The sequence below is a fragment of the Gobius niger genome (assembly GCF_951799975.1).
Source record: "Gobius niger genome assembly, chromosome: 7".
NCBI classification, from domain to species: Eukaryota; Metazoa; Chordata; class Actinopteri; order Gobiiformes; family Gobiidae; genus Gobius; species Gobius niger.
The window spans coordinates 35121405-35265583 of record NC_136858.1 but is presented as its reverse complement, the minus strand read 5'-3'; the positions used below and the strand labels follow the sequence as shown (position 1 = coordinate 35265583).

The following is a 144179-nucleotide window of genomic DNA, read 5'->3' as shown; positions in this document are numbered from 1 at the left end:
GGTGTCCAAAGAGCGTGCAATAGCTCATAGGGACAGACTGTGTGGATTAACGCCTGAAGATAACCACAGTAAAATTGCTCTATTATTTACATTTTTACAGATAAACAGAAAATCTTTGAAATATAAATGGCCAGGATGTTGTTCTGTTGGTAAATGGTGTCAAACAGCCCATACCTAACCCACAGGAGCTATATTTGCCACTATTATCATAAAAAAAATTAGGCGAGAAAGGAAAATTTCAAACATTCTGGGTGTTTCTAATGATAATTTTTTTCCCCTGTGATATCAAAAGCAACACTTTCTATTTTAGGACAAGCTACAGGATGCTGTGTGTACAAAAAAGCAATCACTTTAGCTATACTCCTAATTATTGAAGAGTAGCTGCGATTTTAATTCGGATAGGTGCTTTTCCAGGCGTTCTTAACAAAATCGCCTGGTGCTTTAAGAGGTTAACCGGTAGTACTACATTGTTGATTTGCTGGTCCCCTGTGGATAGAGTTGAGTATCTTTCCATTGATTCATCCAGACTTCTAAAAGAAACGAAGCATCGGTATAAATAATGATCAAAAATACATACACTATGCCCATCTTTTTTTTTATCTCGAAATCATCCAATTTGTGCAGGCGCTCATGTTACGTGGGCGCAGTTCGCACCGGTGTAAGTGGGGTGAAGCTCTCCAACCAGCGGCAGAGCAGAGGCAGGAGCAGCAGCAGGATTAACTCCCGCGGAATGGGCATATTGCACATTACTCCCAAATGACACAGTCGCCCACTCACCAGAGCCCTCCATTTCAGATGTCAAATACTGCAGCGAGTTGACAGAGTGCTTAAAAGGCTACATGTATTTGTGACACCGGAAAATTAACTCCATTCAGGCGAGATGGAAGAATAAAACCTATGGCAAATTATGAAAAGGGAGCCGTGTTAGTCACTGTTTGGCGTCTTTATAAAACTTTGTGATGATTTTAAAAGGAAAGAATGAATTGCTCGCTTCATCCCTCACTTCGTCTTGGATTAACCTCTTAACACCCGCCTGAACCGAGAGGATCTTTTTCCTCACGTCATCAGATTTGTTTTCCATCATTTTTTTGTTGGGTATTCAACTCATTTTTGTAACTTTTTTGTTATTTTTTGTCACATTTTGGTCATTTTTTCGTCAATTTTTTGATCACATTTTTGTCATTTTTTTGTCAATTTTTTTGTCGATTTTTTTGTCAATTTTTTATCACATTTTTGTCCTTTTTTTGTCATTTTGTATCATATTTTTGTCATTTTTTTATCACATTTTTGTCATTTTTTTGTCATTTTTTTGTCAATTTTTTTGTCAATTTTTTTTTTCAAATTTTTTTGTCAATTTTTTTTGTCAATTTTTTTGTCAAATTTTTATCACATTTTTGTCATTTTTTTGTCATTTTTTATCACATTTTTGTCACATTTTTGTCATTTTTTTGTCATTTTTTTGTCATATTTTTTTATCAAATTTCTGTCATTTTTATGTCCATTTTTAGTCATTTTTTGTCACATTTTTGTCAATTTTTTGTCAATTTTTTTATCACATTTTTGACACATTTTTGTAATTTGTTTTTCACATTTTTGTCATTTTTTTGTCAAATTTTTGGTCATTTTTTCGACCATTTTTTGTCAATTTCTTGTGACATTTTTGAGACATTTTTGCCACTTTTTCATCAATTTTTCGTCACTTTTTTGTCAATGTTTCCTCACTTTTTTGTCACATTTCCATCCTTGTTTTCGTCTCAGTTTTGTTGCTATTTTCACAGCTTTTTTTCCAGAAGCTTTTGGACTGGGGTAAAGCCAAACTGGAGAAAATGTAATCGGTTCAGGTGAGAGTTAAGGGGTTAACACCAAGACTCCATAAACTCTGAGTTTCTCTCTCATAAATGTTCAGATTAAAAGTTAGAGTACATTTCCCCTTTCAAATAAGCCATTGTCTGTAGTTTTGGTTCACAGAATCGGTTGGAAATATAGTACTTCTGTATAGTAGTGTAGGGTGCGGGAGCCTGTTAGCAGCGCTCTTCACACTGAGGCAGGTGGTCTATTGTCAGCTGTGAACTTGTGAACAAAAGCTCAATTATAACTTCCTCACGTCACCTGCTTCAGTCTAGCTCAATCCCACAGAAAAGTCCCTCGCGTTCAGCTGCTGCCCGGGACACAGATGAGGTAGAAACTGACTTTATGCAAGGAAAGGAGAAAAGGCTGTTTATAATATTGCAATCTCTTTGAGACTGTTGTGATTAGGAACATTGACATTGTGCCACAAATACAGTGGTCCAATATAGTGGTCCCTCACAATAGGCGAAATCCGCGAAGTAGCCTGCTTTATTTTTTACAATTATTATACGTGTTTAAAGGCAGTAAAATCCCTCATCACACACTGCATACACTTGTAGTGTAGGTTAGTCTGTCCTGTTTGTTGATGCTGTGGGCGTGGCATTGGCTTCTTCACTGATGGGTGTGGCTGCTCTTGCTCCCTGGCTGGCTTATTGGCACACCTGAATCCACTCAACTCAACACATGCAGTATGAAAGCACGGGCTCTCCTTCACTTCTCTGCCAGATCGTCAGTCTACTTCAGTGAGAAGACTTCTCAGGCCTATTCTGAACTACAGCCTCCCCCCAGCCCTTACCTACCTGCTCCACTCCAGCCTCCCCCAGCCCCAGCCCTTACCTGCTCCACTCCAGCCTCCCCCAGCCCCAGCCCACTCCAGCCTCCCCCAGCCCCAGCCCTTGCCTACCTGCTCCACTCCAGCCTCCGCCAGCCCTTACCTACCTGCTCCACTCCAGCCTCCCCCAGCCCTTACCTACCTGCTCCACTCCAGCCTCCCCCAGCCCTTACCTACCTGCTCCACTCCAGCCTCCCCCAGCCCTTACCTACCTGCTCCACTCCAGCCTCCCCCAGCCCTTACCTACCTGCTCCACTCCAGCCTGCCCCAGCCCTTACCTACCTGCTCCACTCCAGCCTCCCCCCAGCCCTTACCTACCTGCTCCACTCCAGCCTCCCCCAGCCCTTACCTACCTGCTCCACTCCAGCCTCCCCCAGCCCTTACCTACCTGCTCCACTCCAGCCTCCCCCAGCCCTTACCTACCTGCTCCACTCCAGCCTCCCCCAGCCCTTACCTACCTGCTCCACTCCAGCCTGCCCCAGCCCTTACCTACCTGCTCCACTCCAGCCTCCCCCCAGCCCTTACCTACCTGCTCCACTCCAGCCTCCCCCAGCCCTTACCTACCTGCTCCACTCCAGCCTGCCCCAGCCCTTACCTACCTGCTCCACTCCAGCCTCCCCCCAGCCCCAGCCCTTACCTACCTGCTCCACTCCAGCCTCCCCCCAGCCCCAGCCCTTACCTACCTGCTCCACTCCAGCCTCCCCCCAGCCCCAGCCCTTACCTACCTGCTTCACTCCAGCCTCCACCATCTTGTCTGCTCCGAACAACCACTATCTCAGTTCCGCCCAACCAGCCATCTACCAGCTTTGTAATAATACATCTTGTACTCACCTTCTCTCCGTCTATTGTTTGGGTCTGCCAAGCTTAGATTGTAACAACACTTTTCTCACCAGTTCACACGGGTTCTCCCTTATGCCTGGTGTCACTGTGCGATTTTTTTTTTTTGTCTAATAAGATTTCTAGATGTCACATTACAGATGTGGGGATGGAAACATCGTGGGCTGCTCTAGTCTCAGCTGTGCAATTATTCGAACTAGAAACAATCGGAGCTATGACCAAAGTTTTATCCCAGCAGTTTCAGGCTTCAGAAGGCGAGTGCTTAGCTGAGGCGAGCGCCACATGCTAGCGTTGTTTATTTTCGCGGGAAAAGAGCAGAGAAAGTCCCGTAAAATGCGGAGTCTGACCCGCTCATGCCCGGCCTGTGTTGCTGTGACTCTTGGGTGTGCTGTGATGTGTTGAAGGACACTGACAGAGATCCTTTCTGCAGCCAGAGGAGGCTCACTCTGCGACAAGCCAATCAGGACGCAGAAAACAATGTGCGTATGGCATTCATACGCTGTAAAAAAAAAAAAGTATGCTAAGAAGAACACCGAAAAGCCAATATCACTTCAAGATACAAGCCCACAGCACTTCTGATTGATGTATTACACACACAAACACACACAGAATCTTGTTCTGCTATCTTAGTGAGGACAGTCTTAGACATCATGCATTACCCAGACCCTAACCCTGAAACCTAAGCCCCTAACCTTAATCCTAACCCTAATCTAAAACCAAATCTAACCTTACCCTTCAAATAAGTGAGGACCACCCAAAATGTCCTCTCTTTACAAAAATGTCCTCACTCTTTTGGTTAAAAACTCAAACGGGTCCTCACAATGTCATAAGTACAAGAACACGCACAAATTATTTTACTTCTGCTGCCATTAACCTGCTATTTCCCAATAGAAGGTTTACAGGCCACACTCATATACTTCATTTTATTATTTTAGTGAAAGTACAGATACTTCTGGTCAAATATTACTCTGTTACGAAAGGTCCCTCTATAGTATTATTGCTTATGTTAATGTAGTAGCTGTAGAAAACTCTGCAGTTTTGAAAGTAGAAAGTACAAATTATTTTAAGTAAGTGTTTGTATAAGAGCCCGACCTGTACGGCAACAGGACTGGGACAACCCCTCTTACTTGAGGCATGTCAGGGGCATTGAAAGCACATCTGCACACCGCCCCCTACTGCCCTGGAGTGTTACTCATAAGACTTTCACAATGTAATGTAATGTAGATGGGTAGAAAGTTTAATATTTACAGTATATTTCAAAGATAGTGGAGCGGTTCCCAACAAAAAATCCCCTCAAAAACAACAATATTTGAATTTACTTTGATACTGACCAACTCTGGCCATGCGTGATATGTCCACTTAAACTTCTGCAGACTCTCGGTGTTATAGAATGAGGCAGGCTAAGTTATTCAGTCCGGTATCATCTTCGGCTCTGTGTTCCCGTCCTCTGCAGTGACAGCGTAATGCATGTCTCACGGCTCGCGGGTCGGCCCCCGGAGCCCGGAGCACGACTGGGCCTTTCACAGAATAATCACCGCGTTTGAATCATCGCGGCCGGGTCAACGAGCGGCAGAGGGAGAGGCCAGCGCTCTGTCACCCACATACAAGGACTGCTGGCTCGCTTCCCAAGAGCGCAGGACAGCTTCAAACGCCGTGTAAATACACTAACGTCGGATTGGTGGAGAAAGTTGGAAATGAAAAGAACAATCGCCCTTTTTTTTTTTGGGAGAAAAGTGTGTTAGCGGCCAAATGTACTGACCATCTTCAGTGAGAGGACATTGAAACGTGCAAAGCATTACAAAGAAGAGACGTTTGTCCAGATGGCAGAATAGCTAATGGAATAATACAAGTCACACTAGTTGTCCAGCAGAATGCCCTTTTTGGCTCATCGTTGTGCATGTGTCATGATAACAATATTCACAATAGATTCACAATAGATATGGTCATGATCCGGTGGCATCTTTCTGCACTTGTCCAGACCATGGCCTTCTTCTTTTTTATGTTTAATTTGCATTACTTAAAATCACCTTGAGAGCCAGAGGTTCTATTTTTGAGCGCCAGTTTTGGCCCCTGGGCCTGATGTTGCCTACCCCTGAGTAAAGGTCACCAAGGAGAAAGCAAGCATGCAGCAGGGGGAAGATAGGATTACTTCAGATTCAAAATTTGCAGTACATTTTATGGCTTTAACATTGTTCAACCAAGTACGTACAATAATAGTTGGGCGCCATGAATTGCCATGAAGACTGTGTAAAGTGATTTTAGTTGCCAATGCTAATTTTGTTTGATTGTGTTTCACCATTATTTATCCAGAAAGTTTAACAACTTAACTCGCACCTGAACCGAGCACATTTTCTCCAGTTTGGCTTTACCCCATCCAAAAGCTTCTGGAAAAAAGGTGTGAAAATAGTGACAAAACTGAGACAAAAAAGTGAGAAAAGTTTGACAAAAAAGTGAGAAAAGTTTGACAAAAAAGTGATGAAAAATTTATGAAAATGTGGCAAAAATGTGACAAAAACGACAAAAGAAATGACCAAAAAAATGACAAAAAAGTGACAAAAAAATGTGACAAAAATTTGATAAAAATCTGACCAAAAAAATGACAAAAATTAGACAAAAAAAAAAGACAAAAAAATGACAAAAATGTGATAGAAAATTGACAAAAAAAATGAGTTACAAAAATGAGTTCAATACCCAACAAAAAAATGATGGAAAAAAAATCTGACGTGAGGAAAAAGATCCTCTCGGTTCAGGCGGGAGTTAAGAGGTTAAACATTGTTTGCTAGCATGTCCTAGCAAGGATGAAAAGCAGTACATTTCTCAAGTGAGTGGCTTCTTGGAATATGACACAGAACATAGGAGGAAAACGAGGGAAAAAACAAAAAAAAGTAATAACTTGGAAACTACTGGTTTATAGGAGAAAAGGCCGTGATGCATTTCGAACGATGTCAAGCAGTGATCGCAGGTGGCCAGTCTTTTACATTAAAATAATGTATATGCTGTACAATGCAGAACCGTACAGTACAGTACAGTACAGGCCAAAAGTTTAGAAACACTTTTTTTATGTATTCGTTTTTCCTATCATTTCAAAACTGTTCCTATGGTAGATTCTCCAAAGCAGATTCTCGACTCACGCTGCCAATGATTGTCGGCATTTGTTATGTTTTAAGATGTTGTTTAAGATGTTCTTTTCCTTTGAGTAAGTATTTTCTACAGCCAATGCTTCGATACATTCACTTAAGTAACAATAGCTTTTACTTTTGTTGGAGTAGTATCTTCTACTACTCCCTGATTGTAGGGCAAAGACTCAACCCTCTGCACCATTTTTGTCTTTCATAATGCCAAGTTTGTCTCAAAAATGTGCCTTTTTGCTCAGTTATTGCTTGTGTTTTAATTGCCAGTGCCTTAAAAGTGTTTACAGCTTTACTGACTGGATTAACGACTGGGATCTTTATTGCTCCATGTTCCCATAACCTCTCATGTAATATTGATGAAAAATGCTTGCAAACATTTAATCACGTCGAGGCAGTCATTCTTTAATTATAGATGAACTACAGTATATGAGGAAAACATTCATATGCTTGTGTTCTGCCTGTCATCGAGCTTTAAAAATTATTTGGGTGATTTTAACGGACTAATATTCTTGTCAACAAACTAATTGAAAATCTCACATCGTTCCGGTTTTAATGAGAGGGCTTTGCTGGTCCCAAGCCCTTAAATAAACATGAAGCATATGCCACATTTGCCAGTGTTTGGAGAGACTCTCACTGCCAAAAGCAATGGAACAGTCAATTATATTTAATTTCTTTGGAAAATATCTGGACATGTTTGAAATGAGGATTTTTTACAAATGCGTGCCGGGAATTCCTCTTCCAAACCAGAGTAGTTTGAATCGGAGCTAAAGGCTGATGTGTTGAGACACATTCAGATCTTTAAAGATGCATTGGCCTGGGAATAGTTGAGACACAAGTCAAGAAAAGAAACGGAATAATGTGGTTCACAGGTTAAGCGGCAGGTAACATTCTCGCCTCACAGCAAGGAGGCCCAGGGTTTAATTCCCAGGTCAGGGGGAGCATTTCTGTGTGGTGTTTGCATGTTCTCCCTGTGCCTACGTAGGATTCCTCCAGTTGCCAATACCTGCACAATGTTTTTTTCAATACCTATACATGCTTTTCAGTCATGTGACTTTTGTCGTTATGGTGGCCATTTTGAATACCGAAGTAGAATGATGCAGTACTACAACATATAACCTTCTCAAACCCATCACCAAATCAAAGCACCGAACCTTGGGGGACCGAGCCTTCGCCATCGCCGCCCCCACCCTCTGGAACTCACTCCCCATCCACATTAAACTCACTGGACACCTACAAAAAACTGCTCAAAACACACATGTTTCAGCTCACCTACAACCAACAATAGCTCTGCCATTTTTGTTTGTTCGTCTCATCTGTAAAGCATCTTTGTGTCCCCTGAAAAGCGCTATATAAGACTTATGCATTATTAACAATATCTCTACTCAGGATATAAATGAAAGACAACTGATTGATTGTGGAATTTTTATGTACTCGTAATCATTGCTCAAGAAGAAAACAGTAAAAACACGGCCCCGGAGAGCGCACATTTATGTGACGAGACCAGTGAGTCAGTGTTTAAGATGTTAGCATGCTAACGGTTAGCATTTTGCTTCAACAGCTCAGCTCTCACCTCTCCAAGAGAAAGCCCTGAACCGCTCTCAAAACCTTGGATACAACAGAGGTCAGAGCTGAGCTGTTCCTGTCGTATTTCCTCAGTGTTCATAGATATGAGCCACACATGTGTTGACAGTTGGTTGATGACAGTTGCTAACCTGTAGCCTGCTAACATCTTGAGCAGCTTAAACACTGACTCAGACTGAGACTCTGTTGACATGAATAACTGTAAAAATCACAAAGGTTTTCTGTTTCCTCTTTGTAAGTAAGTAAGTAAGTAATCTTTATTTATATAGCACCTTTCACAGGCAAAGGCCACAAAGTGCTTCACAACACAGTTAAAAGCAGAAATTACATACAATATAAAAAGGGGTCAAAACAACACAGAAATCATAGCAGCCCAAAAGTAGCTAAATAAAAGCTTGAACAAATTAATTTGTCTTAAGGTTGCTTTTGAAAGAATCAACAGAGTCAATAGAGCAAAGAGGGTGGAAGATCATTCCAGAGCCTGGGAGCAACAGCCTGGAAGGATCGGTCACTTCTACTACAAAAACTCGTACGTGGAACCTTTAGCAGATTCTGATGCACAGACCTCAGAGCCCGCGCAGGGGTGTAAGGCTGGACCAGAGCACTGATATAAGAAGGAGCCTGACCATGCACGGCTCTGAAGGCTAAAACCAGAACTTTAAACTTGATCCTAAAGGACACTGGCAGCCAATGAAGCTGTTTTAAAATAGGGGATATGTGGGTCCTCCTGTTTGTGCTTTGATGTGTTTAGTCTTCAGAGTGAAGCTGATCTTTAGTAAATCCTACTGTAGCTCGACAGACAGAGGTGCTACGTCTGTGCCACATTTGCTGCTTATATGACATATACGTGCACTCTATGGGGCAGTGTTTTAACTGTTATCTTCTTGAGCAATGATTACATAAAAAATTCCACTATCAATCAGTTGTCTTTCTTTTCCATCCTGAGTAGAGATGGCCACCGGAACTATGCGTGATGTCATTGGAAATGCATGTATACTAAAATATTTGTAATCTAAAACCATAAAACAGAACAATACTGTTGACAATAATGACACAATCAAGTAACTTCCTTTAATGCTGTGCCTGGACTCAACAGGTAGAAAAACTTGGCCTTTAAATATATTTGTTTTCCGATCCTGCTTATAATACTTTTATTTTTCGATATCAGTACCTAAACTCCTTTTTTTGATACTATACTGGTATTATTTAACGGTACCCAGCCCTAGTAGCCCTAGTAGAGCCCCGACTCCCCTGAAAGCACGAGTCGGATCATCTCAGTGGGTCTTTCTGGTTAAAGCGGTTTAGCAGGTGTTTGGTAACAATGTCAAACACATACTTATTACTATCCTACACTTTGTTTGTTTGAAAATGCTATATTGATCTAAAACAGCTGAAACAAAATATCCAGTAAATTCCTAATCCTAAGTGAGTTAGCCCCTCCCACCCTGTCCCCTTGCTCCCCTTTGCTGTGGGGCTGTGCACTTGTGTGGCTGTTGTGAAGCTCGAATGTTTTCACTTTATGATAAAAGGACTCGAGATCGAGAGGTGTGGAAAGCATTTCCTGGAAACATAGGATCTCAGGCTGGTAAAATCATGGGGATGTCCACTCCTCCACCTCCCTGTGGGACATTTTTGATCAGTCCACACTGGCTCCTAAAATCAGAGCCGATCGTTCTCATGTGCTCAACTGTCAGTACGAGCTGCTGCCGTCTGGCAGGAGGTTTTGGATCCCCGTCTGTGCACACAATCGCTACAAAAGCTCCTTTGTACCACACTCCATCAACTTAATTAACAAGAACAACTAATGTGACTGTGTTAAGCCAGGCCACTGTGGGGGTCTTTTGTCTTTTTGTTATGTGTTTGTGTCGTTGTATTTGTATTTATGTTTGCAACTGACTCCTCGAAGTCAAAATTCTCCCCTGGGAGACAACATAATAAAGGAATCTAAATCTGAGGAGCGTTTGGGAGCTGCTGCCGCGCTGCTAAGACAAGGCTAGTGAAGATCCAAGGATTACTCAAAGATGTGGCTTGAAACACAACTCCAGATATGTTTTTGATGAGAGAACAACATTGAAACATGGTAATAAACTTCTCAAAAGTCAATTTTGCATGATTACCCTTCTTAACAAAAATGGAGAATGAATAAAAGTGTGTATAGCATCACTGTATCTAATAACCTAATTCATGTACATTCCCCAAAAGTACTGCCATTCTATTCTAGTTAGTGTATGTGCAAGCTCTCAATTGTCCAGGTGCAGACTAATGTAGAAAGTAATTAGCAAAGAGTGTTGTATTGGACATGCATGTTTATTTGATTGACGAATAACTGAACACTGTTGCTTTAACATCCCATAAAGTAGCACACAAGCCATTAACAGCACAGCCACAGCACAGCATTTCCCCAAAAAGTCCCCGTGAGTTTGATAGTTCACTGCTGTCACCCCAGGCAAAGGAGTAAATATGATCTAATAAAAGCCGTTCAAACTCCTTTATCTATCACTTCAGTCGGCGGTCGATCGTCGTTTGTCGATCCCGTTCTGCGTTTTGTCCCATCAAACACGCAACACGCATCGTATCGACAGGTGAGGCCGGCGGAATCTCCAAAGGGAAACCCGACTCTCGCGGTAAAGACAGCATCGTTCAAAGCCTTGACAGAGCGGGCCTTCATCCGTAATGTTTCCTCAGCCATCACAGGGTCTCATCGGCGGCTAATGCCTCTTGATATCACTACAAGCTGATGCAAGTCCGCGGGGAATCGTGAAACTAGTGCTCAGTGAACTGTCATCAGCCGAACGGGACAAGTCTGAGCAACGACGGTGCATCTCCCGTATCCGGTTGCAAAACACAATAACGTCAGCGCAGGATTCTGTATCAGAGACGCACGGCGCGGCGCAGTGGGCTCCAAGAAGACTGGCACCCATTGACTAACACTTGAAAAACATCGCAAACGTTAATATTTCTGTGGACATATGCAGTGGCTGAATGTGATTTTGCGTATAAACATTGTAAGTGGGAGTGTGATTGGAAAGGCGGTAATCAAGGTCGTCCGTTAAACGCATTCAGCTGCATTCGAGAAGGCAATAATCATACAGGCCAAGAATCACATGCCCTTCACAGCACCATTATAGAGGTCTGAACTGCATCTGTCAGATATTTCACATGGTTCTTAGGCTGAGGAGCGAGTTTAGAGCGATTTTATTTCTGCACAGACAGACTATTTAGCTGTTGCATTCAGGGTTTAGTTTGACTCCTTTTAGCTTTGATTAGAGCTGGCATTCACTGTGAATAAGCTTCTGCGATGTCAAAAGATCCAGTGTTGCATTCATTTTTCATCAAGATCTTGAAGTGCTGATGATGGGGGGAGTGTGAGCACTGCATAAAGCCTTCTCCAGCACATCCCAAAGATTCTCAATGGGGTTGAAGGAACAGGCCACCGTTTTACCATTCTGAGATATGTTCTTACCTGAGCTTGGACGAGTTGATGCGTACCTGTCTGGTCTTTGTGCCCGTGGAAGAGCGTGGTCGCTTCTAGCTTTACCACATTTGGAGCTATAAGAATATACTGGGAGAGGTGTTAGGATCTGGTTCTTTTGTATCACGCGAGAACAGTTATTTGGATATAGCCAAAGCATACACTGGAGATAGAAGTCGTCTCCTCCGTTGACAGTCCCCTTTTATCCTAGTCTTGCACTCCTCTGCACAGAGAGGGTGACTGCCTATCAGTGAGTCAGTTGTTTGTGTCTATGTGTTTGTATATTATCTGTACTTCTCGTTATGTTCAGAATGATTATGGTGTGGACCATTGTCTATCAGCTCATCTCACTGACATGGTCTTCTTGTTCTGTAGCGTGTAAGCAAAGCATGAGTCAGAGGCTTGTTCAGATTTCATTATAATCCTTACAGAGGCCAAATGCTAACAACATCTTTGGTTGTTTTGCGTGACTGAGGGCGCGCACAAAGACCAGACAGGTACGCATCAACTCGTCTAAGCTCAGGTAAGCACATATCTCGGTATGAAAAAAACGGGGGCCTGTTCCTTTAAAGGGACTATAAGGAGTTTAAAAATGTTAAAATTAAGTATTTTCCTCCCCCTACATGTTCCAGCCATGTCCTAATGTGTAGAATGAGCTCAGACCTGTTCGCCACAACTGCCTCTAAAATCCTGTACAGTCACTCAAAAATGTGTCACTTCGGCCCGAATTGCCGTCATGCACGAGCTTAATATAGAAGGTGCAGTTACACATATGGCCTGAGGTGGCAGTAGTGAGTATAAAATGGCGAACTTGCTTCCAGCCCCTTTAAGATCTGGACTCTGTGGAGGCCAATCCATCTCACGCTCCTTGATCCACTCTTTCAATATGTGAGCCCGATGAATCCTGGCATTGTCATCCTGGAATATGCCCGTGCCATCAGGGAAGAAGAAATCTGTTGATAGGAATAACCTGGTCTTTGAGGATGTTGCTGAAACTAGACCTGACCGACTGCAGCAAACAGTTGGATGAATCCAGGTGGTGACTTTGTAAGTGTAAGTAAACCATTTTCTGAAGTACCGTTAATGCTGTAATATAGGCCGGGACCTTTATTTACTCAAGGGTATCTAGGACCAGGCCTTTATTGGAACCAGGCCACAATTAGAGACAGGCCTTTATTTCTATTTGAGCAAAACGGACGACCAGGAAAATGAAGAAAAACGAGATTTGTGTCCATTTGCACCTAAAATATTAGCTTTATTTATTCATTAACATTGCAAACATTCTCCCAGCGGCTGGAACATTGACGCCTTTTATTTTGTCGGGACAATAGGAAGTGTTTCGATGCTGTTAGCGGAGCATTGACATCAATGTCACTGCAGGTTTCTGTTACGTTTTTACCAGACCGGATTATTTGTTGTTATCTCGTGTAAAAGGCGAGTTTAGACGGAGCGTTTGTGTTTGTGATCGATCATGAGACCGACCCGAGAGAAGACGAGACTCTCGCGCTGATGGGAGGAGTTATTTTGAAGTGTGGGACTGACCTGCACATGGAGCAGCTGGACGAGCTTTGAAGACGCGATAGAGACTTTATTAAAACCCTGGAGGGTCACAGAACATTTGTTCCTTACCCTGTTTCCAAATACAGTCACAGGAGGTTTGAAAAGTGGCTAAATCTGTGTCAAAGTTACGCTCGGATCAGCTCCTCCGCAGCGTCCCCCATCGGCCCGGGTTCCCGTTTGTTTACTTCCTGCACATGAGTTATCATTTACACGAGTATGAGACAAATTCCTATTCCTCCCATGGGTAATATATCTACCGCTATAGTTTCTAATAATAGCCCCGGCCTGTTTTAGAGACCGGCTTTAATTTGCCTCCGCTAGCCGCAAACCCGGCCACTGTTAGAGACCCGGCCGCTAATGGAATACAGGCCAGCATTAGAGAATTTACGGTATATTTGCTCTTAATTTGAGTAGGTAAGTAAATTGAAAATAAAATAAATAAATAAATACTTGCACATGAAATTTGATACATGCCAATTTGTCCTTCAGACAAGCCAATTCCACTTCCTGTTTTAAAATCTTTGCTGAAAACTCACCTTTTCTCTCTGGTGTTCAAATCTAGCTGAGCTGAGCTGAACTGCACTGTTTCTTTTAAATGATTGAATTTGGGCACTTTGGTCGACTGTTGTTTTATAATAAAGTTGGATTGGAAGTGTAGTTACACTAATTCCACTGGTGGATTGTTTTACTTGCCAAGTAAGAATTGCTCAAATGAAGACAAACTATTGCAAATCTAAGGCCCATTTAGAAAACTTTAAACTCCTCATAACAAGTCGAGTGCTTTATTTGCCATTCAAATTTATACAACCTTCTGATGCACTGGAACCAGCAGAACATTACTGCTGTGAGACAGGAGCTTTAACACATCGTAAGTCTCGGTGTCGTGTCTACACTGTAAACCCCTATGCTCTCATCAGGAGCTCCATGTTTATTGTATCTGACAATGTTTTGAGGAGGAAGCCTCAAACTGTCAATCACGTTCTGTCCAAGGAAGTCTGACACCTATAGTTTGGCACATTTGACTGGAGTGAGTTCTGCTAATAGAGTCTATGCACAGCGGGTTTCCAGCTTTGCACAGCTGGAGGTGTTGGGAGGGGAAGAGCAGAAAGAATAGATATACAATGTTTTCCATCTTCTACTGCCCGAACTGGTTATTAGAGAGTGTGACGGTTATTATAGAATGATGGACCCCCCTCAGTATTATAGTAAAAATGTCCAAATGACCAACCTGATTATCAGTATTAGAGACGTGGTTTATTGTCGTCTGAAAGTCAGTGTTTCTACTGGTGGTAAATCCGACTTAGAGATGTGAACTGAGCTTAGTGCATACAGAATGAACAGAATATACTGTGGAAAATAGAATTGACCGATATTCTTTGTTGACTGGGCAAGTGCCATTCCTCTATTATGAACATAGTCAATGTCAGCAACCATTTGCCCTTTTCACCTGGGGTCCACTGAGCTGAAACTCAAATGTAGCACAGCATAAAGGCAAGTGGTGCCATGTTGTGAAGCCATGTAGGTACAATAGAGATAAAGGCCATATGGGTCTAAGAGGTTGAAAGGCATTCACTGGAAAACCTGTCCATTTGACCCATCTTTCAAAGCAATGAATGATACCTCGGTCTTCTGAACCACTATCCAAACAAAACAAATTTCTCGATTTCTCATAGACATGGTTAGAAAATATTTATTTGTGGCAAGCCTTCTGATTGGCTCAGGACATAGTCAGAGATGCCTAAAGGTGCAGGGTCTCATAGTGGCTGCACATATGGCAGAACACCATTCTGTCCTCAGCGTCGTAGATAAGGCTGGGTACCGTTAAACAATATCACTATGGTACCGAGTAAGGCTGCAAGGTTGATCGATATGGAATCGCACTCGAGGTTTTGGCTACTGCTATGACCTAACCTCTAGAATCTGAGTTTTTTTTTTTAGTTTTTTTTCTTCTTCTTCTGTCTCCTGCATTTGACTGATAGATGTCATCAATCAGAATTGTGGAGCCTCTGATCTCAGGTTCAGCTGCAACGGATACAAGTGAGTTTCCCTAAAGCGGAAGTGTTTAGATAGACACTCAATGATCCCAGACTTATTTTAGTCACATGGCTGTCCCCCGGAGGTACTCAATGTCGAGGAAATGCCTCAAGAAGAGGGCGTTGTCCACACAAAAAGTAGATTATTGTTTATTGTTCTAATGTGGGGCAATGATAGCAAGAATATGTTGTTTGACTTAAGTCTAAAAGTAACATGACTTCCTTCACTCATCATTTTAGCAGTTCCAAATGTAAACATCAAAAATCAAATTGCAATTGCAATTTTTGTCTGGAAAATGGCAGTTTTTATTAAAATTGTGCAGCCCTAGTATTGAGGGACAAAAAGGTACTAGTATCAAAACAATAAAGATACTTAAAGCAGGTATTTTTAGAGACCACGTTTTGAACTAGGAAGTATCGAGGAAGTATCAAATTATTGATACAAATTTAGATTTTATTTTCCTGAGTAAAAAAACATGAGTTTTTAATTTATTCTCCGAGTACCCTCAACCTCGAGGACCTTGCAAATATTATTACAAAGTGACCAACTGAACTAAAATGATTCAGTATTTACTAGTGTGTTGTGTTCAAAATGAAGCTAAAATATTCTCAGAATCAAACCTTTGATTGAAAAACATAATCAAAACTGACTTTCTTTTTAATCTGAAATAGTTCCAAGTACCTCCTGCTAAGTGCTCAAGTACCGCCTGATCCCCATACCCCTGGCTGGGAAACACTGTTCTAGATGACAGATAGCATTGGTATCTTAAACCAAGTATTGTTTAAAGCAGAGGTATCGGGACCTCGCCCTAGTCGTGGAGTCCTGGCTCTGACAATTTGCTCAATGTCTCTAACCGCACTTCACCCTGCTGTTCTATATAGAATAAAGCCTGCAGATAAAAATATGTCGTGTCCGGGGAGTGGAATGAAGCATACATTTTGCAATAGGAGCCTTATGTGTGAGCACTGCAGACCTGGTGACCCGGGACAGGCAAGAACCTAAAACTAAAAGGAAAAAAAAGGAAATAGAAAAAACAAACATGTGGACAGCACAGCCGCCAGGGACATTTTAGAGCAACCACACTCCTCTCCTGAACCGTATCCTGTGTTTGGCAGAATGATAAGATCTAGTCCTTTATAAATTATCAAACACTACACACTACTGTCTGCTGCTCTCTCCGCCTCCCCCCCTCTCCCTCCAGTCTAAGCGGGGTCACACACCCACGGGTCCCTCCTCTATATCTAGCACAGTATATTTTATTAAGCGCTGATTTTGGAGAGCCCCTCTCCCCAAACAGTTCACGCGCCACTTGAAAGTTCTCATTTGCGCTCAATTAAACTTTCTTTCCCCTAGATTTCGGATTCCCATGTCACGCTGCCTGCCGCTGATTAGACTTTGACTCATCCGTGTGTCCCCATTTTCCAGCGTCGAAACATTCAGTCGCCATTTCCCCCCCCCCCAACCCCTCCATCCCTTGCCTCCCCTCCCTCCTTCCCTTCCACAAACACCATGCATTTTTAAGCATTCAAATACGATCGCTGTCTTGCTGCTACCTCTAAAGGTGCCTCTGAAAAATGCATGCGCTCGTCTATGCTCGGTCTTTTTTTTTTTTCTTTTTTTTTTTCCAGGCGCGAGGCTAAAACCAGGGTGCATTTTTGAGACCGTATCCTTCAGGAAGAAATGCGCCGTGCAGGACGAAAGTCAATGGAGAGGCAGAAGAAGACACACTTGTATGAATGAATGTGGGGGATTTGCGATGCACAAGTTGCCCCGGGGCGAGATCTGACCTGGAGTGTGGAGAAAGAGCTTTGGTGTTTTTTTTTGAGAGACACTGAAACCGGCCTGTGACGTAATGAGTCGGTGTGGAGAGACTCGGGGGGGGGGGGATATTGTAGCAGAGGTCACTTGGACAATAGTGAAAAGTAATATATCGAGATGGGAGAGCAGATAAGAACTTGGATAATGTCACTGCCCTCAAAGTCACAGCTTATAGTTTTTTCAACCCCCGCACACAGCAGATTGCTCTATCAATTTTCATTCACAGCTCTCGTTTTTGAGAGTGACAGCGGTTCAGTGGTTAGAGCAGGGGTGCCCAAACTTTTTGTCTCCGAGGGCCAAAATGAAAAAGTGCCGGTGAGTCGCGGGCCAAACACAGCGATGTCAAGCACCAAACACATATAACTGCAAATAATAATAGTATTTCTTCAATAGCCTACATTTGCATTTGATCTATCTATGCAAATAACATGCTATATTAAAACAAATGGTAACTATGGCAAAAGCCTAGTTTTAGTAGAACAAAATCAACAATTGTAGCAATAGAGTGCAAAATGTAAAAAAAAAAAAAAAAACAAACATCTGTATCTACATCACCAACAGTGACTTTACCTCATTCGTTAACTCAAAGAAAATGCCACATTACATTATTTTGAAAGTGTCAGTTCAGCATCAATTATTTTATAAGTCAATTTTAACATATATTTTTGATGTCGACAACCTTTGCAATACAAGTTGGAACTGTGAAAGTTGATGCTACAACGCTCTGTGATTGATACCAAGACACCACAACCGTGTTTCCTTAACTTTGTGAAAGGAGTGAAACAGCGCCCCCAATTTGACGCTGGTGGTCAAAAAGTGTACTGCATCCATATTTACTATTGAGAATGAATGGAAGCGAGTTAATATTAACCACACGCAGAGCTAAAGTAGCTCACTCTCTGGCGGGCCAAGAGAATTGTTTCGGCGGGCCAAATTTGGCCCGCGGGCCCCACTTTGGGCACCCCTGGGTTAGAGCTTTAGTTCACAGATCCAATGGTCAATGGTTCCAATCCAGACCTAAACCGAAGCGTGTTGTTGTTCTGTTGCTCTGAAAGACTCTGAACCCACCTCAACTTATACATGCGTTTCCAATGACATCACGCATAGTTCCAGCGGCCATTTTGAATACCGAAGTAGCATTATGCAGTACTACAACATGTAACAACATCTCTACTCAGGGGCGGACTGGCCATATGTCCATTGTGGAAGAGCACAGAAGGGCCACTGGCTCTAGGGCCACCAGTCCCGCCTCAACCGAGCTTTACCCAAATCTAAAAGCTAAAAAGAAAAGCGTCAGAATAGCGAGAAAAAGAGGATGAAAAGTCAACAAAAACATGAGAAAAACACGGACAAAAAAACCTACAAAAACATGAGAAAAACACAACAAAAAATGATAGAAAAAATAGTTAAAAGAACAACAAAAATATGACAAAAATGTGGCGACGTGACGAAAAGTTTCCATCACTTTTGTAGGTCTTAGCTTTCAAATGAGGCGTTGCATTGTTGCTCTCCAGTCGAGAAGCTTTCAGATTTGGGTAAAGCCCAGTATAAAAAAACATGAATCTAAAAGGAATTCCGTGGAGTATGGTGTGCCACAAGGATCAATTTTGGGACCATTATTATGTATTATTTATATGAATGATTTTGCTTCTGTTTCTACGACCACCTTTCCCGTTCTTTTTGCTGATGATACCAATCAAAAAAATAATAATAAAAAGCCGAACTGGGGAAAATGCACTCGTTATTGTTAGGGCGGGTGGTAAGAGGTTAAAATATGTATTTGTGGAAGTCACAATTACGCTAATTTGGGCCAGGCTGGTCAGAGTCCAGGGCTGTTTTTCAGTCCCAGTCCGCCCCTGTCTCTACTGAAGGTGAAAATAAAAGACAACTGATTGACACTGGCATTTTTATGTGCTCGTAATCATTGGTCAAGAAGTTAAAACATGGCCTCAGAGACGCACGTTTATGTGAAGAATCCAGCAACGGTTACAGACGTAGTAGCGCTGTCTGTCGAGCTACAGCCGGATTTACTAAAGAGAACACTTCAAAGAGGAAACGGAAAACCTTTCTCCTTGATTTTTACAGTTTGTCATGTCAACAGAGTCTCAGTCTGAGTCTGTGTTTAAGCTGCTCAAGGCTTTAGCATGCTACCGGTTAGCAACTGTCATCAACCAACTGTCAATGGCTTCAACACGATAAACACATGTGCGGCTCACATCTATGACACTGAGGAAATACTACAGTAACAGCTCAGCTCTGACCTCTGTCACATGTTGTATCCAAGGCTAGATGTTTGGCTCAAGGCTTTCTCTTGGAGAGGTCAGAGCTGAGCTGTTGAAGCTAAATGCTAACTGGTTGCAGGCTAACGTCTTGAGCAGCTTAAACACTGACTCACTGGTTTCTTCACATTAACGTGTGTCTCTAAGGCCGTGTTTTTACTCTTTTCTTCATGAGCAATGATTAACAGTATGAAGAATGTTGATGAACAAACGTGCAGTTGGTGCGGTTGATATACAATGATCAGAGAATGAAGAGAGCTGCTGATATAGGGGGAAAAAAACTCTATCCAAAATTATGACATTTGTCTGTTAAAAGTTTGATACAACCTCTCAACCTTGATCCCAATTCTACTTATCGCCTTAAATGAATTTGTTGAAATACTAATGCTTAATAATGACTATAAAAGATAAAAACCTGACTAGAACCTTTGAGTTTTCATTGACTAAAGCTCAAATGTCAAATGTGTAAAGGTACACACCTAACCAGACAAATCGTGCTGCCGCTTCTATTTGGACGTGTGAAACAGTTGCAATCACTTCGTGAGGAGCCACTGCTGCTGTGCGATTCTGAAAAATAAAAACTCTGTGCTGTTTTAAGATCTAACATTGTTTCCCAATTCTTTGCCTGTGCTTTGGTGACAATGGAATAGTTGTACTAACTTTTCCCGTTTTTCTCCCTCCTGCCTCTATTCTATTTCAATATGTGTGGTTTGGAGTTTGCTGCTGCTGTTGGACTCCTGGACTCCACTTAACATCTTTACCCCCCGCATTAACGGAGCGCATTTTCTCCAGTTCGACTTTACCCGAATCTAAAAAGCTTAAAAAAAAAACCTGTCAAAATAGCGACACAAGCCAGACGTAAATGAGGCTGAAAAAGCAGTGACAAAAACGCGACAGAAACTTGACAGAAATACAATGAAAGAGCGACGACAACGCTGTACGCTCCAGTCGAGAAGCTTTTTAGATTTGGGTGAAGCCAAACTGGAGAAAATGTGCTTGGTTAAAGGGACTAGATGAAAGTTGGCTATTTTATACTCACTACTGCCACCTCAGGTCATACGTGTAACTGCAGCTTCTATATTAAGCTCGTGCATGACGGCACTTCGGACCCGAATCAACACCTTTTTTAGTGACAGTGCACACATCAGGATATTGCTGCAACATGTAAGGGGAGGAAAATACTTAATTAGAATGAGCCCAGACCTGTTCACCACAACTGCCTCTAAAATCCTGCTCTGTCATTAAAAAAAGGTGTTAATTTGGGTCCAAAGTGCTGTAATGCACAAGCTTAATATAGAAGCTGCAGTTACGCATAAGACCTGAAGTGGCAGTAGTGAGCATAAAATGACCAACTTGTATCCAGTCTCCTTAACCTCTTAACTCCCACCTGAACATGTTTTCTCCAAATTCTCCAAATCTAAAAGCTTCTACAAAACCGCAATAAAAAACGAGAAGAAAATGAGGATGAAAAAAACACTTAAAAGTGACCAAAAAAAGCAACAAAAATGATAAAAACTCAACAAAAAAGTGACAAAAATCCAGCAAAAAAATGACAAAAATCCAGCAAAAAAATGACAAAAATCCAGCAAAAAAAAAGACAAAAATCCAGCAGAAAAAAGACAAAAATCCAGCAAAAAAGTGACAAAAATCTAGCAAAAAAAGACAAAAATCCAGCAGAAAAAAGACAAAAATCCAGCAGAAAAAAGACAAAAATCCAGCAGAAAAAAGACAAAAATCCAGCAGAAAAAAGACAAAAATCCAGCAGAAAAAAAGACAAAAATCCAGCAAAAAAGTGACAAAAATCCAGCAAAAAAAACAAAAATCCAGCAAAAAAGTGACAAAAATCCAGCAAAAAAAGTGACAAAAATCTAGCAAAAAAAGACAAAAATCCAGCAGAAAAAAGACCAAAATCCAGCAAAAAAATGACAAAAATCCAGCAAAAAAGTGACAAAAATACAGCAAAAAAAGACAAAAATCCAGCAGAAAAAAGACCAAAATCCAGCAAAAAAATGACAAAAATCCAGCAAAAAAGTGACAAAAATCCAGCAGAAAAAAAAGACAAAAATCCAGCAGAAAAAAAGACAAAAATCCAACAAAAAAGTGACAAAAGAGCAGCAAAAAAGTAATAAAGTGACAAAGCACAATAAGTGACAAAAACACAAGAGGGGAATAAAAAGTGACGACAATGGCAAAGAGGAGAGACCACGTTCACCACGTTCACCCGCTGTTATCAGCTGACACACAAGGTGATTTGTCGACACCACCCCTGCCACGACACGCAGTCATCACCTGCACATGTGCATTTCACGTTGACAACACACTGTAAAGACGAAAAATAATTAGCATCCAAAAGACTAAGAGTACAACTAAGAGGGTTGCAAAAAACAACACTGTATCCTACCATGTTAAATATGCATCATCCGACTCATGTTTAAAACCATCTCAAATTACATGTCAAGGTTAATTATATTTTTATTGTTGAGGAATATTTGCTCATTTGACCAATCCTTGAAGCGTTGTTTTAAAGAGGGGGTATTATGCAAAATCGACTTTTTCAAGCTTTACATCTCCAAGTTCTCCAAATCTAAACGCTTCTACAAAACCGCAATAAAAAACGAGAAGAAAATGAGGATGTAAACACAACAAAAAACACTTAAAAGTGACAAAAATCCAGCAAAAAAAGACAAAAATCCAGCAAAAAAGTGACAAAAATCCAGCAAAAAAAAAGACAAAAATCCAGCAAAAAAATGACAAAAATCCAGCAAAAAAAAGACAAAAATCCAGCAAAAAAGTGACAAAAATCCAGCAAAAAAAGACAAAAATCCAGCAGAAAAAAGACAAAAATCCAGCAAAAAAAGTGACAAAAATCCAGCAGAAAAAAGACAAAAATCCAGCAGAAAAAAGGCAAAAATCCAGCAAAAAAGTGACAAAAATCCAGCAAAAAAGTGACAAAAATCCAGCAAAAAAAGACAAAAATCCAGCATAAAAAAAGACAAAAATCCAGCAAAAAAGTGACAAAAATCCAGCAAAAAAAGACAAAAATCCAGCAGAAAAAAGGCAAAAATCCAGCAAAAAAAGTGACAAAAATCCAGCAAAAAATTGACTATAATCCAGCAGAAAAAAAGACAAAAATCCAGCAAAAAAGTGACAAAAATCCAGCAAAAAAAGACAAAAATCCAGCAGAAAAAAGACAAAAATCCAGCAAAAAAGTGACAAAAATCCAGCAGAAAAAAGACAAAAATCCATCAAAAAAGTGACAAAAATCCAGCAAAAAAAGACAAAAATCCAGCAGAAAAAAAAAAAAAATCCAGCAAAAAAAGTGACAAAAATCCAGCAAAAAAAGACCAAAATCCAGCAAAAAAAGACAAAAATCAAATCCAGCAGAAAAAAGACCAAAATCCAGCAAAAAAGTGACAAAAATCCAGCAAAAAAATAACTAAAATCCAGCAGAAAAAAAGACAAAAATCCAGCAAAAAAAGTGACAAAAATCCAGCAAAAAAAGACAAAAATCCAGCAAAAAAGGTGACAAAAATCCAGCAAAAAAAGACAAAAATCCAGCAGAAAAAGACAAAAATCCAGCAAAAAAAGACAAAAATCCAGCAAAAAAAGTGACAAAAATCCAGCAAAAAAAGACAAAAATCCAGCAAAAAAGGTGACAAAAATCCAGCAAAAAAAGACAAAAATCCAGCAAAAAAAGACAAAAATCCAGCAGAAAAAGACAAAAATCCAGCAAAAAAAGACAAAAATCCAGCAAAAAAAGTGACAAAAATCCAGCAAAAAAAGTGACAAAAATCCAGCAAAAAAAGACCAAAATCCAGCAAAAAAAGACAAAAATCAAATCCAGCAGAAAAAAGACCAAAATCCAGCAAAAAAGTGACAAAAATCCAGCAAAAAAATAACTAAAATCCAGCAGAAAAAAAGACAAAAATCCAGCAAAAAAAGTGACAAAAATCCAGCAAAAAAAGACAAAAATCCAGCAAAAAAGGTGACAAAAATCCAGCAAAAAAAGACAAAAATCCAGCAGAAAAAGACAAAAATCCAGCAAAAAAAGACAAAAATCCAGCAAAAAAAGTGACAAAAATCCAGCAAAAAAAGACAAAAATCCAGCAAAAAAGGTGACAAAAATCCAGCAAAAAAAGACAAAAATCCAGCAAAAAAAGACAAAAATCCAGCAGAAAAAGACAAAAATCCAGCAAAAAAAGACAAAAATCCAGCAAAAAAGTGACAAAAATCCAGCAAAAAAAGTGACAAAAATCCAGCAAAAAAAGACAAAAATCCAGCAGAAAAAGACAAAAATCCAGCAAAAAAAGACAAAAATCCAGCAAAAAAAGTGACAAAAATCCAGCAAAAAAAGTGACAAAAATCCAGCAAAAGAAGACAAAAATCCAGCAGAAAAAGACAAAAATCCAGCAAAAAAAGACAAAAATCCAGCAAAAAAAGTGACAAAAATCCAGCAAAAAAAGACAAAAATCCAGCAAAAAAAGTGACAAAAATCCAGCAAAAAAAGACAAAAATCCAGCAAAAAAAGACAAAAATCCAGCAAAAAAAGACAAAAATCCAGCAAAAAAAGTGACAAAAATCCAGCAAAAAAAGTGACAAAAATCCAGCAAAAAAAGACAAAAATCCAGCAGAAAAAGACAAAAATCCAGCAAAAAAAGACAAAAATCCAGCAAAAAAAGTGACAAAAATCCAGCAAAAAAAGTGACAAAAATCCAGCAAAAAAAGACAAAAATCCAGCAGAAAAAGACAAAAATCCAGCAAAAAAAGACAAAAATCCAGCAAAAAAAGTGACAAAAATCCAGCAAAAAAAGACAAAAATCCAGCAAAAAAAGTGACAAAAATCCAGCAAAAAAAGACAAAAATCCAGCAAAAAAAGACAAAAATCCAGCAAAAAAAGACAAAAATCCAACAGAAAAAGACAAAAATCCAGCAAAAAAAGACAAAAATCCAGCAAAAAAAGACAAAAATCCAGCAAAAAAAGACAAAAATCCAGCAGAAAAAAGACAAAAATCCAACAAAAAAGTGACAAAACCGAAGCAAAAAAGTAATAAAATGACAAAGCACAATAAGTGACAAAAACACAGGAGGGGAATAAAAAACATTAAAAACATGCCTGAAGTGTTGCCTTGGCACATTCACATATTTTTGAGTAATCTGTAAAAACTCTGATGGCGGCCATTTTAGGGATAGGTTTGCCTGAGTCCTCCTAGGAACGCCCCCACCTCCTGGAGACGCCTCCGAGCTTTCGTCACCAGCCCAGTAACCGACCACTGCCCCTCAGCAGAACCCCCTCCCCACTGATGCCACAGACAGCGTGTGGAGGGGGCGTGTCTGAAAGGGTCAGAGGTTCTTAAAGAGACAGAGGCCTATTTCAAGACATTCACTACAGCCATTTTGAGAGAGCAATTTTATACAAGGCAGTTATTCTAATTTACTGCATTTACAGACCAACAGAAGGTTTCGTCATCATTGTAGTGTGATATAGACTGGTGCTATGTGATTGACAAAAGCATAATACCCCCTCTTTAAATCCCTTTGCCGCCTTTTCAGACTGCAGGGCTGACGGGTTGCCTTTCTCCTTGGAATAGTGAAAGCACAATAATGTAGAAAAGGTAAGGCAATTGCCGGTCTGAACAAATTTTAGGGGTGGTGTTCCGTCGAGACATGCAGACCTTGTCGACTCGAGATGCGCACCCCCCCCCCTGTGCAAATCAACAGCTTTGAGACATGCGGCCCCTCCCCGTCGAGAAGAGCTCCCTTTTCTTTCTCACAATCCACATAAAGGAACTTCTTTCAGAGTCCTCGTTGTCATTGTTGTTCAGTATTGTCGATGTCAAAAGGCTTCATTAGACATACATTTACAGCCGGAGCGTTTGCCTTTTAGGAATTACCAACAATATTCAAGTTTTTGCATAAGTAAATAAGCTGGAACACATTGACGACCAGGCTGCCAGAAAAGGGAGCGCTTCCTGGTGGGGGGGTGCATGTCTCCAAGCAGTTGTTTTTTGCAACGTCTCGACAGAACAGCGGCAGCGTCTCAGAGGTGGATCGTCAAAAAAATTCCGACGTTTTTTTTATGCGAGACACCTCACCCACTCATGCGTGACTATGACCGTGATAGGTGTTTTGTCATTCTGCTCCGGGGCACTTATGTTTATGAGCAAAGTGCGACTAAGAAGTGACAGTAATTTCGTGTTTTTAAAAGACTCCAAATAAGACTATGCAAAAATATTTCCCTTTTCGTTAAATGGCCGCGGTTAGACCTTGGGCAATTCATTAACCGAAACCCACAAGATTTTGATGTTTTACTCTGGAAACAAAACCATATCCATAAATTAATAAAAAAACGCAGATTTTTAAATCAACCACAAAGGATTCCGGCGCCTGCTGCAGCAATCCAAAGACCCTTTTAGTCGCTTTCCGTTTCACTCATGCCCCATTTGTGCCCTTGAGCCACGTATTTTTGCGCACCTGCTCTTAGGCACAAAGCCTTCGGAAAAACTGCCAGACCACGGGCCATTGAAGTGCGCAGACACAGAGGCAACAATGGCATGTAAATTCAGTCAAGTGAAGGGAGCGCCGGGAACATGCAAATATGAACTTTGGATGCAGCCATGCGCCACAGCTCCGGGCGTTATAAGTCTCTAGGTTGGTGGGGGAATATCTATTGAGCCCGGATTGTTTCGTGGCGATTTGATTACAGTGTATGAAATGAATAATGCATTTGTATAGTGATGTATGAGGTGCTTATCCATAGGTGATGTATTATCCGCGGCAGACAGCGGTAACGGCACATATTTTAAAGTTGAGTGCTGCTTTGAGATGGTCGCTTTGCCTTTCGCTTGGAGAAAAAGTAGGAGATTGCTTGACGAGTTTAGCTCTGTCAAGAAGTGCAGAAGGGTTTGACTTATTGTTCTGTCTTTAACGAAGATAGTGATAGTGTCTTCATTTCTGTTGCAGGTTTGTAGTAATTCTGTGTCTTGATATTCTGTTGTAAAGTCTAAATAGGATTAACGCATTGGTGTTAGTTATTTTACAATAATTAGGCCTGGCACGATCTGAAGTTCGATGTATTGAGGAAAATATCGCGGTAAACGATATTATTGAAGAGCTTTTGAGCTTTTTTAACTTTGAAGCTTTGAAAATGTCACAAAAGGCTTTGATCAGTGCTTGACCTCTTAACTCCCGCCTGAACTGAGAGCATTTTCTCCAGCTCAGCTTTACCCAAATCCTGTAGGCCAGTGTAACGCCTCATTTGAAAGCTAAGATCTACAAAAGTCATCTAAACGGATCTTTTTCCTCACGTCATCAGATTTTTTGTAACTTTTTGTATTTTTTTTTTCTTTATTTTTTTTTCAGTTTTTGTCATTTTTTCGTCATTTTTTTGGTCAATTTTTTGTCATTTTTTTGTCATTTTTTCGTCATTTTTCCGTCAATTTTTCGTCACTTTTTTTTCAAAGTTTTCTCACTTCTTTGTCACATTTTCATCATTGTTTTCGTCTCAGTTCTGTCGCTATTTTCACAGCTTTTTTCCAGAAGCTTTTGGATTGGGGTAAAGCCAAACTGGAGAAAATGTGCTCGGTTCAGCTGGGAGTTAAGGGGTTAAAGGAACAGGCCACTGGTTTTCCATGTTGAGATATGTTCTTACCTGAGCTTAGACGAGTTGATGTGTACCACTCTGGTCTTTGTGCCTGTGGAAGAGTGTGGTAGCTTCTAACTTCACCCCCGTTTGGAGCTATAGGAATATACTGGGAGAGGCCAAATACTAACAACATCTTTGGTCGTTTTGCATTACTGAGGGCACGCACAAAGACCAGACAGTTACGCATCTCATCTAAGCTCAGGTAAGAACATATCTCATCGAAAACAGTGGCCTGTTCCTTTAACCTCTTAACTCCCGCCTGAACCGAGAGGATCTTTTTCCTCACGTCATCAGATTTTTTTTCCATCATTTTTTTGTTGGGTATTCAACTCATTTTTGTAACTTTTTTTGTAATTTTTTTGTAATTTTTTGTAATTTTTTGTCAATTTTTCATCATTTTTTTTTGTTACATTTTGGTCATTTTTTTTGTCAAATTTTTATCACATTTTTGTCATATTTTTGTAATTTTTTTGTCACATTTTGTCACATTTTTCTCATTTTTTGGGTCATTTTTTATTAATTTCTTGTGACATTTTTGTAACATTTTTGCCTCTTTTTCATCAATTTTTCGTCACTTTTTTGTCAATATTTTCTCACTTTTTTGTCACATTTCCATCATTGTTTTCATCTCAGTTTTGTTGCTATTTCCACAGCTTTTTTCCAGAAGCTTTTGGACTGGGGTAAAGCCAAACTGGAGAAAAAGGTGCTCGGTTCAGGTGGGAGTTAAGAGGTTAATTGTAAAATATTTCATTATAAACATGAATACAATGAAATACAACTTGTGGTAAAGAGAAATTACTGTATGAGACAAAAGGGAGCCGAATGCAAGTTAATACAGACACATATTGAGTGCCCAAAAATATAGTTTTGTGTCATTTATTGAACGATTAGCCAATATAGTAATCATTGTGACATCCTTAATAATAATGTTTATGAAAAACCTCGTCTCATAACTTTTTTTAAATTGTTAATGGTTCAAATCCCTGTGTGAGTCGTCAAGGGCGCAGATTAACAACCTCGCTTCTGTCAGTTCACCCCAGGTCAGCTGTGGCTACAATAGAAGCTCACTACCATCGAATACAAATAAATATAGTTTGCCTGTTCTCCCCGTGTCTGCATAGGCTTCCTCTACTCCGGATACTCTGGTTTCCCCACTAAAAACATGTATAATCATCCCATACCGTATACTTATAGTGATTACAGTGTAGCGCTTTGAGAACATTGTACTGTGGAGGACAAGTATAAGCCATTCTTTAATTATTGTTCATTTCGGAAAAACCATGCAACGATTACCGATATATTGTATGTGTTTTATTGTACACATGAACCAGTTTCAGATTTGGCCACCCGGAGATTGATATGTACATTTCCTGATCAGTTCTGGTTTGTTGAGGAAGAGAAAAACATACATGAGTTACAGTACATTTCCCATGTTGTCTAAAGCACTGCAGTGGTGCAGTTTGTCTTTGAGCTCAGGTCAAGGTCGGTTCAAACCCGGCTCCTCCCCATCACGCCGCTGCGTCCTTGGGCAACGCCGAGAAAAGCACAAAGACATTTTTTGAAAACAGAACTTCACGTGAAGTGTTTTTGTGTATAAGGAATTGTCTATCTCTGTAAATTGCTTTGTAAACCAATGTCAGAGTGATTTTGCGCTCGTTTCCCGTGTCATTGTCAGTGACCTGTTCCTTTTTAAGTCCAGTTTCATGCCAATTACATCTTGTACAATGAATTTTACTCCGTCCTTTGTGAGCGTGATTTGTTGTGGGTACATTTTAACAAAGCGTTCGTGTTCTTTCTTCTTCTGCTGTTGTAAAGTGCAACGAGATTAACATTTGATTGATTGTTAGCACTAGCTATATATATTGTTCACTTTATCCCTTCTGAACCTCTTAACTCCCACCTGAACGGATCCCATTTTCTCCAGTTTGGCTTTACCCTAATCAAAAAGCTTTTTGGGGAAAAAGCACCAAAACAGCCATTAATGAGAAGAAAACAAGGATGTAAATGCAACAAAAAAGTGACAAAATTCAACAAAAATGTGACAAAAATTCAACCAAAAAGTGAAAAAAATTAAAGAAAAAAGTGAAAAAAAAACAAAAATGTGACAAAAAAATGAAAAAAATGTGGCAAAAAAATACAAAAATGTGACAAAAATGTGATAAAAATTGGACAAAAAAATGACAAAAATGTGATAAAAAATGACAAAAATGTTATTAAAAAATCTACGAAAAAATGACAAAAATGTGACAAAAATGTGACAAAAATTCAACCAAAAAGTGAAAAAAATGAAACAAAAAAGTGAAAAATATAAATTAAACATAAATGTGATAAAATTCAACCAAAAAGTGAAAAAAATTCAACCAAAAAGTGAAAAAAAAATTAAACAAAAATGTGACAAAAACTCAACCAAAAAGTGACCAAAAAAATGTGACAAAAATTCAACAAAAAACAAAAAACAAATACTCGACAAAAATTTGACCAAAAAGAAAAAAAAAACTTAAAAAAGGTTACACAACACAGCAAAAACGTCAGGGAAAAAGATCCGTTTTGTGTGGTCTTTGTGTGTGCTCTCAGTCACGCAAAACGACCAAAGATGTTGTTAGCATTTGGTCTCTCCCAATGCATTCCTATAGCTCCAAACGGGGGTGAAGTTGGAAGCTACCACACTCTTCCACAGGCACGCAATAACACCAGACAGGTACGCATCAACTCGTCTAAGCTCAGGTAAGAACATATCTCAGTATGGAAAAACGGTGGCCTGTTCCTTTAACCGCTGCTGTGAAAAGCTTCATCAGCAATCAGGACATGAACAGATCAATGCTGCGTGTTTTTATAAAGTTCTTATTGTGTCGTGTATGCCAAGGCTATAACTAAATACATTATTGTGATGAATAAGCCAGATAAATGTTTCACAAACAGGCTATCAGTGTATCAGACTTGGGCTTCTTGGTGCTCAGGGCCATCTGCAATTATGGACTTTATTCACTTCATTCATTTCAATTATAAAGAGTTAAGTAATGCATTTAACTTACTTGTTTCTCTGGTTTTCACATGGTTTACGGCCAGTTCAGGCATAATAGAGCCGGTCTAGTCTTGATTCAGGCCTTTAGGTTCTCTGGAGTCATGTTAAAGGTTTGAGAAGCTAGAACAATGCCACATTACAGGTATTCTTTTTTAGCTTTTTCATCGTCTGGTCGTCTTTTCGGCGACGAAATCTGAATAATGGATAGAGCTACATTCAAATTTATGGTTTTATTTTATTGATAAATGAGTTGCCAAGATGTTTTCAGAGGGGATTTTGGATTTCTTGTTTAATTTTAAAATAAGCTGTTTTTTAGTGGAAAATGTCGTAAAAATTTAATTTTCGTCTTGTTTTTTGACATTCAAAACTCAATAAATGGGGCTTAGGGGTTAAATAATAAAAAATCTCTCTGAAAAAATCTTCCGAATATTGTTCAGTCCAAGGCTGGAAAATGTGAAGTCTTTAGGTCCGACTGACCTGAACATAGTGTCGCCACAATGACAGAAAAATGTGTTTTGAGAAAAAGCCCTTGAAATTGCGTTCTCCCATATAAGTCTATGGGGGAACATTGAATCAGCGCAATATTTAAACATGTTATTGTGAAGATTAGGCATATTTTCTGTTTCCGGGTGAAAGCTTATATCTTCAGAGACCAATTTGGCCCAAAACCTGAAAACTGAAAAAATTGAGTTTTGCCTGTAGTGTCTCCCCTTAATCTGCTCAGATCCATAGGAAACTGGTTTATGTCATTTTCAGGGCACAGACTCGAGCCTCCCTTTTTTTTTTTTTCTTTTTTTTTTTTTTAAAGTGAACTGCATCTGTTCCGAGGCTGGGGGATTCAGCGCATCAGCGGGAGAGCACCTTCGCTGTTCATCTCGCGGCGCGCGGCTGCTCCTCCTCCCTGCTCCCTCTCTCTCCTCTCCTCTCTCTCTCCTCTCCTCCACATCCTTCTCAACTACAGCGCACTCTCTTCTCCTCTCCTCTCCTCTCTCCCCCCCCACCTTTCCAATCCACAACAACACACGCGGCACGGGCTCCTCGATCGCGAAACGAGACCGGGAGTTTCCATCGCGCGCGGTGTCTGCTGCGTTCCCGCCCCGACGCGTCAGTGATGAGAGAAGAAGCTCCTCCGCCACCAAGGCACGGGCGCTGGATTTGGCTCAACGTGGACCCGCTTGTGCAGCAGCAGCAGCAGCAGCAGCAGCAGCAGTACTGAAAGTGCATCGTCTCCGTCCGATCCCGAGGAATCCTGAGCCGCTCGCCGCGCAAGGTAACGCCACATCCACTTCGACTTTGCCGCGTGAACTCAAGGCTCCTCAAACCCCCCCCCAGCAAACTTGACATCTCCACTCGTGCGCTTTTTTACGTAACGCTCGTGCCTCTCGCTGTTAAGACAAAGCCCCTATTTTTTTTTTGGGAGAGAGAGAGGGGGGATCGTCTCGTTGTATCAATTATTAAGAGCAGACCGAGAGTCGCTGTAGCACAAAGCGGCGAGACTCTCTCTCATCCCGCCTCGTCTTCCCCCCCCCCCAGGCGCTGCACGTCTAAATCCTCTCTAATCGAGTATTGATCACACTAATTAAAACGCTACACACAATAAATTAGGTTTATGCGCTCCGGAGGGAATCCGGTCCACTCATACGGGGCAAGACCGCGCGCGCTCTCTTGGAAAGTTAAAGACGATTGCGCAAGTAAGAAGACGTTTTTATTCGGTGGGCGTGGAAGTTGAAGGGAATCGATTTGTTCTTTTTTTTTGGACAAAGATAGGCTACAGCCCAAATGATGTTGCAGTTTCTCTCTAGCAAAAAGACTGCACTTTGTCTTTGTCCACTAAGGTGAGTGTAGTGAAATTGCTACGCCCTCTAAAAAAAAAAAAGGTAACTTTATTCTCACAGATTTACCGAATAGCGGATTCGGCGTAAAGCGATGAGCCGCCGCATTATTCAGAGCAGCAACACTTTGATGGGAACAAACGTTATCCCGGGAAAATGATTGTGCTGATTATTATACATTGTCAAAATGCATTTTTTTTTTCTTTTTGGATGAGTAACTGTGTAAAACGCTATTGTTATGCATGCTTCAGTTCTCGAGCCATATTCGGTGTATCGTGACTGAGCTGCGAGCCAAAGAACTTCAAGCTTAATGTCAATGGATGTATAGTTTGGTCAGTGGAGCGAAAGAACTGGAGATCTTTAGAGAGTGAACGAGCTGGAGGGAAAGAATATAAACATGAGATATTAGAATACAGCAAGTCTTGACCCGCAGGTGAGAACGCCCGCTTTGAAAACCGGCACCACAGTTGTTTGTTTCTGAATCCCTATACTGTGCGGAGAGTTTCCGATGCGTACGTTTCGTTTAACCCGGTGTCAGCTCTCGCTTGAACAGTTTTCGTGTGTCAGAATCCACGCTGCTCCTTTTGAATGTGAATGTATATGAGCGCAAAGAAAATCAGACCGCGTGGGAGCCCCGGAAATGGACCGGCGGTTCACTTCTCGGTCGACGTGGCGAGAGGTTGCCGGCAGCGGTCAGATCCTGCAAAACAGCGGTTTTATGTTGGAGATGGAAATTTGCTCTCTGACCTAAAAAAGTTGGCGTTTGCTCCCGTTTGCGTTGGCTGAAACATTTCTCAAGTGTGTTTTTTTTTTCCCCATCTGTAAAACGTATAAAGGGCAAGAACTGAAAGCAACCGCGCTACTGAACGTGCCAGCTTTGAACTTTCCAACCAAATAACTTTCACATACTGATGAAACGGTTATAACCTGTCATCATTGTGTCGCTCCTGGACACATACGTGACGCCCTTAGGATTAAAACCTTGACAAATCGGAACAGGAGAGCTCACAATGAATGAGTTGTCCGATTGTGAACCATCACGAGAACGGAGGACACGTGGAAATCTGATGATATTTGGAGAAGATGTGGCAGGTTGAATTTAGGAACTGGTAATATGTCAAAGGGAGGAATCGGCCTCTAAACTTTTGGGCTGTTCTCACCTCTCTCGGAGTGACAATAGGGCTCATTTACATCTCATTTTGGAAAAGCCGTACAGATGCAAAGCTCCCTTTGTGTGTGGGGTTTCAGAGTTCACTCACTCAAACATGAACTGATCCACAGTAGGCGTATGTATTAACCCCTTAACTCCCACCTGAACCGAGCACATTTTCTCCAGTTTGGCTTTACCCCAGTCCAAAAGCTTCTGGAAAAAAGGTGAGAAAATAGCAACAAAACTGAGACGAAAACAATGATGGAAATGTGACAAAAAGGTGAGAAAACATTGACAAAAAAGTGACGAAAAATGGATGAAAAAGTGGCAAAAATGTCACAAGAAATTGACAAAAAATTGAGAAAAAAACATGTGACAAAATGTGACAAAAAATGACAAAAAATTCATGAAAAAATTACGAAAAAACGAAGAAAAAAAGTGACAAAAAAAGACAAAAATGTGATAAAAAATGGACGAAAAAATCACAAAAAATGTGTCAAAAAAAAAAAAATGTGACAAAAATGTGACAAAAAATGTGACAAAAATGAGTGGAATACCCCCCCAAAAAATGGTGAAAAAAAAATCTGATGACGTGAGGAAAAAGATCCTCTCGGTTCAAGCGGGAGTTAAGAGGTTAAACTGCCTTTTTTGCGTGGCATTTGTTCACTAAAGGATGTGTCAACAACGTAAACCAAAGCAGCCCCAAAACAACAGGCTTTTTGAAACGCTGAAGCTGGTGTGGCCAAAGTGTTTTTGTGTCCTGTCTGGGGAGCAAAGCAGCGTCTCTGTCCCGCTGTCGCTGATTTGCTATCAAGGCTCTTCATGAGGAAGCGGCGCCGCAAAATCCATCCATCCATCCATTTTCTTCCACTTGTCCGTTGCCGGGTCGTGGGGGCAGCTGTTGGAGTTGCCCAAATCACATTGCACCAGCCCCTTATGGCGCCTCCTGCAGGTGGTGGGTCCACAGAAGTACGGCCTTACGATTCTAACCGGGCCTGTTGGTCTCTCATAAGGGGAACCGTTCTTGGTCTGACCTGTCACCTAGGACCTGTTTACCCTGGGAGAACCGACCAGGGGAACGAAGCCCCCGACAACGGAGCTCCAGGATCAACCTTGCCTTGATTAACCCCTTAACTCCCACCTGAACCAACATCATTTTCCCCAGTTTGGCTTTACCCCAATCCAAAAGCTTCTGGAAAAAAGGTGTGAAAATAGTGACAAAACTGAGATGAAAACAATTATGAAAATGTGACAAAAAAGTGAGAAAAGTTTGACAAAAAAGTGACGAAAAATTGATGAAAAAGTGGCAAAAATGTCACAAAAATGACAAAAGAAATGACAAAAAAAATGACGGAAAAGTGACAAAAAATAACGAAAAAGTGACGAAAAAATGACAAAAAAGTGACAAAAAAACTACAGAAATATGACAAAAATTTGATACAAAATTGACAAAAAAATGACAAAAATTAGACTAAAAATTACCCCAAAAATGTGACAAAAAATTAAAAAAAAATGAGTTACAAAAATGAGTTGAATACCCAACAAAAAAATGATGGAAAAAAAATCTGATGACGTGAGGAAAAAGGTCCTCTTGGTTCAGACGGGAGTTAAGAGGTTAATAAATCCACTTCCAAACATGTTCGGTTCACAATCTTTGTGGCGTCCATCCAACACAACCGGTGTTTACCCAGTATGTAAATACACACAGACAAAGTCACGCCCCCTACTGGACGCTCCAAAATCTCCCCAAACAGCCGGTTTTAACCTAAAAGTTAACGCTTTTAATTCGTACCAATACTGCCAGCTTAAACATGGAGAGGCTTCTTCGTGCCTTCAACTGAACGATTCTGCAAAAGAGTAAAAATCGCCCCTTTTTTTTTTCTCGAAACTTGTGCTGCCTGGTTGTGTCCCTGGTTCTAGTGACTGGGCACAACTGCGAAAATGGAGACAAAATGTAAATGAGCCACAAACTAGCAATGGAGCTGGAAGAGAGTCCATTAAATGATTAAAAATGATGTTAAATAGCCGTCTCTAACTTGCCCCAGAGCCACCGCGTTGCACATGGGCGATAAGGACGAGACAACTTAAACTGATGGTAATTACTGCTTCATTTAAAAAGCTTCTTGATGATGCTGCTTTGTGCCGGTGCCATGGTAAAAATCCCACACGTCACTGGATGCAAATCGCTTCACTCGCCTTCCCCGTGCATTTGAATACGGCTCTGTGGCTGAGGGCTCTATGTAAAAACGGCGGCTTGTCTTGTGTAACTGCTGGAGTTTTCAAAAGTTTGTCAAAGCAGTCGAAGATTCGGTTTTACCTCTGCTTTTTCTGGCTGGGGACCGTGTTATAATGTTATAATTGTGCTTTGTTTCACTCCTGGACATATGGTGCGTAATTGTGGCTCATACTGTAAAAAAAAACCTGCTTTTGGTCACCTCAGCACGGATGTTCTATGACTTATAATGATTTCTATGCAAGGGAAGGAAACGTACAGCTGGGGGAAGCGTCGATTTGCATATTGTTGTTTGGTTTGTGCGGCGTCTGTCAGTGGAGCTGTGGTAAATGCAGTTTGAGTGCAGAGCGACTCAGAAGGGGTCCGGTGATGGCTTGTAGGCTTGAAGTAGTCCCGCACTGTCAGTCTCCTTCTCGAGAGCTCAAAACGTTTGCCGCCTTTGTTTATGCCAGAGCAGAACTCGCTCTGATTGTTTAGGTGCTGCAAAGCTTTTCCTGATTAGAGCTTTATGTCTTTTTGTATAGCTTTAACCCCTTTACTCCCACCTGAACCAAGCACATTTTCTTTAGTTTGGCATTACCCCAGTCCAAAAGCTTCTGGAAAAAAGCTGTGAAAATAGCAACAAAACTGAGACGAAAACAATGATGGAAATGTGACAAAAAAGTGACGAAAAATTGATGAAAAAGTGGCAAAAATGTCACAAGAAATTGACAAAAAATGTGTGAAAAAATGACAAAAATGTGACAAAATGTGACAAAAAAAATAACAAAAATGTGATAAAAATTAGACAAAAAAAACTAAAAAAAATGTGACAAAAAATGACCAACATTTGATAAAAAATTGACGAAAAAATGACAAAATGTGACAAAAAATTACAAAAATGTGATAAAATGTGACAAAAAAAATTACAAAAATGTGATAAAAATTTGACAAAAAAATGACAAAAAATGGACAAAAAAATGACAAAAAAAATGTGACAAAAATGTGATAAAAAATAGACGAAAAAAAACGACAAAAATGTGACAAAAAATGACCAAAAAGTTACAAAAATGTGATAAAAATTTGACCAAAAAATTACAAAAATTTGATAAAAATTTGACAAAAAAAATACAAAAATGTGATAAAAATTTGACAAAAACATTACAAAAAAATTACAAAAAAATGACAAAAAATGTGACAAAAATGTGAAAAAAAAATGACGAAAAAATGACAAAAATGTGACTTAAAATGACAAAAAAGTTACAAAAATGAGTCGAATACCCAACAAAAAAATGATGGAAAAAAAATTTGGTGACGTGAGGAAAAAGATCCTCTCGGTTCAGGCGGGAGCTAAGAGGTTAATGAGAAGGATGAGGGATGTTCTTCGAGTGTGCATTGCCGATTTGCTCATGCAGTTTTTAGCTCTTCCATCTTGAGCTCGTCACTGCATTAAGAACTTGCAGAGTTTAGTACTTTAACTACTGAATGTTGGAGAGGCTGAGGAAGCACGTGGTTCTCCTGCTGCGGCGGCGATGGGCCAGAGGGAGGTTGTTGCTGAAGGAGCAGAATAAAGGAGAGGAGAGAAAGTGCTTCATTAGACATTTATGGTTAAGCAAAAAAATCCGTAAAGATTCACCTTTCTGACTTCAAAACTTTTCCAAAAAAAAGTCATGTTTTGACAGAAGTTTTTCTTTTTTAAAAAGATGATTAACGTGAATAATAAAAGCTAATGTGTTTTTCATTGCACATTAAAGACCCATTAGTGAAACATCTTATGGCAGTTTAGAGGCATTAGACAACACTGAGATGTTAAATATCTTCCTGCACGAGGCAATAATTATGAAAACTGTTTGTTATTTATTACATCGAATACCATTTCATGCACCATAATAGTGAAGTTTTCTTATTTGGCATTTAATGTACAAACCAGTATCTTAAAATACATTTTCCCCAAAGGTCAGACACTTGTTGTAGCATACGCTGAGGCCAGAACGATTATTCTTCCATATTTGCAGCAGAACTATTGCTGGGTTGCAGCTTCTAGAATATGATGATGTCACCGGACCCAGCGGGGGGCGGAGCCAGTTTTTTCCTATTAACAGCATTACACTTCTACAAGTCGTAGCTAAAAAGAAAACGTATGGATTAGAAAAATGATCATTAATATCTATCTATCTATATATGAGCCAGTTTCAAAGTGGGAACGTGGGAAGAACATGCAAATTGAACACTTTCTTGCCATAACTTAGAAGTGCCCAAAGTGTGGCCTGGGGGCAAAATGTGGCCCTCAGACCAATTTTTTGTGGCCCTCAGGCTTCCTGTTGAATTGCACAGATTGTCAGAGATGTCGCTTTTTATGTTAAGTTTCATAATTCCACATGACTAAACCTTTTAATGTGAGACAGAGCTAACAATGTGGTTCCAAGCCTAAATAAAGGTGTCAGGAACGGTTTAAACCTCTCCTAAATGCCCCCAGTTGAATGTTTGACTGCACAGACCAGTGATCTGTGGCCCTCCATGCTTTATACACCACAATACGTGGCCCTCGAGGAAACAGTTTGGACACGCCAGCTGTCGCCTCACTGTTGTTCTTATTTTATTGTTCCCATGGGGAAATGTAACCAGATCTTTAGACGCTCCCCAATTAGGCCAGACAAAACTGACTTTGTTAAACTCAATTTCCGAACTGAAAAGATTCTCATTTACTCACACAAGCGCGTAAATGCACATCAGTGCCCGGGCTTTGAGAACCACTTTCTTTTCTTATAAGTTGAAAGTCACAGCCACAGTAACATTCATTCATTTTTAAAAAGTAATTTTGCCCGAACATGGAGCTTCTTTATTAAAACAATAAACGGGTGAAAGTTCAATTTGGACACGAGCGTAGTATCTCATTATTTTCATACTTCACTGATCAACCCAAACGAGCGTGTGTGTCCAATCTGCAATATGTGCCCTGGAACTAAACCATTATGTCACAGACAGTGTTCTGAGTCAGTACTGAGGCCAAAGAAGCATCGACCACTTTTGGATCTGAAAAAGCACCTTTTAATTTTAAACTATAATGACATATGCAATTGATTTCCTTTTACATTTCACGGTATATATCAACAAACATCAACAAAGTATTAACCCTCAGATATTTGGAAATTAGACGCAGCCGACTATTTTACTTTACAAGTCGTTATTTCTTTCATCTGTTCATCGTGACAGATTTCAGCACCGTGTCACTGTTACTTTGCGCATATTTATCCAGACCCTTGATCAATACAAGTTCAGGTAAGGAAAAAACAGGGATGTCGCCTGTCGTCGGTGATCCAGGCTCGCGTGCTCGATGTTTGAAGAATAATTTCTACTCGTCGGTTCTGTCACCCAGCAACAGCTAATTTTGGCTTTGCTTTGAACCCTGACTTTTCGAACATGCTTTGATTTCTCTCAACGTGGCAAAGATTTGACTGAAAACAAGTCACGTGGTCTGTGTTATGAGTCGATTCAACAAGCTACAATTAGCGATGACTGGTTTTAGAGGAACAGGTTTTTCCACGCTGAGATATGTTCTTACCTGTCTGGTCTTTGTGCGTTGCCCTCAGTCAAAACGACCAAAGAAACGACCAAAGATGTGATGTTGTTAGCGTTTGGTCTCTCCCAGTATATTCCTATAGCTCCAAACGGGGGTGAAGTTGAAAGATACCGCGCTCTTCCACGGGCACGCACAAAGACCAGACAGGTACGTATCAACTCGTCTCAGCTCAGGTAAGAACATATCTCAGTATGGAAAAACGGTGGCTTGTTCCTTTAAAGTGACTATACAGTTTAAAAATGTTAAAATCATGTATTTTCCTCCCCCTACATGTTCCAGCCATGTCCTAATGTGTAGAATTAGCTCAGACCTGTTCACCGCAACTGCCACTAAAATCATTAACTGTCACTCAAAAAGGTTTTAATTCGGGTCCGAAGTGCCGTCATGCACGAGCTTAATATAGAAGGTGCAGTAACATGAATGACCTGAGATGGCAGTAGTGAGTATAAAATGGCAAACTTGCATCTAGTCCCTTTAAGTGTTTATACAAAGATAGTGTTGAAAAATAAAGATTTACATTTACACATTGTGTTGTGAAATGCGCGGTATGAATAAAGTTGCCTTGCCCTGGCTTTCTTGTCTTTTATTCAATCAATTGATTAAACTTTATTTATAAAGCGCTTTTCATACTGATAGGTATCACAAAGTGCTTTACAGATTACAACATTTAAAACAATGCGCCTGGGACAACCTCCCATATATATACATTTTATATATTAGGACTAAATAAATAGATTAGTCAGTTAAAGGCTAAGCTAAAAAGGCGGGTCCTGAGCCTGCTCTTAAAAACATGAACGTTCTCTGCAGCCCTGAGCTCCTCCTCAGGTCTGAGCTCCTCCTCAGGTCTGAGCTCCGCGTCAGCCCTCAGCTCCTCCTCAGGTATGAGCTCCTCCTCAGCCCTGAGCTCCTCCTCAGGTCTGAGCTCCTCCTCAGCCCTGAGCTCCTCCTCAGGTCTGAGCTCCTCCTCAGCCCTGAGCTCCTCCTCAGCCCTGAGCTCCTCCTCAGCCCTGAGCTCCTCCTCAGCCCTGAGCTCCTCCTCAGCCCTGAGCTCCTCCTCAGGTCTGAGCTCCTCCTCAGCCCTGAGCTCCTCCTCAGGTCTGAGCTCCTCCTCAGCCCTGAGCTCCTCCTCAGGTCTGAGCTCCTCCTCAGCCCTGAGCTCCTCCTCAGGTGGTTCCAGAGGCGAGGGCCGTAATATTGGAAAGACGCCTCACCATGAGTCTTTTTGTTGACTTTAGGAATAACTAGGAGACCCCTGTAAGGTAAAGCAGTTCTGAAAGACAAGAAGGACCAAGACCATGAAGACATTTAAAAACCATTAAAAGAACTTTAAAATCGATCCTGAAACACACGGGGAGCCAATGCAGCGATTCTCAAACCGGTGTAATGTGGCCCCGCCTCCTGGTCTTCGTCGTGTGGTTCTTGACTGACAAAGTTATTCTCTTCCTTTGACCATTTCCAAACTGGCAACACGCATTATAAGTGTATTTCCCAAACTAAAAAGGTCATTAGGGTGTGTGATCTTGGGAACAGAGCTCTGGATGAATGAGGAAGGGAAGCTACGGGAGATTGTGCACGTCGTTTTAGATCAATATTACATTTTCTAACCAACAAAGTAAGATAATGATCGAGATGTGTGAGATTATTTCCCAATACCTGCAAAAAGCATAATCCTAGCTGGATGTGGCACATGGACAACTTCTTGTGGTACATATAGTGCTAATTTCGATTATGATTTAGTTCTAATTAAAGCCTGATTCACTTGATTTGCCCATAGTTTTGACCTGGTTTGTTTCGGTTTAACGCCTGCTTTAGATTTGGTCGTGCTTTTTTTGTCTCCTTCACTGTGGATACTTTCATGAATGGTTCACTTTTAAATGCAGTGTTTTTGAATGGGCCTGGTCTTTTGTATTGCCAACATTAGTATAATTTTTTTCTTGAGAAGAGTGATTATTAGGAAAAGTAGTGGATTAATTCTTTGTGTGGACTTTCCTGGTATTATTTTGGTCGACTCTATCCACTCGAGCGCACTTCAGGGGGTGTAGGAGGGAGGCAACGGGAACAACAACAGTGCTTTTTCTGGTTCGGAGAGTCTAATCAGCGGCAATAGGAAATAACAAGGCTGGGATTAATTTTTGATGAGATTGTGTTTGGCAAATTAAAGGGTGAAGGCTGTTAGTGCGGGCGTGGAGTGCTGTTTGTTAAAAATGCTAATCAATTTCAATGATTTTATCCCCCCCCCCCCCCCCCACACGCTCTTTAATTTATTTTTCCGCTTAAAAGATATCCCTCCAGACACAAAAGCTGAATCAGTGTAGATAAGGCGAAGGCGACTTACCAAATATCGCCTTGCGCTGTATTCTGATAGTCTTCATCGAAAGCAGCTTTAATCTGAATGGCATGAATAGAGAAATCCATCTGTTGAGCATCACCTGTCCTCGGTCCACCACCTTTTTCCTCCAAAAGTGTGCACCTTTTTACAGGGGATTCGTTATCATCTCTTTATCGCTGGTTTGAAAAATGCAATATTGATCTAAAACGGCAAAATCGAGTTGTAGTTTCACTTCCTGAAATTAACTCAAAAATCCTCCTCTTGCTCCCCTTTCGCTGTTTCAATCAGGAGTAAGAAACGGCTGTAGTGAGGCAGTGGCGAGTGTGTTTTCACATTGCGAGGAGGGGATTAAGCTTAGCAAGAGAATCGAAGAGTGAGGAAAACATTTCCTGGATATGATAGGACCTCAGGAGGAGCTTTTTTAGGAGCTGTAGCCACTGGAGAAGATCCAAAGATTACTCGAAGGTGCGCTATTCATCCAGAACACAACGCCAGGTTTGTTTTTAATGAGAAAACCACCTTGTGACATGTGAAGAAACTCTATGTTCTTTGAGTATAACCATATGGAAAAAGGTGGTGGACACCTTTTTCCTCCAAAAGTGTGCGCCTTTTTACAGTGGATTTGTTATAATCTCTTTATCGCTGGTTTGAAAAATGCAATATTGATCTAAAACGGCAAAATCGAGTTGTAGTTTCACTTCCTGAAATTAACTCAAAAACCTCCTCTTGCTCCCCTTTCGCTGTTTCAATCAGGAGTAAGAAACGGCTGTAGTGAGGCAGTGGCGAGTGTTTTTTCACATTGCGAGGAGGGGATTAAGCTTAGCAAGAGAATCGAAGAGTGAGGAAAACATTTCCTGGATATGATAGGACCTCAGGAGGAGCTTTTTTAGGAGCTGTAGCCACTGGAGAAGATCCAAAGATTACTCAAAGATGCGCTATTCACCCAGAACACAGCGCCAGGTTTGTTTTTAATGAGAAAACGACCTTGTGACATGTCAAGAAACTCTATGTTCTTTGAGTATAATGTAAATGTATGGGCTGCTGGTGTTCCCTCGTGTTTGATTGGGGGATTGGTCCTGGTGGTCTGCTGCCTTCTGCCCCCGATGGGTGTGGCAGCTGAGTGACTGACCAACCCTGTGTCTCCACCAGGAATGGCCACGCCTATTTTGGACACACCTGTCTTTCATGTGACTCGGAATTGAGTGACACTCGTACGTCTAGTCATGAGTTTGTTTGTATTTGTTTGGCCCAAGTTTGTATTTACTTAGATTTTGTCTATTGGTTGTGTAAAGAGCCTTTGTTCACCGTTCTACTCCACTTTGTTTGAGATGATCTTTTACACACCTTTTATGTAAATTACAACTCTATTTAACCTTTTAACATCTCAGTTTCTGTTGCAGCTTTAACACCTATCTGAGCCGGGTTGTAATAGCTTTCAAACCACGATTGAAAATACTTTTGCTTAAAGGGGGGGTATTATGCAAAATCGACTTTTTCAAGCTTTACATCAGGTTATTATGTCATTCCCTCATTAAAAACATGCCTGAAGTGTTGCCTTGGCACATTCACGTATTTTTGAGTAATCTGTAAAAACTCTGATGGCGGCCATTTTAGGGATAGGTTTGCCTGAGTCCTCCTAGGAACGCCCCCACCTCCTGGAGACGCCTCCGAGCTTTCGTCACCAGCCGAGTAACCAACCACTGCCCCTCAGCAGAACCCCCTCCCCACTGATGCCACAGACAGCGTGTGGAGGGGGCGTGTCGGAAAGGGTCAGAGGTTCTTAAAGAGACAGAGGCCTATTTCAAGACATTTGCTGCAGCCATTTTGAGAGAGCAATTTTATACAAGGCAGTTATTTTAATTTACTGCATTTACAGACCAACAGAAGGTTTCGTCATCATTGTAGTGTGATATAGACTGGTGCTGTGTGATTGAAAAAAGCATAAAACCCCCTCTTTAACACACTGAGTGCCAAAAACGGAAGAAAAAAAAAAAATTAAACTCAACAACTTGTTAAAAGTCACAATCTGGACATTTCATCTGGGCATTTAATTACAACGTGGCAGAAGTGAACATGCCCTTTGTTAGTTAGTCGTGTGTTTTCAATGCCCAGCGGTCCTGCAACAACGATCCCAACACCTTGTGCTTCAGATCGCTCTTTATTTCTTATCAGTCGGCCTCATAATCACGGACCACTGAGGTCAACAAGCCGACAGTTTGGGTTGATCTAAAAATAAACCCAGACATTCTCAATAGTCACTTTTCTGAAGCCCCTGTTTTCAGCCAAAGCACATTGAAGAGAGTGAAACGAGGGAGACAGTTGTGTTTCATAAAACACGCTATATCTCAGTTTCTAGGAAAAAAATCTGTTATTTTGATCAAAACTAGCCTCTTTTTAGCTTAGATTTCTCAGGAATTAATCTGTTTTCACCTTCAGAGAGCTTACCTGTGTCCATAACATGTGTCCATAGGTATAACATAGAATACGCTGTGGTGCTACAAATGCCATGAAAAATAGTCTGGATTGTTGGCACTCAACAGCTAAATCCCCAAAACAGCGCGGCACTCAATGTGTTAAAATATCAAAATGTGGTGGCATTGAAAGTAAATTGACTACAGTTTGGTAAAAGTCACTAAAATGTGTCCTTCTTGCTTTGGTACTCGAAGTGCCACCGAAGAATAAGATGTGGCTTAACCAGCACCAACAGATCAGGATAATCTGGGCGGTTCACCGGTCAGTGGTCCCAAAGTTACACCTTTTTAGCCTGTTGTGAATATACGCACTTCTCCCATAGCAATAGCCTGGTCTTGTTTTAGTGTGTGAGGTATTATCATTTCAGTGCGGGGCTAATAAACAGGCGCTGTCAGCTGTCATGTGTTTTGTGACAGACTTTGATCCGAGTTAATGACGCTGATGTTCCCGCTGCAGCCCGGGGACTGGCTTCATTATGTTCGGGATTTGTGTGTTATCTCCAAGCCCTCTTCACGCACTAGTGCTAAAAAACTGAATATTTCTCTTGATGTACATAAGCAGCTTTTCCACTGTCTGCTTGTACACTATACAGCACATCTACCTGACTCATTAGAGCATTTTCCTTTTGGACGGACATTTGGTTGCTGTTTGATAAGTGGTCTATACCATCAAAGCTAGTTGTGCTTTGATGGTATAGACCACAGTTTTCAGTATCAAGAAATTAAAAAAAACAAGCTTGTTGTCATGAAGAAATAAAAAAACAAGCTTGTTGTCATGACGTAGATATGGAGACTGTGGGGCTTTGCCTTAAAGGAACAGGTCACCATTTTTCCATACTGAGATATGTTCTTGCCTGAGCTTAGACGAGTTGATGCGTACCTGTCTGGTCTTTGTGCGCGCCCTCAGTCACCCAAAACGACCAAAGATGTTGTTAGCATTTGGCCTCTCCCAATGTATTCCTATAGCTCCAAACGGGTGTGAACTTGGAAGCTACCACGCTCTTCCACAGGCACACACAAAGACCAGACAGGTACGCATCAACTCGTCTAAGCTCAAACAAGAACATATCTCAGTATGTCAAAATGGTGGCCTGTTCCTTTAAGGCAAAGCCCCACAGTCTCCATATCTACATCATGACAACAAGCTAAGCTCAGGTAATAACATATCTCAGTATGTATAAACATCCTTTAAGATTGATTCTTTTATCAATATCAACAATACGATTGTGATTGCAGTATTTTGATGTTTAAGGAGACACAAACCTGCCATCATTGTCACTTCAGGAGTCACCTCCCACTGCAGTTGTAAATAGGGATAGTTCTCTGCACTGTTTCCTGCACCGTTAATGCTAATTAAAGAGGGGGTATTATGCTTTTTTCAATCACATAGCACCAGTCTATAGCACACTACAATGATAATGAAACCTTCTGTTGGTCTGTAAATGCAGTAAATTAGAATAACTGCCTTGTATAAAATTGCTCTCTCAAAATGGCTGTAGTGAATGTCTTGAAATAGGCCTCTGTCTCTTTAAGAACCTCTGAGCCTTTCCGACACGCCCCCTCCACACGCTGTCTGTGGCATCAGTGGGGAGGGGGCTCTTCTGAGGAACAGTGGTTGGTTACTGGGCTGGTGACGAAAGCTCGGAGGCGTGTCCGGGAGGTGGGGGCGTTCCTAGGAGGACTCAGGCAAACCTATCCCTAAAATGGCCGCCATCAGAGTTTTTACAGATTACTCAATATTACGTGAATGTGCCAAGGCAACACTTCAGGCATGTTTTTAATGAGGGAATGACATAATAACATGATGTAAAGCTTGAAAAGGTCAATCTTGCATAATACCTTTAAGATGTTTTGGTTATTTTGGTGATATATTTTTGCTTTCTCCTTAAAGTTATACCCACTGAGATATATCGTTATTTCTGTCTATTCTTTGACTGCCGATTTGCTTGTTTTTTTTTTTATTGCACATCTTTTCTAACGATCGGCACCAAAGAGTAGGGCTGGTATAGCATTATTTTTTACTGATGTTTCAAACAGGTGAATGACAAACGGTATCGGCCTAATAAAGTTGCATTTGTAATGAAGTTGCGTGCCATTAGATTGGCAGACAGCCACTGTTATTAGCCCATTGCACACAGCTGAACTGGAAATTGAATTGCAGTTTGACCTCCAAATTGGATTCCCGCTGCCTGTTTGTATATTTACACTGCTGAGACCGGGTCAGAACAATCCCCGTCCCACATTGTGATGGTAATGCCCGAGCCGTGTTTGGATTTGGTGCCTTGGCGGGGATTCGGCGCCTCCCCCGTGGACTGATCAGTGATCGCGCTGGTGTTTCGCCTCTGCCTTGTGGGGGGAAATTAGAGGATTAGCAACAACTTCATGCTTTTTTTCCCCCCCGTATCTCGCGGCGCTTCTAAATCCTGCACAAGCCATTGTTATTTTAAGGAGCTTGGCAATTGAGTGTGGAGGCAAACTCTCTCCTCTCCCCTCAGTGTGGAGATGTGCGGCACTCGGAGGCATTCGCTCTGTGCTTTCAGTCCTGATCAGGAGCTTGTTCTCTCCCGGCACAGCGGACGTGGCACAGACCCACCGTCAATACATGTGCTGCCAGGCAGGGTCAAGTAAGGTAAGAATTACAATCCCAAAATAGTGCAATCACAGCTCAGTTTATCATGACAATTGAAAAGATGTTGAATCAATCTATTTAAGCTTCACTTTGCATTACATACTGAAAGTACATAACACTAAAACATGGTTAACATAGAAATTTAAGATTTTGCTAAAAAAAAACTGACACTGACAGGAAGTGACACTGATAGAGGCAAACTATTTTATAAGTGTTGCCGTGCCAACCATGTTATGTCAATGGGAAATGAAACTGCCATGTCACTTTGCCTCCATCTATGTCACTTCCTGTCAGTAGCTTTAAAACTCAAAGATACGTTTTCTGCAGTTCTTCATAAAATTAATGCTTCACTGAAATAAAATGATAATTATTTGCGACAGATGTTTTCTGCTTCGACCCGGCTCTGCTAGGATTAAAAGTTGTTACAAAAATCCAGATGTAAAAAGGTTAAATAAAGTTGTAATTTAATAGGAAGGAATGTAAAGGGTAAATTTAACAAAAGTAAAACCAAAAATAACTAAACAAAGGCTGTTTGAAATACACAGAAATGTACAAGTTAACAGAACTTTATTAACTCTGAGTGATCTTCTTGAACGCCGACTGTAACAAGTGAATTTCTCCTTTGTGAGATCAATAAAGGTTTATCTTATCTTATCTTATCTTATCTTATCTTATCTTATCTTATCTTATCTTATATTATCTTAGAAGTTACCTGAACCTAAGGAAACCAACGTGTGCACGAACATAGGTAACTGAAACAAGTGTCTCAAAAACACGTGTCACATAGAGGCCTAAACAAAGCCAAGTGACACAGATCACACAAACAAGAGACACAACTTAACCTAAACTGAGGGTCTCTGAACACAAAGGAAATGCCCAGATGGCTCCAAAGTGTGGTCCTTTCATAGGAGTGGCTTTAACAAGGCGACCAGGTGTAGAGCTGCCCCACCAATCAGGCAGCGTCAGAGAAATGGAACCAATCACCAGCCAGGACTCCAAACACAATCCACCAACCACAGCCAAGGACCACAGCAGCAAAGTCACATATCGGGAAAAACAGAGTTAAGCCACACAACTGCACACAATAACAAGGAGGGAGACGGAAGGCCTGGGGCTGTAACATTATCCATCCAAAGAAGTCATTATGTTTCCACCCAGTCAATTGATTGTAATAAACTGTAGTTTCAGTAAAAGTGCTTTCACCTTAAAACATCTGCCTCAAAGGCCTATACCTATTGTGTCCAAACTCCCCCCTGGCTTTTCCTCACACATATCTAACGTGCCAATTCCTCATATGGATGTTTTTTGAGCACGTTTCACAAATCACACATTTCAGGGTCATTTTAAAGTCACAGGCACTGCTTTGCTACCGAGAATGCAAAGCTTATACAATCATTAAAAATCCACACTGCATAACATTTTGGATTGAACTGTTGCCAGCTCCTAAAGACCAGCTTGATACAGAACATGCTCTTTTGGGTAATGGATTTGGACGACGACCTAAATCTCATATTTAGCTGCCTTTAGCAAACATAAATGCTCGTAGTTATTCTATTTATTAGGTGAAATGTAGCGCAGCATGGCTTCAACATTGACAATCTTTCATCATATCATTGCATATTTCATGCACTGAATGAAGACAAAACCGATTTTATTTTACTAGTGAGAAAAGATTATCCAGTACAGGGCCTTTAAAGTGAAAAATCTTGGACGAATGAGCCAAACATGATTTATATGGGCTTTTTTACACAGAGTAACACGGGGCAACAGCAAAGTTAGATGATTTTATGAAAATTATGGCCGTCCTGCGATGTTCCTTCAGGACTTTTCTGCCCTTTCTTCTCTTTCTTCCCTCGCACACTTGGCACGTAAACTGCACATCAATGATCCGACCCGTTTGAAACAAATCACTGACAAAACATCCAGAACTCCGGCGCGGCCCTGAAATCCGCTGTGCGCTTCATAAATATTAAACACCGCCGCGCATCTGCATTCAGTATCGGGAGTTCTCCATTTAAAATACTTTCATCCGATCAGGAAAAGCGGTATCGTAGCGTCCCCGGTCAAAATCAGCATCAAAGGGAACAAGACTGACCAAATGCGGCCTAATGATACGCGGGGATTTCAAACGCGCTCGCTATTCATACCGTCATGATTAGAATAAAAATGATAAGGCGGTGAATTTGGCCGCGAGGACCTCTTCTCCACTACCCTTGTGTTCATACATAATAGATAAACCGTTGCAAGTTACAGTAGTAGGGGGAGAAGTAGGCTAATGCCCACATTTGCATATCGCTGCCAAATTCCATAATTCATGAAGGTGCAGAAGGCAGCCATCCATGATGCAAGAGCCACCCTGGTCCATATGCCACCTACCATGAGCGGAGACCAGAGTGCGTTAAAACAGCATTCAGCCGGCGCACAAGCTGTCCGCGGCAATACGCAGCGCACCTATGTCTTCATCATCAAAGCCCGCGGAGGAAGGCCTTTGGGGAGGCGGCATTACAGCTGCAAAGAAGCTGATGACACGACCAGATAACAGGATTTCCAACGCCTAATGTGCTCAGCCCGTGCTTCCGTTTTTGCACACACACAAACGTAATCCCCCAAATGTCTGTGATTAATGTTTTCCCTTCCATTCGACAATATTAATTTAATCTGATCCAATTTGAGATATTCAAAACAGGGGACAGAATATTACAAATGCCACCTTTCAAACATGTTTCTGAATCCTCTTTTGAGAAGTTATCTGATGAGTTGGGGACTTTTGCCTTGAGCTACAGGCTCAGCGTTAATTTGATGAATTCTGAATAGTGAAAGGGAGGGTTGTAGTTGTGTGAGGTTGATGTCTGGTAGTTGTGAAACTGTCTGACTCTGACGGTGTAAGTGGGGTTATGTGCTGGTGGAAGAGCAGAGCATTGTGCCATTGTTAATTAATTTTGCATCCAGGGACTACAGTTAACTAGCTATTATTAAGCTTCTGGTGCAGCACATCTCTGTCTCGATGAGCTTAAAGGAACAGGCCACCATTTTTACATACTGAGATATGCTTAGACGAGTTGATTTGTACCTGTCTGGTTTTTGTGCGTGCCCTCAGTCACGCAAAACGACCAAAGATGTTGTTAGCATTTGGCCTCTACCCAATGTATTCCTATAGCTCCAAACGGGGGTGAAGTTAGAAGCGACCAAGCTCTTCCACGGGGACACAATGACCAGACAGGTACGTATCAACTCGTCTAAGCTCAGGTAAGAACATGTCTCAGAATGGAAAAACCGTGTGCCCTCATTCACGCAAATAGACCAAAGATGTTGTTAGCATTTGGACTCTCCCAGTATATTCCTATAGACTCAAATGGGGTGAAGTTAGAAGCGACCACGGTCTTCCACGGGGACAAAGACCAGACAGCAGGGGCGGACTGGCCATATGTCCATTCTGGAAGAGCACAGAAGGGCCACTGGCTCTAGGGCCACCGGTCCCGCCTCAACCGAGCTTTACCCAAATCTAAAAGCTAAAAAGAAAAGCGTCAAAATAGCGAGAAAAAGAGGATGAAAAGTCAACAAAAACATGAGAAAAACACGGACAAAAAAACCCCCTGCAAAACGTGAGAAAAACACAACAAAAAATGATGGAAAAAATAATTTAAAAAAAACAACAAAAATATGACAAAAATGTGGCGACGTGACGAAAAGTTTCACTTTTGTAGGTCTTAGCTTTCAAATGAGGCGTTACATTGTTGCTCTCCAATCGAGAAGCTTTTAGATTTGGGTAAAGCCCAGTATAAAAAAAAAACATGAATCTAAAAGGAATTCCGTGGAGTATGGTGTGCCACAAGGTTCAATTTTGGGACCATTATTATTTATCATTTATATTAATGATTTTGCTTCTGTTTCTACGACCACCTTTCCCGTTCTTTTTGCTGATGATGCCAGTCAAAAAAATAATGTAAAAAAGCCGAACTGGGGAAAATTCACTCGTTCATGTTAAGGCGGGTGGTAAAAGGTTAAAATATGTATTTGTGGAAGTGCACAATAACTCTAATTTGGGCCAGGCTGGTCAGAGTCCAGGGCTGTTTTTCAGTCCCAGTCCGCCTCTGCCAGACAGGTACGTATCAACTCGTCTAAGCTCAGGTAAGAACATGTCTCAGAATGGAAAAACGGTGACCTGTTCCTTTAATGTCTCTGTGCCAGCTGTCAGCTGATGACCTGAACATCCTGAGGTCATTCTATCCTTGGATTTCTTATTCCCTGATGGACATATTCCAAGATGGCAACGCCAGGATTCAGCGGGCTCACATTGTGAAAGATCGGCCCCGGCAGAGTCCAGATCTTAACCCCTTTGAGAGTCTTTGGGATGTGCTGGAGAAGGCTCGGCGCAGTGGTCAAACTCTCCCATTATCAGTGCAATGATGCAAACCTGGATCTTTTGACATTGCAGAAGCTTTTTGAAATCATTAGGAAATATGATTATTCAAACTGATCTACGATAATCTTCTTCAGTCAAAGCCATTCTTACAAAGCACGCGCGGGTCATTCATATTTCATTCCATTTGTGTAAATAATTCACTGATTAACATCACACATGGAGGAGGCTTCAGCCCGCTCCCACTGTTACAGGAAGCATAGGCAACAATGAGTGGCTAATCACTTACAATCAGTCTCTGAACCTTTCCATTCGAATGTTTCCCTCGCACATGCTTGGATGTGGGAGGAAGAGGAGAGAGCACATACAGTAATTGCATGGATTGTTGAACATTGCTTAATGAGACACTTGTTCAATGGAATCAAACCAATGACAGTGCAGCTTGGTCGAAGCACTAACGTTCTGTGTTTGTGACAGACTGAGGCTTCTCGGTGTAATCTCTTCTTCTTTGCACGGGAGGTTAAATATCATGTTTTTTTAATGACTTTTTTTCATTTTCTACAAACGACGCTTTTCGTCACGACTTTCCCATAAATACGTTTAAAGAGTCAATTTACATTCTCCTTAATTACATGCAATCTTCGAACACATTAGGCAAAAACAAATGCAGTATGTTCGTTGTAAGCGAGTAAGCTGTGCTTTAAAGGACCCTGGTTACTTGGGGAGACCTTTCTTTTACTGCTTTAGGGCGATGAGTGGGTCCACGTTCAGGTACATAGAATAAAATAGAATAGAATAGAATAGAATAGAATAGAATAGAAAAAAACTTTATTGTGTCTACCATGCACAATGATGGCAGAAATTTGCCTTTGGCTTGCTCATAATGGCTTGCACATGTCCTGCACATGTATAAAGCACATTTTCCATAACTGTTCTAAACATTCCTGCACTGCTGGAGTTTTTCTTCAATTTGCCTGTTAAGTAAGTAAAACCGAAAGCTTGTACTCTACGTCATCCTCACTGCTGCCTGCAGAGGGTGCTCCAGGCATAATCCAAATGAGCTGTGTCTCAGTCTTGCTGCATTATTCTTGCATATCCATTATATATTCATACACTGCCTAATCAAAAAAATATATATATACATTTTGTCGGACCACCTTTAGCTTTGGGTACAGCAGACACTAGTCAATAAACGTCTGCTATGTCAAAAGATCCAGTGTTCATTTCTCACCCAGATCTTTTATTGATGATGGGAGAGTGTGACCGCTGATGATGAAGATTCTCAAAGGGGTGAAGATGTGGATTATGTGCACTGGAAAAATAATAATAAAGATTTTAAGGAAGAAATGACATGCATATCCTTGGCAAACCCTCTTATTGCCAATGAAACAAGCAAAGTCATTTTTTTTTTTTTCTTGAGTCAGATTATTTTTTATCAAGTGAAAAATAAATCATTTCAAAAGTAAAAGGCAATTTGTCTGATTTCAAGCGTGATTTCTGCTGGTTCCATTGGCATTTTTTATCTTATATTAGTTCAAACCGACTCACATTCAACATAAATTGCCTTTCTTCAAGCATTTTGAAGTAGTTTATCTCATTTAAAGGAACCGTTTTTCCGTACTGAGACATGTTCTTACCTGAGCTTAGACAAGTCTGGTCTTTGTGCCCGTGGAAGAACTTGGTCACTTCCAACTTCACCCTCGTTTGGAGCTATAGGAATACACTGGGAGAGGCCAAATGCTAACAACATATTTTGTCGTTGTGCGTGACTTAGGGCACACACAAAGACCAGACAGGAACGCATCAACTCGTCTAAGCTCAGGTAAGAACATATCTCAGTATGGAAAAACAGTTGGCCTGTTCCTTTAAGATGGTCATTTTTCCAGCCTTGTGGTCAATCCATGTGTGAACCACTCTTTCACAATGTGACCCTGATGAATCCTGGCTTTGTCATCTTGAAATATGCCTGTGCCATCAGGAAAGAAGAAATCCGTTGATGATCCACAACAACAATAGAAAAGTCCAGGTGGTGTATTTTGAAGAGGGGGTATTATGCTTTTTTCAGTCACATAGCACCAGTCTATATCACACTACAATGATGACCAAACCTTCTGTTGGTCTGTAAATGCAGTAAATTAGAATAACTGCCTTGTATAAAATTGCTCTCTCAAAATGGCTGTAGCGAATGTCTTGAAATAGGCCTCTGTCTCTTTAAGAACCTCTGACCCTTTCCGACACGCCCCCTCCACACGCTGTCTGTGGCATCAGTGGGGAGGGGGTTCTACTGAGTAGCAGTGGTTGGTTACTCGGCTGGTGACGAAAGCTCGGAGGCGTCTCCAGGAGGTGGGGGCGTTCCTAGGAGGACTCAGGCAAACCTATCCCTAAAATGGCTGCCATCAGAGTTTTTACAGATTACTCAAAAATACGTGAATGTGCCAAGGCAACACTTCAGGCATGTTTTTTAATGAGGGAATGACATAATAACATGATGTAAAGATTGAAAAAGTCCATTTTGAATAATACCCCCCTTTAAAATGTCAATGCTGATGTGCCCTAAAGAACGGTTTTAGGTCAGAAGAACCGTCTGAACCAGCTCCCCTTCCATCACCGGTCTAGACATCTGAAGTACCAGGACGCAGATTTATCTTCCGTCTAATTCTTATTTAACCGTTCGACGTCTTCCTTCCGCCTTCCTCCGGTGAGTGGGCACATAACTCATCACGGCTGATTGCGTGTCGTACATTGTCTGCCTTTGCGGGGGTCGGATCTCCCGTCTCCCCGTCAGATAAATGGTGTCTCTGTGTTGACGGGGATCGCGCCCTTGTCGCGTGGACTCGGATTCGCTTTGATTTAGACGTCCCCGCTCTGTCATATGTTCCCGTTAAAGTGCGCGCGGGCGTTTTTTTTGCACCTCTCAGGGATAAGGAGGAGGTAAAAAAAAAAAAAAAAAAAAGGATTTCCACAGATGTCGCTTACTGAAATGCAATACGTGGCTCATCTGTTCCGGGGTCTGGGTGCAAATGGGGGGAGCGTCGGCTTCGAGGGCGGAGGCAGTTGTTGGAGAGCGATTCATACTGTACAAACACGATGGGGAATCTTGTGTCTTCAAGAGATTAGCGATTGTGTTGTCGTGGTTTAAAGCGTTTTTAAGCGTCTGGTGGTGACTTTGAGGTGTGTGAATTTACTCATAAGCTCAATATAGTTGTAATTTATGTGAAGTATTGACACCGGCTGAAACAAGAAATGTAAATTATTTCAGCCGAACTTTAAAAGTGCCAGACCCATATGGATTTTGGGGTCAGATACCGATATGGCTGGTATTTTAGTAATTTAATTAGATGTATTTTTTTTATTCTCAGTTAAACATTTATATAAAGGTTATTGTAAAGGTTTCGATGCTGATTATTGGGAATATTCATAATGTCTGTATGAGGCTGATTTATTCAGGACATTCATGTTTAGTCGGTACTTCAGAGGGGCCTTGTTTGACAAAAAACAGCAGGTCCCCCCAAAAAATGTGTCTCTATCTCTTATGGTTTTGAATATATTATAAGCAGAAATCTTTAATATAACCTATATTTAAATAGGTGACTTGTGATGTTTCTCTGCTCCCCTGAGGCTTCGGATGTCGTGGGAGGACTCATTTTAAATCTGGCTGAGCTCCTTCCAAAAACAAAACAGAAAGTTTCGGTTAAACACATTTATAGCGCCTTTCTTTGTTTGTATACTTTATTGTCCCCGTAGGGAAATTTGTCCTCTGCATTTAACCCATCCTTCGATGCCGCTGGGGCGACCCGTGAGGAGCAGTGGTCGACCCGGGGACCCATCTCCATGATGTGGAGCCAGGCTGGTGGTCAGAATCACCTGGCTGGAGGATTCACCTATTGCACATGTTTTTAGTGGTAGGGGAAACCGGAGTACCCGGAGGAAACCTACGCAGACACGGGGAGAACATGCAAGCTCCACACAGAAAGGCCCCGTCCTGGTGGGAAAACGAACCCGGGACCTTCTAGCTGTGAAGCGGAGGCGCTAACCGTTGCGCTACCGTGCCGCCTTCTACCTGCTTTAGGCACTCAAAGTGCTTTACATCAAGGTACCAGTCACCCATTCACACTCTCATTCATACACCAGTGTACACAGAGACTGGAGGCAAGGTGGGTGAAGTGTCTTGCCCAAGGACACAACTAGAGTGTGCACCTGCGGGATTCGAACCACTGATCCTCTGATCCCAAGACGGCCCGGTCTACTCTCTGTTTAGAATATATTATGCAGGTGAATAGGGATTTTTAAATTTATTTAAAGATATCAATTTGAATCTTCTGTAGATTTCTGGCATAAATATGAAGAATAAATAAGATAAGATAAGATAAACCTTTATTGATCTCACAAAGGAGAAATTCACTTGTTACAGTCGGCGTTACTTCACAGTCTTATTGTACAGTCTGACAGCAGTGGGGATGAAGGCTTTGCGGTAGCGCTCCGTCCTGCACTGAGGGTGTCTCAGTCTGCCACTGAGAGAGCTGCTCAGTAAATGCAAATACAAATGTATTGCAAGTTTTCCGTCATTTTATGTGTTCGTAGAAAAATGTTGCATTTTTCCGGTGACGAAAACTGAATATTGGACTGAGCCAGATTCAAATTTATGGTTTTATTTATTGATGTATTAGTTACAAAGATGGGGATTTTGGATATCTTGATTAGTTTTAAAATAAATATTTTTGTGAAAAAATCAGTAAAAATTAAAATTTCACCTAGTTTTTTAATATTCAAAACTCAATAAATCAGGCTAGGAAAAAGAAATTAACAAATCCCTCTGAAAAATCCTCCAAATATTGTTCAGTCCAAGGCAGGAAAATTTGAAGTCTGTAGGAGCTTCTGACATCGAGATGTTGTTGCCCCAATGAGTGAAAAATGCCTTTTGAGAAAATGGCCCTTGGAATTACGATTTCCCACATAAATCTATGGAGAAACATTCAATCAGTGCATTATTTAAACATGTTATTGTGAACATTAGGTATAATTGTTTTGTTCAGAGACCAATTTGGCCCAAAAGCTGAAAACTGAACAAAATGTAGTTTTGCCTGTAGCGTCTCCCCTTAAAGCTGGCTGAGCGCTTTCCAATGCAACAAAACAGAAAGTCTCTATGACTTCCAGCATTTTTATCAGACGATGTTGGCCCCGTCCAGTGCCAATTTGATGTTTTAAATAAGTGATAATAGTTCTATGATAGGCAAAAACAATATTCACAATAATGTTCCCTTCCGCTTTAAGAAATTGGTAAGTTTATACGGTAAAAGTCCTGGATCACCTGTTGCCAAACCATTCACCAAAACATCATAATCAATAAACAACAACAGCGATCGCTCGTGTTATGCAAAATCCCCTCGTGCTTCTCTTCCTCATTATCGCATTTGATTGCTCCATAAAAGTGAAGTTCAACTAGATCCCAGTGACATGTCTTCAGGCCACTTCTATGTAAGCCAACCAAGAGACGTTATATGGAAACCGAGCATTTGTTTTAAATCCCCTTTCAAGGCATAACACATGACTGGTTGTAATTTGACCGGAGCGCATGAATCCTCAGAAGAGCAAAATGTCAGGCCGCGGCTGCTGCTCGGCTTGTTCCGCGACGCTCCCACCACCACCAGCAACATTTGACATTTCTTTCAAAGGCGGAGATGTGGGTTTGTGCTGATATGAAACAGGATCTTTTGAAGATATTGATTGAGTTTTATTGCGTGGGGGGGTCACTTAGTCACTGAGAAGCGAACGTAACCTCGTAATGTCCTTGGGAAGAGTGGAGTTCAAAATGTCCGACAGGGTTTTGAGGGAAAGTTACAGGTAGTGCTAATGTCGGGGACCCCCTTGTGGTTCGAAGGCTGGAGACATAGAAAATCTGAAGGGAAATGATCGGGGTAATGGTACAGGTTTTTCTGTACTTGTATGGAGGAGCTGTCCATGGTACTAGAGTGAAACGATCAGACTCTTGGCAAGGGAATGTGAGTTTGAATCCGTCCTTACACAATGTCAGATAGTGGAGAGCAGGATTCCACTTTCCCTGGTACGATGTGTATTCCTGTTAATGACCATTTATGTTGCTTTTAATTGAATGTGGGGATGAACAATGTATTACTAGCAATTAGGCCCCGACCGATATGTTTTGTTTTTTGACAATATTGGCTGATATCGGTCAATGAAGAGGCCAATATCTCCGGAAACCGAAGGCGACAGCATCGTTTGTACGCCTATTTTATATATTTTATGTTGTAGAATATGCGTATAATTTTAATTTTGCCCTTTTCTCCCCTTTACTTCGCACGTCTCTTTGTTTTAAACAGGTGCGTAAGAGAAGGCATAGAGGCCAAATGTAGGAAAGGAAAAATCTCTCGCACACTGTATACTTGCAACACCAGTGTTCTTTTATTAATGCAACGTTTCGGCCAGTGGCCTTCGTCAGGCAAAATGTTTTTTTGTGAATGAGAAGCCATCCTTAAATAGGGCGTGGCCGGCTGCATCACAGGAAGCTGTCATAACGGCCTATGGCTAAACATAGGCAGCATATGTAAAACATACAGTACATCCAATCACAGAAAAAACAAAGCCAGGATATAGTGAATAAAGCAGTCAAAAATATACATATATACATATATACAGTAAAAATATATATACAGTAAAAACTTTTTAGTGGCACATGCAATACATATGGGAAATGGATATATAAGACAGGGCGAAGATAGAGAAGATCTGCCTAAATATATGCAAATCATTATGTACACCAAGGAAGTAGACGCAGCCTATCTTATATATCCATTTCCCATATGTATTGCATGTGCCACTAAAAAGTTTTTACTGTATATATATTTTTACTGTATATATGTATATTTTTGACTGCTTTATTCACTATATCCTGGCTTGGTTTTTTCTGTGATTGGATGTATGTTGTATACATATGCTGCCTATGTTTAGCCATGGGCCGTTATAACAGCTTTTTTGTTTTGGAATCTGCTGATGTTTGACGAGCTCCCTCTAAAGTACCAACTAAACATGAATGTCCTGAATAAATCAGCCCTTAACCCCTCATACAGCGCCCCCTACTGTCGCAGTTCGATCAGCGGTGCATGTCAGCATCGGCCTTAGAAAAACCCGTCTCAGTCTATTAGATTATGGGCAAAAAAAACGGGTGCTCTGAAGCAGCGTCAAAACACTGTGTTGGAGCCTGTTTTGGTAACAGCTGGTCACATGACTGAAGTGTCGATTGTCTAACAGTGCTTCATTCGGATCATTGTCTCGAAAGCGGGTCATCGGCGTTTCACTGTGCTGCCTTGAGTGGCGGGCAGTAAACCACAGATGTTTTCCGGTCTGTTTAACAATGGTAGTCATTAGTGATGTATAAATGTGCTGCATGTTCATGTGGAGAACGAGTCTGCGCCAGGCTGTGGGCAACTTAGAATAGACGCTTTTCCTATTCTTTACTACGTCCTGCGCTTGAAGAGATACAAAAGAACACATCACCCCTGTCCTTCAGAACCTCCACTGGCTCCCCGTCCCTCAACGCATCCAGTTCAAGGTCCTCCTCATCACTTTCAAAGCCCTCCATAGTGCCCTCCATACCTCACTGACCTCCTCCACCACCCCACTCCCTCTCGCTCCCTCCGCTCCTCCAACGCCAACCTCCTCTCCCTCCCCTTTAAGACCAGGCGCCGAACCTGGGGAGACAGAGCCTTCGCCATCGCCGCCCCCACACTCTGGAACTCACTGCCCCAACCGCTCCGTGCCTGCTCCGACCTCCCCACCTTCAAGAAAGAACTCAAAACCCACCTCTTTAAAAAGGCTTTTAATGTCCAATAACTGCCCTCTATTTTTTTTGTCTGATTTTACTACTGTTTTCTATGAAGCGTCTTTGAGTGTCTTCAAAAGCGCTATACAAATAAATGTTTTATTATTATCATTATTATTATTAAAGAGGGGGTATTATGCTTTTTTCAATCACATAGTACCAGTCTATATCACACTACAATAATGACCAAACCTTCTGTTGGTCTGTAAATGCAGTAAATTAGAAAAACTGCCTTGTATAAAATTGCTCTCTCAAAATGGCTGTAGTGAATGTCTTGAAATAGGCCTCTGTCTCTTTAAGAACCTCTGACCCTTTCCGACACACCCCCTCCACACGCTGTCTGTGGCATCAGTGGGGAGGGGGTTCTGCTGAGGAGCAGTGGTTGGTTACTTGGCTGGTGACGAAAGCTTGGAGGCGTCTCCAGGAGGTGGGGGCGTTCCTAGGAGGACTCAGGCAAACCTATCCCTAAGATGGCCGCCATCAGAGTTTTTACAGACTACTCGAAAATACGTGAATGTGCCAAGGCAACACTTCAGGCATGTTTTTAATGAGGGAATGACATAATAACATGATGGAAAGCTTGAAAAAGTCGATTTTGCATAATACCCCCCCTTTAAAAGCAGGTGTCGATGGCTGACCAGGCGAGGGAAACATTTTGTCATTCTGATTCGAACCCCTGGCATTGTATCTGCAACATACATTATATATATATATATATATATATATATATATATATATATATATATATATATATTATATTATATATATATATAAGAACGCTTCTTGGGTGAGAGGCAAACACTTCAACTGCAGAGTACAGATGATGACTCAAGAACCTTCATCTAAAAGGAACTATGCGACAGACTAAATGTCGGCAGTGTCTAGCCCCCCAATTCAAAACACACTCATGAATTTGACCTCTTCTGACCTATCTAGCCGCATATCGCACATTCTGCCAAACCTGTAACTATAGCTTCCCTGAACAGCAGTTTTAAATGTCTAGGGTTTGGGGCAGTTAACAGTCAGTGATTACCTCAGCACCCCTTGTGGTTTTGGGCTGGAGACGGAAAGATCTCTAGAGAAATGATAGTGATTTGCGTTAATGGCGCCTCAGTCGGGCGTCTGTCAGTGCACCGGTCTCTGCGGAGCTGTCCGCGGTGCTGAACGCCAATATCTGTAGCTGTCCGCGGTGCTAGGCTCAAATTCTGTTTCTACTCCCAAGGCCTGGGAGGAAAATGGAGGTATATCTTTGTAACACGTGTCCGGGAGGGAAGTCGTTACACAGAACATCAAACAGAATGGGAAGAAGGGTGTAGCATGAATCACAAAGTATCCATAATTCGTAATAAAATTATGTTTTTAAGACTTTGCACCAGTTTTGCCCAATACGAACCCAGTGATGAGTAATACATCATCGATCCAGATTTTTCTGTCTTGATATCAATATCAATACCAACACAACAGCAGTGCAGAGGCTGAAAAACAAAGTGAACATATTCCCATGCTGAACCTCATTCACACAGTAACACCGTTTACTTGGTGGTTTCTCCGTCAGCGAAAGCACTTCGATTTACAGTATGTTTCGGGGACTTTTGTTGCAGAATAGATAGACCCTGAAAGTGTCATATGCAAATATTTATTTTTTGTCAAATCCATATCACCGGATTCAATCTTAGACACTCAAATTGAATTGATCACAGTCTGTATTCATGACATGTCCGTGTGAATCTGGTATGTACCTCTTTTCATGGTGCTGGGCTGAAGCTATAGGCAATAAGGCTATAAGGCAAGTTTATTTGTAGAGCACAATTCACACACAAGGCAATTCAAAGTGCTTCACAGTTGGATAAATATAAGAAAAGAAATACAATCAATAAAAACATTAACATAGAATTAATCAATTACAGTAAAAGGCAAGAGTGTAGATAAAATACTTTCAGTCATATGCACGGGCAAAAAGAACTGTTTTCAGCCTGGATTTGAACATTGTCAGAGTTGAGGCCTGTCTCACATCCTCGTGAAGACTGTTCCAGATTTTAGCTGCATGAAACTGAAACGCAGCCTCACCGTGTTTAGTCCTGACTCTGGGGACCACCAGGAGGCCCCTCCCTGAAGTTCTCAGGGCCCGAGATGGTTCATACGGCTGTAACATGTCAGAGATGTACTTTGGTGCTAAACCATGAAAAGACTTGTACACAAGCAGAGCTGTTTTAAAGTCTATTCTCTGAGTGACAGGAAGCCAGTGCGGAGACCGGAGCACTGGACTAATATGGTCGTATTTCCTGGTTCTTGTAAGGGCTCGAGCAGCAGCGTTCTGGATGTAGCTGTCTGATAGCTCGTCTAGAGAGGCCAGTGAGCAGTTGTCTAACCTGCTGGAGACAAATGCATGGATAACTATAGTGTAAATTAAGAATGGTCTAATTGAGGGTGGCTCCCATCATAGTGTTCAACATTGGCTAACTAAAGTTCAGTCATGTTTTAGCAGTTTGGCTGTGTTTTTGGAGAGGCTTTCCTGCCAAAAAAAGTCTTGTAAGGTTTGAAGCTTCTGAGACGTTTCATTCTGTTTGAACACTGACCTCTTGTGGACAAACTGTGAGATGTTCATTATTTGCAAAAAACAGCCTGATATTGATGTTTGAAAGATCAGATCAATCACAGGGCAATAAATAAGGGTAAATTCCTTTGTAACGTGGGTCTGTTCCACGGAGCTCCAGTGGGTGGGGCCGACTCAGTCACCCGCTCTGCTGCTCCGAGGCAGGATGGCTGTATTATACAGGGCAGGTCAGAGCTAATAGCCAGTAGATGCCACTCCTTATGTTTGCCTCGCTTGGCCAGCCATCCACGTGTGCTGAGTCTCTTCAAAAGCAGGGATTTGTAAATAATTGGAAAATTGTGTATTCTGGCTGGCACAGTCTGGCGCAGACGACTTGCAACACATGGATGTGGGAAACAGGGGAAATGCAGCACATTTATTTATCACTAATGATTTTCATCACTATAGTTTGGATCAGAAACAATGGCCGCTGGCTGCCCTGCTTTGTGACGACGACACTAGAGGCCACGATTGCTGTAGTACATCCATTGGCGGCTTTAGACACGTTAAAAACAACTTTACAGCCTGGTTTCTAATTGGTTTCTACTCCTGTGATAATGCTGGGTTAGTTACAATAAAGAAACCAGGCTGGTTTTCGTAAAAAAAAAAAGTCGAAATCTCGTACTAATGAGGGCCGGACTGTTAGCATTGGAGCAGCGTGAACTACACGTCACGCAAGGGCTGGGTCTACAGTGAAGATCCCGCCCTTACGCCCTTTTTAGGAACATGCTTCGTCAAAGCTGGGGAGGAGGATTCTGTAAATCCGCCATGACTTCCCCCTCGAGCATAGTCATTGTGGCAAACGGGGAGGAGTGAAGAGGAGGAGTCTATTCTTTTTAACAGTCTATGACCAGAAACCATGGGTAGTTTAGCGCCTCGCCGCTCAAGGCAGTACAGTGAAACGCTGAAACCCTTCTCGAGACAGTTGACACGTTTTAGTCGCGTGACCAGTTTCTACTTAAACAGGCTCCGCCGTAGTGTTTCGAAGCAATCAGGAAGAGCGATACAAGCTTCGAAGCTCTGCTGAAAAATAGAGAAAGGAATAGTAAAGGATGATGTTGCGAATGTTAAAACACGTGAAGGTCCGAATGATGAGCTTGTGTTCAATAATGAGGAGCAAAAAAGTTTCATTGGAAAGTCCATTAGAGGACAAGGAACTACCGGAGCCCGCCGCCGCCATTTCCCTTACGGCTTCAGGAAGGAGGCAATAATAGGTGTGTTTAAGAAGAGCGTGGCGCTGCAGGCGGCTGCAGGCGAGCGGTGCATGCCGGTCAGATTCGTGTCCAAGATGGCCCCGCCTCGCGAGACGCTGCGTGACCTGAGTCTCCTCTCTGTTCTCGGGCTGAGATGTGTCTGACTTGATTAGATTTCTCCGCCCTCGGACGCCACCGCCTGTTCTCGTCTGCAATCGAAGCGAGGCGCATTTCATCTTAAACACACCTAATTTGTCCACTCTTAACCTCTTAACTTCCATCTGAACGGATACCATTTTCTCCAGTTTGGCTTTACCCTAATCAAAAAGCTTCTTGGGGAAAAAAGCATCAAAATAGCCACAAAAAATGAGAAGAAAACAAGGATGTAAACGCAACAAAAATGTGACAAAAATTCAACAAAGATGTGACAAAGATGTGACAAAAATTTAACAAAAATTCAACAAAAATGTGACAAAAACTCAACTAAAAAATGACAAAAATTCAACAAAAAGTGACCAGAAACTCAACCAAAAAGTGACAAAAATTTAACAAAAATTCAGCAAAAACTCAACAAAATGTGACAAAAATTCAACAAAAATGTTGCCACAATTCAATAAAAATTCAACAAAAATTCAACAAAAACTCAACTAAAAAATGACGAAAATTCAACAAAAATTCAGCAAAAACTCAACAAAAATGTGACAAAAATGAAAAAAAAAAAAACAGAAAAAAAAACATACAAAAGGTGACACAACACAGCAACAATGCAAGGAAAAAGATCAGTTTTGTGGGTCTTAGCTTTCAAATGAGGTGTTACACAGCCAAAAGAGGACAGAATGCGTTTGGTTTAGGCGGGTGATGAGAGTTTAAATTCACATTCTGTGGTTGTAGCGTTAGCAAGACTAAAACGCTGCTTAAGAGTTCAGTCTATACACCTCAGAGGAGAACACCGCTCATCTGACAATCCTATATCGAACATTGAAATCCGCTTTTTTTTTTCATTCTACCTCAGATGTATCCCTCTTTTGCTCACAGGCGTAAAGCAGACACGCAGAGCTGTCACTGAACTCTCTGAAACTCTCTCTGAAACAGACAAACCGCTCACAGACTGGGAATTCAACACCGCTCAGCGAATGTACAGTTTAGAGAGGGCTCCCAAAGTCAAAGCATTCTGTTGTTCTAATCCTGACGCCGTTTTTACAAATCTTTGACTCTTTAAGAAATAGTTCATTATTTCTGTAAACATGGTTCTTAGATGACTAGAGAGATCAGATTCAAAATAAATTACACTCTTAAAAAGTTGAGACTTGCGAGTTTGGCAACGCAAGCAGGGGAAACATGGCACTGACTATTACTGCTGCAAATGGTGCCAGCGCAATTTAACGAGCTTGTGTGTGTGTGTGTGTATGTGTGTGCGTGTGCGTGTGCGTGTGCGTGTGTAATATTATCTAGCCGAGGCGTACAATTGATCCCACATTACAGACAAACCCTTTCTCTGGTTGTTTTTCATAGAGTATATGCTTTTATTTAATTCAAATAAATGGGAAACACAGATGCTCCAGCTTTGAGTGAATAAAAAAGGAGAGCATCTTTTGTATGAAGAGTGTGTACCGCCGCATTAGAGAAAAGCACCTCACTCTCAAAGAAGCACAGCGCCATTATATTGTTTGTATTGTTATGTTTCTCTTAGCGAGTCAAAACAAGACTTAAAAATAGTGCTCAAGACAGAGTGAAATAGTGCTCAAGACAGAGCGAGTCAAAACAAGACTTAAAAATAGTGCTCAAGACAGAGTGAAATAGTGCTCAAGACAGAGCGAGTCAAAACAAGACTTAAAAATAGTGCTCAAGACAGAGCGAAATAGTGCTCAAGACAGAGCGAGTCAAAACAAGACTTAAAAATAGTGTCAAGACAGAGCGAAATAGTGCTCAAGACAGAGTGAGTCAAAACAAGACTTAAAAATAGTGTCAAGACAGAGTGAAATAGTGCTCAAGACAGAGCAAAATAGTGCTCAAGACAGAGCGAGTCAGAACAAGACTTAAAAATAGTGCTCAAGACAGAGCAAGTCAAAACAAGACTTAAAAATAGTGCTCAAGACAGAGCGAAATAATGCTCAAGACAGAGCGAGTCAAAGCAAGACTTAAAAATAGTGCTCAAGACAGAGCGAAATAGTGCTCAAGACAGCGAGTCAAAACAAGACTTAAAAATAGTGCTCAAGACAGAGCGAAATAGTGCTCAAGACAGCGAGTCAAAACAAGACTTAAAAATAGTGCTCAAGACAGAGCGAAATAGTGCTCAAGACAGAGCGAAATAGTGCTCAAGACAGAGCGAGTCGAAACAAGACTTAAAAATAGTGCTCAAGACAGAGTGAAATAGTGCTCAAGACAGAGCGAGTCAAAACAAGACTTAAAAATAGTGTCAAGACAGAGCGAAGTAGTTCTCAAGACAGAGTGAATCCAAACGAGACTTAAAAATGCATATAACTGAAAGTATTTTATCTACACTCTTGCCTCTTACTGTAATTGATTAATTTTATGTTGATGTTTTTTATTGATTGTATTTGTTTTTCTTATATTTTATGCTGCTTTAACTGTGAAGCACTTTGGATTGCCTTGTGTATGAATTGTGCTCTACAAATAAACGTGCTTTGCCTTACTGTCACGAGTAGCTCTGCTTGGAATTCAATTTTGTAACCCTCCTTGTATTTCGTATTCAGCCATTTATGATATTGGTATTGTTGAGTTGACCATTGTTTGTTCGCATTCTGTTTAGTTACTTCTAGTTTTCTTTTATTACTTCATTCTCTGAGCCTTTCCTAGGGCCCCCCAGGCCCTTGCTCCACACGGCCTCTGCAACATTATGCAGTCTCATTCCTCTGGCCTCTATAGCTGCCTCTTTTCTGTTTTTAGCTTTCGTGTTTGTTTATGAAGTGCATAGCAAACTGAAAAGTTATGTAACACTGTTTTTTTTAATGAACACACACTCACATGGCAGATCCGACGTCTTCATTAGTTCCGATGTCTCAGAGATTATGAGTATTGGGAGAATGTTCTGAGTAAAATGTCAAGGAGTTTAAGCTGACAATTTACTGACTAGATCAGATCTACTGAATGAATCATGCAAATTCCTAAATCTGAGTAAACACACAAACATCAATATGTCGACAACAGCCAGCCACACCTCCAGGAGCGTCTGAGACTCCCGCAGCTAATCTCAAAACTGAAAAGTTGTTTATCGATTGATGCGCAGATGCAAATGTGCAACATGTCACTCAAATGCAGAAGACTTTCTCAAAGTCGGCATCAGGGCTCCAGCTCTAAAGCATTAAACCTCTGGCCCTTAAGGTTATTTGTATAAGTATTATTACAGTATTCAGTAGGGCTGAAAGATATATCGTTATTGTATTGATATCGAATTAACATTCAAAATATTAAAATCAATAAAGCAAGATATAAACAATATAGATTTCCATCAATAAAACTGCAGTCTTTTGTATTATGATTTAATTTTCTGAAAAATGCTAGGTTTTCACCAAACCCATAGTTATATCGCATCGTATCTATCTCTATATTTCTGGCATGAATATTGAGATATGAAATTTTGTCCATATCATTCAGCCCTCTTTAAAGGGGGGGTATTATGCAAAATTGACTTTTTCAAGCCTTACATCATGTTATTCTGTCATTCCCTCATTAAAAACATGCCTGAAGTGTTGCCTTGGCACATTCACGTATTTTTGAGTAATCTGTAAAAACTCTGATGGCGGCCATTTTAGGGATAGGTTTGCCTGAGTCCTCCTAGGAACGCCCCCACCTCCTGGAGACGCCTCTGAGCTTTCGTCACCAACCGAGTAACCAACCACTGCTCCTCAGCAGAACCCCCTCCCCACTGATGCCACAGACAGCGTGTGGAGGCAAGACATTCGCTACAGCCATTTTGAGAGAGCAATTTTATACAAGGCAGTTATTTTAATTTACTGCAGTTACAGACCAATACATGGTTTGGTCATCATTGTAGTGTGATATAGACTGGTGCTATGTGATTGAAAAAAGCACAATACCCCCTCTTTAAACATTTCCTGGCATTAGACCCCATTTAGTCATATATGATGTTCAGCACTGGCATTTGTGGAAGGTGGTCTTCCAACAAGCAAACTATACTTTATAAGTCCTCCGACCTGTGCTGTGTTTCCGTCTTCTGCAGGATTTTATTCGTCATTTTTCATGTCCATGTTCCTGGACTTGCAGAAATGTTGGACGGACTTTGCTTTTCTCTGATTGGTTGGACTGCGGAGAAACCCGTGGTGATAGCACCGGGTCCTGCACTACATGCATCTGGTTCGTCCAATGTAATTGCTATGTCCATATTAAATAAATAAATAAATGAATTGAAATGTTTTTGTAAAGAATAGGGAAAGCGTGTTGTCAGGGCGGCCGGGTTATGGTTAATAGTATCTATACAGTCATCTGCAGAAACCCTATTTGACCTGAAAATCCTGAGCTCTTTCAAAAGTATATAGTTTTCTTTGATCAAGCAAAAACATTATACAGTCAATGCTGCATATTTGTTAAACATCCATCTGTGCCCTCTTGTTTTTTTCCTTAAAATGTATTTTTGAAGTTTAACTAAAACAGTTTGAACTTTTAAAGTTACGGGCTACGTACAGGATACAACGTGGCAGTGCAAGTATGTGACTCACTTTTCAAACAGACTGTTCTTATTATTAGAGTAGTTATATCATTCAGTACTTTTTACTTCTTCTTGAGTAATATTGTAATGAAGAATCTTTACTCTTAATTGAGAAAAAAAAGTTACTTGTGCCACTGTGAGTACATTTTAAAGTTACAAAAGCTTCAAGTCGCCCTGAAATATCAATAGTTTGTGTTTCATGCCACTTTTTCTTCAGAAATATATATGTAGTTGTATTGCATTTGTTTGGGTATTTTCTTTGGAAACATTCCAGATTTTCACATTATTTCAAGTTTTGTTTCTCATAATTTATGTCAATGCAATTATACTCGTAGTACTCAAGTAACATTTTACCTTGTACTTGAACATTTACTTTTTGGGTCACTGCTTTTTACTTGTACTTGAGTAAAATAACGTTTCTCTTTCTTGAGTAAATATTTTGGCTACTCTACCTCCTCTGTTGTAAACCATATGTTCTGCAAACATATCCTGTTTATCCATTTAAATAGTTGATTTGTTGATCCTGTTCTATTTCCAAATTGCATGAAACCGCCCTTGTCTAACAGGACCTTAGATTCCCAATGTTTTCCATATTTACCGAGTGTTGTTCTAATCTCATTACGGCATAATTTCCGGCTCAGATCAGCAGTGGCAGATGTTCGACATGTTTTTCACTAAAAGTGTTTTGTTTGAACTCTTAATAACGGAGCTGTGCTAATACGCCATAAGACGATAATGATAATTATTTCTCCATTTAGTCGGTATCATTTAGACGAACAGGGGAAAACGCCCCATTATCTCATAGGATTTAAGGGAATAGGAAAGTGATTTGGAAATTAGCGGTTAGCTAAAAGATACTGGGTTTGCCTTCATTAGCGTCAATTGTGATTTAATCTGCGGCACAGCCAGTATTTTGTTTTGTTTATTTAATGAGATGAGAGTTGCTGTGCACATTAGTTTAAAGACTAGGTGCACACATAAAGTGTGTTTTGATAAAGACGACAGGACGGTGCATGAACTTTAATTAATCATTTGTGTGTGTTGATACCATAGTTATGATTTATAATAGACTAGTCCTCACTCCTCCCCCTTAATAATGATAAGATGAGAGTTGAGAAAGAATCCATAATGACAGCTTTGTCCGAAAAAGGGTGAAAAGGCGGGAAGAGCAGCAACAAGCCTCCACAGGAGGCCAGGAGCCAGGATTTCAAGCGGTCTTTGGATGATGTAAAGTCTATACATGCCTTTCAGTCATCTGACTTTTGTTGTTATGGCGGCCATTTTGAATACTGAAGTAGAATTATAATAATTGATTGACAGTGGCATTTTTATGTACTCGTAATCATTGCTCAAGAAGCTATCAGCAAAAGCACGGCCCCAGAGAGCGCATGTTTATGTGAAGAAACCAGTGAGTCAGTGTTAAAGAAGCTAGCATGCTACCAGTTTAGCTTCAACAGCTCAGCTCTGATCTCTCAAAGAGAAAGCCCTGAACCACACTCCAAACATCTGGCCTTAGCTTCAACATGGGACAGAGGTCAGAGTTGAGCTGTTTCTCAGTGTTCATAGATGTCAGCCACACATGTGTTTGAAGCCACAGTTGCTAACCAGTAGCATGCTAACGTCTTAAGCAGCTTAAACACTGACTCAGACTGAGACTCCGTTGACATGATAGCCTGTAAAAATCACTGTTTCCTCTTTTATGTGTTCATTTAGTCTTCAGAGTGAAGCTGATCTTTAATAAATCCTGCTGTAGCTCGACAGACAGAACTGCTACGTCTGTGCCACATTTGCTGCTTATATCACATAAACGTGCGTCTCTGGGGCCGTGTTTTACTGTTATCTTCTTGAGCAATGATTACGAGTACATAAAAATGCCACTATCAATCAGTTGTGTTTCATTTTCATCCCGAGTAGAGAAATTGTTACATGTTGTAGTACTGCATAATGCTACTTCAGTATTCAAAATGGCCACCGAAACGCATGTATATAGGATTCAATATGACATGTTCTTTCTGGAGTCGCCTCTAACCACTAGGGGGTGATATAGCAGCAATGTCCGCACCTCGCCATGAGGATCAAAGAGACGTGCTTTGCTTACCCATTGGTTGATGCCTGTAATTATTAAATTTATCCCCCCTTCTTTAAATTTTTTTTACAAACAATGAAAGAGGAAGCCGTTGTCATTCCTAACTTACCCAACATATTTGTAGCATCTCACATTTCACAACTTGCAGGGTCACTTTTCAGGCTCTTTGTCAAAGAAACTCAAGAAGACTCGTCTCCAAGTTCATACAATTTACACAAATGCTTTGTAGTTAGATGCACAGTGTCTGAGTTTACATTATGCTGAATAAGGACAAGCCATTTATAGAATTAAAAACAGGTATAGTGCCTAACTTTGGCCACTTTTTTGAACTTCATGGTGGTACTTAGTGAGCCATTGGTCTTCTTAAAGGTAGGGTTGTGCCATTAATTGAAATTTGATTACAATTTCGATTATTGCACTAAACGATTACAAAATTAGCATAATCGGAAAAAAATATATAAATTTTTTGTTTTTCAATTTTTTTTTTCTTGCAATATTTCATGGCGCTGGGATTATTTTCCCTTCACATTTCACGTGCCATGGCTCATGCTTTTGCCTGAAATAAAAACAAACAGCGCTGTGTGATGATGTCATCAGGCCGCGCTGCTCAGTTTACTTGCGCAGGTGTGAGGGATGGCCAGCAGGGGGCAGGTGTGAAACAGAGACCTCTCCTTAATCGAGGCATACATGAAATCATTTGTATTTTTATGACTGTTCAGAAAACAGAAAATATTCAGCATCGTTTTTTTTTTTTTTATTAATAAATATATAAATAAAATAAAGAGTTTTTTTTAAAGGCAACAAATAATCATTTGAATAATCGTGATTTCAATTATGACAAAAATAATCGTGATTATTATTTTTTCAATAATCGAGCAGCCCTATTTAAAGGTGCATTATGTAACTTACGCAAAAAAAGTATTTGCCTTTACTTTTGATCACGGTGGTCTCTAGGACGCTCCAGGATTAATTGTTTGGAAAGCTTTCTGGTGAGAGGGTCCATCAGAAGTGAAAACCTTCCAAACGATTGATCCTGGAGCTTCCTGGAGACCATCGGGATCAAAAGTAAAGGCGCCATGCTGACCACTCATACATGGGTCACGACAATTTCAAATACGCACAAATATCAACTTTTTTTTCACATATAAAGTTGCATAATGCACCTTTAAAGATAGTCGAATCACCTTTGTATTTGATTGTCCTTTACAGGATTTGAGCATTGTAATTCAACCTTCAGATATGTCATTTTGATGTTATCCTTTAAATGTTAGTTTCACCCTCCTTGTTTCAGTGCTGCCTTTCAATTTAAAAAGGCAAGTCTATTCTTCTGATGAGTCTAAGCCTGGATACGCTGGGGAAAACCGAGCTCTGATGTCAAATTGTGGTGATCCCAAAAGAGTTGCTTCTCCTTTAATCTTAGTCTGTGTTCAGTTTTAGTCCGGACTTTTCATAGCCCCTTCACGTCTTTTGTCCCACGTTACACACATTTATAACCATGGTTCGGGTTCCGGCCTGGCTGTAATCATCCGCCCGAGCCTGCTCCGGTCGTGTCGGGTGGAGTATCCGTCCCGGCGTTTCCTCTTTACATCAGAGGATTTAATAAAGTGCAATGGGATTACAAGGTGCTCGGTGTGATCTGCGGAGGTTCGGGACTCAGCGGGGGATTAGCCGTGCCATTTGACGTGCGAGAACTTGGGTCTGCGCCATTGTAAGAAAACCCATACAGCCCGTTGCATCAGTGTCTTCAGCATCGCGGTGCGGAGTCACGGTTGTTTTTCACGCAGCAGTTTTAGGCGCTTTGATCTGATCGGTTGTTCGTTTCGGGACGATACTGGAGTCCATCGGTTAAGTGGTTTGTTGTAGCATAGAAAGAACATCCGACATCTAAAAAGGAGACACACACGAGCTAAGGCGCAAGGCAGTCACAAGATTTTTGTTTGGCATTCACTTCATCAGCCCGTGTACATGTTGCCAGATTTACAGGCTCCGGCAGAAGTGAAGTCTCTCCAAAGCAAATATTTGTTTTGATTCATGTTCGGATAAATGAGGCCACTCAGCTCGGCTTCTTTCAAAAAATAATTACGCTTCACAACCTGTGCTTTGATCCACTCTTTAACTTCAGGCCCATTTTTCCTTCTGGAAATGTTTACAGCAATTAGTAAAGAGCGAGAATTATTGTAAGATATATTGTATTTTCCACTGCAAATAATGAATTTAAGTAGTGGATTTTCCATTTTAGACTTTTTTATATAGTAATTATTGTTTCTCACTAGTATTTTAAAAACATTACACAAGAGTAGACCCTTTAACACGGGGGGCCTCAAACTACGCCCCTACGGAGATGATTTAACACAGTCCCCAGACAAAAGTAAGTCTGTAGCCCATTCCAGTGCGGAGTTATGATTTTTTTTTTTCTACTAAATAACCAGTACACTCATTCCAGCCACTAGGGGGCAACTTAAATAAATAAAAAAGAATTCCACAGGCGTCCAGCAGAGGGCTCTGACATAAGAGCTCAGGATAGATACAACATATTATAGCCACGTGGTCAATAAAGCTTACCATCACAGAGTGTGGAGTGAATGAATCATGACTATACTTTGAGAAACTTGTGACACAGACTTGTAAAGCACAATACAAGGGTAAGCAGTTATTACTTTGGTCACATTACACAATGATGTGTGAAGACTTGATGACTATTTTTGCAAACCACTACAGCTAAACAAATATGTGCCTGGAATCGTGTTGATCTTGTGGATATAGTAGTGCGGACGACTGTGCCAGGCGAGTAATCTCTACTTCACAATGAGGCCGGCTGCATTTTGGTCGGGGTCATACAATTCTATGTTATAACCAACCTGGCCCGGCCCCTCATCACAGTCAGGAACGATAATGTGGCCCCCAGAGAAAAAAAAAAGTTTGGACCCCTGCTTCAACAGATGCCTTTAACAGCCTCTACAAAAATCCTGCAACTGGAAATGTGTCTTAAAAGAAACAAAAATCAAATAATAGAACAAATTGACCACAACAACAATAATGAATGAGATGGAACATGTCAGAGTTTCAGTGGTTGCAATTACTTCTCTTGTCTAATCAAAAAGCAGCGGTCTCATCTTCAACAGGTACAAAACTCTGCAGCGAGGTTACTGACTCGCACAAACAGAAGGCCTCATATTAGTCCGTCATTGTCCCTTTACCTTTCCATTTTAAAATCCTGGTGCTGACCTTCAGAGCCTTGCATGGTCAGGCTCCCTCCTACATTAGCGACTTGTTGTGTCCTTGTATTCGCTCTCAGAGGATCAGAACCTGCTCATGGTCCCTCATACTTAAAAAAAAAAAGTATTATTATTTTGTATTATTGTGTCTTGCGTATGCCCAGCCCTAATGGGCTTATAAGACACCAATAACACCAACAAAAGAACCAGTTGCCAGAGTTCGATATTCTTTGACAAAATCCGCCAAACTACTCGTTTCAGGACCAGAGGAGATCCCTCCTTCCAGGCAGTTGCACCAACGCTCTGGAACGATCTACCACTTTCCTTGATTCTGTTGATGTTTTTTAAAGCAAACTGAAAACCTCCTTGTTTCAGAAAACGTTTTAATTCCACTGGACTAAGGGTTGTTTTATGGCCATCATGTTTTATGACTGTACTTTGTATTTCTATTGTAATTTTGTGGAGCACTTTGTGACTTCTCTGTCTGGGAAAGGTGCTATATAAATAAATATTGCTTACTTACTTACTTACTTACTTACTTACTTACTTACTTACTTACTTACTTACTTACTTTCTTTCTTAGTTACTTACTTACTTACTTACTTACTTACTTACTTACTTACTTACTTACTTACTTACTTACTTACTTACCTGAGATCTTTTTGAACAACTTGTAAACTCTAATCATTAGAGCAGTGTTTCCCAAAGTGGGATCTGAGGGTCCCAAGATGATTCAAGACATAAAAAAAGAAAACAAAGGTAACACCTTATAGCAATTCATTTTTTGTTTACTTTTTAACCACTTAACTACTGCTGTTAGGGACAGGACAATAAACAATAATATAGTTAATCGCGATAAAAAGGCGGCAATTAATCAATCACATTTTTGGATTATTGTAATTATCGTGCTAGAAGATAATCGCTAAATCCATCAGACAACCAGTGCCGGTAACTTTACCGGGAGTGGGTTCGTCTCCATGGAGATGTGACAAAAGTCAGCAGTGTTTAAGATTTCAGTAATTGTCAGTTCCTCATCCAAATCCATTCCTCTGCAGAAATAACATTTTCTGTGTCGAGCTGCTGATGAGCTGCATCTTTTGTATTGATGACAACAGTATAGTCCAAAATGTTACACAGTGTGCCTTTAAACACTTACTGTATGTCTCACTCAACATGACATTTACAGCAGAAAAGGATGAGGAATATTTATTAATTGCCCAATCCCCATCATTTCTGCAGTTTCAGTGATTTTTTTAAACTATAGGGAAATATCGTGATAATATCGTTTATCACAATTATTTTGGCCAAGATAATCATGACCGCAAATTTCATCATCATCCCATCCCAAAACTACAGTTACTACTACTCATAATGAATAGTTCTTCACATACTTCACTTATTCATTGTCAAGCAGTCATTAAAAAGTCATCGCAAAATAAACCATGTAAATCCATATTTGTAATGCAGATTTTCAATGTTTTTTGCTTGACGTTATCTAGATATTTAATGTTAGGGGTCTTTGCCTGGAAAGTCTGGGAACCACTGGAGCTTTACAAACAAGTCTTAGTATTAGATTAGAAACATTTCAGTATCTTAAATTGCAAATCAAACTCAATTGCAATACTTGGCAGGGAAACGTGACACTTTAACTATCTTCCATCCGACTAAACCAGAACGCTCACAGCAAGTATATAGTTATGTTCACATTTTGCAGATAATAGTAGATCATTTTTTTACAGCGCTGCGGCTTACGTAGTTGTTAAATCCCAATATCCAAAGCAACAGATGCAGCTGCCTTGGCTCGAGGTTTAACGCCGGCGACAGTCGTCAGGGGAGCGCTCATTGGCCGGTAAATTATTAGCTCCCTGGTTGCAGTTAAATATGGAGAAATGACTCATTTAGCGTCTGATTACCCCCTAATACAGCCATTCAAACAATAGCCGCCTCTTCATTCCCTCGACGGCGCCGTGCTTCCTCCGAGATAAGGACACCAACTGCTTTGTCGGGACCACAATGACGTTTATTATTATTAAAAGATGCGCAAAAATCTCTCGTCTCTCGCGTGTCTGCTTTATCAAAAGAGACCCGTTTAGTTTCCGGGGCTTAATTTTCCCTTGAACGATAATGCGGCGTGTGTTTGGCGTTGGTGGGTATGGGAGAGACGGGCGAGCCGTTTTCAGTGTGCGCACGGGATTATAAAGGTTAATCGTCAATTTAAAACTAATCTCGGTTAAATACCAATCGCAGCGTGGCGTTTACTACAGGCAAATATAATTGAGCAACGCCAAAATATACAACCTCTATACAAGAAAGTAACATCAGTGGCACATAAGTTAAATTAGAATGTTAAACCTGAATTTTATTTATCTTATATAGCCCTTTTGGTATCACTTTGTTTTACAGTACCTTGATACATTGTGCCTAACTAAATTTAGTACGATGTAATGTGCTTTAGAACAATCTGTAGTAACCTATGGGTTAGATACACAATGGAATAACTTAGTACTATGAAGGTACAATATGTAACAACACAAAACCCTTAGGATTAGTGCTTAAAGGGGCTCGATGCAAGTTTGCCATTGTATGCTCACTACTGCCATCTCAGGTCATATGTGTAACTGCACTTTCTATATTAAAGAGGGGGTATTATGCTTTTTTCAGTCCCATAGCACCAGTCTATATCACACTACAATGATGAGCAAACCTTCTGTTGGTCTGTAAATGCAGTAAATTAGAATAACTGCCTTGTATAAAATGTCTCTCTCAAAATGGCTGTAGCGAATGTCTTGAAATAGGCCTCTGTCTCTTTAAGAACCTCTGACCCTTTCCGACACGCCCCCTCCACACGCCGTCTGTGGCATCAGTGGGGAGGGGGTTCTGCTGAGGAGCAGTGGTTGGTTACTCGGCTGGTGACGAAAGCTCGGAGGCGTCTCCGGGAGGTGGGGGCGTTCCTAGGAGGACTCAGGCAAAGCTATCCCTAAAATGGCCGCCATCAGAGTTTTTACAGATTACTCAAAAAGACGTGAATGTGCCAAGGCAACACTTCAGGCATGTTTTTAATGAGGGAATGACATAATAACATGATGGAAAGCTTGAAAAAGTCGATTTTGCATAATACCCCCCCCCCCCCCCCCCCCCCCCCCCCCCTCCCCCTTTAAGGTTAGAGTTAGAGTTTTTACATGATGTACCTACAAACTACAAAGTTGTAGTTATGGTTCAAGTTATTACACATTGTTACAGAGCACATTACATTGCACAATGTGTTGCTGCACATTTCAACAACCCAGACAGTGTTCCAAGGAATAAAGTATAAAACGAGAATGAAATAAAAACAAGTGCTCAAAACAATAAAAAGCAAATATAAGACCTACCATAAAAACAATAAAAAGGCAAAGTAAAATAAATAAAAGGGCACAGAGGGCCACACAGAGAATAAAAGTCAGTCTTAACGAAGTCTTAACTTAGACAACGAAGTATGGGCTCTGTCTCCCCTGGTTTACAGCTCGTCTGAGGCACCAGACCTGGGACTGGCCTTTAGACCTCAGTGCAGGCGCTGGTTTGTAAATTTGAATGAGTTCAGTGATGTATTGTGGGGCCAGTCCATTCAAAAGCTGTAAACACACACAATAAAATCTTAAAAGCAACTCTAAAACGGACCTGGAGCCAGTGCGAGGAGGCAACGATCAGGGGCGATGTGCTCATGTTTGTTCCTCCCAGTTAAAAACCTCTTAATGCCTGAATGTTTTCACTAAAAGCTTCTTGAAAAAATGTCAAAAAAAGCCACAAAAACGCAGAATTTCAAACTTAGCTTTCAAATGAGGCGTTACTCTGGCCAACAGGCTGTAACATTTTAGATTTGGGTGAAGCTGAACTGGAGAACATGCACTTTAAGAGGTTGAAAGACACAGAAGATGCAGAATTTTGGACTATCTGTGAGCGGGAAAGTGCAAAGTGACCGATTCCAGCATGAAGTGAGTTCCAGTAGTCACATTCCTGTGGTATTGAAGGAGATTATTGGGGCAGCAAAGCACCTTTATCATACAAAATCATTTTCTTTTCTTTCTTTTAACCATATTATAGTGTCAAAGCCTCATCAAAAACAGACCTGGAGTGGCGTTTCGTTTCAGTAATCCTGCTTCAACACTAAAAACGCAGCCCCCAACACTGTCACCAGGTAGCTATGGTTTGTAAAGTAGTTATAAAAGCTTCAATAGCCCATGATACAGGACCTTAAAGCTGAACTTTAAAGATTATTCGATCTTTTTTCCCCCGCTCTCGATGAGGCCTGAGAGCTGCAGACAGGGCTGGATGCATCACGTTCTTTTTCCACTAATGTGTTATTGTCGAGGTTTGCTAAATTTAGTTGTGCCTTCAACTTGGATAACCTCACAACAGTAGCAAATCTGAGCCCTAACAAAGCTTTTCTGAATCACCGTGAACCTACCGTGGCCTTAACATTTCTTAACAATAAGAGTATGAGTAACATGTTTGCTAGTTTTGTAAAGTTTTGACTAATCTCTGTACCGAGTGCTCTGTGAGTATTGGATGATGGGGTGGGGTACTTTTTGATTTTCACTAGTAACGGTAATTAGTTTATGATACCTGAAGTACTTGTATCTTTGCCATATCATTCATTATTCAGAACAATTTAAAGTTATTGGTATTCATTTATACTGAATTGTGCGTTTGATATTCCAAACTTGCGTTACTATTGGGACTTTGTTGGCAGTTCCCATGTAACATACAGCATGGAGGCAAGTCCTCGTTTGCTCATGAGTCTTTGCGTCTTTATCTAAGCAGCTAATCATCTTCTTATGGGACGTGTCCTGCATTTGCTTGTCTAAATCGAAGTGGGTCATGTCTCTAAGCAAGTTATACCACGCTGTATGTTGCATAAAGTAATGCTCTCTACTGCACACAGTAATAATCTGGGGAGGCTCCCTTGTGTTTTGCAGCACGCTCTAAAAGTCAGCTTTAGGGAATCGGTACATCTTTAGCTTCATTTTTTGTTCTTTTAACCCGCCTGAACCGAGAGGATCTTTTTCCTCACGTCATCAGATTTTTTTTCCAGCATTTTTTTGTTGGGTATTCCAACTCATTTTTGTAACTCTTTTTTTTTGTCACATTTTTTTCATTTTTGGTCAACTTTTTGTCAATTTTCTATCATATTTTTGTCATTTTTTTTGTGATTTTTTCGTCAAATTTTTGTCATTTTTTGGTCAAATTTTTATCAAATTTTTGCCACATTTTTGTAATTTTTTTTGTCACATTTTTGTAATTTTTTTTGTAATTTCTTTTGTCATTTTTGTGACATTTTTGCCATTTTTTCATCAATTTTGCGTCACATTTTTGTCATTTTTTCGTTAACTTTTTGTCAGTTTTCTATCACATTTTTGTCATTTTTTGTGTGATTTTTTCGTCTAATTTTTGTCATTTTTTGGTCAAATTTTTATCAATTTTTTGTCACATTTTTATCATTTTTTTGTCATTTTTTTTGTCATTTCTTTTGTCATTTTTGTGACATTTTTGCCACTTTTTCATCAATTTTTCGTCCCTTTTTTGTCAAACTTTTCTCACTTTTTTGTCACATTTTCACAATTGTTTTCGTCTCAGTTTTGTCACTATTTTCACACCTTTTTTCCAGAAGCTTTTGGATTGGGGTAAAGCTGGAAAAACTGGAGAAAATGTGCTCGGTTCAGGTGGGAGTTAAGGAGTTAAGATGTTCAGGAGGCTACAAGTCCATTATTATTGTCACATTTGGAAATTTTCAATTTAAGGATCTATATTATGTTTGTCTTTTTAAAAAAAAAATTTATTCCCGTATAAAAACAGCCACATGGGATTGAACGTGTCCAAGTCACTGTGCATATACAGTATAACCCTTTCATCCCAACGTAACATAGTGATCAAGACGTGTTTGAAATTCTAATAAAAGCCCCATCTGTATTATGGGGGCATTAAAACTAATTAACTAATGAAGATTAGCTCATAGTTCGACTAATGAACTAACCTTCATTAATCGGTAATCCAGGAAGTGCTCCTCTTTATCCTCAGTTTTGCGTTCCGGAATAAGGCTTAAGTGCTTTACCTTTTTTCCATACGAGTAAAGTGTCAGTCAGAGCTTTTGGAAACACTTTTAATGTTTCTCATTGAAGACATTAAACTTTGAATGGACACATTGGATTATGTAGGAAACAAAACAGGGTGAAATAACTAGTGTCATTATTGGTAGGGACAGTTTTTCTTTTTTTTAAATGGGAAAATTACAATCATACTTCCAGACAGGAAGCCACTTGACATTCACTTTTTTTTGGAGCTAAAAGTCAGTCTCTTATGTTCCCGTTGCGGCCCCTCCCCTAACTAAGACCAAAGAAATGACCTGTGAATATACAGTAACTTAGATATGGAAAGAACACACCATTTCAGATCCAGTCAGTTGAATTAAGCTACAGACATCGCATGTTTCTTCCCCATAAACAGACTGTGTGGTCCAGTTGCAATCGGAAAATATTTACACAAATATTTGACCAACGAACATGAAACAAGATTGTCGTGATGCCGATCGTCCTCTCTCCGAGTCTAAAGTACCAGATCTGAGTAAAAAAGAGATTGCACAATGTGAAGATCTCCACATGGGGTTGTGGGGACTACTGGGCCATGCAAACTTACACCTATGGTTTTATATTTCAAATTCTTCAAAAATGCCGCCCTTAACCTCTTACCTCCCACCTGAACAGAGCACTTTCTCTCCAGTTTGGTTTTACCCAAATGGAAAGGCTTATTGGAAAAAGTGTAAAAAAAAAAATCAACTCAAAAATGTGACAAAAAACAATAAAAAATGTGACAAAAAATAAATGAAAATGTAAAAAAAATATTTAAAATGTGACAAAAAAAACAAGAAATGTGACTAAAAATAATAAAAATGTGACAAAAAAATAAAATAAAAAATATGTCAAACTCTGGCAAATATGAGATGAAAAAGAATGTGAAAAAGTGACAACAACGAGGCAGCAATGCGAGGAAAAGGATCTGTTTTGGCTTTGAGGCGTCACTCTGGCCAATGTGCTGTAAGCGCCAGGTGAGAACTTGTTAGATTTGGGTAAAAGCCGAACTGGAGAAACTGCGCTCGGTTAAGGCGGAGCGTAAGAGGTTAAAGCAGTACTAAGTAACTCATGCCCCTAGAGGCCATCAGCGCCACTGCAGGTGTCGTAGCATGTTGCGTTTTTACACTCATTAATGGTCCATGCGAGTAAATACTACACTGACAAAAGACAAAGTACATATATAGTACATCCAATTACACAATGGAGATAATATTTTCACTCAAACTTGGCTGTAAATACTGTTTAAGTGGCGCTAGCCTGCTGTTAGCTTTGCCTGTTAGCCTGCTTCTTTGTGATTCTATTAGTGTGTATTGGGGCCTCTGACCCGGCGCAGGCAAAGTTGCAATTGTGGGTTTCTGTCCAGAGACATTAGAGGGAGATGAAAGACCCCCCGATCATCCCGTTAACATATGTATTACCCCAGAGGGACTACGGAAAGGATTTATTGAGGTAGACAAGTTACTTATTACTGCTTTCATTCTTGGCACTTTCTCAATGAGAACCATTTCATGAAGCTCACTGAGAAAATGTCAATAGTGTCCAAAGCCTCAAATCTATTTTGAAGAATCCATGTAAACATAATTCCATACGTGTTCATTCATAAATCAATGCCTTCTACAATGTAAATATAATTTAAATATCATCAAGACCAATACATAAGAAAGTGTTTCCAAACTTTTGACCGGTAGTGTATTCAATTTGTCAAGTCTGTCAGTCCTAAGTTGTCTAGAAGGTCATTCCAAAAGCCGGGGGAAGTACATCTAAGGGATTATAAAGTTTTATACGGGCCTATTTTGTGAGCTAACCTGGTTTATTCTGTTCCACACGGCCATGAGGTACATATCCATCTTTCCTTAACTAATGCTGCCAAGGATTTTTCAGATAATTATGGACTTAAACCGGTGCAAGGTCCTGTTCCCTTTCAGTGGGAAATGGAGTAATTAATTTTGGTCTTTTGCTTCAGACAAGTGACTGGGAACACAGGGTCCTCGTCCATAATCTGCTCTGGTCTAGTACAACGTGGCTGCCAACTTCACTAATTAAAATCTCAGCTCATTTGTCTGCAGCGACTTCTCCATATTTGTCTAAGCTGACCATCCATAAAACCTTGAGGAATGAATTCGATTATGGAGACTTTAATATAGCAAGGTGCCACTGTAATAAAAATATCATTAGTCTAATAATCTTAAGTAAATACAAAAGAGAAGACCAGGTTTTACATTAAATTTGGGAAAAAAAGGACATTATTTGAACTAATGTCACATGAGCCAGTGTTAATGGGAGATGTTAATTTGACTTGATAGTTATACCCTGAAATATCTATCACAGCAGAGATGAAAAGTCTCAAGGAAATCATCATCTCCACGTCTGAGCACCGGTGTTTGAGGAGGACAGGGTTTTAGACTGTGGCTGATACAACGAAGAACGTTTGGAAATGGAATAGACTCAGTCCATGTTTGTATCCATCTTCATATATTCATCAAGTGAGTGCAGTATTTACAATATTATATTGTTTTGAAAGTCTGTAATTTAGGTCTGTTCTATGTCAGACACAGGGGAGGTGGAGGGAACAGAATTGGTCAGTGGAAAATTCAACCACTGAATTTAAGCACAGTGTCAAAGGAAATCTGTTTGTCCGACCACTCCTTAGAAAGAGCATTACGCATGTAGATTTAGGAAAGACATCAGTCAAATGGATGTTTTATGATTCAGAAACATACTTAAAGGAACAGGCCACCATTTTCCCATACTGAGAAATGTTCTTTCCTGAGCTTAGACGAGTTGATGTGTACCTGTCTGGTCTCTGTGCCCGTGGAAAAGCTTGGTCGCTTCAAACTTCACCCGTTTGGAGCTATAGGAATATACTGGGAGAAGCCAAATGTGAACAACATCTTTGGTCTTTTTTGTGTGACTGAGGGCACACAGTTCTTCCATGCTGTGATGTGTTCTTATCTGAGCTTAGACAAGTTGATGCGTACCTGTCTGGTCTGTGTGTCCGTGGAAGAGCTTGGTCACTTCTAACTTCCCTCTTAACACCCCCCTTTGGAACCATAGGTATGTGCTGGGAGAGGCCAAATGCTAACAACATCTTTGGTCGTTGTGCGTGACTGAGCATCAAAAGTATACGGAAAATGTCCTGTAATTTAACAGGAATCTTCCACCCCTTTGCATCCCTAGTTATGAAACAACTCATAGTGGCTGGTGGTTGAAGTACATGTCATTATTTGAGTGAAAGTACAGTTACTATTGTATTATTGTACTATTGTATATCAAGTATTACTCTTACACACGAGCTGCTCTGTTAAATGATTCCTTTGGTGAAAGTATTTCAAATAAGCTTAAAACAACGTTGTGAACATTAACTCAACAAACACAATCATCATGCCCAAATTCACCACCTGTATCGCCACCTGCTGTTCTGGAGTGTTCATTACATTGATTTAAGAAATAAACAAATGGCCAAGTATGTTTTAATGTGGAGCCTTTTTAGGAATGTAGTACAGTCGAAAGTGTTATATTTATCTTTTAAATTGTCAAGTAAAGTACAGATCCTTAAATTACAGAGTGATTGTTTTCTGATGTGTTACAGCATGAATGGTGCCCAGCCCTACCAATAGATGCTTTCCCAAAATGTCTAGATATGAACGAAAATGCCTCATAAACGTATCTGCATCCAAAAGTACCTCAAGGGCCAAAACTCATTATCATGGCTTCTGCAGACAGCTGGGACCACAGTGACGCTCTCTCACTGGTCATTTTAATCCACTATCGACCCGTCTCTCAAATAAACCTGATCCCTCTGGATAAAGGCCGGTCCATCCCCCTGATGTCTTTTATATTATAGTGTGGGCGATAAAAAAGTTTTGCATTATTTCCTCAGACCATGATACGATTAGCCTGGGACACCGCGTTGCCTTTCTTATTAACCTAAGCCAAGCCAGAGTCTTTGAGGCAGGAATTCGCCATAATGGGAAATTGAATCAGCACACCTTAATGGGTAAAGTCTGTAATTCTAAAGACAAGCTCTGCTCCTTTAATAAAGATAAGGCTCCAAGAAAATCAATAAGGGAAGCTCATTTCCAAATGTCTCAGGTCTGCTTTCCACAAACAGAAACAGCTCAAACCAAACATGCTCTTTAAAACAGTGGTTCTCACCTGGTGGGTCGGGACACAAAAGTGGGTTGCGATTTCTTTTAATATTAATGTACAGATAAAAGTATAGAATCACTACCTCGAGTCTGTTAAAATGACTGTTATCGGGTTGTTTTGTTCATACTTTCAGCTTTTTTAGCTTATTTAGTGCTTACTCTACGAAAGATTCTGAGGAAAAGATATTTTACATTATGCTATATTTTCTCATTCACCTATGACACTATTCACTAAAGGGCACTAGAACCCGCCCCCTCCTCTGAAGTCAAGCTTCTCACTTAACCAATCAGAGCCTGCATTTTCCTTATAGAGCTTCACAGAGCTTCAATGGGATTCCCCTAGAGCTTCCAAGCAGCTCTTAAGTGACAGGGAGGTCATATTGAAGACCACACTGGAACAGCTGATCAACCTTCTCATGAATTGGAGCACATTGCAGACTTTTAATAATAAATAGTTCTTTTAAATTGTATTTTTAATTTACTGCTGTACCTCTTGGAACAATGACCAATTGTGTATGTTTTCGGTTGATGGGGTAAACCTGAGTTCAGTTCAGCTTTGCCCATATGGGCCAGTACGACGTCTCATTTGAGAGCTAAGACCTACTAAACTCATCTACATCTATCTTTTTCCTCACGTTGTCATCACTTAAAAAAAAAAAAAAAATGCATCACTTTTTTGTTGGGTTTACATCACATTTTCATCACATTATTGCATCTCATTGTTGCTCATTTGTGACGTTTTTGTCACACATTTGTATTGCTTTTTTCAATTACGTTTTTGTAATCCTCTTTTTCGTCTCACTTTTTGTTGCTCTTTTGACACTTTTTTTGAAGAAGCTTTTGGGTTTTGGGTAAAGCCAAACCGGACAATATCTGCTTGATTCAGGTTACTCTGGTGAGTAACGGCACCAAGCCAAGTGAGCAAGAAAACAAAAATCACTGGGACTTTATACTTTACTGCACTTTTTTTTTACTAGTAGTGAAATGAAATGTGTTTTGTCCTCCTTCAATACAATATGCCTTAGTTCATACTGTCTTTGTAAACTTTCTTGTACTGCATATATAGATTGTGAGCTTGCAGGCTGGTTTCCATTAGCATTAGCAGCTAACTATGACTGTGACCCTGAACAATGACTCTGTAAGTTGTGAAACAAACTCATAAACTCTCAGAAAAATGCTCAGTTGTATAGAAACACCTCACTTATTTCAAGGTTAAATGACTAATCTTAACCCAAGCCAGACATAAGTGTGTATTAATTGTATTTACTTGTTAATAATACGGGGGAAAAGGGCTGTGCATTAGCTTTTGTTATCCCTAATTACAATTTAATTTCTATATGTTATTACTATGCTATGAAGCAAAGTGCAAACAAATAGCCTATTCATTTTTTCCGATGGTTTGCAAAGCACTGGAACAGATAATACAGCCAATTTAATATCGTTACAAGACGTCTGGAGACATTATTTTCCTGGTGCATATTCCTGAGATATTGCACAAACGACTGCAGATGTCCTTTCTATGCTCCTTTTTACGCCCTCCCATTAGGCCCGTGCTGCTTGGTCCACAAACTTCTCTAATTAAAAATTCGTCTTCTGCAAATTCACCCATAAAACGGCCCTTCAGCGCGCGGGCCGGGGGGCGATAAACGGAGTTATGGGGCCCGCGACCTGTTTCGGCTCTTATCTCTCATAAACACTTGAGTTGGTTTTACACGAGCGAGGAGAGGCCACGAGCCGCAATGAGCCGACTGGGACCGGAGCAGGTGATGACTTATTCATGCAGAGTGCTACTACAAGGCGACACAGCACCGCGAGTGTCTCTGAGTGTGGGTTTTTTAGGGGCACTTTTGAAAATGTAAGATGTTTAAAAGGTTTTTGTAGCATTTTTCCTGGAAATGTCTATTAATTATTACAATATTCCAACAAAATACAGTAATAGAAGGTCGGGAGAAAGATCACGCTGGTTTGTGGAAGGATTCTTCAAAAGCGTATAGGCTTCGGTGAGTGTAGTGTATTTTGAGGTGCTTTATTTTGCTTTCCCACAGTGCAAGATGTGCAAAAATGTGTGGATAAATAAATATTGCATGCCCAAGTCCATTAAAACTTTATGAAAGTTGTAAAAAACATAACTGAGCACGCCATACCTCCCCTTTAATTTACTCACACAGTTACCTTCGCTGGAACCGGCACAAAAGTGAGTGGAGAGCGGCCTGTGGCCTGTCAGTCTGTATAGTTCACTGGTAGCATGTGAAAGATAGAGTAATTTTAACCATTTTGCATTTAAAATAACTTATATTTGAGCAGCATCAGCTTCGTGGTTGTATAAGCTACGCAGCGGCGGAGTGATCTGCTAGAAAATAGTCCCTCAAAATGCAATCATTCATGTGATGCAAGGTTAGTTATATTCCAAAAATTACTCTATGGACACAGACATTTATTTATATGGTTAGTCTGGCGTTATAAGTGATTTGCCTCAGGTGCTCTGTGGAGTGGGTCAGACTGTTTTTAATGCAGGCTAGCTGATACCATAGAAATGCGCTAGCCTAGCACAAGCCTAGCGTCACGTAACTCTTCAAATATAAGAACTTCATGAATTACAAAAAAAATATCACTGGATAACTAGGAAATGAGGCTCTATGTCAAAATCCTGAAATATCCGTTTAATATTAGCACAAACTCCGATAATTCTCGCTCTTTAAAGGAACAGGCCACCGTTTTTCCATACTGAGATATGTTCTTACCTGAGGTTAGACGAGTTGATACATACCACGCTGATGAATAAATATTACATGCCCAAGTCCATTAAAAGTTTATGAAAGTTGTAAAAAACATAACTGAGCACACCATACCTCCCCTTTAATTTACTCACACAGTTACCTTCGCTGCAACCGGCACAAAAGTGAGTGGAGAGCGGGTAACGCGCCCATCTAAATACACCCATTGCCCCTCCCACATTACACAACTAACACACAGAAAAATCTATTGCACCATTTCTACAATAAATGGGTCATATTTCATGGACGGAGGGTTGGAAAAGTCAAGACAGGGTCTACAAAGATTATATAACCCCACATAATCATGGAATCACTATGTACAGGTGTAACACAGTTGGGAGTTGATTGTGGCTCACATGACCCGCGAGATGAGCTCACTTAGCAGGCTCCAGTGGAAAGGCCCGGGTTTGCCAAAACGCACCAAGGACGAAGAGAGAGACAGCAGTGCAAATGTAAAAGATGTAAATGACCAGTAATCCTAAGTGTGCACCCTTAGTCATAGTAAAACCAATGCCTGCTGGCTGCTCTGCTTTATGCCCACGCCATTGCTGTAGTACCTCCATCTCGCCGTTATTCCCTCATTGAAAAACATTGGACTTTAGACACATTAAAAACAACTTTTTAAACACTAGACTAGGCTAGAAATTACTCCTTTGATAACGCTGGGTTAGTCACAATTAAAGAAACCAGGCTGGTTTTCGTAAGAAGAATTTTAGAAATCTCATACTTAATGAGGGCCAGACTGCCAGGCAAGGCAAGGCAAGTTTATTTGTGGACCACAATTCATACACAAGGCAATTCAAAGTGCTTCACAATTAAAGCAGCATAAAATATAAGAAAAACAAACACAATCAATAAAAACATCAACATAAAATGAATCAATTACAGTAAGAGGCAAGAGTGTAGATAAAATACTTTCAGTTATATGCATTTTTAAGTCTTGTTTGGATTCACTCTGTCTTGAGCACTATTTCACTCTGTCTTGAGCACTATTTTTAAGTCTTGTTTAGTCTTTTGTTAGCATTGGAGCTGCGCAAGCTACACGTCACGCAAGGGTCTACAGTGAAGATCCCGCCCGTATGCCCTTTTAAGGAACATGCCTCGTCAGAGCTGGGGAGGGGGAGTCTGTAAATCCGCCATGATTTCCCCCTCGAACGTGGTCATTATGGTAAACGGGGAGGAGTGAGCAGAAGCTGTCCATTTATATATACAGTCTTTGAGTAAAACACATTGAGAAAGTTACAGAAAACACAATTTATTGTCAGTATGTGGCCGAATGTGGAAGCTAAGCAGGGATGGGCCTGGTCGGTACTTGGATGGGAGACCGTTTGGTAACACCAGGAAGCCTGGCGAATGTAGTGAGTGAGTGAGTGGTTGGTGGTGGTCAGAGGGGCCGATGGCGCAGACTGGTTGCCTCGCTTCCATCAGTCTACCCCAGGGCAGCTGTGGCTACAATCGTAGCTTATCACCACCAAGTATAGCGTGAATGAAAAATGCAATGTAAAGCGTCTTTTAGTGTCCAGAAAAGCGCTTTATAAAATTGATGCATTATTATGTTCTTGCGCTCTCTGGGCCAACTTACAGGACGGACTGAAGTGCCGTAAGTGTGATAAAGATGCAATGTATTGAACTAACGAGTGAAATAATGTACATCAAATGGCCAACCAAATCTTAACTAGTCAAAACATCTTAAATCTACCTATATTCCATAAACATTACTAATCCATAGACATCATGTGCATGTTTAAATCATGCTGATTTTACAGATAACAGTTGTTTCATCGTTACTAAGAGATTTTCCTTGGGCGGCCTGCAGTGTCATACTTAAAAATTACTTGCTTTATATGAAATGCAACAAAAACAAGCCAATGGTGACCGACCTTCCACCTTCAGTCTCCTCCTGTCGGCATTCGATTGAGCTGAGCATCACATTGTTCGCGTTGGTTCCATTCAGTAAGATAAGTGAACCCCCCACACACTTGCCATTACGGATGCCAATACTAGAACAGGCTATGAGCACAAAAATAACTTTCTTGGATCTAAATTCTCACGACCGAAATCCCATCTCATGTCCCCAATCAAGTTCAGTTCTTGTGCAGTGTGGGTAGATCAGCTTGTTTCCTGCTCAAATGACTTCCAAAGTCAATCAGTTGGAAAAAAGTTCCCCGCGAGACACACAAAGCTGCACTCAATCCACAATCGTGATGAAAATAGCTCAGGCGATGCCACTCTGGATGGACTCTCGCAGACGATTAGTCATAGGTCAGGCCATTTGAATGGGGATACAAATTAATTGCATCCAAGTGACTTTTCTAAATGCCCCGCTTTGCTCGTGACCAACAAAGCCCCCGCTCCACAAAGGACTGTTGAAATGACACAATGTTGAATTCTTTTTAACTTGATTCCTGTCGCCCTCCCACTGCAGAGCGTTTTCCATTAGACCCCAATCTCCTCCGCTATTAAAACGTCTGATACCTTCACCTGCATTCCACCTAATAATTTTGTTTCGCTGCTTTGAATTCGGTTAAAAGCACCAGGCCTTTTTTTCTCTCTGCAAAGGTAATTTCCGATTGTTCATGCTCGTGTGGTTCGCGCTGATTTCGCAGGCAGCCCAGGGAAGTGAGAAAGCCTCTTTTAACGCGCATTTGAGAAAAAAAGAAAACGAGTAGAAAGTGTAACGAGAGAGGATGCCAATACATGTGGTTTGCCCTTCTCTGAAGCAGTAATTACTGTATGTCGTATATGATTGGAAATGGGAAGAATTTCCAGGAGCCAATCAATGAATGCCACTGCAGCTTGACGGTCTCGAGGATCTGTGGCCTGTCAGTCTGTATAGTTCACTGGTAGCCTGTGAAAGCGATGCGTTATAGCAATCTGAGCAGCTGAAGGACAACTTGTGATCATCATACAATGGGCCTCAGCTTCCGAGTGAGTAATGCAGTTTTATTGACTGGAAACAAGCTCATTTCACACAACACTTCTTACTAGTTGTGGTCTGATGTAGTTGTTGGGACACAGGTGGTTGGACATAGGTGGTTCTTTTTATTTTATTTTTTTACAAGTTTCCATTTGATCAACTAGTGTTCTGGACAAATGCCGTGAAATGTGCTTGAATTACGACATGGCTGGTTTTGAGTAGGCTTTGGATTGTCTTGCCAATGGAGCAATCATCATCAGTCCAATCCTACTTAAAGGTATATTTCAGGATTTTTGACATAGGGCCTCATTTCCTAGTTATCCAGAGTGTTGCTGATTCCTGGAGACATTTTTTTTTTTTTGTAATTCAAGCAGTTCTTATATTTGAAGAGTTTCGTGGCGCTAGGCTAATGCAAGGCTAGCGCATTTCTACGATATCAGCTAGCCTGCATTAAAAACAGTCTGACCCGCTCCACAGAGCACCTGAGGCAAATCACTTATAACACCAGACTAACCATATAAATGTTTGTAGATCACAATATTTAATTTCAACCATTTTGCATTTAAAAGAACTTATATTTGAGCAGCATCAGCTTCGTGGTTGTAGAAGCTACACAGCGGCGGAGTGATCTGCCAGAAAATAGTCCCTCAAAGTGTGATCATTCATGTGATGCAAGGTCAGTTATATTCCAAATATTACTCTATCGACACAGACATTTATATGGTTAGTCTGGTGTTATAAGTGATTTGCCTCAGGTGCTCTGTGGAGCGGGACACACTGTTTTTAATGCAGGCTAGCTGATACCATAGAATTGCGCTAGCCTTGCATTAGCCTAGCGCCACGAAACTCTTCAAATATAAGAACTTCATGAATTACAAAAAAAATATCTCCAAGAAATCAGCAACATTCTGGATAACTAGGAAATTAGGCCCTATGTCAAAAATCCTGAAACATCCCTTTAATATTAGCACAAACTCCGATAATTCTCGCTCTTTAAAGGAACAGGCCACCGTTTTCCCATACTGAGATATGTTCTTACCTGAGCTTAGACGAGTTGATAAGTTGGTTTGTACTCCAGTGTGGCTCTCCAACTGGTCAGGAGAAGTGTGCGACCGCATTAAGACTAGATCGACATCAAGATTTCAGAGTTGGGGAATTAAAATGACCGGAGTTGTGAACACCAAAACAAAGACATCTTTAGCATGATTTGTGCCACCCATGAAACCTGGGTGAACTTGCAAACTCCAGAGAAGCTCCACCGGCCTGGGTATGAGATAGGCCCCATATTATTGTGAGCAGAATGTGCTTTGGAAATCCTGTCTTCCTCGTTCTCCAGCAAAAGTCTAAAAAGGCACCACTCCTTGTGACATGACTCCGGTAACTACATATTTATCTCTATAGAAAATCAAAAGTCACTCTTCCGACACTGCAGCCAGGCATTTTTCAGATACTTTTTTCCCACTGTGGCTGCAATTACTAAGTACGCGAGCCCGACCACTTTCCTTTTAAACCTTTTTATTACCTTGAAATTGGCTGTCAATAGAAGGACGGGGTCTAAAAGCACAGCCGGCCTCTCCGTTTTTCAAACCGAGTGACTGATGTGAAGTGACTAGATGCCAGGTGCTCCGTGGGTAAAGGCCAGGGAACAGCATATGTTATAAACAGAGTAATGATAGGGCTCGGGACAGCGCTGATAGGTCACTCCTCCCCGCTCTGCCTCGCTCGCTGCCACTGCCGCCGCGAAATGGAGCGCCAGATTGTTATTATAGATAAACACGTTGCTAGCATCTAGTCGCACTCTCCAAGTAGGAAATTACAGAGACGTTGTGCCGAGATGGAGGCAGAAGGCAAATGCTTTTACACACTGGACCGCTTTGAGATTTTGTAATTTTTTTTGCGTTTGTTTCAACCTTTAGAGTTCACTCATAAAAGCATAAAGAAGGTTCTGGGTTTGAGTTCCAGGCTGTGTAAAGACGCTTTAGTTTCTAATCCTTATCTAACTGTTCTGATCCGCGGTTGCTGCTGTTTTTCAGGTCCACTTTCAGCAACATGAGCTCAAAGATTGAGATCAGCAGACGACCTGAACATACTGAATGACCAGGTTATTCCATCAGTGGATTTCTTCTTCCCTGATGGCACGGGGACATATTCCAAAATGACAATGCCAGGATTCGATGGGCTCAAGTTGTGACAGAGTGGTTCAGGGAGCATGAGGCATCATTTTCACACATGGATTGACCACCACAGAGTCCAGATCGTAGCCCCATTGAGAATCCTTCGGATGTGCTGGAGTAGGCTTTGAACTGCGGTCATCCTCTCCCATCATCAATACAAGATCTTGGTGAAAAATGGATGCAACACTGGATCTTTTGACATTGCAGAAGCTTATTGAAACAAGGCCACAGCGAATGTGTGCTGTAATCAACGCTTAAAGGGACTAGATGCAAGCTGGTTGTTTTTATACTCACTACTGCCACCTCAGGTCTTACGCGTAACTGCAGGTTCTATATTAAGCTCATGCGTGACGACACTTCGGACCCGAATTAAACACTTTTTGAGCTCATTCTACACATTGGGACATGGCTGGAACATGTAGGGGGAGGAAAATATTAGATTTTAACATTTTTAAACTCTGTATAGTCCCTTTAAGATTGTCCAACCAAACATTTGAGTCTGTGATGTCTTTGGTGCCTTTTTTTTTTTTAAATCAGGAAGTGTAATTTCTCCTTACTTTTCCTCGTTCAAGGTCAAGGAATTGGTTGTCCTCTAATCTCCATCATATTCTGATATAAAATTTCCACAAGGCATAGATGTGCACCAGGCATTATATCGTCTACTTTCACACCAAGGACCACCTCATAAAATATTTAACTTTCAAAACTAACATGGGCCTAAAAATGGTGTAAAATAGACTGAAATTTGATACGTCTAAACCGGTGAAACTAATTTAATTGTATTGCTCAAGCATAAATGTAATCCTAAGTGCCTTGATAACCACTGGCCTACACAAAAATGATTGTTTGTAGATTTGTAAGATGAAACCAACAAAGAAGCTGCGAAAACTGATCGTGAATAACTTTCATTATAGGACTTTACATGCACATTTGTGATGGTTGATTATTCTCATCAACAAAGTTACAATAGTTATTTACTTTATGTATGCATCCCTCATCCCTACACTCGGACATTAAAGTCTGCCTGAACTTTGGAATGAGACGCCCTGCTGGCTGGAGTGGGTATTGTCCCGCACTTAGAAAACAGATTAGTTGTTAGAACTGCCCTTTTAGCTCTACTTTTAACAGTGTACAAGTTATTTTTTTTATTCCATTTTGAAGTTCAGCTGTTAATTAAGTAAAATATGAAGCTCTTACACCCTGGACACTAATTGTGTGTGGTAATGGGTTAATGGGTGTTAACAGTTTGGCAAATTGAACAGAGTGAGGCATCATTTTGTGCATAATTAGGTGGTTTAGACTGTTTTTACTTTGGGGAACATGCAACATGTTATTCTGTCATTATTCTTATAACCGAGCTGCTGTGGAAATGTTATTAGTAGGCATTACAGAGCATCATTTTCACCAAAACTGTAGTTGCTTTATTTTGACGTTCGTTTTAGTGCAAGTCACTGCCACCCAGCTGTGACTACTTCCATTTAAATATTCACTAAAGCTCATAATTAGTCCCAACAACTCATGCTGTCCATTTTGCGGTGAGTGTTGTTTTATAAAAACACAGCGTTGCGCATTTGTAAATCCAATTATCTGTTCAGAAGGATATATTTTCTTGCAGGTTGTTAAGGGGTTGGTAAGGCAGGATCCCGACATCGTGGCATTAAAAATAATTGCTTTTTCCACCGAGTCTGGTAAAACTGGTGATGGTTTTTACGGTTTGGCACTGACTTCATTTAATTAGAGACGCGTTGGACTCTGCAGGTGGCTTTACTGTACCTTACCGTTCCCTTCTCTCCAGCTCATTATTACAAAGTGACAAAAGGACAAGAGTCATTAAAAATATCCAGAAAAATATTCAACTATGTCCACCCACTAAGAGGAAGAGTCTCGCTTTCTCCTCGTGCACCATCTGTTCAATCAACACATCTATTTATTTCCCATTGTCTCCAAAAGCAGTGGTTGGAAGGGAAAATATTTTGAATAGTTTGAACTTGAACAGGTAAAAAGTTTGAGAGCCGCTGTGTTTTGCTGATTGTCTATTTGTTGACGTCTCGTGCTGAAGATGCAGCTCACAGATAGAGTTTCTAGAGCACATTTAAAGCTATGGAAGCCTGGCGGAGACATGCTGCTGACTAAGCCATAATCTTACAAATATAGTTCCTCCTGGAGCGCTTGGTGTCGTTCATCAACTAAAAACTTGCACAGTTCACTCATCCCAGCTATAGGTGCTTCAGACCAGAAGATTCTGGCTTGTCTTAACGTCACTGGGTGCTGCACTGCCCTAACTAGTTTCCACAGCTGTACTGAAGAGAAGATCACACGCTGAGGGCAGATTGTGTAAAAGTGTAGTAGCGTAGTTTGAATAGTGTGGTCACAATTAGAGAAGAAAGTTGCAATATTTAGCAACTGGCTTAATATATTTGGGTGGTCCTGCAGACAGTTAGCGCTCGTGCTCCACAGCTAGAAGGTCCTGGTTTCGATCCCCGGTCGGGCCGTGCCTTTCTGTGTGGAGTTTAGATGTTCTCCATGTGTCTGTAGGTCTCCTCCGGGCACTACGGTTTCACTTTCCACTAAAAACATGTACACTAGTATGGGTGTGAGTGCGTTTGAGACTGCGTGTGGGGTAGGGCTGAAAGATATATCGTTGTGGTATCGATATCGAGATATGAACATTCAAAGCATTCAAATCGAAAAAAGCAAGATATAAATGGTATAGATTTTCATCAATAAAACTGATATAAAAATGCTTGGTATATCGAGATATCTGGCATGAGTATCGAGATATGAAATCACTCAGCCCTAGTGTGGGGGATGACGGATGGAAATTAGTCCATGGCTACAACCCAGTGTGTCGTGTTTACATGCATGAGACGCATGTTCATTAGTGTTACGTGCCATAAAGTCTAGCTGGCACAATAACACAATAACATTAATTTGTTTTTCCACCACTAGAGGGCACAGTGACAACTAACCCAACACCTTTGGGTTCATGTTTACGTTTTAGAGCTTCACAGTTGGCAATGAGATGGTCTGACTGATGACAATAATACCCCTCCTGGTAACACTTTATTTTACACTACCCTTGATACCTAACTACATTTAGTGCAATGTAATGTGCTCAGTAACAATCTGTAATAACTTGCACCTATGGGTTAGATACACAATGGAATAGGGCTGCAACTAATGATTATTCTGTAATCGATTAATCTATCGACTATTTTTACGATTAATCGATTAGTCGCTTGGCTATGAATGGTGTAGGAAAATTTTATTTTTTCTATTTTTTATCACATAAAGCTAAAGTGGAGCCACTTGAGGATGTGTTGACGGAGTAAACGTAAAGTAAATGTTTGTTGGAGGCTCTTGGTGCTAATTCTGCTTCTGATTGGATGAGACACAAACAGATATTCATGAAATTTACAATGTACAAAGTGTACTACATACACTTGCTATAAAAACAAAGTAGGTTTTCATCAAAAATACTAAATTTTCATGTAATTTTTGCTATATTTGAGTCTGTGTGAACCAGAAAACGATTAATCGATTACTAAAATAGTTGTCGACTATTTCAATAATCGATTAGTCGTTGATTAATCGATTAGTTGTTTCAGCCCTACAATGGAACAACTTATTAGTATTTTGTAGGTATATAATTAGAGTTATGTCTTATTACATTATGTACCTACAAACTACGAAAACATTCCATTGTGTATCTAACCCAAAGGTACAAGTTATTACAGATTGTTACAAAGCAGATTACATTGTACTAAATTTAGTTAGGAACAATGTATCACGGGTAGTGTAAAAATATAGTGTTACCGCCTCAGTGATTCTGCAATACTGTGTGTTAAATTGCATCAACTAATATGGCGGAAACAATCATTTGGCGATACTTTGTTCTGTTTAACCTACATTGCCGTCTAAAGTGCACAACCAACACTTTTTTTTCTAAATAGCCCAATAAGCCACTTCAAGATGCAAGAGAAAAGAGCCGTGGAACCAACATTATAAAAATCTTGATTAGTTTACCATTCAACTAACTGTGGATTCAGAGCGGTAGTGATGACATTATCTGTGCTGTGTCCAAGCGTTGTTTAAAAGTCAAAAAACAGGAAAACAATCAAATGTGTGACCCTGCATACTTAACCGGACCATGACTCTGCAGGTTGGCTCGCTCCTCTTTGATGAATGAATCCACAGCCACTCTCGCCGATGCCTCTGATAAAGTTACAATCGATGGGCTGCATGTGAAGCGACAACTTGAATTACTTATGCAGATGAGGTATCCTGATACAGCCAACGTTAAAACTCAAGGACACGAGCCCCAGGACATCCCAGAAACAAGTGACCGCCAGTGTCCGGCAGCAGCAACGGCCCAGATGATAACTCTCTTTTATGGGTCTGACGCAACATTGATATAAACAGTGATAATGTTGCGGGTGTGAGTGCTGGGATGGTTTTAAATACTGCACTATGATCACAACTTACTCTGGATGAAGCTTTTACCAACTTCATTTCAGAGGCACCTGAGGTTTTCATTTTATCATTTTATCAATGGATCTCACGTCCAATAGCATGGTTCTCTAATTGGTTTTCTAATTGGAATATATCAGTGTTTCAAGCTTCACATCATGCAAAATGTAATTGTGTCATTATTTGGGAGGATTTTATCAGTAGGTTCAAATCTGCGGGCACAGAAAAGCATTATTTACAAACTATTTTGAAAAGTTCCAACATACAAAAAGGTGTTAATTCGGGTCCGAAGTGCCGTCATGCACCAGCTTAATATAGAAGGTGCAGTTACACGTATGACCTGAGGTGGCAGTAGTGAGTATAAAATGGCTAATTTGCATCTAGCCCCTTTAAAATGTATTTTGTAATGTATTCTGTTACTTTGTCCAGTCAGAGTACTGTATTCTGAACACCAGAATACTTTCACATTGATGTGCATTATATTTATGTATAAATACGGCGTATGGTAAAGTAACGTTAAGTTCGTTGAAACGCTCGATGTGAACTTGTTTGGAGCACAAAAAAATTCACTTTGTAAATGCACCAGGAGCAGCAGGAGCATCACATGACTCATGATGAACATGTGCTTGAACCGTGACGTGAGGAATTTTAAAAATATTGATTTGTATTTTGGAGGAGAGACAGACCATTAAAAATGAAGCACCACATTTTTCTGATCATCATCATTTTGATCTTGAAGCTGAAATGTAACAATTCAGTACCGCAATATATACTTTGATTTGAGGAAAGTAGTGGCTGGGAACCCAAAACATTGCCACATATACAACTCGGGACCCTCACTGTATAAATGTATTGACTCTAATGCTGCTTTAGGCCAGAAATACATTTTAAAATCAAGTTAATATGTGTTCAAACTGTTTATTTTGAATATGTGAATGGATTATATACAAATTATAGTAATAATCATAATCATAATAATGCATTGGTTTTATATAGTGCTTTTTTGGACACTCAGAGACGCTTTTCATTGCACTGTTCACTCACTCCATTCTTGGTGGTAGTAAGCTACTATTGTAGCCACAACTGCCCTGGGGTAGACTGACGGAAGCGAGGAAGCCAGTCTGTGCCATCACCACCACCAGCCACTCACTCACTCACAACATTCGCCAGGCTTCCTGGTGTTTCCCAAACGGTCTCCCATCCAAGTCGTGCCAGGCCCTTTCCCTGCAGAGCTTCTGACGGGATCGGGCAGAGCAAAGGCGGCGTGGCCTCGAAAGTATATGCAGTTCATTCAAAAATATACTAAAAACAGTAGCATTTTTCTTTTTATATCATCTTTAAAACATCTGGGGGACCCTGACCCCCACTTTGAGAACCACTGTCGTAACTCAATATCCTTGTTCAGATCTAGAGATTTTGCACATTAATGATATACAATAACCAGATTTAGATACGTTTATTGATTGATCCAAATGAAATGGTAAATTATTTCCCACCACTAGCCTGAACCACAAGTACATTTGAGAATGTAAAATTCATGCGTAAACAACAATTCAGCTGAAATGCATGGTCCTCATATAGGTCATTTGATAAACTTGTGGCAATATGCAAACACTACACTTTTTATGCATACTGACACTCTATTTGACCAGGATATTTATGAGCTATCCCACTTTATCTCCTGAGAAAACATAAAACAAACGTAAACATTGCTTGAGCAAACACATATTTTCACATATTCCTTCAGGGGTCAAGTTTGTTTTAGCTTTCCTCTGCTCAAGCTCCAGCTGGTGTGTTTGCTGGCTCCATGCACTTCTTGGACCACCCTCTCTCTCTCTCTTCTCTCCCTCTCTTTGGCTCCTGCACTTTCTACTGGAATACTCTCACTGCGGACCTGCCAGCGCTGCTTTGCCATCACAAATATGTATTCAGTTCTGCACAACTCGAGGTTTTTCACTATTTGGACCTCGTGTGATGTGCTCTCGGCTGCCAAACTCTGCCCTGATTCGGCGGCGCGGTGCGAGTTAGCGAGCTGATGATAAGGCATTCAGGACAGAGCCAGCGCTGCCCCGTATATATATCCGAGCTGTATATCAGAGGTCGGAATCACAGTTGGACGTGTCAGCAGGAGGTGTTTGTGGCCTTGCCTGCATGCGAGAAGCAGCTTGAGGCTCACAGTTTACTTTTAATAGGCCTTATAGGAGCTTACAAGACATAGAGGGGAAATAAAAGTGCTAAATAACTGCTAATTATATTGTCGGGGAAATTCGGGAACAACATGATCAACCTCAAGCTAGAAATGAAATCAACATTGCACCATATAAAAGCATGGATGCTACTTTCAGTGGTCACTGGGCAGGGTGGGTTTTTCTTCTTTATTGTCCAAATGCAGTAGGAAAATATGTCCTTTGCATTTGACCCAACCTTTAAAGGGACTATAGGGAGTTTAAAAATGTTAAAATTATGTATTTTCCTCCCCCTACATGTTCCATCAATGTCCTAACGCAGGGGTAGGCAAGTTTGTGTCATTGCCAAAACACCAAGGGCTGAAACTCAAAGTTTTAGCCCAAAGTAAAGCACCTTTTCTCTACAAATAAAAGTTTTGCTCATGATATATGACCTAATAGGATGTTTTGCTGGGAAATGTGAAAATATTGACAGTATTTTCCACATTTTAGAGTCATTTTCACTTATTTGGTCTCTCATTTATGAATAAATGTTTCTTCAAAATTCTCTTGGGGGCCAAAGGTTTTATGCTGGAGGGCCGAATTTGGCCCCCGGGCCTGACGTTGCCTACCCCTGTCCTAATGTGTAGAATGAGCTCAGACCTGTTTCACCACAACTGCCTCTAAAATCCTGCACTGTCACGCAAAAAGGTGTCACTTCGGGTCCGTATTGCCGTCATGCACGAGCTTAATATAGAAGGTGCAGTTACACATCTGGCCTGAGGTGGCAGTAGTGAGTATAAAATGGCCAACTTGCATCCAGCCCCTTTAACCAGTGCTTCAGGGCAAACGACCAGGAGTAGTGGGTGGTGGGTGACCACAGTGCAGCGCCCAGGGACCCAATCTTGAGCTATGATCTTGGGGTATTACCGAGCTTATTTTTAGCCTCTTTGCATGTTTTGGGCTGATGGGAGAAATCGGAGCAGCCAGGAAACCCAACCAGACATGAGACCATAAGAAGCATTTCAAAAATCTTACCCTTACATAATAAGTGGTCTCTACAACGCTCCAGGATCAATTGTTTTATTGGTTTTCCCGTCAGCAGTTCCAGGTGCATTGTAGAGACCACTGTGTCCGAAAGTTAAGGCGCCATGCTGACTCATACAGGCGCTAGATCACTACAAGGCTAAATGTGTACAAATATCAACAGTTTGTTTTTTTTCACATAAAAAGTTGCATAATGCACCTTTAAAGTGGACATGTAAAGCAAAATTGACTTTTTAAGCTTAAAACCATGTTACCATGTCCTGTTTAATTTAGCAGTTTCTTCTTCTACGGTGTCAGTGCTTCGTTCTGTATTTTCTTGCAGCGGTTAGCGTTCGTGCTTCACAGAAAAAAGGTCCCGGGTTCGATTCCTACCTGGATGGGGCCTTTCTGTGTGGAGTTTGCATGCTCTCCCTGTGTGTGCGTAGGTTTCCTCCGGGTACTCCGGTTTCCCCTACCACTAAAAACATGTACAGTAGGTTCCCCTCTGGGGCCAGCACTCCCCTGAAAAAGAGATTCTTAAAGGAACAGGCCACCGTTTTTACATTCTGAGATATGTTCTTACCTGAGCTTAGACGAGTTGATGCGCACCTGTCTGGTCTTTGTGCCCATGGAAGAGCTTGGTCGCTTCTAACTTCACCCCGTTTGGAGGTATAGGAATATGCTGGGAGAGGCCAAATGCTAACAACATCTTTGGTCTTTTTGCGTGACTGTGGGCACACAGTTCTTCCATACTGTGATATGTTCTTACCTGAGCTTAGACGAGTTGATGTGTACCTGTCTGGTCTTTGTGCGTGCCCGTGGAGGAGCACATGGCTTAAAGTGAAAAAAGATCCTGAGCCTGAACATTCTGTGGCTCAACCAGGATTTTTATCGATACTCCTTATCGATCCGGTACTTTAATGGTACTCTTATCGGTACTTTAAAAAAAAAAAAAAAAAAAAAAAACGTTAAAAAAAGGCTACTGTATATAGGCAATGTAGCCTAGGCCAATATTTTTCATTAAACTTTTTTATTACACATTTACTCTGCATTTGGTCCTAATGTATTTCCAATTTGTGCAAACATTTAATATATGGGAGGTAAAATACAAGTATAGACCAAAATGTAGTGTAATATTTTTCAAAATAATCTAGAAAGTAAAGGATTAAGTGTCATTCATACTTCACAAGTTCTTTGAGCTGCAGAACAAAATGAAGTAACTTTTGCTTGTCAAAGAACAAGAAGTTCTTACATCTTGTGAAGTATGAATGAGCCTTAAGTGTCATTCATGTTTGTTAATCAGGCTGTTGGTTAAATTTGCTGTAGCTATTGGGACTGAGCCTAAAGGAAAACTGCTGTAAAATAATGACCTGGAGTCACTTACAGCTTGTGTCCAGTGGGTCAACACTGGCTGCACAGACACGTGTGCGCGTTCACGCCACTGTGTGCGCCGTTTGCGGAACAAATAGACTCCACTTATTTTTTAGTCTATAGACTCCACTCGAATCGGGTATTTGTGACAGTGCGAGTTACGTTTCGCTTTTAACAGCGGGTTAGCGGCAGCAGCTGGGGGGGGGGCGGTTTACGCAGTGTGTCGTTCCCGTGCACACCTGTCTCACCGCGCGCACGGCTGCAGGAGGAGGCGCGGAGCGGGGCAGGTCCGACACCGCGCTCTCGTGCGGGGCTTTTAGTGCTTATTTTAGCGCGGGTGATGCGACCCCGTTAGCCCGACTGTACTCACAGAATAAGTAAATAAACTCACTGTGGATCAGTCGTAGAACCTGCTGCTCTTCGCCTCTTTATCCGATTCTCACTCGTCTGGTCATAGCGTCCATTTGGCAAAACTTAATCCATAACAAAAGTAGCTCCAGCATCCGCGTGGCAGTTGTTTTGGTTTTAGAGGAATCACGTAACAGCGAGGCTGCGCGTGAGATGCGTTCATGGACCGTAAGAGGTGCGGGAAACGGGGGTTTTTCACAAATGCGCGGAAAAATGGGACAAATAATTTGCAGTCTGATACATTTTGATTGCGCAAGTGGCCTCAAGCCGGAAATCCGGCCCCCGGCCGGAATACTTTAAGCCCTGGGAGCATGGTAGCTTCCAGCTTCACCACCGTTTGGAGCCATAGGAATACATTGGGTGAGGCCACATGCTAGCAACATCTTTGGTCGTTTTGCGTGACTGAGCGCACGCACAACGACCAGACAGGTACGCATCAACTCATCTAAGCTCAGGCAAGAACATATCTCAGTATGTAAAAATAGTGGCCTGTTCCTTTAATCCCAGTAGGACTTTCCTGGTGAAATAAAGGTCAAATAAAAAATAAAACTGATAGAGTTGTGTCATTGTTAAAACCGGAATTGTCCTCTACATTATTAAAGCTCATAATCATTATATCGGTTCTGAGCCGTTCTGCTCAAATTGTCGTTATTACGCCATGTTATAAGTTATTCCTACAGCTGCCAGAGAAGGCGATCCAGTCAAAGTTCTGAATTTCTTTGTTAATATTAAAATCTTACTGAGGCATAATTTATAATGATGACATGTTAAATATTAATGCTGAGGCTCCAAAATACTGTTTGAGTCTATTTTAAGCCTCATGCAGGATGTGTCCACTTTAAATGTCAGTCCACAAAAACAGCATCAGCATCAGCAGATGTTGGTGCTATTCCTTGCTGTAAGGAGCCGCTTAAAGCTTACAGCATGCGTTGAAAACACCATCCTCAAAATAGGGCTAAGCATAGATTGTGCGTGTAAAGAAATAACACCAGCTACAGATCAATTTAATAATCAGCTAACATTTTTAGAGGTACATATATATCTTCTCTTGCTTTCTGTGTTCTTTTCTGTCTTGGCTTATTGTTCCCTGTTGGCAAAGATACGTGTGTGTTCGGGGGAGAGATTGTTGGAAATGTTCGCCAAAATGTGGGCTGTGAAAGTAACTTTTTCTCCATTTTTTATGCTGGTTGTGCATTTAACCAGTGGCAACAAGTCCATCGGAGCTGTTTTACATTCCTTCCACCGCTCGGTGTTAGACCAAGTATCACTCCCATGTGGATCAGCGAAGTTTGTTTCACCACATGTTGTGTGAATTTGAATGCACGGAGTATATTTTATTGAGGCTTTGGATTGCAGAAACGAAAAGGCAAGTCAATAAATCAAGTTTGATGTGAGTGGATGTGTGTATTTGTTTAGACTCGTGTGACATCATGAAAACATCTCTCATTAGGAGCCTGTGAAGCGGTTTGACGTCCTCTCAAAGTGATAGAAAAACGCACCAAAAAAAAAATGCAAAACGCGTTGGACGCCGCGTTTTGTCTCAAGTTGCTCTGGGACTCGTCGCGGCTGATTACCTAACGCTGTTCGCCCAAATCTGAGATGCAAAATTCTTTTTAATAAACAAATCTTTCGACTAAACTCCCTCAAAGCGCAGCATGTGCCCAACCCAGATCCGCAGTAACTTTGTCAGCAGCCCTTCAGTGGGAAAAGCCCCCCCCCCCACCCCCATCTTTTTATAAACTCAAGCTCATCAAACATTAAGGCAATCCACACTCTTCATTACCACATGTTCTGCGTTTTTTTATGTGACGGAATTCATGTATTATGAATGTGTGTATCCCAGATTATAAGACTCTTGTGAGACGGGGGGAGGGGGGGGAGATAGAGAGGAGAGTGAAGAGGGAGGGGGGGGGGGGGGGGGGGGGGTGAGAAGAAGAAAGTTGGCACATTTGTTTTGATTAAGTCGCCGTTTCGAAGTGTTCCCTCCGAGACGAGGCACAAGGCAATTACACAGCGCAGATCAAACTCATTGTGGGAACAGTGATGTGTTGGAGGAAAAGTCTGATAAAAAAAAAAAAGTAGAAAAAAAAAAATACAATTCTGTTGAGCAGTCGGTGCAGGAATGAAGTTCCGGTGCCGCCGCCACCGCTGATGAGGTGAAGGTGAGGAGAGGAGACGAGGAAAGAAAACAAGGAGATAAGGGGAAGGACGCAAGGGGGCAGGGGTGCTTCATCAGGAGTGGCACCTCTGAATGGGAGCATCAGGGCACTGTCTGTTTGGATCTACGGCTCACCGTGTTTATCAGGGAATCACACTGTCCAGCTTTTTGTAACACATGAAGAAGATGTCCGTCTAATTAAGCCTTTTCTCATCTGGAGTTAAATCTGAACTTTGAAAACTTGAGCAGTTTTTGTTCATGTTTCAGTTGTAAAATGTTTCCAGGACCATTTCCTTCTGAATAAATTTGCACTGGGTTTCACAAACCTCTTTGCATTAATTACAGAGTGTCTAACTGTTAGCATTGTGTCAAATGTGATAATTAGTCATTCTTTTTCTCCTTTCGAACTTGTTATCAACAGTGATAAACGTCTAATCCAAGAATTATTTACAGAAATGATGACTCACACCATACAATGAAGCAGACATTACTAAAATGCTCATTTACATTATTTTACTCACAACAGATATTGATGCAGCTCCCAATAGTTTTTTTTTCCCTTGCATAGCTGTAATGTTTATGCGTCATATTTATTAAAATACGTTTAATAAAATAGTGTTTGTTCTTCAAACTCATGGTTTCATTGGGCTATATGCACAGTGGCCCCAAGTCATTTCTGGCTGGACAATAAAGCCGTCGTTCCACATCTACGTGCACGTATCGACTCTACCCCAAAACTTTCCACCGCACACACACCTGTTGTGGGCGGCGCCCCCACGGAGGAGCATGCTGTACAGATTGTCATTTAAAGTTTTTAGAGCTGCAATGAGAACCAATGTGGACAAATTCTGCCTTCTGGTGGGAGTTATGGAATCATTCAGAGAAGCCAAGCTGTATTAAAGCAGTACTAAGTAACGTGTTTACCTTAATAAATCCTTTTCATAGTCCCTGTCGGGGTGGTACAAGTGTTTATGGGATGATTGGAAGGTCTTTCATCTCCCCCTGGTGTCTCTGGCCAGAAAACCATGTTTGCAACTTGACTGCCACCGGACCGGAGCCACCAATACACACTAATAGAATCACGAAGAAAAAACATGCTAACAGGCAAAGCTAACTGCGGGCTGGCGGCACTTTAAACAGTATTTACAGCCAAGTTTGAGTGAAAAAAATGATTTTCATTGTATAATTGGATGTACAATATCCCTCTCTCCCTTCGCCTTTTCTGTCAGCGTAGTATTTACTCTCAAAGACAATTAATACGTTAAAAAATTGCAACTTGCTACGACACCTGCAGTTGCGCCTATGGCTTCTAGAGGCATGAGTTACTTAGCACAGCTTTAAAACCGCTAAATACAACTATGAAGGGTAAGCTACATGCAAATGTAGTGCTATGTTCATGTGTTCACTGTGTTACAGTCATTCAATCAGTATCAGTCTCAGAGAACTTTTTCCAGATTTTGTATGTTTCAGGAAAACTGCCTGCCGTATTGCATTGCTGGAGGTAAATAATGAGAGTTGGATATCAGCAAGTTGTCAGTTTAAGGAAATGAGTTTGCTGTTGGCCATTAAGACCAATACAACTTGAAGCTGGCAGAAAGTCAAAACTTGAAACTCACTACTTTTTCCAATAATATACAAGCTACCTGACTTCCTCATCCAATCAGTGTCATCTTATAAATAGTTTATTCGATATAATTTCATGTGGACATTGCTTCCTGCAGGGTTTCTATAATACAATAATTATAGGATATGCAGTTTCCCAGTTTGCACAGCCCGTATAAGCTCTCAAAGTGAGTCAGCCGTCTCGATACCTACCCCACCAAGAGCTGCCTATTTTAGTCGCTCCAATGCCTGGTAGGAGGCTGATGTTTTTATTTTTATTTTTCATTTGATGCTCAAGAAATAATTCACAGAAATAAAAGTTTCGCGCAGACTTTGTACCAATAAATCTAGCAATAAAATCAACTTTCTAGGTCAAGTAAAAAAAAGTCGTACGTGACCCCCATTCAAGGCGCCGCTGTGCTGCTCGCCTCGCGCGGCTTTTCTGCCAGTTTAGCGTCGACGTGTATCCGTTAATGATGTGCTGGCATGCGCCGACTTGGATGGCACATGCCGTACTTTGTTCACAGATGGTAGTGGGCAGAGACTCAGCCATTACTGGAACAGTGTGAAAAAAACAAACGGCAAGAAGGAGAGAAGGAGACAGAGGGGGGGAAAGTGCTGATTGCTGCCACGTAATGACCCTTTAACTCGTTTTACTGTATGTGCGGGTGAATGCAGGTGAAGCGCGGTAATTAGCAGATGCTTGTGTTGAGATGCGCCGGGAATGGCAGACTCGTCCTCCCTATCTGTTGGTTCGTAATGAAAGGCTGTGCTGACATGTGGGTGGAGATTAGGTCATTGTCTTACTCACTAGCTCCAGAAATAGCTCCATGTGGCGTCGCATGAGAGCTGCGCGATAATTTATGCCCAAAACAAGGAAACAAGATAAAGTGTGTGCGCTGATGAGCTTCGTATCTGAGGACGTTGGACACGCCGTTCAAACGGACCGATGCGTTTGTGTGATGTGTGAATGCCCTCTATACGATCTTACTGTTTGCAATGTTCTGCTCTCATCATATAGAAATCAAATCCATTTTCTTTGATGGGACACTCTGATGGGACAGCGCTTCAAACACAGAGAAAAACAGGATTAGGCTCGATCAGGTTCTGTGTTTGGAAGTGCGTGTAAAGATATTTGTCCATTCCAACAGGATTGAAGCATGTGCATTAGGCTAATGATGTGTATGTGCGTGTGGGTCGGAGAGATTGACGGCACAGTTTAACAGCCTCGCTTTCGTCTGTCTACCCCAGGGCATCTGTGGCTACTAAGGTATAGCTTACCACCATGTAAAGCTCTTTGTGAGTGACCATGTCCGTGAGAGGTGCTGTACAAATAAACTCCAATAAATAAAAATAAAGTCCTGATGTCAAATGATGATCATAAGGCTGTGCTGCTGCAGCTCACAACATTTAGAGTTGAAATACACATTTAGCAAGCGTTTTGCCAATGTGCCAAATGAGTTGCACATTCAAAAGTGGACTTTGTGCATTTTTTTTTACTCATCTACATATCAGAATTGGTGCCTTAAAGGGATAGTTCACTGTTTTTCCATACTGAGATATGTTCTTACCTGAGCTTAGACGAGTTCATGCACACCTGTCTGACAAGATGTTGTCATCATTTGGCCTCTCCCAATGTATTCCTATAGCTCCAAACGGGGGTGAAGTTGTAAGCTACCACGCTCCTCCACGGGCACGCACAAAGACCAAACAGGTACGCATCAACTCGTCTAAGCTCAGGTAAGAACATATCTCAGTATGGAAAAACGGTGAACTATTCCTTTTACTGTAATACAGGCCATTTTAAAAGGTAAATTAAGTGCAATGTGCCCACAAAATTGCACTCGCTGTTTAGCACCTGACTTGATGAATGACCCACAATGAGTTCAAGGGTTACTTCATGTCTCATGTAAAGCACTTTGTGAGTATGTCTGTAAAAGGCGCAGTATAAATAAGGTTTTTGATTGATTTAATCTATTTCAAGTTATTAATACATGACAAATTCATGCAAATGTGCATGATTATGGACAATCTAAACAATTGCACAAATATACAATATATTCAAATCATGTACATATTCACATACATAAACAACATTTTATATTAAGTTGCCTGTACAAGTTCTTATTCTTATTCTACTTTACACAAGTTTTGAGTTTTGAACATGGATTGGTGTGAGTTTTGGATAAGATTCAAATCAGTCTGGTGCTCTTTTATTTTTCCTCCTTAATCAAGTTTATGTTTATGTGGCTCGCTCGAACTGTGCCCAACAGAGCTCTCGTCGGTCTAGTACAAGCCGTCTGCATTCCCCTCTCTGTCCCGCTCTCCCCGCTCACAGGGGCGTGGTCATCGAGAGCACCAGTGGGGAGTGGGGCGGGAGCTTAAAGTGACTGTGTGAAGAAGCTCCCCACTGATCAGACTGACTCATAAGTGACATGACATATGCTCTTGTTTATATCATTCAGTAACTCACTTCAAAATTCCAATCTTTGCATGTGATAGAGGTGAGCCCTGAGAGTCCCTAAAGTGAAATATGTCCCGTGCATTTGGCTTTAATGAAGGCGCAGAGGGTGGGACCTCATCCGGGCCCGGGTGTTTAATGATGAAGACCGGCCGACGTACCCACAGAGTTTTAGCTCAACTCGTAGGGTGCTTTGTAAATCAAAGATTGTAGGATCAGTTCCAGCAGATGACTCTTTTCTTTTCACACACAGTCTGATGAGCACCAAGTTATATAGATTTAAAGTATATTATTTATAGACTGTGGACACTTCTCTGTCTCCACTGAATTGGACCGCCCCAACTTGAACCACTTAAACACCTTAAAGGGACTAGATGCAAGTTGGTCATTTTATGCTCACTACTGCCACCTCAGGTCTTATGCGTAACTGCACCTTCTATATTAAGCTCGTGCACTTTGGACTCGACGTAACAATTTTTGAGTGACAGTGCAGGATTTTAGAGGCAGTTTTGGTGAACGGGTCTGGGCTCATTCTACACATTAGGACATGGCTGGACCATGGGGGGGGGGGGGGGGGTGAAAATACTTAGTTTTGACACTTTTAAACTCTGTATAGTCCCTTTAAACATTCCTTTCTTTATAGTATAGTTATAGTTAAAGATCAAATGGTATCTCCCTGCCGCAATGAATGAAAAATTCAAAAATCTTTCTGATTTTGATACATCAGTCATTATTTAAAGGGGGGGGGGGGGGGTATTATGCAAAATCGACTTTTTCAAGCTTTACATCATGTTATTATGTCATTCCCTCATAAAAAAAACATGCCTGAAGTGTTGCCTTGGCACATTCACGTACAGTATTTTTGAGTAATCTGTAAAAACTCTGATGGCGGCCATTTTAGGGATAGGTTTGCCCGAGTCCTCCTAGGAACGCCCCCACCTCCTGGAGACGCCTCCGAGCTTTCGTCACCAGGCGAGTAACCAACCACTGCTCCTCAGCAGAACCCCCTCCCCACTGATGCCACAGACAGCGTGTGGAGGGGGCGTGTCGGAAAGGCTCAGAGGTTCTTAAAGAGACAGAGGCCTATTTCAAGACATTTGCAACAGCCATTTTGAGAGAGCAATTTTATACAAGGCAGTTATTCTAATTTACTGCATTTACAGACCAACAGAAGGTTTTGTCATCATTGTAGTGTGCTATAGACTGGTGCTATGTGATTGAAAAAAGCATAATACCCCCTCTTTAATAGATTTACATGACGATTACATCCTTAATTTGGGGGGGGTATTTTAGTTACTGTCACTTTACGCTACATGGTGAATGTATGAAAAGTGCTTTTTCAATAAAGTTTGATTGATTCATTGATTGATTTATATCTGGAACAGCAGCCCATGGCTCCTGCTACAGCCCAGTGAAACAAGTGGTGTTTGTTTTGGTGTCCATTACAATTCACCGGTGCTCTCTCTGTATCCCCTATAGCGGCCGTATAGACAGGGCTGGGGGGACCGGGGATTTGCCGGAGCATAATCCTGGACATGACCGACTGCTTTCACATAACAGTTCCCCCTGTATCTCGTATGGATCTCCTCTCAAGGTTGAACGCACACCGACAATAATGAGATGAATTAGTGTGATAAATTGCTCAAACAAATGCGCTAGGTGGGTGCCGGGTATGACTTTATCAACACTAATCGCTGTGGAAGAGAATGAAGAAATGACGTGAAGCATGAAGGGGTTTTTATCATGGAGCAATGAGGATCGATAATGGCGCGGGCAGAGATTTCGGAGATGGTTTCTTAGCTTTAGTTCACCCCTGTGGTTCTCGTAATGAGCGGCAGGAATCAGACCGCAGCGAGGGCATTTGTCGGGAGTGCTTTTGGAAAATGGCGGAGAATGATGGAAATAAGGATCATGTGTCGAAGCGCTGGGAAGTTTTGGGGCGAAATCTTTTGGTCGTAGTTTGCAATGTAGATTTAGTAAAGTGCACATTTCGAACACAGCTACAGGACAATGTTATCTGCGGGAAGGCTGAGGTATAATTTGGAGATCTATACAAGACTCAGCTGTCGCGGTGGATTTTTCACTGCCATCGAATGGACTCGGTTGACCTCAGCTTTAAAGACAACCTTTCAAAAGCTCAACTGCATGGTTTGCGATGTTATACAAGTCTATTTACTGAAGAAAAAAATATCTGAAGGATGTGCTCATTGCTAACTGCGGCCATTCAAGTTGCAATAGTTTGTCTAGAATTGTATATAAATTGTATAGTGCCTTTCGCAGACAATAGTCACAAAGACCTTTACATAATTTTACATAAAGCACTCCCCACAGTGGCTTTATAAAATCAGGTGTTTTAAGTCCATATATATTAATTATTTTGAAAATATGACTTATTTTGAAGCATCAGTTGCAAGTTCATCAGTTGCATACATATCTTTTTATTTCAGTGAAGCCGCAATTATAATGAAGAAATGTTGGGTAGAAAAGTGTATTTGAATTTGCAAGCTGCTGACAGGAAGTGAGATAGATAAAGGTAAAGTTCCGTAGATACAGACGACATCTTTAGAATCGCTCATATACAGTATATACGTATATAATATAAACTTTCTCTAATTATTCAAAAACTACTTTAAAGGGACAATAGAGTTCGGGAATGTGATGTCATATCGCTAAGCGTTATGGGATTAGCAGCAATTGTAAACTAATGGAGATTTTAAAAGTTAAAATACTGGAATTATTGTTCACATTAAAACACTTGGACGCCACAGTGTGTTACCAGCAGTAACTCAGCAGCTAATGGAGCTGTTCCACTGCTTTTTTCTCCACTTTTTATACTGTTTTTAGCTAATGTTAGTCAATGGAAATGTATGCTAACAGCTGCAAAGATGGCCGATCTCCATGGTAACTGTGGACTTTCCCGAACTCTATACGGAGTTTAAAAATGTTAAATCTAAGTATTTTCATCCCCCTACCTACATGTTCCCGCAATGTCCAAATGAGCCCAGACCTGTTCATCACAGCTGCCTCTAAAATCCTGCACTGTCACTCAAAAAGTTCTACAGACTGCAGTTACCCACAAGACCTGAGGTGGCAGTAGTGAGTATAAACTGACCAACTTGCATCTAGTCTCTTTAACAAATGCGGAATTATGGATATAGTTTTGCCAACAAAGATACAAAAACATGGGGAGGAGCAAAGTGGTTCAACAGCCCATAAACACATAAATAATGGAGAATGCCAACGTTAGCTAGCGCTAGCTACAACTGCCGTTTTTTTTTTCCACTTCTACAGAACAATCTGCTGTGGAAAAATATCTACATGGACCCGATTTAGACTTGACTTTATTTATGTGTGATAAATAAGTTCAGATTCCACCAGAAAATGGCTAAAAAGAGTGGAAAATTGTGCTTCCCTAAAGATTATGTTCTCCCGCAATGCCATCAGTATTTATAGCAGTTTGACTAATTTCCCATTGACATAACATGGTTGGCACGGCAACAGTTTACAATTGTTTGCCTCTGTCTATGTCACTTCCTGTTGCTGTCCAATATTAAGTGAAGCTCTTCTAAATCAACACAACTAAAGAAAGCTGGGTACAATCAGGAGCAAAATCTTAAATATAACTGTGTTAACTATGTTTTAGCAAATATTGTGTCAAATGTGTGACATGCACTTTAAAGGGATAAATGTATCCAGACCACTTACTGTATAATATTCATAATCTTTATGATTGTATTTACGCAGATACAAAAGCAGGTCAACTCATGAAGTGCATTTTCTTTACGAATTCAGTGGTCGAAACTTATACTTTTATTAAACATTTATCAAACTTATTGGAACTTCCATATATATCGGCTTCAAATAATTGTCAGCATTTGACTTCTTTAAGTCTATCCATCCGAACAATCCATCCATCCATCCATCCATCCATCCATCCATCCATCCATCCATCCATCCATCCATTTTCTTCCACTTCTCTGTTTCCGGGTCATGGGGCAAATCACATTGCACCAGGGCCTGTTGGTCTCTCATAAGAGGCTTCTGAACCGCTCTTTGTCTGACCCGTCACCTAGGACCTGTTTGCCATGGGAGACCCTACCAGGGGCACGAAGCCCCCGACAACAGAACTCCCAGGATCATCCAGGTGCTCAAACCTCTCCACTACGTTAAGGTGGCGGTTCTAGGAGGGGACTTCTTGAAGCCCTAATGATAATCCAGTTATTAGCCATGCAGCCTCGCTACACCTGATCCCGCCAGACCTGGGAAGCTGAGCATGGTTGGGCCTGGTTGGATGGGAGTGCGCTGGGGAATTCCAGGAAGCATTATTATAATTAAGTCCTACAATGTGCCCAAATTACATGGACTCTGCTGCTCCAGCCCAGTGCCTTTGAGGCTCCAGTGTCCGGCGCTCGGCCTTTTCCCTTCTGCAGACTGGAGCCGCAGCAGATTCATGACCACAGATTCCAGTGAAACAAGATGGCTGCAATTGTTAACGCCAAAGTCACCTCACCATTTCTACAGGCACAAGAGATAATGAAAACAGTTTGTACAGCATTCAAGTGAGAAGCACAAACAGTGTTTCTATAGCAATCTTTTCTTTTTGAATTTCTTAGAAAATAAAAACAGCCACAGTCAGTGCATGTAACAACACAAGGCTAAGATCAATGAGACTAAAAACAATAGCAGCTGGTTGCAAAGGTGATTTCTATTTTCTGCTAAATGTTTTGGTTTATTTGAAGGCCTTTTATCGTAAAACATTCCACATGAATTTATGAAATGTTGACCTTACTAATTTCTCGGATTTATTCCTTGCTTTTATCCCATGCAGGCTCCGAGTCGTAATAGACTGAATCTCAGCGCCTGAATCATTTTTCTCAGTGGGCCGTGGTCAAGTTGTGGTCAGACTCGTCGAGTGGATTTTTAAAATTCCTGCTGCTTGCTCAAGGTGTTTCTGAAAATGACTAAAGCGTTCCGAATCGAGGTTTAAAAGGAAGTATTTGCATTGGCGTCGTCTAATGATACGAGCCTTTGATGAAACTGCGCATTTTTCAGTCTGGATCTCATTGAAAAGCTCGTCTCATATCCCAGTGTGAAATATGCACTTGGGAAATATCTCTCTTTGAGTAACAGATCTAATCCAGGGCTAAAATCAGGTTTTAGAAAATAACTAAATGATGATAAAAGGAGTTCAATACAAGGGCTAACCCCAAAGAGGACAATTACGTGAATAAGAAGATTGTCTCTAAATAATATTCAATTGAAGTGTGTTTGTATAGCTCATTTAAAACAACCACAGTCGACCAAAGTGCTTCATAAAAACATGACACATAGATATGAAATACAAAAATCAACCAGTTACCTGCCACGCACCACCTGTGAGTTGTGTTTTACTCGCATAGATTTTCAGAAACTGCAAGGTCTTAGCTTTCAAATGATAATAACTAGGCGAAAAAGCAAGAAAAGAGCGACAAAAACACAACTGAAAAGCAACAAAAAGGCCACAGGAAAGCGACGAAAATGCAACACAAATGTACAAGAAACGTTGCAGTTTTACAGTTAGTTTTGTAGGTCTTACCCCCGGCTCACATTAACTACGGTCCGGGTTCGGTCTGGGCTCGGTCGTGATCCAGTCCGGGTTTTGCCTCAAACTACCACCCACAGCCTCGGTAACCGGACCAGGACTTCGCGGAGCGGTGTCAGTGTGCAACATTGGTTTTAATTACTTTCTAAGATCGCGGAGGCCGTACCGGACCTTAAAGGGGCTAGATGCAAGTTAGCCATTTTATACTCACTACTGCCACCTCAGGTCGTACGTGGAACTGCACCTTCTATATTAAGCTCCTGCATGACGGCAATTCAGACCCGAAGTGACAGTGACAGTGCAGGATTTTAGAGGCAGTTGTGGTGAACAGGTCTGGTAGGACATTGTTGGAGGGGGAGGAAATTAGATCATTTTAGCATGTTTACACTCCGTATAGTCCCTTTAGCCGGATTTAATGTGAGCTGGGCATTAGCTTTCAAATGAGGCGTTACACTGGCCTATAGGCTGTAAGCTCTCCAGCCATGAAGCTTTTAGATTTTGGGTAATGCCGAACTGGAGGAACCGCGCTCGGTTAAGGTGGGGGCTAAGAGGTTAATGTACTGTTGCACCCAATGTGACTCCTGTCCTAGATTGGGATTCACAGCCAGCTAAACTCTTTCCTGCATTATCTCCTCCAAGGAACAGGCACGTGTCGTTTTGGACAGGATTTAATATAGGGTTGTGCCGATCGTGTCGAGGCTTCGAAGCGTGTGCCGAGTAATCTAGAGGAGTGTCTATTGAAGCGCGTATCGATGCGTGTGTTGATCACGTGTGCGGTGGCGTTCGAAGCCTCGGGAAGCGGCCGTACCACGTGCCCGATTCAGGAAATGATTTGCGGGTTTGAAGCGCGATTCAAAACAAAAGCGACATTTTCTGTATTTGGGTTGGACATAAACAAAGTAACACAAGAACATTTTCCATCACAACTCTATAAATTCGCAAATTTAGTCTCTCAGCCCCACCATTTATTGTAAGCACTCAGCATGTTATACACTCTCACGGACCTGTCCCTTTTTAAATCCAGATTAAAGACTCATCTTTTCAAACTTGCTTTTAATACTTAGAGCACACTGAATTGTGTCCAGGTTGTAAACATTTGGTGTGTTTTTTTTATCGCTTTTATCTTTCTGTGAAGCACTTTGGTCCTCCTGGTGTTGTTGTAAAGTACTATATAAATAAACTTTTACTGATTGATTGATACATTTCTTGTCCACATGATTGCGTAGTGGAGCAAATAAAGCACCTTAATGCTTCGAACCATGTGTGATGCAATTGGCTGTGAGGCTTCAATGCTTCATGGGGCTTCATTTTGCCATCACTGGTGAAACTGAAAAGGACCCAAATACACACATGTATTAGTGACAAAAACACAACTAAAAGGCAACAAAAAGGCCACAGGAAAGCGACGAAAATGCAACACAAATGTACAAGAAACGTTACAGTTTTACAGTTAGTTTTGTTGGTCTTACCCCCGGCTCACATTAACTACGGTCCGGGTTCGGTCTGGGCTCGGTCGTGATCCAGTCCGGGTTTTGCCTCAAACTACCACTCACAGCCTCGGTAACCGGACCCGGACTTCGCGGAGCGGTGTCAGTGTGCAACATTGGTTTTAATGACTTTCTAAGATCGCGGAGGCCGTACCGGACCTTAAAGGGGCTAGATGCAAGTTAGCCATTTTATACTCACTGCTGCCACCTCAGGTCATACGTGGAACTGCACCTTCTATAATAAGCTCGTGCATGACGGCAATTCAGACCCGAAGTGACAGTGACAGTGCAGGATTTTAGAGGCAGTTGTGGTGAACAGGTCTGGTAGGACATTGTTGGAACATTTAGGGGGAGGAAATTAGATCATTTTAGCATTTTTAAACTCCGTATAGTCCCTTTAGCCGGATTTAATGTGAGCTGGGCATTAGCTTTCAAATGAGGCGTTACACTGGCCTATAGGCTGTAAGGTCTCCAGCCATGAAGCTTTTAGATTTTGGGTAATGCCGAACTGGAGGAAACACGCTCGGTTAAGGTGGGGGCTAAGAGGTTAATGTACTGTTGCACCCAATGTGACTCCAGTCCTATATTGGGATTCACAGCCAGCTAAACTCTTTCCTGCATTATCTCCTCCAAGGAACAGGCACGTGTGAAACTGAAAAAGACACAAATACACACATGTATTAGTGACCTAGACACAAATAAAGTGCACAAAAAGTGTATTCAAAGATTTGAGTTAGCTGAGTAGCTCTAGGAACTTATAGGACACATCTCTTAGAATGGTCAATAAAATTAAACAACCTTTACCAATAATGAACTATACCTGTTCTAAACATCACATTAATCAACAACACTTACTAATATTGCCACTCAAAGGGCTAAAAATGGGTAGATGGCTTCAGATGGTGCACGACTCAACAGCATCGACATTGTTTGCTTTTGTGTGCTGGGGATCTGTGATGCCACCTATGGGCTGAAACTAAATCACCCAAAACCTAACGCCCTCTAGAGGACTGGATGAACAAAAAACTAACTGCATCAACACAGTTAAAGGAACAGGCCACCGTTTTTACATACTGAGATATGTTCTTACCTTAGCTTTGACGAGTTCTTTAGGACCTGTCTGGTCTTCCCCCGTGCCTTCAGTCACGTAAAGACAGCGCAGACGGCGTTAGCATTTAGCCTCTCCCTCTCTCCTCTATAGCTCCAAAACTGGTCAAGATAGAAGCTACCAAGCTCTTCCACGTTTTCCCTATTTAAATATGGTTACGTGAAGTGTTCCACTACAAAGTATAATACACAAAATTAAACAATGTGGATTTTCTAAGCGGATAAAAGGGGGAACTATATTGTAAGGCGTAATAATACCAGGAGTAGTTCGAAATCCGCGCAGTAATCTTCACTGTACTGCGCAGAAATCTTCACTTTACTGTGCGGATGCCAAATTACTCCTGGTATTATTACGCCTTACAATATAGTCCCCCCTTTTATCCGCTTAGAAAATCCACATTGTTTAAATTTGTGTAATTATACTTTGTAGTGTAACAAAAACGTAGAAGAGCTTGGTAGCTTCTATCTTGACCTGTTTTGGAGCTATAGTGGAGAGGGGGAGAGGCTAAATGCTAACGCCGTCTGCGCTGTGTTTAAGTGACTGAAGGCACGGGTGAAGACCAGACAGGTCCTAAAGAACTCGTCAAAGCTAAGGTAAGAACATATCTCAGTATGTAAAAACGGTGGCCTATTCCTTTAATAAACCAAAAAATTCAAACTGCAGTAGAGCCATGAGAGCACCCTCAGAAACACTCATGCCAGTCTGAGAACCATTGACTGAGGTAGAATTAGCGGTCAAGAGAAGAGAAGTGGTGTTTAATGCGCGCACAGACATCTGAATCACATGTGTCATCGAGCCGAGACGTGCTCCGGCGCCGTGGAAGCCTGTGTGCGGCGCTTCTCATGAGCAGCTGCAATGTCTTTGGCTATTGTCTTGTCAGTAACCTTTACGCTTCGAGTGGTATTGAGACTTCGCTCTGGAATTCACTTGCACATGCACTATCATTGCCTGAATACAAGGTTACACGCTTCCCAGGCTTAGATTTCCTCATCTCTGACTCGACCACGTTCCCTAAGCAACTCTGGCCCCTGCTGTTGTTCGGCACTTTTAACTCTTGCGCCGTAGCACTGAAAGGTAAAATGCCCAAGCCTGCATTCCTACTTTCAAGGATCATCGCCTCGCATAACTCAAGCCGCTGCTGAGATTTATCTGTCAAAACACACCATTGTACGGTATTCAAAAACTCCTTTTCTGTCTTTAGAAAGCCAAGCTGAATAGAGAAGCGAATGATGTTTATGAGATTTTCTTTCAATGGAAATGATTAAGATCTGTTTCTTAAGAGCTGCTCCCACACCTCCATCAAAAGCCAGTGCACATCTCGTTTTGCAAAAAAATAAATTCTAAAAAAAAAATGAAGTCAAGGATTGCTCCTCTGAAGCATCCATAATTTAGAAGTTGCACGTGGGAGTAGGGTTTGAGCAAGTTGCAGTTCGAGTATGCGTGTGTGGGTGGGAGAGATTTGAAGATTGTGCTGCTAGACTTTTTGGGGGTGCTTTTTAGGAGAGTGGAAAATGAGAACAGGAACAGAAAAAGATATGGGGCCAAAAGGGGAGAACACAGCGGAGGTGAGGATGGAGTAAAGAAGGTGCACGTAACGAGCCGTGGTGCTTTGCTGGAAAGGGTCATTGCGTCGAACAGGAGATAACAGCAGTGAGGGTTTGATGAGACTTGAAAGGGCAACATAATAATAATGACAATAAGAATAACGGTGAAACTATGATTAGGAGCAATTCATTCAGAAGATGCTTTATAAATGACATTGTTGGTGACAGTATCATCATTTAAAAAGGATGAGGATTGTGTCCACAAATGGATAAGGTTGTTGTCTTTTTGCAAAGGAGAGGAGCAGGCAGAAAGTCATAAACTTTCCAGTTAAAAAAAAAAAAGTTTGGCACTTGGATTTGACTAACTGTTCTGATCTGCAATTGGTCAAGCTAGCTTCACCAATGCTATGTGTCCAAAGGATGAGATCAGCTGACGACCTGAACATCCTAAATGACCAGGTTCTTCTATCAATGGATTTCTTCTTCCGAGCATATTCCAAAATTAAAGTGCTATGATTCATTGGCCTGGAGAAGGCTTTGCGCTGTGGTCACACTCTCCAATCATCAGTCCAAGATCTTGGTGGAAACAACATTTGATCCTTTGACATTGCAGAAGCTTATGGAAACAATGCCACAGGATTGATAAAAGCTAAAGATGGTCCAACCAGATAATAGAATTATAATTGTTATTTGGTCAGGTATGTTATTGTGCAATGGGGATTTGCTCATTCTTGGTCATGTAGATGTACGTTTTAACAAAAGAAAGACTAGACCCATGACATAGTCCATACCATTAGAGCAGGGGTGTCAAACATACGGCCCGTGGGACTGATCTGGCCCCTGCCCTGTAGAGCATAAATTCCAGAGTATGTAAAAAAAAAAAGCAACTCTCTAGCCCATTCCTGTGCGGAGTGATGATTTTTTAAAGAATAACCAGAATGCTCATTCTAGCCACTAGGGGGCATTAAATAAAAAAAAAAGGGAAAGAGATCCACACGTGTCCAACAGAGGGCACTGACATAATAAGAGCTCAACAACGCGTTATATAGCCATCCATCCATCCATCCATCCATCCATCCATCCATCCATATTCTTCCACTTTTCCGTTTCCGGGGCGTGGGGGCAGCTGTTGGAGTTGCCCAAATCACATTGCACCAGCTCCTTATGGCTCCTCTTGCAGATGGTGGGTCCACAGAAGGACGGCCTCACGATTAACCGGGCCTGTTGGTCTCTCATAAGGGGCTGCTGAACCGCTCTTTGTCTGACCCGTCACCTAGGACCTGTTTGCCATGGGAGACCCTACCAGGGGCACGAAGCCCCCGACAACAGAGCTCCCGGGATCATTCGGGTGCTCAAACCCCTGTACATCGTCATCATCATCAAACTTTATTGCAGACTCGAGGTCCAGTTAAATACAAAAAACAAAACAAAAACAAACACACAACAACATTTAGAGCAGACAACTGTACCAGTGTCGCCACAGTTCAGACGGGCAGCGCGTGGCGCTGACTTTGATGTTTGTCAAGCTCACAATAATCATATTGGCACAGTTGTTTAGCTGACAAATAAATCTGTACATTAAATTTCTCAAAACAGCATGAAAAGTTCTGATGCCAGCAGAAACAAATATGTGGCTGGCACTCTCCCATCGAGGTCTTTTCAGCAAAATTCTTAGACAGTTGTTATATGCCACGTTAGGTTTTCTTATGCTCGAACGTTTATAGTTGGACCACAGGTGTGCCGTATAAAGTGGGTACAATAGGCATTAAACAGTGTCCTTTTCACTACATTTGTACATGCACCAAACCTGCGCACAAGAATGTTAGCCTGCACATACATCATGCGGCACTGTCGGAGCACGTCATCATCGTCTGCCAAATCATCCGTGATAAAATGTCCCAAATATTTGTATTTGCTACACAAGGTCAGATTATTCCCGCACAAATTAAATGGAGGAAAGTTCTGTCTGTACAGTCTGCCGTCTGAATAATAACTACTGTATAGCACTTTGAGGAACTTGTGACACAGGCTTGTAAAGTGCAATACAAGTGCAAGCCGTTGAGTTGACACCCCTGCATTAGAGTATTTGCTCTTAATTATTTCAGACCAATCATGGCAGCGGAAAAGTTTCCACAATTACCGAGCTGTGTTTTAAGTTAGCAACAAATACTGTAGGAAATTCTGTTGGAAACTTTTTTTTCATTTCATCTCCAACTTTCTTCCATAAAACAGCAGCCTGCATGTTGTATGAACTACTATAAAGTGCATATGTTTAATATAAAGCCAATATGAAATTCAGATGAATGTTGGTTCAAAGAGCTCGGTCTGTGCAGTGGGGAGTTTATTCTAGCGTTGGATGAAAGTAGTGTTCTTCTTTATAGCACAAGTTTTATCTTGAGCTTGCGAGTAACTGTGGGATGTTTCTGTTTGTTTATGATCAAGCTTAGCCTTTCTGCGTGTTTGTTTGATCACTTATGCATCGCATTCTAGTTGTACCTTGATGAAACAGGACCTCTCCTCAGCAGCGCTCCTGTGCTTTGCTTTTAGATCTGTAAGAGCAGCTGTTTTTGTACTTGCAGATATTATTGTACCCGCAGGGAAATGTATCTCGCACATTCGACTCACACTTCAACCAGTGCCTCAGGGCGACATGTCAGGGGCAGTGCAGCGCCCCTGGACCCACCCCCTGGATCTGGAGCTAGGATCTTGGTCAGGAGTTTCTAGCTAGAGGATTTTCGTTGACGTTATGAAGAAGGGCATTCAATAAACCAAATAATGTTTTAGTGAGGTTTAAGTGCAGCACTCATTGGTGCATGGGTTTGCATATCCTTTGCTTTTGATCCATTCTCTGTGGTGCAACACATCATGTCTAAGGCAGAATTGACAGACAATTATTATTCTGAGACAGAAATATTCATAGATAAAACCATACGACTTCTGCAGATTGCTCATGTGCTCTGGTTGTCCTATTTAGGAAACACTGGATTACCCTACTCTACATGGTTTGGCACGATGATGAAAACCTGCCCAGATGTACAGTGAGAACATTCAAACATGCAATGGATATGCAAACTTAGAAGAACATGAACAGTTATTGAATGGAGTTTTACAAGTTGTTTCTGGTCAGTTTTACACAGATTGTTGCTCAAACACTGGACAAAAAGCCCTAAAATCCGGGAAGATATAATAAGATCCTAGTTCATGGATCTGTCAGATATCCGGAAAGTATCCTGGAAAATCCGGGAGGATCTGATCTGTCACAGATCCTGACATATGCATATAATTATCTTTCCGGATCTGAGAATTTAAAATGTTAGTATTTTTTTATTTGGCAATATTTCATTAAATAATCTTTACGTATGTACGGGCAGTATTTTGGAGATATTTAAACAACATAAAGCCTCACTTTATGAGCTTGTTCAATGTTACTGTACAGATCCAGTGGTGCATCTCTCCGGATCTGTGAGATATGACTATCCGCGACAAATCCGGAAAAATATCCATACTGGATTCTCGCAGGTTCAATCTTGGTACATGTTCAATGAAAAATATGTCAATCGTTTGTGCTGTTTTGTGCTGTAAAAATCTTTGTTTGTGCTGTTATCGTTTTTGAGATATTGATGATTGTTTTTTGCATGCAGTGTGTGTTGCCGTGCGCCTCTGACACGTGCGCGCGCCTCAGAGGACGAGGGTGAACGCCTTAAGACTCTAAAGTTTGTAATAGTTTAAAAACCAAACCCGTACAAATGGAAATCTTTACAGCACAAAACAGCACAGATGTAGAGGAAGCAGTGACACCATTTTTTCCCGTTTTGGAACTTTATAACAAGCAGGGTGACCTCAGATCTGACCAATAAAACAATCATTAATATCTCAAAAACCCTAACAGCACAAACAAAGATTTTTACAGCACAAACGTAGCGCAAACGATTGACATATTTTTCATTTAAATTTGAGTATGATGGGAGGCCAGGTTCACTCTAATGGGTGGTGGGGTGGTGGGGTGGAGGAGGGGGCACATGCACGCGCACTGTCTACTGTGCCATTGAGACCTTGACGCGCGTCACAAGTTTCTTCTACTAAAAGAAGCGAATATTTATCCTTGCATTGGTGATGGCGTCTAAGGTTGAAAATACACTCAAAATTACGATTATGCTTCAACATACCGGAAAATAACTACGTTCAACCGAAAAATAAGAACCAATCAGGGAGCTAGATTATTTTGAAATAGTTGTGGCGCGAAAGCCGATTGGCTCGTGCACCTGTTGTGGGCGGGAGGAACAGAGACGGGCGCTCGCGCTGTACAGTCTGTGGTGCGGCCAGAGCGGGGAGCGGTGCGAGCTCCGGCGACACGGAGAGAGAAAATGTTCTTCCTAATGTACGTTCTCTTCGGACTTGGACCCAGCAGAGTGAAATGGACACAACATCGACTAAGCCTCGGGTGGGAGAAGTCGAAGCAAACCAAAAACCAAAACTGGATCCTTGGGACTAGAACTCCGCGCCGAGAACCATTAGATAGCTAGCAAGCTAAGTTAGCATACTTGTGCTAATGGCTAGCTTTATCTAACGACCGATGTCTGGCATTTACGTAAGTATTTTACTTCACTGAGGATATTGGCACTGTGTCGCTAGCAATCAGACAAAACACTCACATTATTTTCTACTGTTCCTAGGTTACAAAATGCAAGTCTAATAAATGAGCTGAAGATAAGCTAACCGTTTTTTTGTTATAGTTAATATTAGTTTGCCACTAAATTGTGCTGCATAGCCTTCTATTTTAATAAATTGGACTTGAGTCATGTCATTTACAAAACAACATGATAATATTAATAATGCCTTTGGTGCTAGACATTAATGCCTTGCACTAAAAAGTTTAATATTTACACTGCTTGGCGCTGTTTTATTTTTAAAGCCTAAAAGACAAAACTTTAAGTGTGTGTCTCTGAGACAGACTGTGTGTGTCAAGCCAGCACAAACCTGGTAAAAATAAGTATTACTCATTATTTTCTTACCTTATTTGCGAAGTGCCATAAATATTGCACTTTCATGCTGCATTCAATCTCGTTTGCATCTTGTAATCATTTACTGTTATGCTTTTACTATTAATAATGTCCATATTTGCTTTGCCACAAAAGTTTTGGGAGGATCTGAATGCTGTCCACACATGGATGAGGACCAGGGTGGATGCCAATTTGAGGCAAGTAAAAATAATGAAAAAGAAAACTAAAGGGTTGTTATATACTGTATCAGCCTGTTTTGTTTTATGTGTTTAGATCCATTCGGACAGGTGCGCACTGTCATTGTGTCGTTGGGCAAAACACTTCCTCCACCTTGCCTCCAGTGTCTGCATACACAGGTGTATGAGTGTGAATGGGTGAGTGATTCCTTGAGGTAAAGCGCTTTTAGTGCTTCAAATGTAGGTAGACAGGCGCTGTGTAAATGTGACCATTTAGGACAGTAAGTTCAATCATATTTTTGTCATACTGTTTTAAATCAGCCTTTCTGGCCTTTAAGGCCGAGCATTGGGAGGGAAAAAGTATTAATGTCCCAACAGATGTTTGTATCATCTGCCTTTAGTTTTTTATCTTGTTTGTTGTGTTTTTAGAATGTAATGATTATTCTTATTTACAGGCCATGCCACTTTGACAATGCCTGTTCGAGCCAGGTGTCAGAGGCTGAGCAGCTTGGGCGGGATTGTACCACGATGGAAGACCATGCGGAAATATCGGGTAGCTTGAGTAAGTTGACGGTGGTGGTGAGAGGGTACGTTGGCAATAATTGGAAGCTTGTGTCCCTTACGTAGGGCTTTGGGTGTGTTCTGTGAAAAGTGCTGTACAAAAATGATTTCCTTTCCCCCTTAGCAAAATACTATTTATCTGTCTAATTAGCCACAACTTCACCATATTTGTCTTTTAACAGGGCACTGGCAGACAGGAAGTGGTGTGCAGGGAAGAAGAGATGACACCACTGCAGTTGAGGGAGAAGAGCCAGACAGAGGTGATTTTCAACACTTTTTACAAAGTAATGTATTTACCATATATAGTACATATACATCCTTTTCTTATGAAAGATTAGCAGTGTATTGAACACATTTGGCAGGCTGCAAGCACTGGAAATGTGTTGGATGAGAATACTGAAAGTTAATGTTCAATTAAAAGAAATGTCAGGAAAAAATGTTCTAATTTAAACTAAAGACTTCACATAGTTCTGATCTTGGTGCCATTTCACACCCTCCATTATGAACACACATTATCCTCCAGTGAAGTCGTGTTACATCCATCCATTTTGAAATATTTATTGTAATAATCTTAGATAGGAAAATAACCAGAGTGGAAAACCAGCGGCTGATGTGTCGCTCGTGTGCACAGAGCCTCTTGGATGCTCAGTGATTGGCTTCTTCTCAACAGTGGCTCACACACCCCAAGAGGCCACATTGAGTAACCTGGAGAGGAGGAAGCCCACAATCTGAGGCCCACCAATAAGGTAAGTACAGGAAAGCCTCTCCTACACTGCGGTTTTACATACTAGGTTGGCCAAATGAAACTCAGTTTTGTCACCTGCAGTGCTGCACATGAACAGTGAGGAGCTGCAGACGAGGACACTGGAGACACAGAGGGAGGACCGAGCTGGAGAAATGGACAGCGCAGAGCCAACGTGACTTTCTCTTTGAACCACAGCCTGGTGAAGGAACATTTGTGTGAGTTGTGAACTGTTTGCTAGGAGATTAGATTTGATTCTTTACCTTTTGTTAAAGCCTTGGTTCTGCATAACTACTCATTCAGACATGGGGGCGAAAACATTGAATCAGATTTCCAAGATAAACACTGAGGTTTGTCTCCATTAATACTAGGTTTGACCTACAGTCTGTATTCATCTAACTGCTTATTTTATCATTCGCTTCCTTCAAGATACTTTTTTGTTTTTTTTAAGCACTCCTTAGTGACATTGCCTTGCTTTTTTTTCAGGAACATGCAACCCTGATGAGCGCAATAGACCATGATTTAAGGCCATCTTCATGCCAAGACAAACAGGTAAGCTAAACGCATTTCAAATGAAGTAAGCAAACAAAAGCTATCCTTACATGCATGTAGGGCTTTGTGCAAAAAGTATTTGATGCTGATTTACTGTATATAAACAAAACATATTTATGTTTTTTTTTTTTCTTAAAGCACCTGAATCCTGTGAAAGTGGAGGCCACAGGCTGATGGGGCTCCTCTGCCTGCTGTTTTTCTGAAGAGGACACCAGTGAAACCCAAAGAGACACCCAGCCTCACAACTGTGTAATGTCATGAAACAGTCGGACAGGGCGGACGGTCCAGCCTGTGTGGTCATAATGTTGCGACTTCCCCCACAGAACACAGTTACCTTGGAAGCTCTCTTTTTATTTTTCCTTGGCGAATGAAAAAATATTTGTCCCACGCGTCGCATAGGGCTGCACAGTTAATTGTTTTCAAAGCAAATTGGAAATGACTGCAATTGTTCGGTAATTCCAAACATGTTCTAGAATGCATGTGAAGTTTTCACTTTTATGTGTAAAATGTGACGTCAAAGTGAGTCTCATCTGAATCTTGAATCTTAAAGATTGATAATTACAACACAAGTCTAAAAGAATGTTATTGATATTAATATACAATTGTGCCGCCCTAATCGAGAAGTATTACTTTTGTACTGTTTCAATTCTTGGTTCAGTCCAGGTCTAGTCCTGGTACAGTTTAAGATTAAGGCGCTTTATTTGTCATTATACATCAACTATACAACGAAAAGTGTCCTTGGCATTTGACCCATCCTTTGACGCTGCTGGGACAACCCGCCAGGAGCAGTGAGTGACGGCAGGACCGCCCCCAGGGACCAATCTCCAGATGTGGATCCAAGTCTGGCTGGAGGATTCGCCTATTGTACATGTTTTTACCATCTGTCATTAGTCCAAGATAAAATCTAGTTTAGTTGTGGCACTTCCACACTGCTTCAAGTCATATCCCTTCTCTCCAAACAGGACAGTTTGAAAGGTTATTGGAAATGTTTTTATGGTTCATATGTGAAAAGTTTCATTGATTATCTGATTTCAGTTTGGAGAGGGAATGTGCTTTGCAGGCAAGTGTATTATGTAAAAGCAAGCTTTTTCCCCCCGATATGTTTTGAAGGTTTGACATTTCCAAAATGTGACATGGTTAATAAATTAGAGATTCCTGAAATATGGTATCTTCACTTAAATATACTGTAAGATGCACAGGCATTTTGTCATATCTGTGAAATATGCAGTAAGTTCCAACTATATCAAAAGAGATCTTAAGTGAGATCACAGATGGGACCTGTTAAGGATTTGGGTTCAGGATATTTTGGTGTACCAGAGGGATAAAAATCCGGAGATCTCCAAAAGATACAAATAATATGCAAGGGGATCCGAAATGGATCTGTCGGAGATTCGGTTTCCGTATATTTTCCGGATACAAGAGGGATAATATCCGTCGATCTTAAGAAGATACAGAAAATATGCGGGGAGATCCGTGATGAATCTTTTGAGAATACGGGATCCGGATATCCGTATATTTCAGGGATAAATATCCGGAGTTCGGATATTCCCGGATACAAAAGTGGTCCCGATCCGGGAAGATCCGAAATTTGCATACCTCGAAGATACGGCTTGCATATCTCCGGATATTCCCCGGATCTTTGACAAATACGGACATATACTGGCTTCCGGATATCTCCGTATATTTCAGGGATAAATATCCGGAGTTCGGATATTCCCGGATACAAAAGTGGTCCCGATCCGGGAAGATCCGAATTTGCATACGTCGAAGATACGGTTTGCATATCTCCGGATATTCTCCGGATCTTTGACAAATACGGACATATACTGGGTTAAATCTTCCCGGATTTTAGGTCTTTTTGTCCAGTGAAACATCGCCTGTTGTGTCCAAACATCTCGGTCAGGAGTGTCGAACATATGGCCGATGATCTAATCCGGCCCCTGCCGTGTAGAGCATAAATCCCAGAGTATGTAAAAGAAAAAAGTAAATCTCTAGCCCATTGCTGTGCGGAGTTATGAATGTTTAAAGAATAACCAGTTTAGTTTAGTTTATTTATTTGACAGTGTAAAATATACATTAAAGGGGGGGGGTTATGCAAAATCGACTTTTTCAAGCTTTACATCATGTTATTATGTCATTCCCTCATTACAAAACAAACCTTAAGTGTTGCCTTGGCACATTCACATATTTTTGAGTCCTCTGTAAAAACTCTGATGGCAGACATTTTAGGGACAGGTTTGCCTGAGTCCTCCTAGGAACGCCCCCACCTCCTGGAGACGCCTCCGAGCTTTCGTCACCAGCCGAGTAACCAACCACTGCTCCTCAGCAGAACCCCCTCCCCACTGATGCCACAGACAGCGTGTGGAGGGGGCGTGTCGGGAAGGGTCAGAGGTTCTTAAAGAGACATAGGCCTATTTCAAGACATTCACTACAGCCATTTTGAGAGAGCAATTTTATACAAGGCAGTTATTATAATTTACTGCATCTACAGACCAACAGATCAATCATTGTAGTGTGATATAGACTGGTGCTATGTGATTGAAAAAAGCATAATACCCCCTCTTTAACCTCAAAAGGGAGAGATGCATTATACCAGGTTGTAGCACTTGTGCTAATTTCCACCTGTAGTCCCTGGGCAGACTGATGCAGTCATAAAAATATTAATACAGAATAATACATTTCCCCAAAACAGCATTAAAATCAACACATACTTCATTCATTCCAAAGCATTAATTTGCACAATCTTGCATACACACCAATTACGGGACATTATGGGAACAAGTTTGTTTTAAAAGAAGCCATTTGCTTGCCACCAGAATGCTCATTCTAGCCAACATTTTTTTAAAAAGGAAAGAGTTCCACACGTGTCCAGCAGAGGGCACTGACATAAATTTACCACGTCATAAAATTACGTGGTAAATGTACAGTCTGCCCCAGGGCGGCTGTGGCTTCAATAACAGCTTGCCACCACCGAGTGTGGAGTGAATGAATAATCACTATGTAGTACTTTGAGGAACTTGTGACACAGGCTTGTAAAGTGCAAAACAAGTGTAAGCCATTGTTATTAATGAAGCTACAGTCAGCTTATTATTATTCATTTATTGGAACCAATGCTCTCTATTATGCGGCCCGCGACCCACCATGGGAGCTGAATTTCGGCCCGCGACCCACAATGAGTTTGACACTCCTGATCTATATTTTGCACCATTCCTTTATTTTCTGTTGTGGATGCAAACCTTTAGAAATTCTAAATGCATAGATTTTTTGTACGAAATGCACGGCATTAATAAAGTTGCCTTGCCATTGTGTTAATGCGTTAAAATGGCAATAAACATTCATTTAACTCGACCTATACCTTGAGAAATAAATTCTTTTTCATATGAGTTGTATATACAGTATCTATGGAGATGTTGTGCATCTGCAGAAGTATTATTATGCCTGATCCATTCGTTCTGGTCAATCACTTCCTTGAAAATATCGACCCTTTGGAAGTGTAAAAATCCCTCCCTAAACCGAGTGCCCCATATGCCTGCACACACCTCTCCAAACCCATTAACCGGCATTTGCAATCAACTTTTATTGGAGTAATAATTATTTTGTCCTGACTCTTCTAATGAGCACCTATTAAAACTATAAAGTTGTCGTGTACAATACCTGCCAGTGCCTGAGTCAAGCCGCGCGTGGGTGCGCTGAATACGGATGAGGCCGGCTGCTGCTGCTGAGATATAAAGCGAGTCATTCTGCAGGTTAATCATCGAGATCCTTACTTCCTAATGCTACAATGAAAGAAATAATAATACAAAATAAATCTGTGTGAGATTAAGTGAGTTGAATTGGTAATAATCTTGCTTTCAACTTGTTTTAAAAATGTACTTCTGAGATTCTTCAACACGATTCTCTGTTTTATGGATGATTTCTGATTTCAGCTGATATTGACTTGAAATTTGACGCCTCATATTCATATTTGGCCTTGTTTTTTCTGAGTTTGAGGAAACTACATACGGAAAAAAGATGATGAAGCCACATTGAACTCATTTTACAGCTTGATTTTAAAATCTATGGAGGAACAGTGCAGTAAGTAGGTTTGTGAGTTTAATTAGTTTCATGGTGAAAGTTTAGAGAGAGCAAACGGGCCTAAAGTTGCCTGCAGTGTCTCTTTTTTATAATGTATATTTGTAAAGACATTTTAATTATTGGATACTCTTATGAAGCGCAGCTCCACTGCAACACACTGTGATGTAAGGAATAGGATAGAAAGTCTGCACAAATGGATCAAATGCTCCGACTCACAGTCAGAGCTAATGGACTGACAAGTGTTGCTCTTATAGAAGTGGGAGCAGGTCGTCTGATTTGTTCAGATTAGTAATCATGTCTCGTCTCGGCACTGTGGGAGTGCGGGCCATGCATTTCCATACCTGACTTAATCACACAGATTGTCAGACGGAACATGTACCAGAATATGAAGCAGTCGTGCAAACATGAAGCAATTGTTCAAAGATGAACCACAGGATTAGAGATGTTCAAAACGTAATGTGTCTTAGCTGCAGAAGGAACAGTTATCACAAGGATCAGGCTGATTTGCATTACCCAAGTTTATTTATCTTCAATGAAGGTATTCGAGTTGTCTTCTGTACTCAGTGGTTGGAGTCTCAAACGTTTCGCCTCTCATCCAAAAGGCTTCGTCAGCGAACGTAGGCTACGTCCGAAACGAGCAGATTGGTAAGAGCTCTTACGCCAAACCGGATGTGCGTCAGCGTCCGCCATGACAAGATGCTTCCGAATTGGTCTGTCAGTTAGGAAGGAGTTAGGAAAAGGAGCCTCGATGCTAACTATCATAGCCACTTTAGCATAGGGACCTCTGATGCTCTTTGTTTGGACACTATGTTGTTGTTGGACACTGTACAGTAGGGGGCGACATGCACTTTTGTTTGGCCTGCACTCCACCAATAACAATAACTTTAAAGAAGAAGAAAACAGCTGTTGGTGATGTCACTTCCCCTTCCCCTGTTTAAAGACGGACGGATTGTTCAAAATGCTGCTGAAGCTCTAGTTCACTAACTGCACAGATCTAACAGTCGACCCATGAAAGGTTAAGGACTTAGTTACTAGGTATAGAGCTTAGAGGCTATGATTTGATGGTTTCCGACGCAGCCTAAGGTTCCATTCAGACCGCAGCCTAGATAAAGACCAAAAGGGGAGGAGTTGGGGTAGGCCCGGCTCCTCCCCACAAACTACCTTTGCTCTCACCTGTGAGTAAACACCTTAGATGTAGAGCGTCTCCAACGACCTGCTCCCTCCAGAGTATCGATGTGTCCTGACCTCTTCAAAGCTGTTCACTGCTAATTACCTGCCTATTGTTCTGTTGATGCTGCTGTGCCGTCTCATTGGACTGGCAGCGACCGGCTGTCGGCGAAGGAGATTGGAGTAAAGTGGAGAAAGATGAAATCTGAGTCCACCATTCCGGTTCATGGAGGGAAAATAGCTTCTTTTACTCCTCGTTCAAACCAACGTCCTTCTTTTGCTAAGATTTTGACCTCTCCGTTCTCAAAGGAGTGGTTGGAGGCTTTGAGGTGGAGATGCACAGCCGACTGGGGGCCGCTAGTGCTTTCTCTTCCGTGTTGATAAAGTCTCTTCTGTAATACTTGTTTCGTTTCTCCAGTATAATGTTCTTCACTACTACTTCTAAGGTGTTTACTCACAGGTGAGAGCACGAATACCTTGATTGAAGATGGACAACTCCTGTACGACTGAGAGCTTACACAGACAAGTTTATTTATCCTTTGATACATGTGTTCATTCATTAACAGTGTTTAGTCCTGACAGTGTTTAGTCCTGACTCTGGGACCTGCAGGAGGCCGCTCCTTGAGGTTCTCCGAGCCGGCATGGTTAATGGTTTGTATGGCTCTAACATGTCAAAGATTTACTTAGGCCGTGAAGACACTTAAACTCAAGCAGAGCGGTTTTAAAGTCTATTCTCTGAGAGTCGGACCCTCAATGCTGATTGAATGTTGAGTTGTATACATATTTTATTATTGTGTATTAATTGAACATTGTGTGAGACATAGTTGCCCCAAAAAGGATCAGTGAAGTGAACCTTTCCAAACCATAGTCAGCATTGATATAATGAAGTACACAGCTCGTGCATGTAATACAGAAAACTGTGGCGCACTCTCGCCTCTGGCCTCACCTTCACACTCAGACAGAAGCGCCGACACCTGCCCTTGCCCTGTGATCCGTGCTCCTGCATTCGCAGCTCCCGGGACAGTCGACCTGCCCCGAGGCGCCCGGGGTACGGTGCGGACCCACTTATGTGCTCTGACAGGCGATCGCGGCCGTCAGCTCCTCCGTGGGACTGAGCTGCCAAGTCCAATGCTCCGAGCCGGGCAGCCAGACGAGCCTCCTGTCTCAGCCAATTCCCCCGCTCCACTCAGCACTCACTGCCACCTGCGAAAGGCATTGTGTTACACACAGCACTCAAAAAGGAAGACCTACTTTTTATCCAATCGGTTTAAAGGAATAGGCCACCGTTTTTCAATACTGAGATATGGTCTTACCTTAGCTTAGACGAGTTGATGCGTACCTGTCTGGAGCACTTCGACGTCCGCGCAGTAAAGTCAAAATAGTACCCCTTTTTATCTGCTTAGAAAATCGATGTTTAATTTTGTGTAACAAGACTTGGATATTGTAAAGAATCATGTACCGTATTTAAATAGGGAAAACGTGGAAGAGCTTTGTCGCTTCTAACTTCACCGCCTCCATAGAGGAGAGGAGGAGAGGCTAAATGCTAACACGGCACGGTAGCACAGCTGTTAGCGCTCGTGCTCGACAGCTACTCCGGTTTCCCCTACCACTAAAAACATGTACAATAGGCCAGGATGTTTGAGAGTGTGTTAACTTGCACTGTCCCAACCAAATAAACCAATAAATAAATAATAAAAATAAAACAACAGCTTTACTGGCAATTTTATTTATAAACCACATCTAAAAACAACATTAGTCGACCAACGTGCTTTACAATATGTACAATAAACACAATGAAACTTAAACACAGGTAATATAAAGGCACAAACTGTGTCTGGTCTACATAGAACCGAAGGCCAAAGCAAAAAAGTAAGTTTTTAATTTGGTTTTGAACTCCTCTATAGACTGAGCCGCCACTGAAAAGGCTCGGTCACCTCTGCACACACGCTTGGATTTAGGAACAGACAAAAGGAGCTGGTTTGCATAGAATTTCTGGAGCTTTGGTCGTTTTGCGTGACTGAGCGCACGCACAAAGACCAGACAGGTACACATCAACTCGTCTAAGCTCAGGTAAGAACATATCTCAGTATTGAAAAACTGTGGCCTATTCCTTTAAGTGGAGAGGGCAGGCTTCATGTTGTTGTAGTTGCTATTTGCTTATACCACAAATGAACAAAGGTCAGTTTTCTCAACAACAAAAAAAAGAAAAAATCCCTAACAAACAATAATTAGTCAAAACATTTGTTGATTTTTTGTTTTGACATTTTATTTCCAAAACTGAGCTCCAACCATGTGTTAGATCAGGTCCAATAAATAAATAGTTTTAGACTCAAAAAATACTCAAATGAATAGTCAAGCCGAGGTACTTTAACCACATTCCATTTGCAGCGTGGCAGTATACCACACAGCCAGGATGATGTTGTGGGCTGATGATAGACGACACAACACGAACTGGCAGTAAGAGTTGGGCCTTGGGAACAGGACGGAGCATCTGTGTTTGATGGCTCACTGGACCTGTCACAGTCTGTTGCAGCCTGTGTCCAACACTCTCCTCCACACGGACCTCTCAGAGTTTGCTCATATTTTTCCGCCGTCGTATGAAATCAGGAGAAAGTGACGGACGTGTGCCACGGGTGCCGTCAAAACAACAGTGACGTGAATTTAATTAACAACGTAAAAATGTTTCACTGGCAGTATAGTGTTGTATCAAATGAGTGATTTATGATAATTGTCACCGGAGTGTAAAAACCAAAGCGACTGTCAGTTCCACGAAAATATGGTCAAAATAGGGTAAGTACTGTATATAATGAGCAGCAGACAGGATCCTTATGTAGGTATTTATCTGCGCTGGCAAAACTGTTTATTGGCTTTGATTTACATCGACGTTTACAAGCTTCACAATTAACTCTCCGCTCCGTGGTGGAAAGTTACAGCCCTGGAACTGACTGGTGGACACGTCAGCTTTAACCACTGCCAATCGTTCACACAGTGATACCGGCAGAGGCGGGTCAAGTGTCTCGCCTCAGGACAGGTTGCCCCAATTAGGCCTCTCACGATAACAACATTTGAAAATCGATATATTGAGGCAGGAGAATACCACCATGAATGGAAATGGGATGGTAGGGGAAATCTCAGTGTTTTCTCATTCAAAGAAATAAACGGAAAATAAATAAATAAATGTACTGACGATAAATATTGAGCCCAAAAATGTATGATGAATGATAAGTTGATGCAGTAATTATTGTGCAAGGCATAGCCCCAATGGTATTGAAGGATGGGTCGAAGAAGACCAATTTAAATAGCTGGAAAATAAAGCACTTCTTACCTTAACCTGTTTAGCCTTAAAGGAACAGGCCACCATTTTTCCATTCTGAGATATGTTCTTACCTGAGCTTAGACGAGTTGATACGGACCTGTCTGGTCTTTGTGCGTGCCCGTGGAAGAGCTGGGTCGCTTCTAACTTCACCCCTGTTTGGAGCTATAGGAATATACTGGGAGAGGCCAAATGCTAACACCATCTTTGGTTGTTTTTGCGTGACTGAGGGCACACAGTTCTTCCATATTGTGATATGTTCTTACCTGAGCTTAGACGAGTTGATACGTACCTGTCTGGTCTTTGTGCCCGTGGAAGAGCGTGGTAGCTTCCAAATTGACCCCTGTTTGCAGCTATAGGAATACATTGGGAGAGGCCAAACGCTAGCAACATTTTTGGGCGTTTTGCGTGACTGAGGGCGCACAAAAAAGACCAGACAGGTACGTATCAACTCGTCTAAGCTCAGGCAAGAACAAATCTCAGTATGTAAAAATGGTGGCCTGTTCCTTTAACCGAGCACATTTTCTCCAGTTCAACTTAAAGTTTCTTGCAAAAGCGTCAGAATAGCAACAAAAACAAGGCGTAAATGAGGATGAAAATGCAGTTTTTAAAAAAAAAAGCAGTTACAAAAAGAAGAAGTTACAAAACAGGTGTCTAAAAAGTGAGGAACACACAACAAAAACTTGGCAAAAAAGTACCAAAAATATGACAAAAAAGTGATGACAACGTGAGGAAATCTAAGGTCTCAGCTTTCAAATGAAGCCTGGCCTAAGTCTGTAAGCTCCGGTAATGCCAAACTCGAGAAAATGTCCTCGGGTGAAGCTAAGGCGGGGGTTAAGAGGTTAAAGGTGCATAGTTGACCTTGCAGTGACCCGGCGGCTGTTTGAGTGGTCAGCATGGCGCCTTTACTTTCGATCACAGCGGTCTCTACAATGCTCCAGGGTTATTGTCTTGTAGGCTTTCATTTATAGTGAGAGGGTCTGTCAGCAGTGAAAACCTTCCAAACCATATATCCCGGAGCGTCCTACAGACTGTGATGGTCAAGTAAAGGCGCAGTCTTTATCAACAACTGCACTTCCACTCTTCTTTTATGCCCCGTTTCAGGCAGAAAGATAAAGATTTCAGTTTTATTAACAAGCCTATAATACTGTAGAATGTTTACTGTAGAAAAGAGCACTGCGTGGGCGTGCACCTTTTTGTAAGAAAGAGTAAAGCAGAATCCGTCTAACTTCCATCGGCAGAGAATAGATGTGAGACACAAATGCTACTTGATTAGTCTGGCTGTGAACCTATAATGGGAAAGTTTAATAACGGGGGTGCATTCTCCGAAGACTTTCACGACTGTAAGCTGTGCACTTCGTTGGATCGCTTATAACCTTTTCATAGACCTAACTGTGCGTGTCAGCCTGCCCTCTGCTGGGAGCGCGGCTCTTGTTTAGCCCTCCTCCCCGTGACCTTTCGAAGCCACTCCGTGTTTGCATACCTCTCTCGGTGTTTTGACTAGTTCTCTGCGCTCTTCGCTCCTTCTCATCAGCACTCCAAAACTTTGCCTCTAATTACGGCTGTGACATTTAGAAAAAACTGATTCAACTCCGCGACGCTCACTATATTATAAAGGAACATTTTTGGCATATGTTTAATGTCTGGATAGATGAAGAAGCCGCTCCTGACAAGCTGTGAAAACAAGACGTTAATAAATGCCATACATGCAGTTGCACTTTTTTTGTTGTTGCAAAATTCTCTTATATATAAGCGTCAGATTGCCTCATTGAAAAACTGAAGTGAAAAAGAAACTGCGATAATTCTGCAAAATCCCCTTGGACAACTAAGGGACGAAACCAAAACGTTTGCTTCACATCTCCAAAAGATACAAAAAAGCCTCTGAATGCCTTAAACAACTTCCAAACCAATCATCGGGCAGCGTTTTGGCTCTGAAATTACTTTACGTCGCGTTTATAAAGACTAACACTTTCCCAGGGGAGGGAGGCATGAACTGGCTACTCTTTGTTCACGCTGCCCCACTTCTAATGCCAAAGAAAGATGCATAATTTCAACTACTTTTGCTTGTTGTTTGGCCTGTTTAAGAGAATTCTGGAATGGTTCTATAGTCGTCAATGTCAAATTGTCCATATACAGCTAAACTAACTTTATCCAAGCTTTTCCACCATGTCTTAATGGTTAATTCGAAATAAAAGCTCACATTTCTGTTGTAAATTGACCTTGACTAACTCTGAGTTTGAAATGTTCTGTTCCATCTGCTGATGTCACGAGGTGCTGCTCATCCGTGTGTTTTTCCATTCAGTCACCTTCAATGGATTACCTCTGGTCATAACACGCTCAAATTTAATTAATTACAAAACATGTCTGGCTGAAAACCAAGAGCTATTGTTTCTGCCTGTTTTCCATAAATTGTGTGTAATGTAATTTCAGAAACTGCTGTGGCACTACCAAAGAATAAAGAACCAGATTGTATATAGCGCATGTGAGATATATATTTCTGAATAATAACAAAAACCCGTTTGAAACTTCAATGGATCACTGGATTTATGATCTACAGAAGAGATGAGGAGGTGAATTTATGCATCAGACATACTGGGACTGAAGCGGAAAAACTTGTCAGCCACCGGACTTTTACTGTCAGTCCAAAAACACAGACTGAATTTGCGATAAGTCTGTGGAGTTGTGACTTGCCATGGGGTTGAGGCTTGGGGGATTGAGCTGTTAAAGTTAGTACAAGGACAGAAGATTATGGATGACATACACAACTGGCGCTGTGATGTCATTGTTTTAGTAAAAGGTGCGGAGACGACGTAGCGATGGAGCCACGTAAACGGCGTTTTGAGATCTTTTCTGGGACCTGCTTTGGAAAATGTCCGTTTACAGACCCCCAAAACGCCGGTTTCGTATGGATGATGCGCTGGATTGATAAAATATTTTTGCGTTTAGTCCTGAGCCTGACTTTGTGTGGACAGGGCCTAAGACTGCCACCCAAAGTGACCCCCGTGTGATCTGAATATCTGATCACTTCGTGAGTTTGAACACAAATATACCTGTGGTTCTTAAAGAGGGGGTATTATGCTTTTTTCAATCACATAGCACCAGTCTATATCACACTACAATGATGACGAAACCTTCTGTTGGTCTGTAAATGCAGTAAATTGGAAAAACTGCCTTGTATAAAATTGCTCTCTCAAAATGGCTGTAGTGAATGTCTTGAAATAGGCCTCTGTCTCTTTAAGAACCTCTGAGCCTTTCCGACACGCCCCCTCTACACGCTGTCTGTGGCATCAGTGGGGAGGGGGTTCTGCTGAGGGGCAGTGGTCGGTTACTCGGCTGGTGACGAAAGCTCGGAGGCGTCTCCAGGAGGTGGGGGCGTTCCTAGGAGGACTCAGGCAAACCTATCCCTAAAATGGCCGCCATCAGAGTTTTTACAGATTACTCAAAAATACGTGAATGTGCCAAGGCAACACTTCAGGCATGTTTTTAATGAGGGAATGACGTAATAACATGATGTAAAGCTTGAAAAAGTCAATTTTGCAGAATACCCCCCCTTTAATAGACCTGTCATGATAACAAAATCTCAAGTTCAATATATTGGGCAGGAAACTATCAAAATAAACAATATTATTCAAGACCTTCTAAGGCCACAGAAACTAACTGTAAACCTTAAAAATTACAATTAAGCTCTGTTAGAAAATAACTTCACCTTAAAATGTCTCACAATGAACGTGAAATACAATGAGACACAACTTTACTTTGGGTAAAACATAAATTGGGGGTAAAAATGCACTAACAATAAATACTGAACCCATAAAATGTATTGTTTATCTGCCATTTATTGAACGATAAGTCGATATAGTAATTATTGTGACAGCCGTAGTTCTAAATCTGATATGTTGCTCTGTTTAGATGTCCTTGCCATTGTCTCACAAAAGGTCATATCCCTTCCTTCTTAAAACAATTGGATTGTAAAAGTGTTAGCTCCATGTCTTCACAGTAGCTGTAACATTGTCAGATAGGTTCCGCCATGTAGTCCATGTTTACATCCTCTTCTGCACATTCAGATAAAGCATTAAAACCAGCTGTCGTTTACATTTACGATTCTCTTTGCTGTTTCATTGTTTTGTTCTCTCCCCCAGTCTTGCAAACAGTGCAGAAAGACTTCTCATAGTTTTGAAAAGTCTCTTTTGCTATATTACCAATCTTATTTAATACCCCCAAATCCTCCTTATTGCATTTGGGCGAGTTCACTCTCTCGGTATTGATCTCGGTCGTCTCATATTGAAAATCAAAGTCACCTGGAAGTGGGAACTCATTTGGCTTCCTGCTGTAAATGCATCTATCTTCCAGTCGGGGAAGCCTTGAATTGAATGCACTATAGAGGCCTCTGAAACTTTTATCGATTTGCAGACCGAATTTTGACCCGCGGAAAGGCAAGACAAAGCACTCTGGCCTCGTTCGTTGGGCCTGCCGCCATATCTCGCTATCTCAGACACCAAAGAGCTGCCCGGCCAAATGTTTTTCAGACAAAGACATTACAGTATCAATTGGAAGTGACTTTATGGAGTGTGAGGTAGGGAGAAGATGAGAGAGAGGCGAATGAAAAGCGACACATTAAAGTATGAATAGAGATTATCCTTTTGTGATAATGCACTTACGGACTCTGCGGCTTGATAGTTCCAAATGCAATTTCTTTATCAAATGGGCTTCATATACCTGGAACCTGAATATCTTTTTTTTTGTCTCTCTTTGTCTCTTTTGCAGATGTGCTATGGACTGAAGACACTTTCAACTCCCATTCGATTCCAATGGCGCAAAAAGGTTGTCGTTTCAACTGCTCCTGATACCACTCGACTCAGATAAACCCACGACCTCTTCAGCCAGTCTTCTCCCTCTCAGACATAAACCCGAAAATGTCATACTTCCTGTCATTTGCGTTGCTCTTCGCTGTCCAAATCCACGGTGCCCCGCCGGAGTTCCTCCAAGAAGAATTCGGCATTGACCCAATCGAACTCGATCACATCCAAGCTGCCAATATCTCCGAGGACGCGTCGACCGCTCCGCCTCCCGGGACGAGCAAAAGGCCGCCGCAGAGCATCATCATCGGAGTGCGCAAAGGCGGCACCAGAGCGTTGCTAGAAATGCTGGACATACATCCCGAAGTCGCGGCGGCCGCCACCGAAGTCCACTTCTTTGACTGGGACGAGAACTACGCCAAGGGGTTCGAGTGGTATCGCGATCTGATGCCTTACTCCTACCCCAACCAGATCACGATAGAGAAAACGCCGGGATATTTCACCTCGGCTCTCGCCCCGGAACGCATCTGTGCCATGAATTCGTCCATAAAACTCCTGCTGATCTTGCGAGACCCGACCGAACGGGTGATTTCTGACTACACCCAAGTCTACTTCAACCGTCTGGAGAACCACAAGCCGGTGCAAGCAATCGAGAACTTGCTGGTCCGGAATGGCGCTTTGAACATGCGCTACAAAGCCATCCAGAGAAGCCTCTACGACGTGCACATGCGGAACTGGCTCAGGCACTTCCCCTTGGAGCAGATCCACATCGTCGACGGGGACGCGCTCATCCGGGACCCTTTGCCGGAGCTTCAGAAGGTCGAGAACTTTTTGAACCTGCCGCCGAGGATAGTTTCGTCCAATTTCTACTTCAACCAGACGAAGGGGTTCTACTGCATTCGGAGCGACGGGCGCGAGCGCTGCCTCCACGAGTCTAAAGGGCGACCACACCCGGCGGTCAACAACACTGTCCTGCAGCAGCTGAGGGCTTTCCTAAGGGAACATAACAGGACCTTTTTCAGGCTGGTGAGGCGCACGTTCAACTGGCAATAAGGACAACCATACAGTGGGACTCTATGGGACACATGCAGGAGTGGTATTGATTGGCACATGTTCAAAAATGGCTAAAATAGATAGCTTGGCTGAAATGACAATTATCTTCATTTCAATGTAACAAATAATTTATTTATTTACTTATTTATTTATGTAAAGTAGTCGCTATAAGTCAAACTCAACTGGAAATCAAGCATCCAAAGCTGATTCGTCATTAAAGTAGGGCTGACAAAATGAAAGCTTTAGCTCATGATTAACCAAAACATTTTTTTTTTATCATGATTAATCACATATGTTTTGATCAAACACATTCACATCATTCACATGACCTGAAAGACAAAGCTCTTGTATTAACTACACATTGTAAGCCAGGGGTCTCCAAACCTTTTGACATGATGAAATAGCGACAGCGAGCTCCTTTTGCATCAAAGAGGCTTATCTAATTATGCTATTTCAACTAAAATCACTTTAATGTTGTCCTTAAACTGTGCTGAATGAACCTTTGCAGATTCTGCTCAAAATCTTCAGCACCAAAGAAAATGCATCTAAAATATCAAGCTCATGTGGAAATGTTGAAAGCCTTGGGCGAGCGAGAGCTACTGGTCGTAGATCCCTGTTATAATCAGTTGGGCGTTTCCAATTGAATTATGAAACTGAGAACATTTGATTAATGCAATTTGAGCAAATGCTTTAAATGTGAGTTTTTTTATGGCGGCCAAGTATTAATAATGAATGTAATTATTAGAGAAAAGTGTGATTATTCGCGATTAAAAACAAATCGATCAACAGCACTAGATTAAAGTTAAAGCCAAGCCATTTTTTAAATTCACAATACTATACTGTACTTTAGCATAAAGGTCAAGTCAAGCACCACTTTTCACGTTTGATAGAAAGTGCCAACTGGAGGAGCTTCAGTCTCCAACCCAATTTTTGAATCATCAACTTTATCAATTTTCTTGTCAAACACAATTCAATCCTCATACTTTTATCTGGCCATTTTATTTGCTGCAAAAGTTCAACACATTTATTTGCTGATAAATTACTGACCAGATAGATTTAAGGCAAATTTGTTTTTTGCCTTAAAGTGCATATGACAGTTTTTTATGTTTCATTAATCTTTCCTCTGTCTGGTAGGATTATTCATGATCTAAGTAATGTCTCAGTTTTTCACCTGTGAAGTGTCAAAATTTGAGCAAAAGCGTGTTTGTTGTACAGTGTTCTAGTACAGTGGTTCTCAACTCGTATGGTTCGAGACCCACCATAGAATGACAAGCCATGACTCAAAGCAAAATTGAATTTGTCATACCTTATGTGATATACTTTATTTTCCTTGCTGAATAAGCATTTAAAAAAAAACAGAAGTTTAAATCATGATAGAAACCATCAAAATTTCGACAGACTTAGATACTTTTTCATTATGTTAGAAATGTTGCCTGGAAAAGGCTCGTGACCCACTTGAAATGGTTCCGTGACCCACATTTGGGTCCTGACACAACCAGGGGAACAGGGCATACGGGAGCAATTAGCAGGAGGTCCTTGGAAATATTAAATATCAAGGAGAAGATGAAACTGAATAATATTTTAGTATGACTTTAAAAGTTACATTTAGTGATATTAAAGAGACTAGACAGAGTTTAAAAATTAAACAGTTATGCATTTTCCACCCCCTACTTGCTCCAGCCATGTCCTAATGTGTAGAATGAGCCCAGACCTATTCACTGCAATGCCTCTAAAGTCCTGCACTGTCACTCAAAAAGCTTAATATAGAAACTGCAGTTTCAGCGCTACTAATTAGTTACTAATAAATCTAAGTTTTGTTGAACATTTTCTAAATAGTTGGCTGCACCTTCTACTGCAAGTAGAAATGAAAGACTGACATGAAACAAAAAAGGTTGGAAACCACTGTTCTGGAACATTAGTGCCATAGGAAGAGGCATACTTCTGTATAATATGATATAATATATCTTTATCATTTCATTTTTTTTATTATTGATCCTTGATAAATGATGAACATAAAATGTCAAAAAGTATTTAAACATGTTGATTTTGTATCTTAAATGCATGTGCATTAACTGTATTTGTTGAAGAGATAATGTTGTAATGTGTCATGTGCACTTTAAATACTATGTTTTATTCTTCTGAGTCAGGGAAAAAGTGCAATCAATATGCAGCCCTACTGTACATCTAAGATTATCCTGGTTTATCAAAGACCAGTAAAAGTGCTTATGAGGCTGCTCTTGATTTGCAAAATCATTACTTTGAATAATTTATGCTTCCTCATCAAATTACTTTCACATTTCCACAAGCACAATGGAAATCTCAGACACCTCCGAGCTGACTTCTTTCAATTACACTTGAACATGTGCCAATGAATTTACGCTCTCACATATGGACTCTCTGAGGAGCCGCTACGCTCTGCCTGTTACATGGACCTTTAGGGGGTGAACAGCACTTTAGTGAAATAACGTTGGAAATTCCCCTTTGTACTGTATCGCTTCCCCATACCTTCTCCTGTGATCCCCCGGTTTCTACACCTATACCGCCAGTGCTATATTGACACAAGAAAATATGAAGAATTGTAACTAGGGGCGTAGGATTAAATGAAAGATTCTCCGAGCCTAATAAATCATCTGTCGTGAGCTGGGGGCGTCGGAATGATCACATTTCTGCAAAAACAAGTTTATGAGACACATGGACATTTTTCTCTCCTTCTTGTTTGATATTGTTTCTTGATAATAAATTGTTTGGCTTTGAAACACACCAGATGTTTATCTCCTGTTTTCATTTTGACCGATAAAAAGCCTCGTGGCCCTCGCTCTAACCTGGCTTATTTGTGCATCCAAAGCGGGGCAGGCGCATTAGAATATCCTTTTGATTTTCTGCGGTGGAAAGTAGACGTTAATGCAAGGAAATGGGGGCCCTGGAGCGGTGCTTTAGTACTACAGGAATCACTAATGGTTTCAGACATTGAAGGTAGCCTGTGCCCGCAGCGAAATCAGTCAAAGCTCCGTAGTCAGCAGCAATACACGCAGCTCGCTCTGCATTTTCAGCTCTGCGCTTTGTTCAACAGCTCGCACAGGTGTGGAGGCAAGTCATTAAATCATAGCCCACAAGCTACGCTCCCACCAGAATGTTTGCAGTTATGTTTAATGTAATATGGTTTGATCCGGCTTACATTTCCACTGCAGTGCGTTTCCTAGCAGGCCAAACATTATGGCCATCTGCTCCGTATTGCCTTCTTCTATCTTGATATGCAACACACTTTGATGCTCCGTGCATTCTTGCTCGGTAACGGTTCAGTTTATGGTGTAGGAGTCGACCCACGGTTCGGTGCACGTGCGATATAAACGGCTGATAGATCAGTTTTGAAATAAAATGGCCGAAGCAGTATTTGTAATTTCAGAAATAAATTGACAATGCTTTCAAATTTTTCAACGCTGCTTTACCATAGAATGTGTCCCCTGGGATGATATTGCCTGCGGCCTTCAATTTTGGGGTAGGTGATGATGATACACGTGCTCTGACATGCGCCACGGAGCTTAAAGAGACTAGACGCAAGTTGGGCATTTAATGCTTACTACTGCCACCTCAGGTCTTATGCGTAACTGCAGCTTCTATATTAAAGAGGGGGTATTATGCTTTTTTCATTCACATAGCACCAGTCTATATCACACTACAATGATGACAAAACCTTCTGTTGGTCTGTAAATGCAGTAAACTAGAATAACTGCCTTGTATAAAATGGCTCTCTCAAAATGGCTGTAGTGAATGTCTTGAAATAGGCCTCTGTCTCTTTAAGAACCTCTGAGCCTCTCCGACACGCCCCCTCCACACGCTGTCTGTGGCATCAGTGGGGAGGGGGTTCTGCTGAGGAGCAGTGGTTGGTTACTCGGCTGGTGACGAAAGCTCGGAGGCGTCTCCAGGAGGTGGGGGCGTTCCTAGGAGGACTCAGGCAAACCTATCCCTAAAATGGCTGCCATCAGAGTTTTTACAGATTACTCAAAAATATGTGAATGTGCCCAGGCAACACTTCAGGCATGTTTTTAATGAGGGAATGACATAATAACATGATGGAAAGCTTGAAAAAGTCGATTTTGCATAATACCCCCCCTTTAAGCTCATGCATGACGGCACTTCGGACCCGAATTAACAACTTTTTGAGTGACAGTGCAGGATTATATAGGCAAGGTTGGGGCTCATTCTAAACCTTAGGACATGGCTGGAACATGTGGGGGTATGAAAATACTTCGTTTTAAAGGAACAGGCCACAGTTCTTCCATACTGTGATATGTTCTTACCTGAGCTTAGACGAGCTGATGTGTACCTGTCTGGTCTTTGTGCGTGCCCTCAGAGGTTTTTAGCATTTGGCCTCTCCCGGTATATCCTATAGCTTCAAACGGGGTGAAGTTGGAAGCGACCAAGCTCTTCCACGGGCACGCACAAAGCCCAGACAGGTACACATCAACTCGTCTAAGCTCAGGTAAGAACATATCTCAGTATGGAAAAATGGTGGCCTGTTCCTTTAACATTTTTAAACTCTGTATAGTCCCTTTAAATAACAAGAAATATAGACTAAATCTTTCGCACAATGAATATCAGATTTCTGAACCGCGGTGCACTGTGACACGGTGCATTGTTATATGGGATAGGGATATTTGTTCTCTGCAAATGATCCATCCTTCTCCGTGAACAATGCCGCGACCCACCATCTGCATAGAATGACAAGCCATGACCCAAAGCCGAATTGAATTTGTCATACCTTATGTCATTTACTTACTGAACAAGCATTTAACAAGACCCCAAAAGTTTAAATCATGATGAAAAACATCAACATTTCAACACTTTTTCATTAGATATTGATAGAATCATTGCCTGGGAAAGGCTTGTAACCCACAACGTTCTGGACTGAGCATCACCAGCTCAAAGTTGAGACCCCTTTAGCTTCTGATGATGGAATGTCATCTGCATAACCTCTCTAGCAGCCAAGTCCAGAGTGTCAAGGACCCTCACATTAGGGCCCAAGTAATGATAATTCACTCTATTCAAATGAGTTTGTAGTGTTGCACTGTGTTCTTAAAGGTGCATTATGTCATTTATACCCGGAATAAAAAGTTAATATTAGTGCATATGTTCGTCTATCAATGACCCAGTGGCTGCATGGGTTGTTCGCATGGGCCTTTACTTTCTGCTCCGGCAGCCTAATAGCGAATTATGTTTCATTGGACTTAACTAGAATTCGTACTCGTTAAGATAAGGCCTGACAGTATTATAAAACATCTATATAGCTACCATTTCGATCCCATGCTCGGCACGTCTTTCTCTCTGAGTGCAGTTTTTCCTGAACCATCTTGTTGCCCTCTGCGCACCAGATGGACATGGCAGGTCATGTTTCTTTCATTGATCGGCCTTTAAAGAGCAGCCAAAGCTACAGCTCCTGTGGGATTGGATATGCATGTAATCTCTCTCTGCCCGCGCTGTCTGCCGGAATAAGCTCCATAATTCTCCCGAGGCACTGAAACGCAGTCACCGAGGCCTACGAGAGGGGATCCATATCCACAACACAGAGGTGCACTCCGCTGTCGGCTACTACTACTCTCAAACACGCTGAATATTAATATGAATGGTGCCGGGCCCTGGGGTTCAACAGGAGAATGAGAGAGGAAAATGAAGGTACACAGGTTTAGAGGGACGACTGGAGCGGGCGTGAAGAAAATCCCCCGCAACCATTTCAGAAATTTCATTACAGAGGAGTCGGGAGGAGCTACATGCGGCGAAGGGGTGCTTTTATTTACCAAATGTGAAGTGTACAAACCTGCAATAGAAACGGGAACTCTGTGCAAAATCCTCTTTTGAAGCGCTGTCGAAACACAACACTGCATCGGTCTTTAACATGTGGCAAAAGCTGAATATTCGTTCTAACGTAGATATCTTGTTATTTATTTATAGCAGACAAAAAATACAGTAAAGCCGGTGAGAAAAAGACAGTTGATACCAGAGTGTAATGTCGAACAGCAAAATGGTGTCACTGAGTTGGAGTTAAGGCTTCAAGACAAACTTTTCTTGTGTTTTAATGAGAGAAACTCTGACCTACAGAATACAAATCTATGGTTTGGAAAAAACATATTTTTCTCTTTATTCGCTTGTCATGACTTTAACCTTAACAGATGCTGCAATTTAGATTATGTTGGGAATATTCTTTCTACCATTTCGTAGCAGAGACAGCAGAAGCGTCGATACATATCGCACAAAAGTATACACTATGTTTTAAAAATGATCTGTGGCCCTTTTCATTTTAGTCATCCCTTTCATATATTTCAGAGTAGCACACTGAACAAAAATATATTAAAAAAACAACTCCTTTGTGTAGAGTTGATAACTGGACGAACACTTTATGCCATCAGTTTATTGATGTCAAACAATGTGAATCGTTTGAAATTATGTTTCTCTCATCCTTGATTGTGGAGCGGGGAGAGGGAGGGCAGCGAGTTCAGCTTCCCGATGGCCCTGTGTACGAAACTGTTCCTCAGTCGACTGGAACTGACCCGTAGATTCCGCAGTCTCCTCCCTGAAGGCATAACCTTGAGGAGACTATGAGATGTGTGCGAAGGGTCCCTGGCGATTTTGATGGAATGGGATGATCTGCACCACCAATCCACAGGCCACAATCAACAGAACCCTCCAACAACGCAAAATTAATATTTCAGCGTGGACTTTTATTGTAGACAGCCTAAGGTAAACCTGTGCAATATTCATTCTTCTTTATTTATACAGGTGGTCTCTTGAGACTCATGACCAGATCTTGTGCCTGGCACACGGGGTGTGCAGCGAATTGAGATTGAAAATTGAGATTTTCAAGGTGACTGGTCTGATGGGAGCAACGCCGACATGCCTTGTGTTCTTCTTTTAAGGGGGGGTGTTGTGCAAAATCGACTTTTTCATCATGTTATTATGTCATTCCCTCAATAAAAACAGGCCTGAAGTGTTGCCTTGGCACATTCACGTATTTTTGAGTAATCT

At 41.2% G+C, this 144179-nt stretch overlaps 1 protein-coding gene across 1 annotated transcript; it reads left to right on the top strand.

Annotated features, from left to right (window-relative positions):
- Positions 1-31168: 31168 nt before the first annotated feature.
- On the top strand, positions 31169-137316 carry hs3st1l1 (heparan sulfate (glucosamine) 3-O-sulfotransferase 1-like1). The gene is made up of 2 exons (XM_079560607.1): positions 31169-31326; positions 136078-137316. Exon 2 carries the CDS (start codon positions 136227-136229, stop codon positions 137160-137162), a length of 936 nt encoding a protein of 311 aa, XP_079416733.1. The 5' UTR covers positions 31169-31326; positions 136078-136226; the 3' UTR covers positions 137163-137316.
- Positions 137317-144179: the final 6863 nt, after the last annotated feature.

Bases quoted from the DNA above. Each gene is read 5' to 3' on its own strand.
- hs3st1l1 (XM_079560607.1), top strand. From the start codon at position 136,227: ATGTCATACTTCCTGTCATTTGCGTTGCTCTTCGCTGTCCAAATCCAC.